The 144,179-nt window shown below is 38.4% G+C and overlaps 1 protein-coding gene across 1 annotated transcript; it reads right to left on the reverse strand.

The window, feature by feature from the left end:
• Positions 1-19,880: 19,880 nt before the first annotated feature.
• LOC126470717 (P-selectin-like) lies at positions 19,881-106,712 on the reverse strand. The gene is made up of 12 exons (XM_050098720.1): positions 106,616-106,712; positions 90,332-90,538; positions 89,324-89,548; positions 88,850-89,044; positions 87,332-87,526; positions 83,110-83,304; positions 82,186-82,380; positions 56,590-56,749; positions 34,547-34,752; positions 30,260-30,472; positions 26,382-26,453; positions 19,881-19,924 (listed from the first exon to the last, which is right to left on the reverse strand). Exons 1-11 carry the CDS (start codon positions 106,668-106,670, stop codon positions 26,419-26,421), a joined length of 1,881 nt encoding a protein of 626 aa, XP_049954677.1. The 5' UTR covers positions 106,671-106,712; the 3' UTR covers positions 19,881-19,924; positions 26,382-26,418.
• Positions 106,713-144,179: the final 37,467 nt, after the last annotated feature.

Consider the following 144,179-nt stretch of genomic DNA (forward strand, 5'->3'; position numbering starts at 1 on the left):
TGGTCCCTGCACTTCAAGGTGAGCACACATGTGAAAATTTCCCAGCTAGACAACACCTCCAATCTGCAGCTGTGTAGTTATGCAAATAGGACATGTAGTTGCTGGGCAGCATAATACCTGCACCTTCCACACCAACAGCTCTGCACAGAGTGAGCAATTTTCCTGCCAGTTTTCTTCTGGGGTGGAAGTGGGGGAGGGAAAAGAGAGCTGGGAGTTTGCTCAGGATGGTGAGGGGGTAATTAATTGATAAATTTAATTAATTAGTCAATTAATTTGATATCAAAGGTGTGCTTCTACTGGCAAGGGGTAGGAGGGCACGTTGGGGATTTACCAGTAGAGTGGAGGAGGGGGAGGGGGAGGGGGATGGGGAGTGGTAGGGAGAGGGGGAGGGGGAGGATCTGGGGATTTCTCAGAAGGACAGTTCATCCCCAGGGAGTCATAAATCAACCGCCAGGAGGTCATAAATCAATTAACATAACAATAGGTTTACCTCTGAATGTTTGCTTGCTCCTGAACGTATGCACCCTACACAAACAAAATGCGCTCATTCTCTCTTTAACCTATTACTAGTTACCGAGAAACTTGTGCATCTACTAAAGCAATGTCTGACTTGATACTGATGACTACAGTAACTTGAGCAAATGGAGACCAAGAGCTGCCCTATCATGCTGGTGTTTCTAGTTATGCTCACTGTAATTCATCAGCAAGAAACATACAGAACAACATCATCATGCATGTGGGTTTGCAGTACAGGATGAGGGTCAAACTTCTGTTGATATGAATTCTGATGCACACACCTTCCCATCTAGAAGTGAGCTCCCAGGCTTTTTAGCTGAACCATACAGCCTGCTATTCTTTCCCACCAAACGGGACATGCTCACCATTCACAAAATATGAGCACTCAGCCAGCCAATAGCAAGGTTCCTTCATGCAGAAAAATCCCACCAAGGAAAATGCATCATGATAAAATGCCAATGACTGAGATTTGTCCTTCTTTCAAAAAGCTGCTGTTTCTCCTCCATCTCTGTGACATCACAAACATTTTTACTGATCATGCATTTTCATGCCCAGCAACTAGGCTTGCATAATAGGCACTATGAAAGTAAAAATCTGAGCCTGAGTCTATGCTCTGACTTTTACATAAGCTGTGTTTCTTTAGGGAAGCACAAGATTGTTATCTCCTGAAGGCACACTTCAGAACACAAGAAAGTGCCATCCTTCTACTGCCAGAGTACCTTCCCTGGCCTCAGCTCACACACAGGGCAGGGCTCAGTCATAAACGTACAATAGCTGATGCCCACCTAGGCTGGACTGGCATGGGAACTTTCATGGAGCAAACACCAGAGACTGCCCACCTTTGCCAATGCCAGGGGCTGCTTTTTTCATTATATCGACCACTGTCTTCCCCGTCACAGATCCAGTGTGCTTCTTGTTCCCAAACATTCATAGTAAATATAGAGAAAAACAAGGGAAGCCTACACCATGTTAAACAAAATTAATTCTGTCTATTTTGTCCCCATATTTCAAAAATTGATTGATGGTGTCATTTGGCCCATTCACTAGATCCCACTGAATCTCAGTTGGTAATCTTGTTTTCAAAGGATCTATCTGTATCAACTCATCAAATTGTTTGTTTAAGTGAGCTGTTTTCTGTATCTGAGTTTTCCAAAGCTGTTTCATGCTACCACGTCTTTCCCTATAATTTGGTCCATTCAGAAATTTTCTTTGTATCCTGGCCTGATCAGTTTCTGATCATAACTTACTTAAAAGCCTTTTCCAAATTCTGGATGTGGCATGTCTACAGAGCAATTTTGATTGGCCTGTGACAATGCCTTCACTTGTAAAACAATACTAACAAACTTGATTTTCATACTGTTACTTATGTTGGATACAAATATCTCTACAATGTCATAACAACTTGACAGAAGGTTAATTACCCCCATCTGGAATATTAGACCATGTAGTACAAGAGTTGGTAAAAAGATTTTAATTGATTACATCATTATATAAATATTCAACTTCCCTAGCAAACACAGAAATAGTATTTTCAAAATATGACACATTAATTGTACTTCCCACTTCATTTGAATTTACTGTCTGACTAACTACTTTTAACCTTTTCATCAAAATTAGTTTCAGCAATTGTTAGGTGTGTTTCAACATCAGCTGTAACATTACTGACATAACTTTTTAAGTTTTTGTCTACATGTTAGTTTAAGCATACACACTTTCAACAGCAACTGTATCTTTCTCTCTATCAGCAACTAATTCAGCTTTACTTATTTAATTTGTCTGCTCAAATTAGGTTTACTTCCCTCACTCTTGTTTTTATAGACAATGCTTAGCTGCATCACAGTACGCCTTCTCCCAACACAATGTATACCTTTAGACAATATTCTCTCAAACTGTTCAAGATCTGAAACTTTCTTGTCCTTAGACTGTTCAAGTTTCCAAACTGACTGAGTAATAATTATAGCTGATGCCTGATTACATTTGTCTTTATTTTCAATCATTTATTACTCATAATTTGAAACATTCTTGTACATAGACTGTTCAAGTTTTGAAAATGACCAGTTAATGGTTATAACTGATGGTTCCATAACTTTCGAATACTCTTTACTTTCTAATATGCAATGTTCAGTTGACTGTCTTATTTTTAAAAACATTAGTTTCACATTTAAATTATTCAGTTCTACCAGTAAAACCACTTCTTCCTCTCATTTAATTGTTTTGCTTAAATATTGCATGTCCAATACACCTTCATCCACTTCTGCTTTTCTCATTAAATTGTTTTGTTTAAATCTCCCTTGTCCAAATGCCTTTAACCCCTTCTACTTCTATCTTGATTCCTTTAATAGTCATTTCGGCTCTTTTTGTACTTCACAAGAGAAAAAAATTAAATGCACTGCACTATTTAAAATTGCATTTAACTTCACATGCTCCAGACCATTTTTTGGTGATATTGTCTCTGCCAATTCATTTGTTGCTAACAGGTTACACATCCTTTGTTTAAGCACAATACAACTTCCAGGCCCAAGAATATTAATATTGTTATCAATACTGAAAACTATTTATAAATGTCAGTACTAGATAACAAACAGGATGCACAACAATGAAAGCTAAGTAAAAAATTTCAGTTTTCCTCCTTAATTATTTCATCAGAGTTGAAAACAGACACAGAAATTGTTAGTTGTGTCTCTCCTTTGGTGTGTGAAGCAGTTTTTTAAACTTTTATTACTGCTGAAGCTTTGAAAATGTTATGAACAATAGAGAAAAGTTCACAGTTCAGGACCTATTTGAAGGAAACTATTCAGAATTAGGATAAAATCATAGTATGGAAAATTTTACAGACTCAGTAAATAATTATCATTAGAACAGCTTACAAAGGACATGACAAAGGTAAAAGTTAATATCAAAAGTTATTTGACTAAAACAAATTGCAGTTATCTAATTTAAGAATGTAGTGAATCTGGAAAAAATTAGTTGAAAATTATCTGGGATACCAAATTGCAAAATAAATAAATAACTAACTAAATTAACATAAAGTGATATTGTAGGGAAAAATATTTCCAAAAGAAGTAACTGAATCCCTCAAAATAGTATAGTTCTAGTGAAGTAAATTTATGAAACACACAAGCAAGTATTTTAAGACAGTAATGCTTTAAAACATGAGTTAAAATGATTTAGCACAAAATAATGATCTGATCAAAAGTGAGTTAAGGAATAAAATTTTTGAAAACTGTGGTGCTATTAAATTGGAGTTAGGGAATTCAATTCTGACATCCATGCAAGAACTATGTAATCAAATCCTCGCTGTTAGAAATGAACTAAGTGACCAGGTGGCAACTGCAAATGCAAATATTGTAGAATTAGATGACAGTAGGACAGAAGTGGGCTTTCAAGCCAAGATATTGATCTTATCTAAAGTTCACTGATAAGATAAGGGGGTATCTGGTTACACATCACATGTCAGGTTACACATCTGGGCAACTTACATTTATGGTCAACCCTTCACTCCCCTCCTCTCTGAGAAACCACCAGGAATGGATCGAGGTCACCCATGGGAACCCCAATCCTCCTCATTCCTCCTCCTCCTCCTCTCCCTCTCTTCTCCCACCCCCCTGAATCAATGAGATTGAAGCACACACCCCCCATCTCCACCTTTTATAGCTGGGGCACTGGAGTGGATAGGGTTCACTCACGAGCTGGGCAGCATAGTGAGAGGGTCAAGCTGTGTCTCTTTGTTAATAAAAAATTGTTGGAATTATATTAAGTCATGTCACTTGAGGTCTATTTTTTAATAGCAATTTAATATTATGCAATTTTTGTCATTCAAGGCACCAGTGGAGACCACACCCTGGCAGATATGTAAGTATTCTAATTCTCCCCCGTTTTATGTAGTTTTCATCCATTTCTGTGTCTTTCTGTATTTTCGACAATTTTACATTATTTCTCTACATTTTTTGTGTCTTTCCAGAGATTTACATATTTTATCGAATTATGAGAGTTCCATCCCACTGCTCTTGATGTCACATCATCACCTCTACATCATGGTGCTCTCAGCCAATCACAGTGCAGCATGGGCCTCACAACCATTCTGTAAGCACTACAGGTTTACCAGTTTCCAGCGAAAGATACAGTATGTATGGGAAACTCCACACCGTGATAAACGCCTGCTAAGTCACCATTATATTACCAGATTGAGTGATGCTGTAGCAAAATTCTGATGCTTGCCACCTAAGATAATACGTGTATATAAGAATTAACACAGTGCTACAAAATACATGTGTAGAGAGCATGAGTTTGTTATACAGATGGGATAATTGATGGAGAGTTGCTGTATCAAGCAGAGACAAGAGATGGTATGATACCACATATGCATTAATAGTAGTGGAAAGAAAGTGCATGAGAGAGAGAGAAAGAGGGAGAGAGAGTGTGAGAGATGGTGACATGAGACAACATTGTCATGTTCCTACTACTTCTGTGTGCATGAAGACACGGTAATGTTATTCTATTCAGAATGCTGTGGTTTCTCCCCCAATACATGTGAGTTACAAATTGTATACAGCTCGAATTGTAAAAATATTTGGATGCAATTTAGAACTATGCATATGGATCATATACTGGCATCACAGTAGATGGAATCATGAGAAGTTTGCTGATAGAGGATGAAAATGGCTCTGTGGACGACAGGGATAGTGTGCATTTTTATCTACATGATTTAGATTAGCATCTAATATTATTGCTCGTGTCCCACAGCATTTACAGCCTGTCAGGGAAGAACTTATAAACTGTAACTTCAAGACAGGAGCATAGAAACATGTAATAGGCCCTGGTCTTCACCAGTTGTCATCACCTAATGTTAGCAAATCTATTGTGACTACTGTTATTTAAACCAGAAGACAATTTCAGATGCCTCCCTCTGCTGAATATAGCAGAAACTACAGATAATCAGAGCCAGTGTTCTTATTACACAGCTGTGGACCTATGTGAGTGCTGTTAGAGATAGCACCTGAAGATCATCCAAAAACAGCATTCTCAGCACCCTCTGGTAATTATCAATATCACAACATACCTGGGCTAAAAAACTTTCCAGCAATTATTAAATGGCATATTTAAAACCTGGAGCAAGTTCAAATGGGAAGATATAGTATGTTTAAATGAAGCTTTTGATCATCTGTGTGCAGCACAGTTAACCCTTAGGCTGGGAAGGTGCCATTTTGTTTTGCAAGAAGTTTGTTACTTTGGCCACATTAGCAGTCAAAACAGTGTACGTGCTGATCTGCAAGTTGCTGATGTTGTCAAAAGTTTTCTGACACCAACTACAGTAACGGAATTGTTGTCATGCCTTGGCCTTGCCAATTTTTATCAAAAATCCATTCCAAAATTTGCTGAGATTGTGGATCTCTCATAGAATTATTGCAAAAATAGTTCAGTATTCCTGAGGCTCTGAAACATCATTTGTAAAACAGAGACTTCATGAATTCTAGCTCAGAACTCGCCTTTTAAGATTACCATAAACAATTTATGCTGTGATGTGATGCTAGTAATTTTACCTACGATTGCACTTTAAGGTGGGAAATTGGTGGAGTAAGACATCTTACAGCTCATGTGTCCAGAGAGATTAATAAAGGAGAAAAAATATTTGAAAACTGGGAAAGAAATGCTAGTGATAGTAATTGAATAACTAATTTCCAATTTTATTTGAATGGATGAGGTTCAAAGTAACAACTGATCATGCAGCAATCCAGTTGTTATTAGGACTTAAAGATCCAACTAGTAGGTTAACTATATGAGTGGTACATCTAAATGAGTTCAATTTTGAGATAATACATTGTAAAGGCAGGTCACACTCAAATGCAAGTAGTCTGAGTTGCAAAATATGCAGCATGGAATGTGCCAGTGTGGACATGGAAGACTGGAAGTGCAAAGCAATGACCTAGAATGCCAGCAGTTTGCCAGGCAGCCAAAATTGCGCATGGAGGATGAGATGCTGTAAAGAAAGACAAGGTGTATATTATGCACCAGCAAAATTATGAAATGATGTGCTGAGTCAGACCCATGATTCAATTTTAGCTGGACACAATGGTCACAGAGCAATTGAACACAGAGTAGTGCAAAATTACTTGTGGATGACAAGTAAACAGCTGGACTCAGTGGTCCAGCTGTGTTCAGATGGACAGCTGGACACAGCGGTCCAGCTGAATACAATGGTCGCAGAGCAATGGAACACAGAGTAGTGCAAAATTACTGGTGGATTACATGAAAACAGGATGTTGATTGTTTTTTCAAGAACTGTGTTCTGTGTGCTCCAAGGGCAGAACTCAGTAATTAAAAAATTATGTTTTAAATGTTACCAGAGAAAAGTAAACAATTTCAAATGATTGGCATTTATGAACTGGGGCTACGTTCCCAAACACCAGCAGTAAAATGTTATGTACTAACAATAATTGACCATTTTACACAGTTTGTTTCCATAACAACCATACTCAACCAACACGCAGAAACAGTGGCAGATGTGTGATAGCCAACAATTGGATACTTAAGTTCAGAACACCAGAAACAGTAATAATAGAGCAAGGAATGAATTTTATATCTAGTTTAATAAAGCAGTTATGCTGGTTATTGTTCATTAGCAAACTTATGACCTGTGCATTACATCCACAGGCAAACAAAGGAAGGAAAGTAGAGTAAAAGGAAGAAGTAGGATTTAATGTCCTGTTGACACTGAGGTCATTAGAGACAGAGTACAAGCTTGGATAGGTTCAACGATGGGGGCACTCTCCTGGCATTTGCCTGGAATGATTTAGGGAAATCACGGAAAACACAAATCAGTATGACCAGATGCAGTTTTTAACTGTCATCCTCCTGAATGTGAGTCCAGTGTGCTGTGCCACATTGCTTGCGCCCAAAGTCAAAATGTTGCACTGAGAGAGTCCACTGGATGATTGCAAAACTGTGAACTTACTACGTTAACTCTCATCACAATGACTGGTCCACACTACTTTTGTATGGGAACATAAACTAAACAATTCACGAGAGCACAGGGTTATCCTTGTGCTACATTGTTCTTGACCAGAATATGTCGTCTCCTTCTGAGCTTTGCAAGTCCTCCCCACCCCTTCCCCAGAACAGGACACACCGTCAGTGAAAAATTTCTCTAAAAGACTGGAAACAGTTTGGCACCAGTTGAAGAAGATGGATACCAAAGCTTTAAAATAATAAGAAAGAACTCACAATAAGAAAGCGGTATCATGTAGGACAATGGATTATCTTAACCAGCCTCTTTCTACCAAAAGGAAGGATACAAGAATTTATGAGGCATCATCAGATATCATTTCAGGTGAGTGAAGAGACATCAACTGTTAGTGTTACAGGATGACAGTTACTGAATATATAAAAGAAAACATAACTTAGTTGCAAACTACAATGTGCACACACTTTATTCTATATGTAAACATCACTACAGTTATTTGGATTTAGGTTATGACATGTTTTATATCCCTGACTTAATTGGTGATGATATGGCACAAATGAACAGTGAAGTTCTGCATGTTGTTGTTGTTGTGGTCTTCAGTCTGAGACTGGTTTGATGCAGCTCTCCATGCTACTCTATCCTGTGCAAGCTTCTTGATCTCCCAGTACTTACTGCAACCCACATCCTTCTGAATCTGCTTAGTGTATTCATCTCTTGGTCTCCCTCTAAGATTTTTATCCTCCACGCTGCTCTCCAACGCTAAATTTGTGATCCCTTGACACCTCAGAACATGTCCTACCAACCGGTCCCTTCTTCTTGTCAAGTCGTGCCACAGACTCCGCTTCTCCCCAATTCTATTCAATACCTCCTCATTACTTATGTGATCTACCCATTTAATCTTCAGCATTCTTCTGTAGCACCACATTTCAAAAGCTTCTATTCTCTTCTTGTCCAAACTATTTATTGTCCATGTTTCACTTCCATACACCGCTACACTCCATATAAATACTTTTAGAAACAACTTCATGACACTTGAATATATACTCGATGTTAACAAATTTCTCTTCTTCAGAAACGCTTTCCTTGCCATTGACAGTCTGCATTTTATATCCTCTCTACTTTGACCATCATCAGTTATTTTTCTCCCCAAATAGCAAAACTCCTTTACTACTTTAAGTGTCTCATTTCCAAATCTAATTCCCTCAGAATCACCCGACTTCATTCGACTACATTCCATTAAACTCATTTTGCTTTTGTTCATGTTTCTTTTATATCCTCCTTTCAAGGCACTGTCCATTCCGTTCAACTGCTCTTCCAAGTCCTTTGCTGTCTCTGACAGAATTACAATGTCATCGGCAAACCTCAAAGTTTTTATTTCTTCTCCATGGATTTTAACACCTACTCCGAATTTTTCTTTTGTTTCCTTCACTGCTTGCTCAATATACAGATTGAATAACATCAGGGAGAGGCTACAACCCTGTCTCACTCCCTTCCCAACCACTGCTTCCCTTTCATGCCCCTCGACTCTTATAACTGCCTTCTGGTTTCTGTACAAATTGTAAATAGCCTTTTGCTCCCTGTATTTTACCCCTGCCACCTTCAGAATTTGAAAGAGAGTGTTCCAGTCAACATTGTCAAAAGCTTTCTCTAAGTCGACAAATGCTAGAAACGTAGGTTTGTCTTTCCTTATTCTATTTTCTAAGATAAGTCGTAGGGTCAGTATTGCCTCACGTGTTCCAACATTTCTATGAAATCCTAACTGATCTTCCTCAAGGTCGGATTCTACCAGTTTTTCCATTCGCCTGTAAAGAATTCACCTTAGTATTTTGCAGCTGTGACTTATTAAACTGATAGTTTGGTAATTTTCACGTTTGTTAACACCTGCTTTCTTTGGGATTGGAATTATTATATTCTTCTTGAAGTCTGAGGTTATTTCGCCTGTCTCATACATCTTACTCACCAGATGGTAGAGTTGTGTCAGGACTGGCTCTCCCAAGGCCGTCAGTAGTTCCAACGGAATGTTGTCTACTCCTGGGGCCTTGTTTCGACTCAGGTCTTTCAGTGCTCTGTCAAACTCTTCACACAGTATCATATCTCCCATTTCATCTTCATCTACATCCTCTTCCATTTCCATAATATTGTCCTCAAGTACATCACCCTTGTATACACCTCTATATACTGCTTCCATCTTTCTGCTTTCCCTTCTTTGCTTAGAACTGGGTTTCCATCTGAGCTCTTGATATTCATACAAGTGGCTCTCTTTTCTCCAAAAGTCTCTTTAATTTTCCTGTAGGCAGTATCTATCTTACTCCTAGTGAGATAACCCTCTACATCCTTACATATGTCCTGTAGCCATCCCTGGTTAGCCATTTTGCACTTCCTGTTGATCTCATTTTTGAGACGTTTGTATTCCTTTTTGCCTGCTTCATTTACTGCATTTTTATATTTTCTCCTTTCATCAGTTAAATTCAATATTTCTTCTGTTACCCGAAGATTTTTACTAGCCCTCATCTTTTTACCTACTTGATCCTCTGCTGCCTTCACTACTTCATCCCTCAAAGCTACCCATTCCTCTTCTACTGTACTTCTTTTCCCCATTCCTGTCAATCGTTCCCTAATGCTCTCCCTGAAACACTCTACAACCTCTGGCTCTGTCAGTTTATCCAGGCCCCATATTCTTATATTCCCAACTTTTTGCAGTTTCTCCAGTTTTAATCTACAGTTCATAACCAATAGATTGTGGTCAGAGTCCACATCTGCCCCTGGAAATGTCCTACAATTTAAAACCTGGTTCCTAAATCTCTGTCTTACCATTATATAATCTATCTGAAACCTTCCAGTATCTCCAGGCCTCTTCCATGTATACAACCTTCTTTTATTATTCTTGAACCAAGTGTTAGCTATGATTAAGTTATGCTCTGTGCAATACTCTACCAGGTGGCTTCCTCTTTCATTTCTTACCCCCTATCCATATTGACCTACTATGTTTCCTTCTCTTCCTCTTCCTACTGTCGAAATCCAGCCACCCATGACTATTAAATTTTCATCTCCCTTCACTACCTGAATAATTTCTTTTATCTCATCATAAATTTCATCAATTTCTTCATCATCTGCAGAGCTAGTTGGCATATAAACTTGTACTACTTTAGTAGGCATGGGCTTTGTGTCTATCTTGGGCACAATAATGCATTCACTATGCTGTTTGCAGTACCTTACCGCACTTCTATTTTTTTATTCATTATTAAACCTACTCCTGCATTACCTCTATTTGATTTTGTATTTACAACCCTATATTCACCTGACCAAAAGTCTTGTTCCTCCCACCACCAAACTTCACTAATTCCCACTATATCTAACTTTAACCTATCCATTTCCCTTTTTAAATTTTCTAACCTACCTGCCCGATTAAGGGAGCTGACATTCCACGCTCCGATCTGTAGAATGCCAGTTTTCTTTCTCCTGATAATGGTGTCCTCTTGAGTAATCCCCGCTCGGAGATCCGAATGGGGAACTATTTTACCTCTGGAATATTTTACCCAAGAGGACACCATTATCATTTAATCATACAGTAAAGCTGCATGCCCTCGGGAAAAATTATGACTATAGTTTCCCCTTGCTTTCAGCCATTTGCAGTACCATCACAGAAAGGTCGTTTTGGTTAGTGTTACAAGGCCAGATCAGTCAATCATCCAGACTGTTGCCCCTGCAACTACTGAAAAGGCTGCTGCCTCTCTTCAGGAACCACACGTTTGTCTGGCCTCTCAACAGATACCCCTCCATTGTGGTTGCACCTACAGTACAGCCATCTGTATCGCTGAGGCACACAAGCCTCCCCACCAATGGCAAGGTCCATGGTTCACGGGGGGAGGGAAGTTCTGCATGACCCGCTGAAATGTTGGAACATCTGTACTGTAGATGACATTTTGAATGGCTGTTTTCAGCTCAGAAATGGTTTTGGGGTTATTGCTGTATACCTTGTCATTAACAAAGCCCCACAAAAAGGAGTTGCAAGTGTTCAGATCCGGAGAATATGGCAGCCAATCGATGCCCATGCCAGTGGCCTCTGGGTACCCCAGAGGCAGAACGCAGACCCCAGGACATCAAACACTCTCCCGCTTCAATGTAGGTCGAGCTCCATCTTGCATGAACCACATCTTGTTGAAATTAGAGTCACTTTGGATAATGGGGATGAAATCATCTTTGAAAACTTTCATGCACCATTCAGTAGTCAACATGCCATCAAGGAATTTCAGCCCACTTATTCTGTGACTGGACATTGCACACCACACAGTCACCTGTTAAGAGTGAAGAGACTTCTTGATCATGAAATGAAGATTCTCAGCCCCCAGATGTGCCAATTTTGCTTATTGATGAAACCATCCAAATGAAAGTGGGCTTCATTGCTAAACCAAACCATATTCACATCAAACTCCTGTTTGTCAATTCTGTGGACAATAGTGCTGGCAAAACACAACTGCTGTTCTGTGGCTCTGGGACTTAATGGCTGATGGGTTTGAATTTTGTGTGGGAAGAGATGTAGGTGTACAAAAAAATTTGGTGCGAGTCTCGCAGTTCACTCCCATCTGTTGTGCAGCCATCTGATCAATTTCCTGGTGCTGGTTTCAAATATGTTTTGAGTTGGTTTCACTCCTTTTGATGACTGACAAATTGCCAACACTGTCACCATGAACACTACCCATTCTCTCACACTTGCAGATAAAATTCTTGATTGTTAACACACTTGGACTGGTTGTCTTCAGCTTGAACTTGGTTACAAGCTTCCTTTGAACTGCAGTTGGGCTATTATTGCTTGCGTAGTAGGCCTTCAGAAGTGCTATATGCTCAGGCACACTATACCATGACGTTTTCACATGCAAATGGCTGACAACAACAAGGCACGTGCACATGTGCATACTAATTCTTATCATGCCCCATGGCCAACTGTGCAGATTGAATGTTGTAATGCAAACTGTTCAGAAGTTATAATGATTTTATTTCATATAGTTCAATAATTGTCACCCTGTAAGTTGAAGTTTCCAGCTCATGCCATTGTAGTTCTGTAAGTCATATCTATCCTTTTAAATGAATCCCAGAGACACTGCCCCTTCATGTTACAGCACTTTGAGAAGGGTGAAGGGGAGTGGTTGGGGTAAAGAAGAGGCAGTTAAAATTTGGAAAGAGGACAGGTCACTATTAGAGTTATTCTGAAACATTCCTATGCATGTAGGCCATGAGAAGGAGTAATAAACTAACAACATGAATTCCTCTTTCTTTAGAGTACTGTATTATTCAACTTATGGACAGGAGGGAGTGCCCCCAGCACCAGACATCTAGTGCAGGATGAAACAGAAAAAGATCTCGAGATGCCTCATCATAATAAGATGGCCCTGCAGTTATAGGGTATCACTTACCCTCACGCTACATCTTTTAACAAGTGGCATATTAAGCTTTCCGGAGGATTAAAACTGGGTGTCAGACTGAGACTCAAACTCAGGATCTTTACCTTTCACAGGCAAGTTTCCTGCTGACTGAGCTCCTCAGGACCTGTCCTCACAACTTTACTTCTGTCAGTCTCATTAGCACTCATAGAAGAAAGGATACTGCAGAGATATGACTTAGCCACAACCTGGAGGATATTTTTAGAATGAATTTTTCACTCTGCAGCGGACTGTGTGCTGATATGAAGCTTCTTGGGGGAGAAAAACTGTCTGCCTTACCAACACTTGAACTTGGGACCTTTGCATTTAATGGGAAAGTGCTCTACTGACAGGGTTACCCAAGCATAACTCAGATCCTGTCCACTGGGCGCTAATGACCATAGAAGTTTTGCGCCCTAAAACCACAAAAAAAAAAAAAAAAAAAAAAAAAAAAAAGATCCTGTCCTCACAGTTTTACTTCCACCAATACTTCATCTCCTACCTTCTAAGCCTCACAGGTGGAAGTAAAGGTGTGGGGCTAGGTAGCTCAGGCAGTAGGGCACTTACCTGTGAAAGGCAAAGGTGCTTAGTTTGAGTCTAGGTCCAGCACACAGTTTTAATCTGTCAGGAGGGCTGCTGAGACATCATGCATACAAGATTAATGAAACTGAACAAACTTTTGTTTTATTCTGTCTTGGCTCTTAGCACTATGGGACTTAACTTCCGAGGTCATCAGTCCCTCAGAACTTAGAACTACCTAAACCTAACTAACCTAAGGACATCACACATATCCATGCCCAAGGCAGGATTCGAACCTGCGACCGTAGCGGTCGCGCGGTTCCAGACTGTAGCGCCTATAACCGCTCGGCCACCTTGGCCGGCTATTCTGTCTTGCAGAATGATGTTACCAAGGAGCATTGTTGAGTTTGTTCAAATATTCATTGAACAGAAATGAACTGTGAGAATATGGTGTATAGTTTGTAGATGAAGGTGAATATGATACACATCTTAAAACCCAACAACACTGCCAACAGTGTGTCCATTAGGTATGAAGAACAAACTTGAATTGGATGAATATATAGACAGAAACTGAAGTTGGCCTTTTTAAAGGGAACTATGTTGGCATCTGTCTTAAGTGATTTAGGGAAACCAAATGATCAGATGTGAGTATTGATTTACCATACAAAATCCAACTACAATGCCTAGACAACTGCATTGTCTTGCTCAGTTTAGTTTAGATTTGTTATTATCCCTTGTCTTATGTTCATGACATCTCATCAGGATGTGAAACATTTCTGTAGGTTTACAAATAAGGTACATTCCCCTTGGGAAAACATGGATTTTTCTTTACTTTTTAAAAATAAAAATAGTTAATCTACAACAAAACACATACATAGTGTATATCCAGAAATTCATCTATTGAGTAGTAGAAGTTATCAAACTGGAATGATAATTTTTTTTTCATAATTGGAAAAATGGTGATCTTCTTTTGTAATCAAACAAAAACCACTCAGTCTAGGTCGCAACAGGTATTCATTTCTCTGGTAATGAGATTCAATAATAGAAAGACCACCTTCAGGCCACTACATAAATCTGAAATTAGCAAAGTAGGCCAAGAACAGTCTACAACTGCTAGCTGGCATGCAGATGCTATGAGCTATAAAGAATAACCTTTGCCCACTAATCCATGCATCACAGCAAACAATAAGATACACAAATAGTGTGTACAGTTATGAAAATCTCATACTTTATATGCAAACATAATACAACGTTAGTTAAAATCCACAAATATATTTAAAAAAATTTAGATGGACATTAAAAACTTAAAAGGCAATCAATAGCAGCTATATATAATGAGACTGCCCTCTGTGTGCATAAGATGAAACTATTACATCATGTCTGTCTTGTGAAAGAATGTAGCCTAGGCTATACAAACAGCCAAGAAAAGATACATAGAGCAGGACACCTGTGATTACCATGGAGATACACACTCACTAGCTCTGCCATCCCAGTGACAATATGCCCTCCCAAAAAACCATTAGAACCAAATGTTTCTAGCTTCATGGCCAGCATTTTGTGAAGCTTAATTAAAAATTATTATGATTATTATTTTACTGAATCCAATGATGCCATTGGCAGAGGATGACATAGTGGTCAGTCGGTAGAAATGGGCCCATCAGGACCTGAGGATGGAGTTTATGTGTACATTAACATTTATTTTAAAAATGTGTTTTATTATTCACAAGAGGCTTCACAAGAAACTAAAAGTATCATGAGGCTGTTGCTAATGTGCCTACATTTTTAAAAAGTTACCTACATTAAGTTTAAAGGTGAAAATCAAATATAATCCATACAGTATGCTTTTGTGTAATGAGTATTTTGTTTACCTATATGGAATTGCCCCAAACTATTATTCCATGTGATATAAATGAATAAAAGTGTCCAAAGTAGGTTAAGTTCTAATGCTTTCATCACCAAAGTCAGAAATTACTTGCAGAGTAAATGTTGCTGAACTAAAGTGTTTCAGAAGATCTATAATATGTGAACTGTCATTAAAGTTCTGATTAGTATTTGAACCCACGAAATTTGAACAATCAATTTCACACATTTCCTTTCCCCCATGTTGTGTTGTTGTTGTTCATGATTTATCTTGATCAGTACAAAATTGAATGAACTATCTTTCCTCTAAGGTAACTGGTAAATCATTCAGGCTGTTTGAAGATCGAGTCAGTAATGTTTTTGACTATTTCATTTACCAGAATCAGAATTTTATTGTCTCATTACATACATACATAAATCATTTGTTTAAGTTACAGGAGACTAATTAGTATAAATCACGTAACTGAGATATGTACAGTGTGCCAAATGCAACTAAAATTGAACTTAATTTACAAAAATTATTGCAAATTTATGTAATTACAAATAAATCTTCATCATTATTAAAAACTCCTTTAGTAAATAATAATATTTTTGCACTAGGATGACATCTAATTTTATCTTTAGTAAACCCAGTTCCATACTGTGAAAGTGTTCTCTTTTAATTCATTATAAATTTTCATAGGCATATATTGAGGATTTGTGGCATCAAGTTTTTTGTTTTACAGTGTACATTGAACAGTCAAAATTTTTAAATTACTGAATGAAGGTCAGTATGGATCTCTAGGTTTAATATTACAAATATTCCTAATAATAGTAATAATATTCTATTTACATTGTTGGTATCCCACCAAAAGATTATTCTATATCTTAGAATAGATTCAAAATTGCTAAGGTAAACAACGTTTTTAGTGTCTATGTCATGTGTTTGAGACAATACTGTCACTGTGAGTGACCTTGAATGCTTGGTTTTAAACTGAGTCAGTTTATTTTTCATGTTTAATTTTAATCTGTCTACATCAAAATAATGTTCCCAACCATTTAGGGTGTCAATTACTATTTGTAGAATTTGTTCTGTGATCTCATGAGTAAAGTTGTCATCTGCAAATAAAACTGAGTGGGATGTTATATTTAGAGACAAATCTTTTACATAAAATATAAACAGGATTGGGCCTAAAATGGATACTTGTGGGAATCTGTGTAAAATAATTTTCCATTCTGAGAACCAGTTACCTGTACTTGAGGTTACAGCCACCTTTTGCTTTCTATCTATTAAATATGGTTTAAGCCATTTTGAAGCACTACCATTTAATCCATTTCTTTCCGATTTATTTAACAGTAGTGAGTGGTTTACACAGTCAAAACCCCCCCCTGCAGGTCCAAGGATTAGAACAGGCCTGAGGTATTCCTGCCTGTGATAAGAGGCGATTAAAAGGAGTCTCCCACTTTTCAGCCCTGTAAGATGAGGTCCCATTTTATGGTTTGACCTGACACTTTTCAAATTCTACAGAAGTGCAGGCCATATGGGGAAGGACGCCTTATGTGGTGCACGAGTTATCCATAGTGCCCGTAGATTTGATCTCCGGAACCTCTTGTCATGGCTTTGCATCTCCACCTGCAAATTTGTCTTTTTAAAATTGAGGCTAAAACCATTCACAGAAAACCAGCCAATGATACTTTTAAGAACTTTGTTTACCATTTCTTCTGTTTCTGTACATGTGCTTATGTGCTTGTATTGATCACGATACTAGTGTCATCTGCAAAAAGACCTAAGACTGCTTCTTGTATATTACATGGAAGATCGTTTACATATATGACGAACAGTAATGAACCTAAGATGGAAACTTGGGGAACCCCATACATCTTTTTTCCCCTGTCAGAATTATGTCACTGGACCATATTGCTTGAATTACTAAGTACAACTTTCTTATTTCATTGGTTAGATAAAAAATCTACTCACCAAGTGGCGGTAGAACACACACATAAAAGACGGTTCTAATTGGCAAGCTTCTAGAGCCAGTGGCTCCTTCTTCAAGCAGAAAGGTTGAAGGGGCAGGAATAAGGATGAAGGAAAAGGACTGGAGACGTCCAGGAAAAGGGGTGGATTTTGGGAAAGTCACTGAGAACCATGACTTGGGAGGGACTTACCATATGGGATGAGAAGGAAAGACTGATGGTTGGGGACTGCATTGGACAAGATTTGAAAAGCTGAGAGCTTAAAGGTGGAAGATAGGGTAATATGCAGACAGAGATTACTGCTTAAACATCATGCATGAGTTAATAAGATTGAAAAGCTAAGTGAATTGTATGTAACAGAGGTGGGAGGGATCGCTGAAAAATAGATGGGAAAGGCAGTGAAAGGGATAGAAAACTAAAACGGAGTGAAACAAAGAGCAGTTACAGTGAATAAACGCTGAGATGGAAGAAATTAACATAAATTAAGGCCAGGTGGGTGGTGAGAACCAAGCACATGTTGTAGTGCTACTAGTTCCCACCTGTGGAGTTCTGAGAAACTGGTGTCTGGGGGGAGAAGCCAGATGATGCATGTGGTGAAACAAGCACCAAGGTCGCAAATGTCATTCTGTAGAGCATGCCCTGCAACAGGATATTGCAAGTTGCCAGTATACACCATCTGCCTGTGCCCATTCATCCCAATTGATAAGTTGGTGGTAGTCATGATGGTGTAGAAGGCTGAACAGTGTTTCCATAATAGCTGGTATACATGAGTCATTTCGCAGGTGGTTCTTCCTTTGATTGTACATAGGGTAAGTCATGCAGCAGGGATCGTCACAGGGGTAGGAGCCATAAGGTAGGGAGATCGTTGCAGAAGGAGTGTGGGGTCTTACAAGAATATTGTGGAGATCGGGAGGGTGACGGAAAGCTATTCTAGGTGAGGTAGGCAAAATTTCAGACAGAATGGATTTCATTTCTGGGCAGGATTTTAGGAAGTGATAGTCCTGTTGAAGTAGCTGAGTAACACATTCCTGACCAGGATAATACTGAGTCACAAATGGTGTGCTCCAAAGCTGTTTTAAGTGGAGTTGTTGCTTAAGTGTTCTAGGATGCTCATCCATAAAAAAGTCTAGTAAAGGCATATCTTATTAGTCATTCTTACTCAAGTTTTTGAAAAGATACTAACAGTACATGCTGTTAAAGCAGGGAAAGCAACAAAATCATGGCTGCACTATCGGTATTCTACCAGGATTAGCCTACAACATTTTTTGAAGGCTACAGTATATAACTTTAGACATGAGGTCCCTCTTGATTTTCTTGGCTGGACTTCTTTTACATCAGTTATCTTCCCAGAATACAAATGGGTAGCAAACATTGATTTTAAAAGAATATTAATTTACTTGCCATATAAATATGATGATGAGTTAATTAAGGATCATACAAATAATGTGTTCATAGCAAATATTTTATACAGTAAATTGTGTAATATGAAGATGAGGTGGCTTTTAAAGCATAAAAAATTAGTTTAGGGGTCTAATACTTTTTAAAATATCACACATAAAGTTGTTCTAAGTATTCAGTACCAGTACCGGTAGATAATGATACAAGCTTAATGAGTACATCCATTTGTTTCTCAAGAAACTAAACTCAATATGTAAAATAAGGGAAAGGCAACCACTCACCTATAGTAGATCAATGCATGGAGCTCATGGAGACATAACAAAAAACAGCATTCATGCTAGCTTTTGAGTGCTAGTTCTTTTTCCAGCAGTAGTACACATATTCACACACACAACCATATGGACACCAGATTGTACACTCCAGTGGCCATGACAAGGCTAATTAGAAATTTCCATTATTGTTAAACTCAATATGTTTGATTATAAATGCTATTCTCACTTTGCTCATAGCCTCACAAAACTTTCATCATGATTTTCTAGTTTTCTATAAGTGTTTTTGTTTTTCCATTGCTCTATAATGTGTGTATTCACTGTTTGTATAAAGGAAGATTGAACAGTACTTGCTTTTAAGGTCTGCAGCTCCCAACACAGCAAACAGAAAATAACCAAACAACAGGTTTCATTCCAGAGAGAGATAAGAGCAAAAACGTATATGAGATAAGAAATGGGGTGGAAGGGGGTTAAGAAAGTAACACAGAATATAGGTTAAAAGGGAACCCTGAGTTCATGGAGGGCAGATGTTTTGTTTTAACACAGAATATAGGTTAAAAGGGAACCCTGAGTTCATGGAGGGCAGATGTTTTGTTTAACAAAAATCTCTTTTTGACTCTGTTAATTACTCAGTTGAGTTATCATCACTAAAAGTTCTCCATTCTGAAGTTAACGAAATGTGGTGTGTGTGCGTGCGTGCGTGTGTGTGTGTGTGTGTGTGTGTGTGTGTGTGTGTGTGTGTGTGTGTGTGTAAGTGTGAAATGGAAAACACTTTGTGACATATAAAATAAAGTGGTGGCTTTAATTACAGAGTAAGTTATACACTGATGAATGTAAATGTTAATTCATCTTCATTTCGTCTAAGAAACAAACCATTTCAAATATTGGTTAGAAATGAATGAATTACGTGTATTCAATTAGTAATCAATTTGATTTGTTCTTTTATACAATAACACAACTAGAAAGTAAGATTCTTCATAGAATAATCTGCTGCAAGTAGTTTCTGCAGAGTTACCATTTCATCTTCTAACCTAAAAGAAAAAAAAAACAAATAATGTGTGAGACAAACTTGTAGCTATTTCATTTTGGTAAATTTTACATTGAAATTTGAACTATTACAATAAAGTGGAGTATTTATTTCACTACACAGTCAATGTAATACTGGTATTCTTTCCCTGTTGAAGGTGCAATTAAATTGATGTAATCAATTAAAATGAGCTATTAAGTGGACTGCATTGAATTTTCTTGTTATTTGAAGAATAAAAAGCATTGTCTGTTTCACTCATAGTTTTGTGAAGAGACATAAAAATACATGAGGACAGTTTGTGCACATTCAATAACACTTCTTTCAGCACACTGAAATGTTGCAAGATGGAATAGCTTTACTTCATTTTTGACACTATTGTTAATATAAACACTAGTTTTTTTTTACTTAAATTATCTGAGTATAATATGTGTATAAATATTGAGAAATTGTTATAAGTGTATTAGTAAAAACTTCTATTTTTACTATGCAGCTCAATAAACTCAACTACATCACCACCCTATCCAATAATATTTCTTGCACAACACAAAATTTAGATTTTGTCAATTATTACAAGCATTAATTATATATAAAATTGTCTTTGGTCATATATCAGCTCAAGCATCTTTGTATACCAAAATACATTATTAATCTCTTTGTATTTTTGATGCATTTTAACAGTTCTTGTTGAGAAGGATATGTTGACTGCTTGTTTGGTGTTAAGACAGACATTTTTATAGCAAGGTTTCTTGTAATGCAATATTTTGTGTGGTATGATGTGCTGTTTAAAACAAAGCATTAAATGATGGAGAAAATCAAGAGAAACAGCTTCACAACAAATCATTTTAATGTTCATGCCTAACCAAATTTACAATCATGGATCTCTCCTCTCAAATAGTAAACCAAGTTTTCCGTTTACAATGCCAATGAAAGACATGAAGAAAACTACAAAGAGGAGTAAATATTTTTACACTGTATGTGAGTTATTGTGGCGCACAGAAATAAAGACCACTATTTTGTAAGTTCCCAAGATATAGAGAATTATTTATACAGATCACATCAGTGTTCACCATTAACATTTGCTGAACAATTTGAAATACTTTTATCCAATTGCAAAAGAGTAGGTTGGAAGCTTTATTTTTGTAATATTTATATGTACTTTCTGAAAAAACGTTTCCTTTAAAGAAATATTCAAAATTTGAGTCAGGAAAGCCATATGTACTTAAAACTCTGACACCAATAACAACAGTTTTTATAGGGTTGGCGTAGCCATTTCTCACAGCCTGGTTCTCATTTAAGTAAAGATCCTTTCTAAATTTTATAATTAATGAAAAAGTTACTTCTCAGAAGTGTTATTAGACTATAATTCAAAATTTGGAGTGCAAAACTTTTGAAAATCCAATATTAACATCTTGACGCCCTAGTGTTGTTGTATATAAAAAGTATAACATTATTAAGAAAACCAGGAAATTAATTTCTATCTATGACAAGTCCAAAATCATTTGTATGATGACACAGATGCTAAATAAATAAATAAAAACAAAAAGTCTTCAATACCAAAGGTGGATATCTAGAAATTCTTGGTGGGCTTTATTAGAAACTAGGAAGAAATGTCCACACTTAAAAATTGGTTCCAGAAAGTACAACCTACTATTAATACCACCGTAAGAATATGCATTTAATATCTACATGAAATAACTTTGCTGTCAGATTTGTATTAACATTGAGTATTGTTATTTTGTTTTATATTGTTATTGACTATCTAATTACTCTGCATTTTAATATTAAAAACCAGCTTAACTCAGTCTTCAAATAAGCATAGTGGACAGTGACACTACCAGTCCACATTGAATTCATGACCTACTTTGTGATGATACTGTATTCTTATTGACAAACTGGTCATCATAAAATTGTGTTCAGGTGCAATAAATGTGTATTAACTAAAATATAACTTCAGCAATGCTGACTTTATTTAAAAGTACTCTAAGCACCTATCAGCTCATCCTCTGCATATGGTTTTACCCATTAACCAACAGGTAAGATTTTGTTAGGAGACAGCATTTATATCTTGAGCACACTTGTGATTTCACATTAATTTTTCATTACTTGTTATATCATTTGTCAATAATGTATTATAAATTTTGCTGCTGGATTCAGTTCCTTCCACTTCTATCTTCAGTTAACACAAGTAGGGCCTGTTTAAAGCCTAAGTGACACAAACCATCACTTAGCCACCAGAAGCAGCACTATTCTAAGATACCTGTACAGGACATATCACACTTGGTAGTGTCCAGTTCGGGTGCCAAGCTGAGAGTTGCATCAGGGCCACCCAAGTGCAAGATTTGTGTACAGAGTGTATCACAATTAGTAGCCAAAACTGACATGGATGAAAGTGTGAAAGGGAAGGGTAGTGAGTGAGGAGGGAGCCACCAAATGATAAGTCACCTGTATGGAAATATGTTCTTGAACTGGTCCTGAACGTAAGAGAATAAAGTTATTTGGGCCATCATTCTGCAAACTGTGTAAACTTGGGTATCATATTTTACCTGTTCCTGAATCATGCTTATTTGAGATGGAGATTGTGAATCAGCTCATTTGTTTGGAAAGTGCAGAAAGTCTTCTATAAACATTCCTTAGACTGGCTGGAGTAATGGATCAACAGTAGTTAATAGCAGGGCACATATAGAGCAAAATAATATCTGGAATGCTCATGTGTGACTCAGCATGACATAACAATATTTATTGCTGAATTATGTTGAATGACTTACACTGAATTATATTTTGGTTAATACACATTTATTGCACCTGAACACAATACATCTCATTACAATACCTTATAAAGACTGAAAAAATGTGAAGATTTCATAATTTTTTTTTTAGCAATATGACAATCCCTGTACAAAGTGTTCTGTCAAATGTATAAATATACAAGGCTCACTCAACTTTGCAAGGCAATGACTCATGGATGTGACTGATGCTTCACCTCTCACATGATCACACTACATGCAGCATGCTCTATGTCTGAAACTTTCTGTTAAGAGGTTATTTGCATGACTAAATGCCGTATGCCTTTGTTATAATTTCTTGTGTTATTTACATTGATCATTTTTTAAGTGTAAATGTTTCTGAAAAGTATAGCTGCCAAATAAGTACTGACACTGTTGTACAAATCAGCGGAGAAATGAAGGGTGTTTAGATGTTTCTAACAAATCATAATAAAGGTGAGCTTCTCATATCACTACAGGAAACTGAAAAATCTAAAGGTTTTACAGATGTACTACATGTAACAGAACAACGTTTTGAAGTCACAGAAATTATATAGAGACACCAAGAATGGCACAAGTTAATGTAATTCATTCTTATTATATAAACAAAATGTGTAATAAAGTCCTAGGCTGTACATCTAAATGAGAACTGCACTGATCAGTTCTGAGTGCTCTGCTTCAGTAAAAGATCTGAAAATATATAAAATGACAGTTTTGACAGCATATAGAAAATATTTCCAACTTCATGAAGCAGTTAGAGAAGGGTACTAATGTGGATTACCACAAATGTGTGAGAAATAACTGTGTGTAGACGTTCTAAAATTGATTTCATGTTGGATAGTTCTGACTGAAGACACTTAGCATTGTTGATGTACAACTCTGGTTTAATCCCTACAGTAGCATTTTGGAAAAGAATAGAAGATCATATTGCAGCAGCAGTTCATCATTAATTTCCAAATCAAGTTATCTTTTGTGAAATAGAAGTGAACCATGTAATAAATGGTTTCTTTCACAGTGATTGTCAAATGGCAGCAATAAAGGATTTACATCGATCAGCTTTAGTTAAGAAGTGAATCATATTGCTAACTGACAAGGGGACATTTCCAGGTGTAAATAAATGATATTTACAAAACTCAGTGGGTATGTAGAGGGGTCAAAATAATGTGATCACTTTTAATGCCAAATTGTCTTTTGGAGTGTGTTGACACTCTAAAAGACAATTTGGCATATTAGGTTTAGAGGGAATATTTTCAAAACCATGATATATAAAAAACGTGTTTCTTGTAAAGTTGAAATGTAATTAATGTCCTTGAAAACAGTAGCCTCAACTTTTGTAATAATTTGAATTTTTGGAAAATACCCCTTCACCATTAATTAATTTTGAAAAATGAAACTGTTTGTTACAATATAAATTAAAGAAGCTTTTACATCACATACATCCATGCATAATACGGATGGTTTCTGAAATATCATTTTCAGAAAATAAGCTGTACACAATGTGCTGTCATAGTAGTTTCAACATACCCAGTAACATATATAAACCTTCATTACTATCATAATTACATATTTTACTTTTGTTTTGTGTTTTAAATTATTATTTTATGTTTTACATTCACATGTCTTTTTTTTATTGTTTCACACATGTGTTTGTTAATTGAAAATAATAAGTAAATCAATATTATGGCACAAAAATCACTAAAATAATGATAATCTGTAAAGAACTGATTAAAATATAATATTTTTTTACACCATGCCCATAAAATAAACAATTTTTTTTCAGGTAATACACATGATGGACAATACCATACAATATGAAACAAAATTCAGCAGCATTCTCAAATTGTGATGTATGATCCTCTCAATATCCTGTTACATATCAGACATATTTCAGCAGTACTAGATCTGAAACCTTCTCAAGAAGTTCTTCCAACATTAAATGTCATGTATTACCAATGGACGTAACTGTCCCATTGAGTGTTTTGGGATCACTAGATGAACAAAATCTTTGTCCTCAGGTACGATGCTCTAAATGCTTTATCCACACTGACCAGCCTCCATTTCTGATATTTTAAAAAGAAAATTAAGAATTTGAGAATCTCTTTTTGCAGCCACAAATGTTCTTGTGACAGTATAAAAATCTGGTAAACTAATGCCCAATCAGCTCAAAATATATTTGAAATTAGTTGTCCATCCCAGTATGGGAGAAAAGTCTGTATTATTGTTAGATTCTTGGGGTGGTTATTATGAAAGAATCATTTTGAACATCATACCTGAGGACAAAGGAATTGCTCATCTGGTGATCCCAAAAGTCTTGGTGCTATAGGTGGATTGGTCATATATGGCATTCAGTGTTGGAAGAACTTTTTGTGAAGATCTTCAGATCTATTTCTGCTGAATGATTATGATGTCAATCTCTGCTTGAGAAACAATATAATCAGTCTGCAGGCATTAGTACATAATCAATTATCTTTGCCAAGGTTTTCCAATGTACTGAAATATGCCTGATACAAAACAGGCTATTTAGAGTATCACTCACCATCATTTGAGAGTTCTGTTGAATTATGTTTGATAATGCATTGTCCTTCATATGCATGGTGTAAAAAACATTATATTTTAGGCATTTGTTTACAGGGCATCATTATTGGATGGTTTTGTATTATAATAATGAGTTACTTACTATTTTCAATTGACAAAATACACATACATAAAAAAAGAAAAAAGAGGGAGAGAGAAAAGAAAACAGAAAAAGCACATGAATGCAAAACATGAAATAACAATTCAAAACATAAAACAAAAGAAAAATAAATAATTACGATAGTAATGAAGGTTTAGATATTTTAAGGGGCTTTGTTGAAAATACCCTTACAGCGCACTGTGTGCAGCTTATTTTCCTAAAATGGTATTTCAGAAACCAGCTTTATTACACATGGATCTATGTGGGAAAAAAGCTTCTTCAATTTATATTGTTGCAAAGGATTTCATTTCAAAATGGTAGTGGGCTTTTTCCAAAACATCAAATTATTACAAAAGTTGATTAAAGAGTTTTCAAGACCATTAATTACATTTCAACTTTCATATGAAACACATTTTTTATATATCATGCTTTCAAAGATATTCCCTCTAACATGGACGATTACAAAAAAGATATACAGCATTATTTAGACCCCTCTACATTCCTGCTAAGTTTGTTCTAACTTATTTATTTACATTTGGGAATGTTCCCTTGTAAGTAGAAGTTACCATGTGTTGTTGAATTTGTAACACAACTAATTAGCAGGAAATAGTTCATTTAGGGTTGTATCACTCTAAATAAATGTACTGTGGTGATTTAAGTTAGATACAATAAAAGGGTTACCGGTACTTAAAAAAACACAAAAAAATAAAGTTGTTATATTAACTTAAGTATGTTGTTAAATTAACCTAATTATGTCATGTATTGGAAAATTCGACTCATTCCACATCATTACGAAATATCGTATTCATGATCCATGGAACTAGTATTAATCTAATCTAATCTCTAATCTATTTGTAAAAAAGCATAACACATCATTTTTTCAGGGTATAATAGATGGGCACAGAAAAATACTTTTTGATCCATGTATCAGATGAATAACTTGTTACAGTAAAATTACTGATGAACACCATTTGAAAGTATGGAGAACTATACTCAAATTTATATTTTCCAAAAAAGTTACTTACCTGTTATATAAGCAAAAATATAATGGTGACTGCTGGATTAATTGCAGTCTATCTGGTTTTGATTGATGTAGGCTGCAAAGAAAATTCATTTTGTTTCATGAAATATGATTAAGCATCCATATTCTATGAGTAATTAATTATGTAGTCTACACAAACTAGCTATTTTATCTTAAATGGTTTTTTTTAAACTGGACTAATGCTAATTAATAAAATTAATAAAATAAATTTGTGTTAGTATTTGACTGAAGTTTAACTACAGTATAATAAATGCAGAGTATTCTGTGGGATCTTAATTTAGTTCCTCTTACTATTCCATAAAATTTCCTTCAAGTTCATTTTCTTAGTATAGTCATTCTACATATTTCTTCTGCTTTTCAGCTTTCCATTCTTTGCTTTGTACTTGTTTGCAAACTGAGGTCTAGATATTAATTCTGCTCCTTCCCTTATCTCCAGATCTATCTCTTTAATTCTGTCTCAGGTTGCACCTATCGCTCCCCTAGCCACATCTGCTTCTACAGTTTTGCATTTTTCCTCTAATCATTCTTGCTTAGATATTCTGCAGTCTCTGTCAGTCTCACATTGTACATATCTGTACAACATTTTACCTCGTTCATTTGCTACACTGTGTTATCCAATGGTTTCTACTGTGATCTGTCATTTTGTCTATTTGATCCTCTGTTGCCTTCACTATTTCATCTCCCAATATTACTCATTCATCTTCCATTTTATTCATTTCCTCTGTTTCGCTCAGTCATTACTCAGTCCTATTTCTCAAACTCTCAGCAACCTCTGTTTCTTTCAGTTTATTCAGGTTCCATCTCCTTAATTTCTTGCCAAGTCTTATCTTCTTGCCTTTTTGATCTTCTGCTACATTGACTATTTCATCTCTAAAAGCCATCCCATTTCCTTCTATTTTATTCCTTTTTCATTTTAGTTAATCTTTACCTTATATTCTCTTTTAAACTCTCAACATGTACATAATCTGGAACATAGTTATAAGAGACAAATGACATGAAAGGGAAACTGTAGTTGAGAAACGAATGGGATAGAGTTGTAGCCTATTGCTTATGTTTCTGTCAAAACAAAATATTTCATATTATGTAAAAAATATGAAAATGAGTGAATACAGAATTGCAGGAGAAACACTACATTGTTTGAAACTTGCATGCCAATGAAGGCATGTTTGTTTCATGTATTTTATGCACAAGCATGGAAGAGCGTATGAAAATTAATTGTTTATCATCATTTGGAGACTGCGGTCACATTGAAGGAAGAGTCTTGATATTCCTCAAGTATGAGGGTAACTGAATGGAGCTTTGTTTAAATCCTGTCTCTCATAAATTCATGTTAAAAGTATTAAACTCTACCTCAGTTTGTACTTTTAGAAAGGATGTTTGACTTTCAGCATATGTTACATATCAATATTATAAAAAAGTACCATTTTACTTTACGGTAAAATTATTAGTCATCTTTCACTACATTAATGTTATTGGATCACACAAACTTTCAAATGTGTTGACCCACTGACCATGTCAACATAGCACAATATAAAACAAATGTTTTAGTAGGAAATATTTCATACTATAGAATGTCATGTCTAATGTGTCTGTAAAATGACTAGTAGACTGAAATACTATAGATCATGCTAATATTCAGTTCCATAAATCATAAAATTAAATCCAGCTTATCCAAAAGGGTAAAGACAAAAATGTCATGAACCTTATTTTCATTATTTTATAAAAAAATTATTAGAAAGTACCATAATTCCGAAATAATGCATCAGTAACAATTTATGAAATGAAATTATTTTTGGTGATGATTTACTTTAAAACTGATTATTTATTTCAGACACTGTTAGAAACTTAATAGTTGTGACTGAAATAAATAATCAGTCATTATGGATTAACAGTTAATATTATGAAAACAATAGATCGCTGCTCACCATTTAGTAAAGATCTTGACTTGCAAATAGGAACAACAAAAAGTCTGTTAAACATGCAAGATTTAAGCCAAAAGTCCTCCTTATGAATTAGACAAAACACACACACACTCATGTGAGTTGTGTTTGCATGAATGTGTGTGTGTTTTCTGTCTACTCCAGAAGAAGGCCTTTCAGCTGAAAGCTTAGTTGTTTAGCAGTCCTGCTGTTGTGCCTCCCTGCAACTCAACATTTCTACTATACATAGAGTAGAACTCTATCCTTTTCATAATATTATCATTTACACATTGCCAGAAAAAAATAGTGGACCCTTTCAGAGGTTTCCATTTCACTCAAGACTTATTGTTGCAACAGTGCATATGGAATGCATGAAATTTACAGATAAATAGTACAAGCAGTTTTGTGGTACCAGGTATTGACTCATATTGCAACACCTATATTAAGACGTGGTGTAGCCTCCACAGGTGGCAATGCAGGCACTGTTTTCTGCATACAGTCGATCAAACAGATGGTGAATACTGTTCTGGAATATGTTATGCTCAACCTACTCACATAGTTCTGTAAGAGATGTTTATTGGCAAGTCACACAAGTCACTTCTCATCTCATAATATCCCACCTGTGCTTGATTGGAAACAAGTTTGGAGATCATGCTGGCCAGGGAAGTTTCTGCATATTTTGAAGAGCACATTGAGTTTCATGGGCAATGTGTGGGCTGGCATTATCCAACTGGAACATTGCATCACCTTCACGTTGCAAGGACCACAAAAGAATGGGTCTAACAACTTTCTGCATACACCAAGTGCTGGTCAACCAGACGTCCCTCCAGAAATATCGAAGGTGAATGAGAGTTGTAGGTTATTGCACCCAAGACTGTAAGGCTTGGAGTGGGGCCCGTGTGTCTTGGATGAATGCGCTCCATGAGACAGCACTCACTGGGTCTATGTCAAACATGCAAACGACCATCACCTGTGTTCAGGCAGAATCTGCTTTCATGTTGAAGACCACCTTCCAAGTGATCCTCAGTGGCACCTGCTGAGGCATGCATGTTGATGTTGTGGTGTGAGTGGAAGACAGGCTAGAGATGTGTGTGCCCACTGCTAATAACTGGTTTGTAACAGTTTGTGATGACACACATGAGCTCACAGGTCCTCTTATCTGTGCTGTGGTAGCTGTACAATCTGCCAATGCTGGCGTTACAGGATGATGATCCTGTCAATCATCTGTGCTGTGTCTGGAACCTCGTCCATGGGTGTGAGACTGTTTGTGTAACCACTGATACCATCACTGTTGCAGAACTGACGCAGCACATCCAACTTGTGTGGCAATTCTCCACAAGGACCGTCCCAATACTTGGAAGGCCACAATTTTACCCCTTTGAAACTCACTCATTTGGATGCAGAAAGTACAAGTGGGTCTCCATGGCATGGTTGCCTGTCTGCTTCACATGTTTGCACAACACTGAACATGCTGGCTTTGAACATTCCCTATTAAAGGGTAGACACAGATGGCACTCTGGTAGCTATGTCACTATGCTATCTGTTGGCAGACGATGCTGAAACCATTATCAGTACATCTACTATCCCCCCACATGAAACAAGGCATCATCAGACCAAAATCAAAGTCATCTTTCCAGGTGTACCATTTTTTTCCAGCAGTATGTATGTTAGTCATTATGTCAATAAATGGAAAATTATCGGAAATAGAGGAAGAAGAACAGCCATAATCACAAGTAAAATTAAGTGACAATGCATTTTTCTACATAAAATGATATCTTATACTAAACATCAGCACATAAGACTGAAAAACATTTAATTCTGTCCTCATTTTTTGTCTTGTAAGTACTTTCCAGTGTACTCTCATTGAAGGATATTTCTCAAAATTATAAGTGAAAAAATTTGTAAAAATGGAAATGATATATTGAGAAATAATGTTACATACTTGTGTTCAGGTACTCTGCAATCTTCATGAATGCTTCAAAGCTTGAAACTCCAAAGAAATTAGGAACTCCTTCTGAATCATGACTAGCCAATGGTTCAAGTTGGCTACGATCATAAGAAGCAACCCCAATTGTAAACACAATTTCTCCATTATCTTTCAGTGTGTTAGCAGCTGGGGTTGGGTCAGTTGTACTGATTCCATCTGTTATTAGAACTGGAGGCAGAAAAAGTAGATAGAATTATATCTGTCTCATATTTTTAAACAAATCAAAATGAAATATTGTAAACAATTCATACCACTAATCTATTCTCTAGGATATTACTTTTCTCTGAAATTTCTGATAAACTAATTTTAGGGAGCTTAATGGAATGCTAGAATTAATGAAATGTTTATTAGCTTCCTCCATAACATGTTAGTAAGTAATATCATATACTATTACACTAATCTATTTGATAAATTACTAATATGTGCTACTATACATTTAATAACAATTTTTGTGTGCAATATTGTTTTTAAATGATTAAAATCATTAATGCTTTTTGACACAGCTCAATTCTTCCTATGTTACATGTTACCTTTCTAATACTCACTGTACATTTTTCTTTTCTAGCTTTATTTTATTTTATTTGGTCCTGCTGATTACATATTGTACAAGTAGTGTACTAGTATATTGGACAAATAAAGTGAAGCAATACAGTATTATTTGAATATTTTAAACAGGGTGTTCATTTTGACTGAACACATTGAAATATCTCAAAAATTACAGATTGGATCAAAGAAAGTTATAATTACAATTCTCAGTGGAGGACATCCAATGATACCACACTCGACCCAACGTCCCATCCCATCCCATGCATGCGTGGCAGGAAGCAACTTTTAAATCTTCAATGGGAACCTCTATTTTATATTGCAGGTTATGATTCTAAGGCAGAATCTACATACATTTTGTATCAAGCATTTTCATCTTTTTGCCACAGATGGCACTAATCTGAGGGATATACATGGGCACACAGTCATAATTTATGACATACTACTCAATGGCCCCTGAATATCTCCAGTGGCATGTGGGCCCCGTCCTCCATGCTGTGAGGGTAGGATAGGCCAGTATTACATAGCTTCTAATTTGAAACCCTATTCACAACATTGTTTTCCTCCAACATATTGAAGAGGCAACTACACGCTTTGTTACAGGATCATTTAGTAATCGTGAAAGCATTACGGAGATGATAGATAAACTCCAGTGGACGACTCTGCAGGAGAGATGCTCAGTAGCTCGGTACGGGCTTTTGTTGAAGCTTCGAGAACATACCTTCACCGAGGAGTCAAGCAGTATATTGCTTCCTCCTATATATATCTTGCGAAGAGACCATGAGCATAAAATCAGAGAGATTAGAGCTCACACAGAGGAATACTGACAATCTTTCATCCCACAAACAATATGAGACTGGAATAGAAGGGAGAACCAATAGAGGTACTCAAAGTACCCTCCGCCACATGCCGTTAGGTGGCTTGCGGAGTATGGATGTAGATGTAGATGTACTCAACGTGCCTCTATGGCGATGTAGTAGCGAACTACGACATACCATAACAGGCAGTACACTGTCTTTGGAGCTCACATATCATGCAGGCAGAGAACAGACAATGCCTCTAAACATAACAATACTTGCACATTGTTTATTGCCCACACACCTACCTATCATATGGAGAACAGACTTGCAAGTGGATAATGAATGTTGCAACCACAGAAGAAAAGACTGAAATGATCCTGATTTATGGAGAATTTAGGAGAAATGTTGAGGCTCCTGCTGAATGTGTGCTGACCATTTTCTAGAGAAAGCTGACTCTGATTTATTCTCTTACAAGATTGTGAGTACATTTATATATGATGGCAGAGTAAAGACCAGCAAAAGGAAATGAAGTAACTGTGTTACAGGAGAAGCTAATGAAATAGCTTTACTAGTGGCAGTGCACCACAATCCAGACAAACACCAGGCTATTTCACTGTGATTCTGGTATGTCTGTACTTGGTATTGTCACAGTACAGAATTGTCATTAAGTATCATCCATACCATGTATCACTGCATCAAGAACTTCATTGCACTGATTTCCCTAACCGGGTAGTGTTTTGTGAATGAGGATGTTGACAAATGCAAATGACCCCCATGCGCTTTGCCAAGGTACTATTTTTGATGAGTCTACATTCACAAACCCTGGTAGTGTTAACCAGCATAACATGCATTACTGGAGCATAGAGGATCCTCACTGGTTATGGCAAGTTGACCATCAATGTTCTTGGTTGGTTAATGTATGGTGTGGCATCATGGGAAAAAAACTCATTGGTCAATATTTTACCAATGGCACACTGAATGGACACAAATATTGATCATTTTTTGAACAGAAACTACCGGTACTGCTGCAGGATGTTGCCCTTGATATTTGACAATGTATGTGGTTTCAGCATGATGGTTGGCCAGAGCCTTATGTAATTGAAGCACAGTAGGTATTAGATTGTGTTTGCACTGGTCAGTAGATCAGCAGAGGTTACCCTATTAATTGGCTCACTATGCAACTAGGTTTGATACCGCCAAATTTCTTTCTGTGGGAATATTTAACAGAGAAGGTGTACCACCAAGTGGCAACAGGCCATGCAGATGTAGTCAACCCATCAGAAACACCTGTGCTGACCATACCTTCATATATGCTTCTTTACTGTGTATGGTCATTTGAAAAGCAGATCACAAAGCATACTGAAGTAGGTGATACCACTTTTGACCTCTTACTCTAACTGGAAAAGTAGAGCAGCATTTGCCTCGAGCCAAGGCCATAATGGTGTGTTGAGTAGTCCCCTGTTTGATATGTTCAAGTAATGCAATGTTATGAATGGGGTTTCCAATTAAGAGCTATGAAGTACTGGCCTTCCTACCCTCACAGCATGGAGGTTGGATATTCAATGGCCACTGAAAAGCATATAGTAAATTATGATTGTGTACCCATTTGTATTCATTTAATTATAGTGCCATCTGTTGTGAAATGAAGAAAATACTTCAGACTAAATGTATGTAGATTTTGACATAGAATCGTAATCTGCAAATAAAACATGGGGCTTCCTATTGAAGATTTCAATGTTGCCCCCTGTCACCTATGCATTGGGTGGGGTGGGGGGTTGAGTGTGGTATCATTGGATTCCCCCTCCAAGACAATAAAATTGCAATTATAACTTTTTTTGATCTGATGTATAGTTTTTGAAATATTTCAATATCTTCATTTAAAAAGAACACCCTGAATATCACATATATACTGTTTTACTTATTTTATAAGAACAATTGGTTGTTTATAAAATTAAAATCTGCAGTTTAATCACATAAGTTTAAGGAAATGGTTAAAACTGTAAAGTAAATTACACATATATATCCTGATGACATATATAAATAAATAAATTTACATTTTATCATAATGATTCAAACTAAAACACCAAATTTTATCCTGAGAGTTCGTATTTTTATCCTAATGACATACAAAAGGATGCATTATAAGTCTAAGAAGCCATTCATTTTATAAAACGTTTATTGTTATATTTTTAGATTGAATCAATAATCTTTTTTTGTGTTTTGACACTATATGTTTACATTTTCAGTAACCTTGTTACCACACTAAACATCTGTCAGACATAGTTTTCTAGGTCTGTCATCTGAACTACAGAAAATTTAGATTTTAATAAGGATAACTAGGAAGACTAGTACTGAAGGGAATATCAAACATAGAATGCTAAGAAATTAACTGAAGTGGTTCAGTTGATTTCACTGGATAATACCTCTTTATTATGAAACTATCACAGAAAACATTTCCATGCAAAGAAAAATAAAAATAACTTAACTGACACTACTGGTATGCTTAAAATTTACTTTCTCTTACATTTAAAACTATACAAGAAAGTAAAAAGATGGGCAGCTTCTAGTATTTAACAAAATAGATATAGCAAGGTGAAAGAGGACTTGTTTTCAGACTTTGTTGTTATCAAGTAATATAAGAAACCTTTTGGAGATAAAGTGGGAAGAGACTAATGTGGTTAATCAAGATTTTGTATGTCATATCATGTGACTTAATAGCTATATTCATCACATAATTTAAAAGTGCAGTAACTGACGAGGTACAATTTAGGAGAATTATACCTCAAGCACCAAAATAAAATGTTTCTGTAAATCTCACATAAGACTAATATAAGAGGAAAATAAATGAAGAATGTTTGTGCATTAATATATTTTCTTTTACAATACCATAACTACTTACATACAAGTGTTGCACCATTAGCTGCATTTCTTTGTATTTCATCAATTGCCAGATTTAATGCCACTAGGATACTTGTACCACCCCCTTCATAAATGAGCTGACCAACAGAGTCAACAAATACACAGGTGTCTGTTTGGAGTAGTGGGATGTCTACTGCGGCAACATTACTGAATGTAATCAAGCCTGCTGTTCGATTTACTGATAGCCTGAAAAAAAGTCAATTATTTTCAATGACAAACAATGCTATACAGTACTGAAAGTTGAAGATACGTGCATTTTTCAATGTATGTTGTATGTCAGTCACATAAAGTTAAAGACAAACTTTGCCCACATCATCTAGACATTGGATGCACACATACGTTGCTTATGCATTAACATTGTGTACTGTTCATGACTATATGAACTGAGTGAAAATTATTTAATGCCTGTTGGCTTAAACACAGAAGTTAGCCAGTAGCAAATTTACCCTTGTGATGAAGGAAATGGACTGATACTAATGTAGATGATCATCACTGTCTGCTGGACCAGATTCATTTTCATCCTTTTGGCTGAGTTTTCATGTTCATTTGATTAGTTCATTCATCATGTTCTGCAGCTCTCAGGAGAAATGAGCACAATCAGAATTGAGAAATTAATGAAGGGAAAATAAACAAAAGCAATCAGATGCTGGAAACAGGCTCAATACAAAGTCACCTACAAAATGTTACAGAGTTATTAAATGGACAGAACAATATAACATTATCAAATGATCAAAATTGATATGTAGTAAAGATAACACTTGACTGGCAGTTGATAAAACAGGCGCTGTCTGCATTCATTAATGAATGACACTGCATATATCTTCCTTATTAGCCTCAATTTCAAGTGAATTAGCTTGCATGAGCAAATCAGGCCAAAAACTAATTTTTATATTAGAAGCACTTGTTATTTATACTAGCCCTTTACTTGTGGAGTCTCCTGCATACGCATATGGCACTTATACTGCACATCTCTCCTGCTTTCCCTCTCTCTGTCTGTCACCTCCACCTTCCTCTCACTTTTCCTCTCCTTCTTCCATCAGCTCTCTGTTTCCATCTCCTCCTACACATCTCTCCATCCATTTCCTCCTCTTCCCTCACTTCGTCCATTTCCTCCTCCCTCTCTGTCTATGTCCTCCCCCTTCTCTCACTGACCATCTCCTCATCCCCTGTCTCTGAGTCCATTTCCTCTTCTCCACTCTTTCTGTCCACATCATCTTCCCACCTCTCTCTCTGTCCATTACTTCCTCCTCCTCTCTGTTTGACCATCTCCCCACTTTCTCTGACCAACTCGTACTCCTCCCTCTCTCACTACCCATCTCCCCCCCCCCCCCCCTTTTCTCTCTCTGCTCATCCGTGCCAATGCAAATGTGCAGCCCCTAAGAGACATACCAATACTACCTGCACAACATGCATATCATTAAGGGCAGCTTATTTGTCAGGCACAGAAAACACTTCAATGCCCATATCTTTGCTGCTGTCAGAGCTAGGAGATTCTAACCCCACAGTGCTGATTCTCATCTAGCAAGCAGTATATGTACCAAATTTAGTTGAAACTGATGTAGTGGTTCAGGAGGAGGTCCCAGTCAACATATACACACAGAGTGTGTGTGTGTGTGTGTGTGTGTGTGTGTGTGTGTGTGTGTGTGGGCATGCTGAAAAGTAACGCCTCTGAATTTTTTATTTTGTTCTCAATATTCGTTGAGGTATTACATGTCATGCACATTACTCATTCAACTTTCCCACTTCGCTAATACAAGTTGCAACACACAGCCATGGAGTTCTCTGAAGTCTAGTGTGTAACATGACAGTATCTAATGAAGCTATGTCAGTGTGTGAGAAATGGTGTGCTGTATCCAAGTTTCTAACTGTGGAGAATGTGTCTCTAGTTAAAGTCCACAGAAGAATGAAATCTGTGTATGGTGATGATTGTATCAACATTAGCAATATGCAGCATTCGGTTGTTCTTGCTAGTAATGAAGAAAATGGTGGTGCTGACCTCAACATGTGAGACAGAACTTGGACTGGATGACTGGATGGCTGTTTACAAGACTCATCAGAATCAGGATGATGATCTCATCAGAGAGAATCATTGGATAACATGGACACAGCTCTCAGGTAAATGTGGTGTATGACAAGAGTGCATACAAGCCATTGTTGCAGAAGAGCAGCCAGAAAACTGTGCTCACTCGTGACATGAAACAGAGGAGATTCGGTATCTGTCAACAATTTATTTTGAGTTTTGAGTGTGGTGCTAATGTGTTTTTTAACAATTCTAACAGGTGATGAATGCTCAGTTCACCACATTTACCCCAAAAACAAGAGAGCATCAATGGATTTCTACCACAAAGCATCACAGACACTAGAAAATGGTCAAGACCATGCCATCAGCAGGCAAAGTCATGTCTGTACAGCCCTAACTTGGCCTCAGCCAATTTTCATCTGTTTCCAAAACTTAAAGAACACCTTCGAGGACTTCACTTTGATAGTGATGAAGCATTGCAAGCAGAGATGGGGTTGTGGCTCCATCAACAAAGTGAAACATTCAACAGTGATAGTATCAACAAACTGGTCTCTCATTGGAAAAAATATGTTTGTTGCTAGGGTGACTACCTTGAGAAATAAATACATATTCATGAAGAATAAAGAGAAACTCTCACCATGTGTAAGTGGGCATTATCTTGCTGAAATGTAAGCCCAGGATAGCTTGCCTTGAAGGGCAAGAAAATGAGACATAGACTATTGTTGACATACTGCTGCACTGTGAGGGCACTGTGGATGACAACCAAAGGAGCCTTGCTATGAAATGAAATAGCACCTCAGACCATCACACCTGGTTGTCAGGCTGTATGGCAGCAACCGTCAGGACGGTATCCCGCCACTGCCTGGGGCATCTCCAGACATATCAGTCTCATTGACAGTGGTGAGCCCCACCTCAAATTGAGCCCCGATGACCAGCTCGGGATTTTGGCACTCAAACATGCCAACTAGACAGAATTTGCTATGATATTCCTCAGGTGGACTTTCAACAACTATTTCAATCAATATCAAGCTGAATAACTGGTTGCATAAGAGCCAGAGGTGGACCAACATGTTACTGATTTGCTCGATTTTTGAAGCTCTTGCACAATACAACTCTACTGGTTAACATGAGAGCCAATGTCTTACTGCATCAGTAACCTACTTATCATGCATAACTGCTTCCTATGGAGTGCATCAGTCATTAGGTCAAACAAGAAGTAGAAAGTAGGAGACCCAGGCTGTAGGATGGATGAGGAAGAACAGTCCAATGAAGTTTTGTGAGCTCCTCATCAGTGTACAGGTTTGTGTGAAGCCCTATGTTGACTTGGGGAAGGAGAAGTTCATTTGAATTTTGGCGGGGGTGAACATGCTGAAGTCATTTCTTCAATTTCCTGAGGATAGCACTATACACTTCAGAGCTGATAGTTTCACCACGGGGGAGGACATCAAATGGAAAACCCTTTTGGAGTCCCAGAAGACCATCACCATGACTTTACTAGCTGAGAGTGCAGCTTTGAGCTTTTTCTTTGGAGGAGTGGTGGTGCAGTGCCACTCCAGGGGTTGCTGTTTTGTTTCCAGTTTGAAGTGACACACTCATGTTTCATTGGCTGTGACAATGTACAACAAAAACCTGCAACATTTAGCCTTGTATGGACAACCAGCTCTGCACAAATGGTCCTCCATTGCTCTATATGGTCGTCTGTTAGACGGTGAGGAACTCAACAGGCACACACCTTTGAGTCCCCCAACTGGTAGACAAGTCTGCCAGCACTACCAACAGAGGCATACAATTTTGTAGTGAGCTCTTTGATTGTGATGCATCAATCACCTTGAATTAGAGTGTCTGCATGTTCCCACATTGCAGGAGTCACAGCTGTGTGTGGATGGCCAGCATGTGGGAGATTGGATAGGTTTGTGTGATCTTGTTGCAATGATGACAGGTGCCTCACCCAATCACTCACCATGCTCTTGTTCACTGCCAGGTCTCTGTAGACATTCTGTAAGTGCCTAGTAATATATGTGATGCCCTGGTTTTCTGCAAAAATAAAACTGAATGACAGTTCTATGCTTGGAACTCATCTCCACTGCAGATGCCATTTTGAAGGATACCCATCATAACTTCATGCAACTATAGGTGCTGAACTACACACTCACACACACACACACACACACAGACACACACACACACACACACACACACACACACACACACCTATATATAGACACACACGGTGCCTCACCTAATATCTCACCTAATATTACCACTGGAAACACCTCGCAAACAACAAACACTGAATAACCAATTCTGTAGACAGAAAGTGAGAAGAGGGGCTGGTGTAATTGGTTAATACAAACCATTGAGAAATGTGTGGAAGTATGATTTTTAACACATACTTATGTTGTTTTTAAAAATGGAAACCTGTTATTATTTTTAGCACAACTGAAAATAGAAACAAATACTTTATCAATGTTGTTTGTTGCACTGTAAAATGTTAATAACATCCAGAGTAATTCGTAGCACGAATTTGGCACTTGAGTAACTCCTCAGCAGTTCAATCATGTGTATCAGAGAGAACCGAATTTATTCGGGCTACAAAAAGAACAGTGATGTGACGTAGGTACAGAAGAGACATGAACAGCATGTTACGTCCACATGCTAACATTTTTATTAGTCTCTATCTCTGAAGAATACTGTATGGTACTTTTTTGATAGAAGAAATTGTACATTAAGATGAGAATGTAGTTAAACTTACAAATTTGTTTCTTTTTTTCAATTACAGAATGTAAAGGAGTGTGTCTTGACATTTCAGGCCAATAAATGTTCAAATTGGTGCCCATCATTTGCTGCACACATTTGCAGTGTACCGTGTAATAAATGTCTTACATGACACAATACATCTGGTGTAATGATGCCACAGGCTGCCTCAATATGATGTTTCATATCCTCTGGGGCTGTAGGCACATCACAATACACGTTCTCCTTTAACATACCCCACAGAAAGAAGTCTAAAGGTGTAAGATCAGGACAACGGGCTGGACAATTTATGCATCCACCACGTCCTACAAAATGCCTGTCAAACATTCTGTCAAGGGTCAGCCTACTGTTCATTGCAGAATGTGCAGGAGCACCATCATGTTGATACCACATATGTCTATACATATTTTCTAGCAGTGTTGACATATCATTTTGTAGAAACTTGACATATTTTTCAGCTGTTTAGGTGTCTTCAATGAAGTGAGGACCAATGAGATGGTCACCAATTACTCCGCATCGTACATTTACATTCCATGGTCACTGTCACTCTATCTGCCGAAGCCAGCAAGGACTGTCCATGAACCAGCAATGCATGTTTTGTAAATTCACTGCACCACGATATGTGATACCTGCATCATCGGTAAACTGGTAGAACTGCAACGCATTCTCTGTTAATGCCCACTGAAAGAAATTCAGTTGATTATTAAAGTCATCTCCATGTAATTCCTGATGCAGCAGCACATGATATGGATATAATTTGTGATGATGAAGTATGCACATTACACTACTTTGACTCATTGCACTGCATCTACCAATTTCACATGAACTCGTGTGTGTTAACAGCAACAGCAGCTAACACACCAACTGCGCCTGCTTCTCCTGTGATGGGTTTGTTATGGATGCCTTCACATGTTACGACCATACCTGTTGCATACAACTGTTTGTAGATATTTTCAAATGTGCGGCACATTGGATGATCTATGTCTGGGAACCTTTCTGCATACAACCTGCAGGCTGCAGCTGCATTTTGCCTACACTCATCAAACATGAGTGTCATCTCTGCCTTTTCAGAGCCAGAATAAACCATTTTCACAGTGCTTATGACACTGTGCACACCATTGTACTTGCGACCTTCTCACATTCCTACTGTGGATACTTGTGTTCTTACTTGAGTACAGTGCACTATCACAGATGTCTGGTAGCACAGTATACTACAGTTATTCTCAGTACAAGGACTAGTTCAGCAAGTATTACATGCAGACACTGAGGCAGTCAAACTTGAAAAACATCGTAGTCTTCGTAAACATACCTCTACAGATCTTCTTTGTTACGACATGTGACTGAACATCTGAGGTTTTCAAGCATCAACTTTATGTTACAAATTGCACTGGATGTTCTTAACATTTTACACTGTAACAAATGGCATTGATTAAGTATTTGTTTTTATTTTGAGTTATGCTAAGAATAAGAACAGGTTTCCATTTCAAAAAACTGTAAGTATGTGTTGAAAATCTTATTTCCGTGCATTTCTCAATGGTTTGTATCAACCAATTCCACCAGTCCTTCTCCTCACTTTCGGTCTGTGGAATTGGTTATTCAGTGTGGTTTGGAGGGTGTTTCCAGCGGTAATGTTAGATGACTCACCATGTATATACATACACACAGGGTGATTCACAAAGATATGCAAATATTTGAATGTGTTATTCTACAAGTAAAGCTAAAGAAAAAAGTTCACATAAACTTAGGTCCACAAATGTAAACGTTGACTTTTGGGTTGCAGTTGCCAAAACGTTGAAATTTTACAGATGACAATGTAGCCTCAAACCCAGAAGAACTTTATTGACATAGGTCCACAAATGTTTAGTTACGGAGCTACGACTAATAAAAGATTTTGCTTGAAATTTAGCAACTTTGTTAATATGAAGCCATTGAAAAACTGTACAAAGTTAACTAAAGCACAATTTCCATTTATTTTGTTGTTATTGGTCTGGTGAATCTAATGAAACATGTCCCAGAAACGTATCTGCAGTAGTTTTCCAGAACCTCCAGAGAAGCAAAGATTACTATAAACGTAAATTTGTTTACTTTCCATTAATAATGTAGAAACGTTTATGTCATTGTTGGCAACCATTGGTGAGTTGTTTCAGTCGTCTTCTAACCTTGAAATGAGTTAGTTTTGTGCATTGTTCAGTGGAAGAACATAACAACAACAGTGTATTAAAGTGAAACGACATAGTAACTGTTTTAGTTTGTAGATTATTTATGAAACAGGGATGCCTTTCAAATTTATGGCAGAAGAACACACCTATAGTCTTTATTTATGGCAAATGTGATAGTAATGCTATGGCTAAAGTTAATGAATATCACGTACATTATCCAACTCAGAGGATTCTGAATGCATTAGTGGAGTGTTTCGAATGTTATGGGAGACAGGTTCTCTACCTAGAATACACTGTTCAATGTAGCCTGGGTACCAGTACGTGATGTATCTCTCAACGATTAAGCATTTCACAATATAAGGTATGGCATACTCCGAAGTACAATAATCTGCATCCTTACTATGAACAAATGGGGCATCATTTTCATCCAGGAGATCCTGCCCTTCATTAGGAGTTGTGTAACTGGTTAAATACTAATTGGCAGTTACACAAATATATTTTATTTACTGATGAGGCACAGAGATGCTATAAACAATTTACATAACGAGCATGTGTGGCCTGAAGCAAACCCACATGCAACAGTGCAACATAATTTTCAGCAGTGATTTAGCATAAATATGTGGGGTGGTATAATCAACACACACTTTATTGGACCATTCATTTTCCCAGGACATCTAACTGGTGAGACAAACTTACAATTCTTTGAAGATGAAATGCCTGCTTGCTCAAGGATGTTCCACTTTCTATGCAACTTCAAAAGTATTTTCAACATGATGCCATGCCTCCACATTTCACCAACTCCGTTACTACATGTTTAAATGAACATTTTCCCCAGAAATGGATTGGTCATTGTGCTACACGTCTGTGGTCACCGAAATCGCCCGATTTAATACCAATCGATTTTTATGTGTGGTGATGGATGTAAGACATAGTTTATGAGGACAAAGCCAATACATGTGGCGCATTTCTTGCTCATATTATGAATGTGAAAGATGAAATTAACAGCATCCCTGTGAAACTGAAACGAGCAACAAAATCTGTTCATACAAATGCAGCTAAATGCATTGAACTCGGTGGAGACATTTTTGAACATTTATTGGAAATGTATTGTGAAATTGCATGTACACTGTACAACTTCCTTAACACAGAGCTTTGATTTTCCTGGTTTAACGTGAATTCACATGTGGTATGGTATAAATAAAAGCAAATTATCTGACACATCTATACAGTTTCAGTTAACCTTACTACCATCATTTTTCCAAAATTAAATTCTCTAAAACTTCTGTTGAAAACTTTGTGAAATTGTCTGGAATTTTAAAAAAATTGGGCCAAGTAGTTTATACGAGGTGTGTTTTTTTTAAAGTAAGGTATGTTTGAACATAAGTACACAATGAAGGTTATTTCAAAAAAGTAAATTTATTTTCAGAAAGTACATACTTCACCCTATTTTTCAACATAGTTGCCAAGTTTTTTGAAACACGTATCATACTTCTCAACCAATTTTAAAATACCCTCTTCAATTGTTGTCCTCATTGTAACAGTTGCCACTGAGGTGTTGTTTGAGGTGGAGGAACAGATGGTAATCACTTGGCACAAGATCAGGACTGCAGGGTGGCTGGTCTAAAACTTCCCAGCCAAAACTGTCCAATAAATCATGGGTCTGACCTGCAGTGTGAGGTCTTGCATTGTCATGGAGAAGGACAATTCCCTTTGTCAGCATGCCTCATCTTTTGATTTGAATCACTCTGCTTAGCTTTCTCAGGGTTTGGCTGTATGCTTCTGCACTGATAATGGTTCTTCATTGCATGAAGTCTACCAACAAAACACCATGCCTATCCCAAAACACCAAAGCCATGATTTTGCACTGGGACAGAGTCTGTTTGGCCTTCACCTTTACAGGTGAGTGTGTGTGTCTCCATTCCATGCTCTGTTGCTTCGATTCGGGCATGATATGTGCAACACATGCTTTGTCTCCAGTTATGATCTAATTCAAGAAGCTGTCACCTTTTTCGTGATAACGAGTCAAGAATTTCATCGCACACCTAAACTTTAGGTGTTCAGAAACGATGTTGTAAAGCATTGATCTTGGCACGTCAGGAAATTCGTTTGAGAGACCTGTTATTGTGAAGCACCTGTTCTCATGAATCCTCGCTTCAACTAACGCCGCCAAATCATCTGTAATCAAAGAGGGGCAACTGGAGCGGTCCTCATCATGGACGTTGTCATGGGCAGCTTTGAATTCTCGTACCCACTTACACACTTTGCTTTCACTCATAATAGTATCACCGTACATTTCGCAAATCTGTTGATCAATTTCTGCAGCAGACAGTTTCCTTGCTGACAAAAACCATATCACTGAGAAAACCTCACATGCAGCGGGAGAGTTCATAGTCTTAAACATTATGAAAGCACAGAACAGAACCATACAGGTTAGCTACAGAGCTGAAATCGAGCACAGTTGTTCCCGATGCATGCTGGTACACAATGCATGCACTCGTTGTGGAATACACACAAACTACTAGTGTCTACAATAAAACAGACCTTACTTAAAAAACATGCTTTGTATAAGCTGATATTTGTGCGCTGAACAGGAAAGTTCAGAAAGTACAGAATTCTGATTCATGTCTGGCTATCCTTTTCTAGGTTTCCCACAATTTCGCAAAATCTGTTCATGCTAAACAGCAAAATAGATATTGCCCCTAAGTCATGTTTTCTCTAAAACACATGAAAGTCACTGTAGTCAGTAATACATGTAACACATGTAAAGAGGCAGTACAGTTGCCAGGAGAAAATAACTCTCTGTAAACCAGTTCACAGCAAAATGTCAATAGAAAGCTCACAGTCAATCCATATAAGTTCCAATAACAGGAACAAGGTGGCACATGGATTGTTGTCAATAGGGCAATCTAGTGGATAATGAGTGAGCAGCATAATGTGTGATGAATGCCAAGTGAGGTGCTCAGGCTGTGGTGGTCACTTTTTGTGGCATATTATATCACATGGCATGCCTACCATACGGGAGACATGACTACTTCAAGGGAGATCAAAATGAAACCAAATCCTTGACAGCAGACAAAGGCTGTAGGAAGCCAAAAACCATTGTAAGGATAGCTAATCAGTAATGTACAATGTTACTTATCAACTGATGAGTTGTCAGAACAAGACAAGAAATTTTGCATCTGCATAATATCAACTAATGAATGAAAGTTGTTTGTAAATATTCTTACTGATCATGGTTGCACCAAAAGATTGTTAGGCCTGATGTGGAAACTGCAATACTAAGTCCTATCTTTTAAAATTGCCTTACTGAAGAGGATCAGAACAAAGTTCCTATTCTTGATTATTACAAGAATACATAAATGACAGACATAGAAATAAATTATCACACAACTGGAGCCGGCCGGAGTGGCTGAGCGGTTCTAGGCGCTACAGTCTGGAACGGCGCAACTGCTATGGTGCAGGTTCGAATCCTGCCTCGGGCTTGGATGTATGTGATGTGCTTAGGTTAGTCAGGTTTAAGTAGTTCTAAGTTCTAGGGGACTGATGACCACAGCAGTTAAGTCCCATAGTGCTCACAAGGGAACCTCCCCATTGCACCTCCCTCAGATTTAGTTATAAGTTGGCACAGTGGATAGGCCTTGAAAAACTGAACACAGATCAATCGAGAAAACAGGAAGAAGTTGTGTGGAACCGTGAAAAAATAGTAAAATATACAAACTGAGTAGTCCATGTGCAAGATAAAGCAACATCAAAAAGAGCATGAGTTCAGGAGCGCCGTGGTCCCGTGGTTAGCGTGAGTAACTGCGGAATGAGAGGTCCTGGGTTCAAGTCTTCCTTCGAATGAAAATTTTACTTTCTTTATTTTCGCAAAGTTATGATCTGTCCGTTCGTTCATTGATGACTCTGTTCACTGCAATAAGTTTAGTGTCTGTGTTTTGCGACCGCACTGCAAAACCATGCGATTAGTAGACGAAAGGACGTGCCTCTCCAATGGGAACCGAAAACATTTGATCACAAGGTCATAGGTCAACCGATTCCTCCACGGGAAAACACGTCTGATATATTCTGTATGACACTGGTGACAGCATGTGCGTCACATGACAGGAATATGTTATCGACCCACCTAACTTGTACACTTAGCGAATGGGTAAAAAGATTCTTCCAACCTTGCCCGAATTAGGTTTTTTTGTGGATGTGATAATCACTCCCAAAAAAAGTGATGAAAACATAAGAGTTTGTCAAATAAACTGAAAATAAAAAATTAAACTTTTCCCTCGAGAGAAGACTTGAACCTAGGACCTCTCGTTCCGTAGCTGCTGATGCTAACCACGGGACCACGGCACTGCTTGACTCCCAGTGGCCTTTATGTTGCCTATCTTCGCATGGACTACTCAGTTTGTATATTTTACTAATTTTTTTCATAGTTCCACACAACTTCTTCCTGTTTTCTCGATTGATCTGTGTTCAGTTTTTCAAGGCCTATCCACTGTGCCAACTTATAATTAAATCTGAGGGGGGTGCGATGGGGAGGTTCCCTTGTCAGAGCCATTTTGAACACAACTGGAAAGCAATTGAAGATACTTGATAGAGAAAAAGGCATTGATCTAGATGCAACATCAACTTCATTCTACATGAAGTACACAGAATAACTGGCTCTTCTTCTAGCAACAGTTCACACCGATATTAACTTATTGTATCATCTGTGTTGCATCAACTCCCAAACAAATGTTGTCAGGAAGAGATGGTATTCCAGATTACATCATAAAGCAATGTGTTACAAGCAATTCACTGCCTCTTGCAAATATAATCAACTCATCTTTTCTGACAGGTACATTTATTGTCTGAATAAAAATTGCTAAAGTAATTCCTGTTACTAAGAAAGGCGACAAATGAAATATAGACAACTATTGTCCAATTACCTTATTATCAGGCTTTAGTAAAATCAAAGAAAAAGTAATGTATAATAGGTTAATTAAATAGGTAATATATAGTATAAATATGCAAATATGTTACAAAGAATTAATAAGATAGAAATAAAAATTTTATTACCCCTGAGCAAGACACAAGACGAAAGGAAGAGATTCATCTCAAGTCAGAAGGACATCAGCTTATAAAACTTCCATTATAAATAGTGCTATGCAAATTTACAATAGTCTTCCACATAAGGTAAAAATAATATCAGAATTCCCACAATTTTTTTTTAAACAGCGGACAGTCTTATTAGATCATTGCTTCTGTTCAGAAGCAAAATTTTTAGGACATTTGAGATACAAAAGACTTTAAACAAGACAGTGCAGCTACTGCAAGTAGTGCAAGCCCTCTTAGGGATAAAGCTTAGTGAAATAATACTGATTTTGTACTTAATGTGTGTGTGTGTGTGTGTGTGTGTGTTCGTCATACTAAGATTGATGATGTCAGAGAGATTTTACTGGTTCAATTAACAAATGTGGGACAAGATTTAGAGCTAAAGGTAGAGACAATTGTGCAACAGAAAACCACTCTCAAAAATCAGTCTTCTGTTGCTTTCTATATGCTCATATGCAAAAAATGAAATGTCGTGTGACGAGGGCCTCCCGTCGGGTAGACCGTTCGCCTGGTGCAAGTCTTTCGATTTGACGCCACTTTGGCGACTTGGGCGTCGATGGGGATGAAATGATGATGATTAGGACAACACAACACCCAGTCCCTGAGCGGAGAAAATCTCTGACCCAGCCGGGAATCGAACCCGGGCCCTTTGGATTGACAGTCTGGCGCGCTGACCACTCAGCTACTGGGGCGGACAGCAAATCAGGATAGTCCTACCACGGAACTGAAAAATCATAGGTGCCATTTAGAGCAGAATGGGGTAGCTGCACTCCCCGAACAGCAGCTTTTGGAATTGAAAACTACCCTTGAATCATTATTAACAGGACAAGTTGTTAAGTTTGCAGGCGTGAGTAAGTATGTATATGTTAGTGGAAAATGTTTTATAGGGGAGAGATGGAATCACACTGTTGACTTCTTAGCAACCTGTAACAGCAATTTTCTGCCAAGAATATCACATACTCCTAAAGTCCAATACATAAAAAGGCAGTTGGTCAGTCTATCACATCAAGCGAGAATTAAAATATTGAAACTTATGAGTTTTGCAGCAACTAAACATGCTTTTTAAATAAATCCTGGCTGATAATGCGACAAACTAAGCTGCAAAATGATTTTTAATGATCTTATGTATAGTCCAGGACAACACATGATTAAAGACTTTTTCGTGCATAAACTGTATAAATTAAATAATTCTGATAGGCACTTGTGGAGCTACCATATCAGAATAGAAGGCTATCTAAGAGTTTAGAATGGGACTAAGTACCCAGCCCAATTAATACACTGAATTAATTTTTGGGTTCCTTGGAAAACCTTGATGATGCCAGGCATTACAAGTCACATGGTATATTGTACGGTGAACAGATAGTGGAGGTAAACAAAATAATGACAGACAATGAAAATGAATATAGAGAACTGGCATGAGGAGGGATGTCGAAAGAGCCAAAAATAGTTTGGTAACAAATATAATACAGATGGCAATAATCATGTCCGTGGATTGGAGCAACTGCAACAACTTGAGAGATTTAGAAACAGAAGACCTCAAAATAATCGGAATATGGGAAAATGAGATGCATCACATCTGATGCCCAGAGACACAAAACATGGTGATAAATCAGGTGATGAGTTCTATGTGTACAATAGCAAAAAGAAAATAAGTAACCAAAGACACTTAAGATATTTATGACTTATGCAGTCTTGAACAACAATGAGTTTTGGGATAGCTGGAGCGTGTGCACTAACACAAGGTGGAAAACAAGCTGTACATGTGAGTCAGACAAGGAGGTGACTGATATCAGTGACTTATTCAAGGAATCAACAAAGGAAGAAGATTTTGTAAATCAAGCTTATTATAATTAATGGTTTTGAGGCAGAGAGTGACACAGAACTAACTGAAATGAGAGGAGGTTATGTTGTGAAATCTGAAAATGATAGCAATGACAGTAGCCTATATAACAGTATATTAATATGAATCATGGAGATTCATTAAGAAGTGGGGTACTGTTAGGTGCAGATGATGAATTTAAGTTGACTTATAGTGAGAGTGTTAAGAATAATGCAGCAGAAGAATTGATGGAAGTAAAGGTAGTAAATGAGATAAAAACTACTGAGATCATTGCACTAGGATATTGGATCAGCACATTTGTTTCTGTGAAGGGTGATTAGCAGGTGATTGGATGCGGATGTTAATTTAGAATGGCTGGAAATGAAGGAAAGTCATTTCAGTTTGCCAGACTGGAGTGCTTAAGCATAACCGCACGGTTTCCTCCAACTTTTTGGTGGAAATATAATAAATTTAAAATATGTCAGGAGACTGATAGCTTAATATGTGAAAAGGAGCAGTGAGAATGTCTTAGTAACTTCCAGAAGAGGAAGCACTTTCAGAAATTTACATTTGCATAACAAAAGCTGTCAGCAAATGTTGAGAGATAGGGTAGTATTTATTAGGAGAAGGAGAACGAACGAGGGAAGCAATCTGTGATTAATGTGAATGTGGGGTTCTGGAAGTTTTATATTGACTCCAGCTGAAGCATTTCTTGACTGAAGAAAGCAAAGATTATACAGTTACCTTTGATGGAAGTCAAAATGAAATGAAGATTGGGGATTTTAGTAAGCCACTGAAGAAGAAGATCATGTTGCATTTTTATTATGAGAACTCTGTGTTGCCAGCCGGGATAGCCGAGCGGTTCTAGGCGCTACAGTCTGGAACTGCGTGACCACTACGGTTGCAGGTTCGAATCCTGCCTCGGGCATGGATGTGTGTGATGTCCTTAGGTTAGTTAGGTTTAAGTAGTTTTAAGTTCTAGAGGACTGATGACCTTAGAAGTTAAGTCCCGTAGTGCTCAGAGCCATTTTTGAACTCTGTGTTACATGTAGACTGTACAGTAATTTGTGATTTGTGGACTGATTAAGGATGTATTTTAGGAATTGACTTCCTAACCAAATTTAAGGAGGTTATTAACCGTAAAGACCTGATAGAGAGAGAGAGAGAGAGAGAGAGCACCTGAGAGCGCAATTCAAAAATGTGTTAAGTGAGAAAAGAGCCCCTTATAATGTGGCCCTTTGTGTTTTAACGTTATAATGGTTCAGTGGGAGCATGCAAATTTTTATTTACTTGGAGGTTTTTTGTGTATAATTTGTAAGTACATTAATCTTATTTAATTAGTGTGTAGAATAAGGTGGTAATGGTACTATTCCAGAGGACAGATATGTGAATAATGCTCAAAAGACTGACGATGGTATATGTTTTGAGGGGCACTGAATGAGAGGAAGGGATATTTTTCTTTCAGAAATAAGCTGCAGTTGATGTGTGGGGAACATATACTTCAGAGATTTCTTTGTACATTAGATGTAAGCAACTTTTAATTTAATTCAAATTGGCGACTTATGGATACATTTTTCTTCTTAGTGTCATAACATATCTTAATTTGGATGCACTGTCATGTTAGCTTCTTAAGTTTTTCAGGCTTTTCTGTGAAAGACAGAGAAATAGAGTTTACATGTAGAACTCATGATAGTGTAAAGTTCTCCATGAATGTATGGTGAAGGATGGTATCCCTATGAGGGTAAAAAGCAAGGTAACACATTGTACAGATGCTGAATGTGGTACTTCTTACCATTGAAACTGCAATGTTAAGTAGTGGTGTGTGATGTGATGGTAAGAATTGCAGCCAAGAAACGTGTGTTGTCAGAAAAGGTGTACACTGAATTGGCAGCAGGAGGTCTGCACAAAGGGGTGAAAGATGGAGCTTAGTGTAATCAAGGGAGATTACTAGAATGCAGGTTTGATATTTTCATGCCAAGGAGGGCTATCTGGGAGAAGAAGGTGGGATTTGGTATGCATGGATTATGGAAAACCTTCAGACAATTTGACCATTAGTAGCAGCAGGCTCTGAGAGTGCTGGCCATTGCATACAGCAGGAATCAAGTTATAGATAATTCATAAATCCAATGGAAAATATGAACACACATTTTGATTCATGTCAATTAAATGAGCTCAACAACATTTCACAAGAGTCTGTACAAGGAAAGTTGGCAAAGTTGTGATGAATAAACTAAATGTAATATTAGACAAATGAGTAAAACTTTAATTTCTGTTATGTCCATGCAAAGACAGAGATGAGATGGTTGATGCTCATAAGCAGCTGGGAATTGCCCTGGCTACTGTCAAACAACTAGCTGCTGCTGTGAATCAGTGCATTGGAAGAGCTCCTGAGAGTCATGCACCTGTGATACTGGTACCAGAGGTACCTCAAGTTCTATCCTTTCCTGTGAATCCTATCTCCTCTGCATAAAGTACAGGATCATTCACTTGACTGCAAGTGGTATGTCAATGGTAGATCTAGGCATCCTATGAGAGATGGGCAGGGAGCAGAGAGGACTCAGGGTGTTGTATTGATCCCCCTAACCAACTAGTTTGAGGTGCTGTCTTTCACTGAAACAGAAACTGAGCCAGCAGGACTCACTTAACGTATTTTGTGGACACCTGTATTGTCCGGTGTCAAGAGGAGGCAGACACAAAAGGGTAAAAGTCTATTAATCATTGGCAGTTCAAACATATGGTGAATGATGGTACCCCTTACGGAAATGGCAGAAAGGGACAGGACAGTGGATGCATTCAGTTTGTATGCCTGGTGGCCTCATTCAGCTTGTTGAAGAGGCTATTCCAGCAGCTATTGAGGGAACAGGGTGCAACCAACTGCAGACTGTGATGCACATTGGAACAAATGATACCTGTCATCTGGTCTCTGAGGTCATACTTGGGTCATCCCAGCGACTGGCACAGTAGGTTGAGAAGACCAGCCTTGTGCATGGAGTTTCAATGAAAATCACAATTTTCAGCATTTACCCCAGAATTGATCATCACCCTTTGGTTCTTAGTCAAGTGTAAGAACTGAACCAGAGACTTCAAAGGTTCTGCGACAAGTTAAGCTGCAACTTCCTGGACTTGCACTATAAGGTTGAGAACTGTAGCGTCCACATAAATGGGTCCAATGTGCACAACTGTGTGTGGAGTACACACAAAGGTTTTTTGGATTATGTAAGTCTCCACCAAATCCAGATAATGATAGCTATAGAAACCCAGAAGTATCAGTGTAAGATCAAAAGAAATACCTCCCACAGGTGAGAATATTAAAATTGTAATTGTAAACTGCCTAAGCATTCACAACAAAGTGGCAGAGTATGAAGTACTCATAAAAAGCAGTGAAACACAGAAGCAAGTACAGAAAGCTGGCCGAAACCTGACATTGATAGCTTCAAGACTTATGGGTAAAATTTATGTGTTTATCAAAAGGATAGGCAAATAGGAAATGGAGGTGGTGCATTTATCACAGTAGACAAGAAACTCAAATCCACCAACGTGGAAACTGAAGTTTCATGTGAGACTCAGTATCGGAGGTGGACATAAAATGATAATTTGGCCCTTCTGATAGCTCACTGGACTCATCTCCTGACGTAACCAAAAACTTTAGATAAAAGTGAACTCAGTTCTCCAATCATTCTGTAATCATCAATGGAGACTTAAATCACCCAACAATTAAATGGAAAATTACAGTTTTGATAGTGATGGGTGTGGTAAGACATCCTGTGAAACATTATTAAATGTCTTCTCCAAACACTACATAGAGCAGATAGTTAGGAATCTGACTCATGATTTCAATATACTGGATCTATTAAAAAACTAAAAACCCGCCTCGATTGCGAAAAAAGCACCTAATGTTAAATGTTAACCCAGGTTTAGGCATCGATAACTACACCTTCTTCAGAACAACAATAAAACCCACAAGTTCCTGAGACGACCTTTGTTAATGATTAAAAGAACATCGTAGCTATACATTTATAAACGAAAAAGAAAAGGAAAACACAAACAGTACATATGTACAAAGTCAAAACCACTACTTAACTTAATGGTGTATGCTCCACCTCACACCAGCCTATGTTCGATGGCCCACGACCCACCATAAACTGCAGCTACAAACGGTCGCTCACTTACAAGCCTGACCCGCTCTCTATGCACATGTGCAAGACAAGGGAAGTTACTTGAATGCGCATGCGCATATGAATACGAGAAAGTTTATACATGGGTCGGGCCTAAATAGCCCATATATTCCCAGCAGTGGATCAATGTATATCAAAAAATGAAATGGACAGAACAAGTGACGAGCTAAATAGGAGATGAAACCTAAAAATAACTGCACATGGTTGCTTATGCTAGTAAAGAAACTTATATATGAAGCTACCTATGACAACAGGACGAACTCTTAAAAACTATACCTAAAGCCAGTAGTTAGCCTTGTGTGGGGGGGAGGGGGGGGGGCTGAGAGGAGATGTAATCTAAAGACATCATGGTAATAAAGATATAGGGATAAAACGTGAGGTGTTCAATGGGCTAAAATCACCTTCATCATAAAAGGAAAATGAGAATAAAAAGAAAGAAGATGAACAGCTTGACCAACCGCACTCGCCAATCAGCGGGCACATGTGATAATCCTCAAATCCCCAGATCATCAGACTTACAAGTATGAAGAACAAAGTAAAGGTGCAAAACCATCAAAAATTTTTATATTTCTTAGTAGGAGTTGGTCATTGAGGATATTGTCTTTAACATGTTGCAGATGGTTAAAGATCTGCATTTCTTCCAAAACATCCAGTTTTAAGCCCTTAACCTTGGCATGAAGTAACTCGATATTAATTGGAGGGCTCGATGCATGAGCCATTTGCACAAGGTGTTCCGCATAAGTAGAGCCCTTAGTACCATCACTGCTTCTAGTAGGAATATGTTCTTTATACCTGAGACCCAGAGCTCGCCCTGTTTGCCTGATGTAAAATTTTGGATAATCCCCGCATGTAATTTTATATACTCCTGATTGGGAAAGAGTATCGCTCTTACTCTGCAATGAGAGAAATTAAATTCCTATGTAAACCATTATTAGTAGAATAGGCGACTCTGAAATTATGGGCTCTGAGTAAATGCCCCAATTTATAATTTATATTACCTATGTAAGGGATAGATACCGTTGCCACCTGTTTATGTACAGCTATGGTGTTCTTTTAATCATTGACAAAGGTCTTCTTAGGCACATGTTGGTTTTATTGTTGTTCTGAAGAAGGTGTAGTTATCTACGCCAAAACCTGGGTTAACATTTAACACTAGGTGCTTTTTTCGCAATTGAGGTGGGTTTTTAGTTTTTTAATATATTACGCTGCGATGTTGAAGGTTCTTCTATTGGATCTAATGGCAACAAAAAGACCTGACCTCTGCATCATGGTAACGGATATCAATTTTGATGTGGACATATTTGTCCACATCAAAATTGATATCAGTTACCATGATGCAGTTGTGGCAACAGTGATTACCAAAGTACAAAGGGCAAATAAAACAAACAGGAAGATATATACGTTCAGTAAGCTAGATAAAAGATCAGTAGGTCATATCTCAACCAGGAACTTGAAACTACTAGCACAGGGCAGGAGCTTGTAGAGGAACTATGACTCAAGTTTAAAAGAATAGTTGACCACGCACTGGATAAATATGTATACAGTAGAACAGTTCATAATGGGAGGAAACCTCTGTGGTATACAGTCATTGTATGGAAACTTTTAAGGAAACCGAGATTACTGCATAATGGGGGTAAAACAAAACTTAGGGCTATAGATAGAGAGATGATGTTTGGCTGTCAAGACACCTATGTGTGATGTCTTCAATGACTTCCATAGCAGAAAATTGTCAAATGATCTTCCACAAACCCAAAGAAATTCTGCTTATATGGATAAGCTGTTAGTGGCAGCAAAGTTAGTGTTCAGACCTTAACAAATGAGACAGGACCTGAAATTGAAGGTAGCAAAGCAAAAGCTAGAGTGTTTAACTACACTATCAACTGTTGCTTTACAAATAAAGACCCAGGGGAATCAGTGATGTTGAGAAACAGGTGAAATCATTAAAACTAAAGAAAGCTCCAGGGCCTGATGAAATCTCTGTCACATTCTATAGTGAATTTGCAGCTGAGTTAGCCCCTCTTCTAACTATCATCTATCATAGGCTCTTCAAACAGAAAAACATGCCCAGTTCTCATAAAAAGGGACAGATCACATCAGTCTACAAAAAGGCAGTAGACGTGATCCATAAAACTACCATCCAGTATCCCTGACATTGATTTGGTGAAGAATCTTAGAACATATTCTGAGCTCATATATAATGAGGTATCTTGAACAGAATGACCTGCTCAGTGCCAACCAGCATGGATTCCGAAAACATTGATCGTGTGAAACCCATTTCTCACTTTTGTCACATGATATACTGAACACTTTGGATCCAGGCAGTCAGGTAGATGCAGTATTTCTTGACTTCCAAAATGCATTTAACTCAGTACCACACCTAGTCTTATTAACAAAAGTACAGTCATATGAGGTATCAAGTGAAATTTGTGACTGGACTGAGGACTTTTTGGTTGGTAGAAGACAGCATGTCATCTTGGATATAGGTTCATCGTCAGATGTAGAAGTAACTTTAGGTATGTCCCAGGGAAATGTTTTGGGAGCCTTGCTGTTCGTGTTGTATATTAATGATTTTGAACACAATATTAATAATAACCTCAGAGTTTTTGCACATGATCCAGTTATCTTTAATGAAGTAGATTCTGAAGGAAGCTGCATAAATATTCAGTCAGATACTGATAATATTTCAAAGTCATGGAAAGATTGGCAACTTGCTTTAAATCTTCAGAAATGTAAAATTGTGTACTTCACAAAATGAAAAAAAAAAAAAAATCCTTTGACTATAAACTCAATGAGTCACTGTTGGAATGGGTCAACACATACAAATACCTGGATGTAATAGTTTGTAGGAATATGAAATTGAATGATCACATAGGCTCAGTCATGGGTAAAGCAGGTGATAGACTTTGGTTTATTGGTAGAATACTGGGAAAGTTCAATCAGCCTACAAAGGAGATCGCTTACAAATCACTTGCATGACCAGTTGTAGAATACTGCTCAAGTGTGTGGGACCCATACCAAATAGGACTAACAGAAGATATTGAACATACGCAGAAAAGAACAGCATGAATGGTGGCAGGTTTGTTTGATCCATGGGAGAGCATCACAGAGATGCTGAAGGAACTGAACTGGAAGACTCTTGAATATAGATGTAATCTATCCCAAGAAAGTCTATTAACAAAGTTTCAAGAACTGGCTTTACATAATGACTCTAGGAATATACCACAATCCCCTGTGTATTGCTAAAATAGGGATTGTGAGTACAAGATTAGAATAATTGCTGCATGCACAGAGACATTCAAACAATAATTCTTCCTGTACTCCATATGTGAATGGAATGGAAAGAAACCCTAATACCTGGTACAGTGGAACATACCCTCTGCTACGCACTCATGATGGTTTTCAGGTATAGATGTAAATGTAGATGCAGACGTAGATGTGCACTATGTTGAACTATAGCCACTACCAGCATGGTCAAAATATTGTGCCACTGTTTTAACTGGTTCAGATGCTACAGCATGAATTAAAAGTAAAGAATATGCAAATTGAGCTGGAATACCATAATTGAGACATGTCTGCATGTAAAAATGACAGCATGATGCAAGCATACATAACCCATTTTAATATGTAGAAAGATAGTAGACAAGATCAATTTCATGCCAAAATGAGCTTTTCACTGAAATGGCAATTGATGAAATTGACTGTAATTCAAATGTGGTGTGATATTTGTAAAGTTTGATAACACCACCGAAACCCACATGAAAAGCCACTTCAAAATTATTGATCACTAGACTAATATTCATGTATGTTCGTTCAGTTTTGTATATGTTTCTTATAATGAGAGATTTACTATTTTAGTTTCTAAAAGAGTGTCAGTAGATGTAGAATGGAAAAACAAAGTAATTATTGTAGCAGGTTTAAGTGGCCTTAACAAGTTACAGTTCAGAATGGCTGAAGTTTTCTTTAAATTTCTGTATACCTCAACATCATACTGTGTATTGTTCATCTACTTACGGGAATGACTGGGCCACTGACTGAACAAAGAATTTCTCCATGTCAAACTGATCTCTTGAGACACTTCCTGATTCATCTAATAGGAATAACATGCTTGTTGCAACTCCATTCAAAGTGAGGTTTATTTTCTGGAAAAAATCTTCACCTATTTCTTCAGGTGCTGAAATGCAATAGAGAAATAAATAATTGTTGTGAGATACATAAAAAGGAAATTAAAATATCTTTGAGATATAGATATTTGAATTATGATGGTGTGATTTTAGAATTTATTCATTTATTGGTATGAAGAACAAGAGTAGAACAATGCCAAACTTTGGAGCACACCTTACTCAATGATTCCCTGCCACACATTCAGTCCTACTCCTGTATTATCATTTCATAGTGTGATCTTCTGTTTCATATTGTTAAGGTATGCATCCATTCTCACAATGTGAATGCTTTTAAAGTTACACTACTTTGATTTCACCAATATAATTTTATGGTCCACACAAATGAAGTCTTTGTCAAAATTACACAAAATGCCAACAGAGTAATTTATCCTGTTTAGCTCTCCCGCAAATGATTTTTGAGACCGTGGATATCTTTTGCTGTAGAGATATCTTTGTGGAAGAAAAACTGAGTTGTTTTAAGGAAGATTGTAAGATATTCTGTGTTAACAACTTTCTCAAAAAATTAAAAAAAAATTAAAAAGAGGGCAAGTGGTCTATAATTATAGGTCGCTTTCTTTTCGCCACTTTTATACATGTCTGTTACTACCACTTGCACCAGCCTTTCAGGAAATACAGTGTGACTGATTGTCACATTGAAAAAGTAAATCAAGTAGGTGCTTCCAAATTAGCACAAGATTGTAGCAGTTTGAAATACTGTCATAACCAAAAGAGATACTGCTTTTCAGTTAGCTAATACTTTCAGTGATCTGTTTAACAGCTTATTTGCTGGTAGTGGAGTACACAGTGCCTGTCTAATGAAGCCTAATGCATTTACTTTTGATGGTATATTCTTTTGTCTGTGTTTTTACAATTACTGCATTGTAAAATAATCAATTCACTATGGGAATTAGTTCTAATTGTTTTTGTAAATTATAAGTTTTATCTTGATTTCTTCACCCATCGATGTCTCAGCATGGCTGTACAGTTTGAGATGTTTTTCATTTTTATGAGTGAGATTTTTTACCTGAGTTACTATACAGCTTACAGCATATGCATTACTTTTGGATGAGTAGCACGTCATCTGCAAAAACATGATAATTCTTAAAAATGGATAAAACAATGGGCTCACAACTGCCTAAAGTTAATAATTGATGCTTTGTACCTCAGCCCAGAAACTCAATGCCACACTCTTCCTTTCATTTCAGTTTAATGTGCAGTCTGAGCACAGCCCCACAAAATACTTAAGAATGCACAGGAATGTGAGGTTAGCTTTTTCATCAGAATATAATAGGACTGAATTATAATGCCGTAGGTCTTATTCTCTGGAAAATTTAGAGGACTATATGTTACAACAGGACACAAGCACAAAAATGTTGAAATAAGTATATTTTGTAGTGATCATCACACAGAAGTGTGTGCTTGTGAATTAACACTGAAAAATATCAAAAATGTAGGAAAAGACAGATTCTATTTACTACAAAGATTGCTGCTTACCGTAAAGAAGACTTGACTTGTCTTCCTCACAGTAAATAGCACTCTGTCTTTCCTACATTGTTGATATTGCTACCTGGACTTTCCATAGTTTGAATACCGAAAAAGAATTCACTTTTTATTGTAACTGTATACAGATCTCCATTGGGAAATTTTGAACAGTTTACAAGGTGAATGGTGTCTGGCTGCTGTGCAGAGGACCTGATTTCAATTCCCTGTTCTGCCAGGATGGAAGGACTGGTACAATGTGCACTCAGTCTTGTGCAACAAGCTGAGCAGTCACTTTAGCAATCTGCTGGCCTCCTGCCCCTCCATACTGTGTCCAGTGATGCCATCAACAGAGGATGACATGGTAGTCAGTCAGTACCAATCGGCCCACTAGAATCAGAATGTAGAACATTACACTTTGTTTATGAAGTCTACAGATTCCTTACTATGCTATCTTTCAGACAGCAGCAAGCCATTAATAGTTGGTGTTGTGACGAAGAAAGTACGGATAATGCCTCTCTTGTTTTGCCATCTGCCTCCTTAAATTCGTTTTTTCATTTTTGATTTAAGTACCAGTACCATTAACATACATGAGTATAATCTGTATTTTCATAAAAGAGAAAGGTTGCCCTCAGCTTTAAAGAATATAACACCAGATCAAATTTTGTGCTTAGTTTTATGTATTTAATTGATTTTCCAATTTATTTTGACTATCCTTAGTTAGTACCTTTCATTATAGGATGAAATCAGTAATTGTTTCATAGCTTAAATTCTATTATTGATGAATAAACAAATATAAATCCTGTACTAGTAACAAACATTTGGAGGAACAACTAACAGTATTCTTAAAGTATTTATTTGGCTCCATTCAAAAACATGTTAGCAAAGCCAGACCTTAATTAATTCCAAAGTAATTAAAAGTTTTGTCCAAAGTATTGTTTGCATACTTAATTTGTTAATTTCAAGATTTAAACAAATAGTTCGGTGTCTCTTACAGTAGAAGAAACTCTTAAAAAGAACAACTGTTTTGATGTGTTCAGTTAATTTAATGAGTTAAGTTTTAATAGTAATTTCTGTAAATTTACTTTAAACGATGTGTAGTTTTAGTAGCTATTATTGCGATGATTTATAAGGGTCCTGGTTTTGGTCACAAGACACCACCGAGTTTCAGACGAGGAACCTATGTTGGTCGGAACAGTGTAAATAAGTGTTAAAAATTAGGTCATGTGTTAAAACAGTGACAATGTCTGCTCCATACGTACCTTTCTACTCTTCAAGAACTGTGAACTTTGTGGTTAGGTTTTTACTGCTCATAGATGTTCAGTACTAAACTATTGTAGTAGTATGTGGAGGTTTGCCTGCAAACTATTAATGAGGCTAATGGAAAGTTAAACAACAGTGCACTGGCCATATAAATGTGTATATGTGGGGTTGTGAAAAGTGAAAGTAATAGACAGCGAAACACAACTGTCCGTCTGTCGGCTACATTATTTACAGTAGTCGGTGTCCAAATTACAACCCCATTTTTCAGCCAGTGTAGCAACACAATATGTCGACACTGAGGAGAACAAATGAAGAAGAAATAAAACAGGTGGAACCACTATAGTGCTATTAGGATGTAGGCTTTCTAAATGATTCTGATAGGAAAAATTACCTGGAAATATTATTTAGTTCCTACAATTTTATCCCAGTAATTAAATTTCCAACATAGGTGGATAAAGCAGTAGGGCTCTAATTAATAATAAGCAAGAATATAATAACTGTAATGCCCAGTAACAAATGCCCTCTCTCATCCAGAGGCACAGTTAGTTAGGATAAATAAGCTAGTGCCTACTCCCCAGTGAAAATCATTTGTAATAATTAATAATTCCAGAACCAAATTTTAAGAACAGCTTACAAGTGATGAGCTGGTCTGAAATTTATAAGCAACCAAATACTGACATAAATTTTACTCTGTTCAACAATAAATTGATATAATTATTTGAAAATATCTTTCAACTTAAAAGTTACAATACCAAGCGGGTAGTTTACACCAACATTTTGAACTTTTGAAAATATCGTAAACTAGTCATGTACTTTATAAACTGGTAATGTACATTATATTTTAAAATTCTGAAAAAAATGTTTTTTTAAATGAATTCTTGTACCAGATTTTTATAATTGTCTTAAATTTTGCAGTAAAATTTAACCCAAAATTATAAGTCTTGTTAGTGAATGTGACAAACAACAAATTTTTATACAGACATTTACAGGATCAGGATGCTTCTACATATCCTTAAAAAGTATTTAGTAGATAAAAGTCAACAAAAATTAATAAAATACGTATTTTTAAAAATTTTCTGTGGTGGTCATAAAGGACCCCTTCATTGATGTAATAACAGAAAATGTGTTGGTATTGTTAAGATTGTGCTAAATGATATTTCTAGGACCTAGACCCTTCTTATACATCAGTATCTATTTAAAACTATGTTGTTAATAAAAGTTAACAACAATTAATGAATTTTTTTTGTAATGGACATGAGGTTCTCTTACCCCTTCATTGTTAGGTTACATTAAGGAATACACATTGGTGTTGTTATCGACAAGCCTGTGGCCATGGAAAATATTTTATTTGTGACATAACTGGTATTTAGCTAGCATCATTTCAATATCCAGAATGAAGTTTTCACTCTGCAGTGGAGTGTGCTCTGTTATGAAACTTCCTGGCAGATTAAAACTGCGTGCCAGACAGAGACTCGAATTCGCGACCTTTGCCTTTCGTGGGGAAGTGTCCTACTTCACAGAATGTCTCCTGCAAAAGTTGCAGTACTAGCACTCCTGGAGAAAAGGAAGGTACGAGAGAAGTACTAGCAGAAGTAAAGCTGTGTGGATGGGTCCTGAGGCATGCTCGGATAGCTCAGTTGGAACAGCACTTGCCTGCAAAAGGCAACAGTCCAGAGTTCAAGTCTCGGTCTGGCACACAGTTTTAATCTGCCAGAAAGTATCATTACAATATCTTTGCTATAATTTTTTTCCAGCAGCAATGCTCTCTGACAATATGAATTATGCATCAATGGCATTGATGCAGCATCTGTAGAACCTTAGATTTAAGCACTGCAGGAACAACCACTCATGACTTGCCTGATTCTGAATGCACCAAAACAAAAACTTTTTGCACTGTCATAGCATGCCTTATATTCCACTAAAAAGGAACCAACGTGAGTGCTACAAGGAGTCCATTAAATTTTAGTTACACCAATAATTAATCAAATGTAAAGGGCATAAATTCATCTGAATACCTAGGAATTGCAATTACAAACAAATTAAATTCGAAAGAACACATAGAAAATGTTATGGGGAAACTGAACAAAAGACTGTGTTTAATTGGCAGAACACTTAGAAGATGCAACAGATCTACTAAATAGACTGCCCACACCATGATCCTCTTTTGTAGTACTGTTGCATGTTGTAGGAAGGTTACTAGATAGGGTTAATAGAGTATATCACAAAAGTTCAAAGAAGGGCAGCACGTTGTATATTATCAAGAAATAGAGGAGAGAGTGTCATAAACATGATACAGGATTTGGGGTGGATATCATTAAAACAAAAATGTTTCTCATTGTGGCAGGATCTACTCACAAAATTTCAATCTCCCATTTTCTCCTCTGAATGCAAAATATTCTGTTGATGCAGTCCTATATAGGGAGAAAAAACCTTCAAAATAGAATAAGGGAAATCAGAGCTTGCACAGAAAAATAAATGTGTTCATTTACTTCCATGTGCTGTTTGAGCATGGCATAAAAGACAATTATTGTGAAGGGGGTTTGGTGAGCCCTCTGCCAGCACTTTATGTGACTGGCAAGTAGACATGTAAATACAGATGTAAATCAACCCCTAAAGTCTGAGGTCACGACTTCAGTCTTTAGTAAGGCTAGCTTGATGTGTATGGTATTATTAAATGAGAAGAAGATGCAGAATATGTGGTTCACTCCATCAGGGACTGTAAAAATAGAAAAACAAATTGCAAAATTTTTACGTGTCACACTTGACAATAAACTAATGTGGAACTCTTACGCTGAACATAAAGTGGTTAGGCTGTTAAGGGTTACATATCAAATGAAGAAACTGATGTGCAATGTGCCATTTGAATACGTAAAGAAAATGTACTTTGCTTTTTTTCAATCTGTTGGAAGATCTGGGTCAATACCCAATGACTCATTGAAAGGCAGAAGCACTGTGTCTTCGACAGGTACACAAACAAAAGGTACGGAACTTTGCTAGCTTTCAGAATGAACTTCCTTTATCAAGCTTGTAGGCAAAACGTGTACACAAAAACACACACTCACACACATGCACACAACTGTCTCCCTACATTGTGCACAGTTGACTGCCAGCTCTTTCCTGGCCCACAGTGATTGTACTCTGGTGAGGCGGGGAGACCCTGTCTAGTGCTGATCTTTTTAATGTATTTACATGCTCCCTTGTGAATTGGTGGTGTTCAATAGTTTTATGTCTAACAAATATGCACACATATTTTAGTCTATTGTCTTGGATGTACACAAAGATTTGATTTAATGCCACTACTTTCATTTTTAAGATTAAGCGGTATTATGATTACCCGTCACTTTCTGTAAGCTTGATTTTTACACCATTATATAATACATGTATACTTTTTTATTATGCAGTGGTCTAAAGAGGGCAAAATAAACTGCCAAATTGGTTGCTTTCAGAATAAAATAAAATGTCTTAAAGTATGCGGCTGTTGGTGAAGTTTTTTGACATTGAAATGTTTCACATTTTGTTGTATGCCATCACATTCCATCAGTTATCATACCCCTTGTGCCATTATGATTGTATATGCATTCTTCAAGAGCAGATATCTAGCTGAATGTCCTGCATCATTTGTAACTCCAAAAGTTTACCTTTGGTCTTGATGGTGTGAGCCTATGTGATTACTGTGGCACAACATTTTTCATTTGGTGGTGATATGCAAGTTAATGGTTTGTTTTGAACATGTCTCAAATATCAATGATGTCCACTTTGAGAATTGTAATACATAAATCCCATAAAAGGTTTATCCTGGCACCTCCCAGACACTAATTTTCTGTCCCCCTCCTGAGCACATGGTGAGTCATTAGCAGCTAATATTTTTCCTGTTATAAATTTTAACACAACACTGTCAAGATTCAGATTCAGATTCTTTATTAGCCATTCAGCACTATTACATGCAATACACTTCATCAGTTAACTTAACCTCCTAATTCATTATAAAATATATTTTTACATATTTAAGTTGATATTGGGCATTTCTAAAAATTCTTCTAGTGAATAGAATGGGTTAGTTAACAAGAAGTTGTGTAAATTTTCCATATACACCTAAATTTGTTTTTTTAACATTATATAGATCAATAACTATTAATATTCTATATATAATGAACAATAGTTTATAAAGTGTCCTATTATCTACCTTTGCCACTGAACACTACCTCTTCCAATGGCCTGCAGATTCCAAACACACCACTTCCTTCCTTGTGCACCTAACAAACTACATGCTCACCTATAACTACTTCACCTTCAAAGGGAAGGTATATAACCAAATACTTGGCACAGCCATGGGCACCCCTATGGCATCCTCCTATGCCAACCTCCTCATTGGCCACCTAGAGGAAATATTGCTCACTTCCCAAAACCCCAAACCACTGCTCAGGTTCGGGTTTATTGATGACATCTTTATAATCTGGACTCAAGGCCAGGACACTTTATCCCCATTCCTCCACAATATCAACACCTTCTCTCCCATCCAATTGACCTGGTCCTCCTCCACCCATCATAACCCCTTCTCCTCCTCTCAGTTGGCTCCATCCACACCTCGGCCCACATAAAACCCACCAATCACCAACAGCTGCCATCCCTTCCACACCAGAAAATACCTCCCATACAGCCTGGCCGCTGAAAGCAGATGCATCTGCTGTGATGAGAACTCCTTCGGCCAGTATGCTGAAGACTACACAAAGGCCTTCACAGACAGGCAATACACTCCAGACCTAATACACAAGCAGATCTCCTGTGCCATATCCCCACACATACCTGACACTCACATCCATCCCAAGAACCAACTACAAAGAAGTGCCCCCCCTTGTCACTCAATACAACCCAGGTCTGGAATGACTGAACCATGTCCTTCACCAGGGCTTTGATTATCTATCATCATGCCCTAAAATGAGGGACATTCTACCCAAGGTACTTCCATCCCCTCCCAAAGTGGTGTTCTTCCTCTGACTCAACCTCTCCACAACATCCTAGACCATCCCTATGCCACTCCCACCACCAATGCCCTGCCTCAGGGATCAAATCCTTGTGGAAAACCCAGAGGCAAGACTTGCCGAATCCATCCACCCAGCTCCTCCCACTCCAGTCCTGTCACAGGCTTATCCAACCCCATCAGAGGCCAGGCCACCTGCAAAAACAACCATTTTATATACCAGCTCTCCTGCAACCGCTACACGGCATTTTACATTGGTATGACAACCAACCAGCTGTCAACCCGAATGAACGGTCAATCTGTTGCCAAAAAAATTTTGTCCCCATCCATCTGCCACATGCCCCCTCTACCTGCACCCATAGCTAGCCCACAGATGGCTCCCTACTCTCCCACAAGCCATTAGACACCTACCCCCAACCCCATCCTTGCCTCTCTCCTTCCCTCATCTCACCCCACTCTGTACCCCCACCTCACCTCAGTACAATCACTGTGGGCCAGGAAAGAGCTGGCAGTCGACTGAGCACAATTTATGGAGACCATCATATGCATGTGAGTGAGTGTGTGTGTTTTTGTGTGCATATTTCGCCTACAAGATTAAAAAATGAATTCATTCTGAAAGCTAGCAAAGCTCTGCACCTTTTGTTTGTGTACCTGTCGAAGACACAGTGCTTCTGCCTTTCAATGAGTCATCTCCTGTATTCCTAAATAATTTTTATTTACCATTACTCCATTTGCTTTTTTCTGGATCACCAGAATTTCACTCATTTTTTTCTGTTTCCCCGGAGTATTAACCCACATCTTACAACAGATTGAAAAAAAGCTAAGTATACTGTCCTTGCACATTCAAATGACACATAGCATGTCAGTTTCTTCAGTTGATATATAACTCTTGACAGTCTAGCCATTATTTATTCAACATACGTGTTCCATGTCAGTTTATTATCATACATGATACCTAAAAGTTTAGCAATTTGTTTCTCTATTCTTACAGTCTTTGATAGACTGAACCAAATATTCTGCGTCTTTTTATCATTTAATAATAGGCCGGTCACATTAAGTTAGCCTTACTAAGGACTGAAGTTGTGAAATCACACTCAGATCGTTGATCCACATCTGTATCTAAATGGCTATTTGCCAGTCACATTAAGTTCTGGCAGAGGGCTCACCAAACCACCTTCACAATAATTCTCTTTTATTCCACACTCAGACAGCGTACAGAAGAAACATCTTTGTTTTAATTATATCCACTCCAAATCCTGTATCATGTTCCATGACACTCTCTCCTCTATTTCTGGATAATCTAAAATGTAATGCCCCTCTTTGAATTTTCTTTATATACTCTATTAATCCTATCTAGTAACCTTCCTACAATGAGCAGCAGTACTCCAAAAGTGGATCATGATATAGGCAATCTCTTTAGTAGATCTGTAGTATCTTCTAAGTGTTCGGCCAATAAAAAACAATCTTTGGTTCACTTTCCCCAGAACGTTTTCTATGTGTCCTTTCCAATTTAAGTTGTTTGTAATTGCAATTCCTAGGTATTCAGATGAATTTATGCCCTTTACATTTCATTAATTATTGGTGCAACTGAAATTTAATGGTTTCCTTGTAGCACCCACATCGGCTCTTTTTTAGTGGAATATAAGGCATGCTATGACAGTGCAAAAAGTTTTTGTTTTGGTGCGTTCAGAATCAGGCAAGACATGAGTGGTTGTTCCTGCAGTGCTTAAATCTAAGGTTCTACAGATGCTACATCAATGAAATTGGGGCAGAGTTCATATCAAGTGCATTGCTAGAGAGCATTGCTGCTGGAAAAAAAATAGATATTCAAATAATGCTGGCTAAATACCAGTTATGTCACAAATACATTGTTTTCCATGGCCATAGGCTTGTAGCTAGCAATACCAATGTGTTTTCCTTAATGTAACCTACCAATGAAGGGGTAATGTCCATTACAAAAAGAAATTCATTAATTATTTCAACTTTTATTAACAATATAGTTTATAATTGGTGCTGGTGTATAAGTAGGGTCTAGGTCCTAGAAATATCTTTTAGCACAATCTTAACAATACCAACACATTTTCTGTTATTACATCAATGGAGGGGTCCTTTATGACCACCACAGAAAATTTTTAAAAATTCGAATATCATTAATTTTTGCTGACTTTTATCTACTACATACTTTTTAAGGATATGTAGAAGCATCCTGAACCTGGAAATATCTGTATAAAATTTGTTGTTTGTCACATTCAATAACAAGACTTATAATTTTGGGTTAAATTATACTGCAAAATTTAAGACAATTATAAAAATCTGGTGCAAGCATTCTTTAAAAAAAACAATTTTTTTCAGAATTTTAAAATATAAAGTACATTACCAGTTTATAAAGTACATGACTAGTTTACAATATTTTCAAAAGTCAAAATATTGGTATAAACTCCCCTCTTGGTATTGTAACTTTTAAGTAGAAAGATATTTTCAAATAATTATATGATTTTATTGTGGAACACAGTACAATTAATGTCAGCATTTGGTTCCTTATAAATTTCATACCAGCTCATCACTTGTAAGCTATTTTTAAAATTTGGTTCTGGAATTATTAATTATTACAAATGATTTTCACTGGGGAGTAGGCACTAACTTATTTATCCTAACTAACTGTGCATCAGGATGAGAGAGAGCATTTGTTACTGGGTGTTACAGTTATTATATTCTTGCTTTTAATCAATTAGAGCCCTAATGCTTTATCCACCTATGTTGGAAATTTAATTACTGGGATAAAATTGTAGGAACCAAGTAAGATTTCCAGGTAATTTTTTCTATCAGATGCCTTTAGGAAACCTACATTCTAATCACACCAACTATTAACTGCTTGCAGCTGTCTGAAAGATAGCATAGTAAGGAATCTGTAGACTTCATAAACAAACTGCAATGCTCAACATTCTGATTCTGGTGGGCCACTCGGGACCGACTTACTGCCATGCCATCCTCTGCTAATGGCATCACTGGACACAGTATGGAGGGGCATGGGGTCAGCAGATTGCTAAAGTGACTGCTCATTTTGTAGCACAAGACTGAGTGCACATAGCACCAGCCTTTCCATCAAGGAAAAAAACTCTGAGAGAACAGGGAATTGAAATCAGGTCCTCCACACAGCAGCCAGACACCATATGCCTTATAAACTGTTCAAAATTTCCCAATGCAGATATGTATAAAGTTACAATAAAAAGTGAATTATTTTTTGGTGTTCAAACTACGGAAACCCCAGGTAGGAATAGCAACAATGTAGGAAAGATAGATTGGTATTTTCTGTAATGAAGACAAGTCAGGTCTTCTTTATGGTAAGTAGCAATCTGTCTTTTCCTACATTGTTGATATTTTTCAGTGCTAATTCACCAGCACACACTTCTGTGTGATGATCACTACAAAATCTACTTATTTCAACGTTTTTGTGCTTGTGACCAGTTGTTATATAAATTTCTCTAAATTTTCCAGACAAGAAGACCTACTGTATTATATTTCAGTTCTGTAATATTCTGAAACCTAACCTCACTTTCCTCTGCATTCTTAAGTATTTTGTAGGGCTGCGCTCAGACTGCACATTAAATTGAAATGAAAGGTAGAGTATGGCATTAAGTTTCTGCGCTGAGGTGCAAAGCATCAGTTATTAACTTCAGGCAGGTGTTTCACCCATTTTTCAGAATTACCATGTTTTTGCAGATGACATGCTACTCATCCAAAACTAATGCATATGCTTTAAACTGTGTAATAATTAAGGTAAAATATCACACTCATGAAAAATATCTCAAACTGTACAGCCATGTTGAAACATGATAAAAGTTACAATTTGCAGAAACAATTGGAACTAATTCCGATAGTGAACTGATTATTTTAGACTGCAGCATCCAAACATTAAGAACATGCTTTGGAATGCTTGAGGACCAACATAAATGTCAAACTATGCAGAGGACCATCATTTCAACTGTAGCTCTCATCAAGGAAGAGGCATGATAAATTTATCACAGGATGTACATGCTTCCAACTGAATGTTCAAAATTAATTTTATTTGTCTTTATCACAAAATAAATTTCTTATTATCAGTTTTGATTGCTGAACTATCATCATCAGATCTAAAGTAGGAAGAAATTTTCTTTTCATAATCTAACATAAATACACAGAGCGTAAAAGAAGTAAGATTTCAATGGTGTGTTTGCTTTTCTTCTTCTTTGTCTTTATCCTGTTTCACTACACGATCAGCAATGTTAGTGGCAGTTTGTGGTTGCATGCACTTCCTGACAGCACCCCCCCTTTCATCCCTAGGAAGAACTCTATGTACCCTACCTGTCTGTGTCTAGTGTAGAGCTCATGTTCAAGTGATGAAACATATTCTATGTGTTTGTGTAAAGTGTAACTTACACTGAAAGTGGGTTTTGGCATGGATGTGGAAAACCACCAGAAAACCAGCTTCAGGCTAGCCAGCTCACCATCCCTCATCATTAATCCATGAGGTGGATTTGATTCAGGGCTGGATTGCCTCCCTGTGTCCCAGAAGAGGTGCATTAGCACGCTCGAATAGTCAGGTAAGTCAGTGGTATGTTCAGTCTTTATTCTTTCATATTTGGTGTATTTATGACTGAACAGTTTTAATTTGTTGTAATTTCTTAATCTGAAGATGATGGTTTAGAAATCAATATCACTACCAATAATAAGACTGTATCTTGAGATCAAAACAAATGAAATTCTGGCACTGGAATATCATCAGGATTAGTTCTGGTTTTGACAGATGATGATAATTATTGTGCATTGTTGTCAGGCACACTAATAAATTCATTCACAGCTCTTAAATACATTATCGTTTGCATAATTCTGACATGTTTGCAACACAAGACAGTGATTGGACTTGAAACTCCAACAGAGAGAATAAAGGCAATGACCTCACTTTTACAATAGAGCTAAAATTACTTTTCCATTGTCTCACACACACCACAAATTTCATAAAATACTAGTACAAACTATGAAGTATGTGAAGCCATAATGCAGTTTAATCAAGGTGTATTATAATGGAGTCAAAATAAACCAGCTGATCAAAAGTATCCAGACACTTACTTATGTCCACCCTTTACCTTTATGTTGGCTTGACATCTGCAGGGGACACTTTCAATGAGGTTTCTGAATGTCTGTGCAGGAATTACAGCCCATTCTATCTCAAAAGCAGAAACACTAGGTCTGCAGTGAAGTTGACTTTCTGACTCATGTCAAAGCTATTCCATTCATTTCAGGTTGTTACTCTGGGAAGGACAGACCATTTAGGAATGTTATTGCTCACAAAACATTGCCTCACAGGTGCTGCTTTATGTCGGGGTGCATTGTCATTCTGATACAATCATAATCTCTCAACTGTCTTTCTATTGTATGCAGTATACAGAGCATATCCTTCTGAAATTAGTATGTTATTAAGCACAATAAGCCACACCTTAAACACAGAAAACACTCCCATGCCATAACACCATGTCCTTAACACTTCACTATGGGCACTGCGCATGATGACAGGTAATGTTCTTGAGGCATTCGCCAAACCCAGTCTTTTCCATCAGGCTCTCATAGGATATTGCAAGATTAGTATTCAGAATCACTTGTTTTGAATCATCCACTGTTCAGTGCATTGCTGTTTACATCATCTGAAATGATGCTTTGAACTGACTACAGAAGTGTGTGGGTTACAAGGGGCCACTCACCCACTGTACCCCTCTCTTTAAACTTATTACACACACTCATTGAGCTAGCTGGTGTGCTGGTAGGACTTCGGAACTCATGAGCAGTTCCTTCTGCTGATTTCATGTGATTTTTTACAACCACCACCTGCAATGCTGAATGGTCCCTGTCCACCAGTACATGACGTCTGCCTGATCTTTGTTTAGATGTGACTCTTCCATCATAGTTCTCCTTTACAATCACATTGTCAGCAGTCAACTTGGGCAGCTTTAGCATGGCTGAAATATCTCTGATGGATTTGTTGCTCAGATGACATCCAGTGACTTAGTCCACCTTCAAAGTCACTGAGCTATCCTGACCAACCTACTCTGGTGTTTCTGCTTGTCTACTGGCAACACAATGCAATCCATCTCCTTTTACGCTTCTTATGATGTCTAGTGGTCGACTTCACAATACATAATGGTGTCCAGATGTGTTTGTTCAGATAGTTTATTACTTTCATTTTTATCTTGGAGATAGCAATAAACATATGGAATGTCTTGTTGCATATGTGGACACACAGCTATGAATTTACTGAACAAAGGTGACATTTTTTGACTTAATGGTAAAAATGCCACCTTCATTTGATAAATGACTTCTGTTACAAATGGCACTGACTATGAAGTATGCAGGCAGACAATTTATGTTCATTCGATAATTCATCTGTTGAAGCTTGTTCATCTTTTCATCTCTCTACTTAGCATAAAATTGCTTGTGGCATAAGCTCACACTTTCTTGTGAGGCAGATGACTTAAATTTATAGTGCTCCACATTCATCTGCCGATTTCCTTCCACAAAACATAGTGCCTATTTTCACCTGGACTGCCATACTGGCAGAATTCAGGACCCTATCACATACCAGTCAGCTGTCAGTGAACTAAATGAAAAAATTACATCTACGTAGGCACTCTGCAAGCCACTGCACAGTGCATGGCAGAGGGTACCCTGTACTGCTACTAGTCATTTCCTTTCCAGTTCCACTTGTAAATAGACCAAGGGGGAAGAACTGTCTATATGCTTCTGTATGAGCCACAATTTCTCATATCTTATCTTTGTGGCCTTTACATGTAATTATTTTCGTGGCAGGAGAATCATTTAGCAGTCAGCTTCAAACGCCAGTTCTCTAAATTTTCTCAACAGTGTTTCTTGAATAGAATATTGCCTTCTCTCCAGGGATTCCCATTTGAGTTCCCAAAGCATCTGCGTACATCTACATCTACATACATACTCCGCAATCCACCATATGGTGCATGGCAGAGGGTACCTCGTACCACAACTAGCATCTTCTCTCCCTGTTCCACTCCCAAACAGAACGAGGGAAAAATGACTGCTTATATGCCTCTGTATGAGCCCTAATCTCTCTTATCTTATCTTTGTGGTCTTTCCACGAAATGTAAGTTGGCAGCAGTAAAATTGTACTACAGTCAGCCTCAAATGCTGGTTCTCAAAATTTCCTCAGAAGCGATTCACGAAAAGAATGCCTCCTTTCCTCTAGAGACTCCCACCCGAGTTCCTGAAGCATTTCCATAACACTCGCGTGATGATCAAACCTACCAGTAATAAATCTAGCAGCCCGCCTCTGAATTGCTTCTATGTCCTCCCTCAAACCGACCTTATAGGGGTCCCAAACACTCGAGCAGTACTCAAGAATAGGTCGTATAAGTGTTTTATAAGCGGTCTCCTTTACAGATGAACCACATCTTCCCAAAATTCTACCACTGAACCGAAGATGACTATCCGCCTTCCCCACTACATGTAACACTTACATGTAGTTTGAAACTATTGGTGATGAATCTAGCAGCCCACCTCTGAACTGTTTTGATGTATGCCTTTAATCCAACCTGGTTCAGATCCCCAACAATCGAGCAGTACTCAAGAATAGGTTGCACCAGCTACAGTGTAACAATTATTGAACTGTATGAAACAAAACATAAATTGGTTACAAACTATGGCGTCCACGCCCTTTATTCAACATGTAAACACCACTACAGATATTCAAATTTAGGTTATGAGATGTTCAATATTCCTGCCATCATTGGAGATGATGTGGCACAGATGAATAGTAAAATTCTGCATGACCCATTGAAGTGATGGAACATTGATGCTGTCAATGACCTACTGAATGGCTGTTTTCAGCTCAGCAATGGTTTTGGAATTATTGCTGTACACCTTGTCTTTAATATAGCCCCACAAAAAGGAGTCACATGTGTTCAGATCTGGATATCCCAGAGCCAGAAAGCAGTCTCCAAAGTGTTCCCCAGGACATAAAATGCTCTCCTGCTTTGATGGGTTAGAGCTCCATCTTTCATGAACCACATATTGTCAAAATCGGGGTCACTTTGGTTAATGGGGATGAAATCATCTTCCAAAACCTTCATGTACCATTTACTAGTCACCTTGCCATCAAGGAATATCATGCCAATTATTGTGTGACTGGACATTCCACATCACACCCACTGAGAGTGAAGAGATTTCTCAATCGTGAAATGCAAATTGTCTGACAGTCAAATCTGCGAATTTTGCTTATTGATGAACCCCTCCAGATGAAAGTGAGCTAAACCAAACCATGCACATACTAATTCCCATTATGCCCTACGGCCAACAGTGCAATTTGAACATCCTAATGGAAACTGTTCAGAAGTTATGGTGATTTTATTTTATATAGTTCAATAACTGTGCAACGGCCTTGCGGCAGTGTATACACAGGTTCCCGTGAGATCACCGAAGTTAAGCACTGTCGGGCGTGGTTGGCACTTGGATGGGTGACCATCCAGCCGCCATGCACTGTTGCCATTTTTCGGGGTGCACTCAGCCTTGTGATGCCAATTGAGGAGCTACTCGACCAAATAGTAGCGGCTCTGGTCAAAGAAAACCATCATAACGACCTGGAGAGCGGTGTGCTGACCACATGCCCCTCCTATCCGCATCCTCAACTGAGGATGATACGGCGGTCGGATGGTCCCGATGGGCCACTTGTGGCCTGAAGACGGAGTGCTTTTTCAATAATTGTCACCCTGTAAATGCAGCCTCCTTTAAAGATGAGCCACACTTTTCTAAAATTCTTCCAACAAACCAAAGACAACCATTCACCTTCCTTACCACTGTCCTCACATGCTTGTTCCATTTCATATCAGTTTCCAATATTATGTCCAGGTATTTAAATGATGTAACTGTGTCAAGCAGAACACTACTAAAGCTGTATGAAGATATGGGTTTGGTTTTCCTACTCTCGTAGATTGACTTACATTTTTCCACATTTAGAGCTAGCTGCCATTTGTCACACCAACTAGTAATTTTGTCTAAGTCATCTTGTATCCCACTACAGTCACTTGACTTTGATACTGTACCATACACCTTAGTATCATCAGCAAATAACCAAAGATTGCTGCCCACCCTGTCTGCCAAATCATTTACATATATAGTGAACAACAGCAGTCCTATCACACTTCCCTGGGATACTCCTCAGTATACTCTTACCTCTGATGAACACTCACCATTGAGGACAACAAGCTGGGCTCTATAACTTAAAAAGTCTTCAAGCCACTCATGTTTCTGTGAACTTATTCGATATGCTCACACCTTCATTAACAGCCTACAATGGGGCACTGTATCAAATGCTTTCTGGAAATCTAGAAATATAGAATCTGCCTGTTGCACTTCATCCATCGTTCACAGTATATCGTGTGAGATAAGGGCAAGTTCAGTTTTGCATGAACAGTGCTTTGTACGAGGGCAGTTCAATAAGTAATGCAACACTTTTTTTTTCTGAAACAGGGGTTGTTTTATTCAGCATTGAAATACACCAGGTTATTCCCCAATCTTTTAGCTACACAACACTATTTTTCAACGTAATCTCCATTCAATGCTACGGCCTTACGCCACCTTGAAATGAGGGCCTGTATGCCTGCACGGTACCATTCCACTGGTCGATGTCGGAGCCAACGTCGTACTGCATCAATAACTTCTTCATCATCCACGTAGTGCCTCCCATGGATTGCGTCCTTCATTGGGCCAAACATATGGAAATCCGACGGTGCGAGATCGGGGCTGTAGGGTGCATGAGGAAGAACAGTCCACTGAAGTTTTGTGAGCTCCTCTCGGGTGCGAAGACTTGTGTGAGGTCTTGCGTTGTCATGAAGAAGGAGAAGTTCATTCAGATTTTTGTGCCTACGAACACACTGAAGTCGTTTCTTCAATTTCTGAAGAGTAGCACAATACACGTCAGAGTTGATCGTTTGACCGTGGGGAAGGACATCGAACAGAATAACCCCTTCAGCGTCCCAGAAGACTGTAACCATGACTTTACCGGCTGAGGGTATGGCTTTAAACTTTTTCTTGGTAGGGGAGTGGGTGTGGCGCCACTCCATTGATTGCCGTTTTGTTTCAGGTTCAAAGTGATGAACCGATGTTTCATCACCTGTAACAATCTTTGACAAGAAATTGCCACCCTCAGCCACATGACGAGCAAGCAATTCCGCACAGATGGTTCTCCTTTGCTCTTTATAGTGTTCGGTTAGACAACGAGGGACCCGGCGGGAACAAACCTTTGAATATCCCAACTGGTGAACAATTGTGACAGCACTACCAACAGAGATGTCAAGTTGAGCACTGAGTTGTTTGATGGTGATCCGTCGATCATCTTGAACGAGTGTGTTCGCATGCTCCGCCATTGCAGGAGTCACAGCTGTGCACGGCCGGCCCGCACACGGGAGATCAGACAGTCTTGCTTGACCTTGCGGCGACGATGACACTCGCTTTGCCCAACGACTCACCGTGCTTTTGTCCACTGCCAGATCACCGTAGACATTCTGCAAGCGCCTATGAATATCTGAGATGCCCTGGTTTTCCGCCAAAAGAAACTCGATCACTGCCCGTTGTTTGCAACGCACATCCGTTACAGACGCCATTTTAACAGCTCCGTACAGCGCTGCCACCTGTCGGAAGTCAATGAAACTATACGAGACGAAGCGGGAATGTTTGAAAATATTCCACAAGAAAATTCCGGTTTTTTCAACCAAAATTCGCCGAGAAAAAAAATGTGTTGCATTACTTATTGAACTGCCCTCGTAAAACAATGCTGATTCATGGGCATACGCTTCTCGGTCTCAAGAAAATTTATTACATTCAAACAGATAATATACAACATGTTTAAAGATTCTATAGCAAACCATAGTTAGGGATATTGGTCTATAATTTTGTGAGTCAATTCTTTTACCCTTCTTACATACAGAAGTCACACGCACTTTTTTCAGTCATTTGGGACTTTGTGCTGCATGAGAGATTTCCAATAAAAGCAAATAAGGTAAGGGGTCAAGGCTGTAGAATACTCACTGGAAAACTGAATTGGGATTCTTACTCTACACCAGAAATGCTTATTACTATGCTGTCCATATGAAAGCCTGTCTGATGGACAAATGGTTGTATGTTTCTATGATTCTCATACATGAACAGTTTCTTGAATGCAAAATTTGAAACTCTGGCTTTCGTTTTGCTGTCTTCAACTGCTGCACCATACTGGTCAACAAGGCACTAGATGGAAGTCTTAGACCTGCTTAGCAATTTTACACAGGAATAGAGTTTTTCTGGGTTCTTTGTCAGATTTTTTTCTAAGGTATGAGGGTTGTAGTTGCTGTATGCTTTGCATATAGATCTTTCCACTGATGCACACATCTCTACTGATCTTTGTTTGTCATCATTTGTGTGTTCTCTTTTGAACCAAGAGAGCAACCACCTCTGCTTCCTCAGCATTTTTGTGAATTTTGTTATTGAACCATGGTGGGTGTTTTCCATTCTTAATCCACTTACTAGGCACATAACTCTCCAGACCACAATTTACAATCTGCTTAAACTTTGCCCATAGTTCCTCTACATCCATCTTACTGGAACTAAGTGATGTCATTGCACTGTCTAAGTGAGATGCTAACAACTTCTCATTTGCTCTTTCTAGCAGAAACAATCTCCTAGTCTTCTTGACTGATTTATTATTTTTCATAACTATAGTTGCTATAATGACATCATGATCGCTAATCATCATTTCTATGTTGCATTGTCGACAAGATCCAACCTATTTGTAGAATGCATTGTGTGTGGGTTCCTGAACAAGTTGCTAAAGACAGTTTTCAAAAAATGTGTTCAAAAGTACTGCACATGACTGTTTGTCTGTACCCCCTGCAGTACATCTATAAACATCCCAGTCTATACTCGGTAGGTTTAATTCACCTTTAACTAGTACTGCATGATCTGAGTATTTACATGCTACTGTCCATAGACTTTTTTTGAATGACTCAAGAACTGTCATAACAGAATCAGGTGGCTGGTAAAAATAACCAACAATTAATTTACTTTCACCTTATACACAACCAGATAATTTCACTGTTGCACTCAACTTCAACCTCACTAGTCACAATATTTTTGTCAACTGCAATGAACACTCCCACTCCTATGGCCCCTAATCTCTCTTTCCAATGTACCTTCCATGACTCACTAAATATCTTAGATATTTCCACTTTAGATTTCAGCCAGCACCCATCACCACCTCCGCCACCCAACTGTATGAATTGAGAATGGCCTCAGAGCCCATGCAACAGATGTTGTTGGTGCTGATGTGAGCCACAACTTGTGGATGACTGAACATTTCATGCTTGATAGTCACAGGCAGGGCAACCTCCACATCTCGGATGAGGCTCCCCAGCAGACATACTGAGTGCCCATTGGCTTTCTTACTAGTGCTAAACACTATCTGTCTAAGGGGCCCCATAACATGCTTAACATTGGAGTTCCCGACAACTAGTAACCCCCCCCCCCCCCCCCCCACACACACACACATGTGCCCGCTTGGACCCCACTGAAGCAGCTAACACATGTCAACTCACAGGGCACAGGGTTAATAGGTGAGGCCAGACTTTGTACTTTTTGTACTTTGTTTCATTTAGTTGCCTGTGCTTTGGAGGGCCTGCAGAACTGCTCCAGATGGACAAGATAAGTCATGCTCCTGTCTGACCCTATTAAACTAGTAATATTTATCAGACATTTCAAAGCGACTCTTAAATCATACCTTCTAAACAAGTCCAAGGACACTCTACACGAATTTTTAATTATGTAAAGCACTGTGTGTAGAAGGCCTTCCAGTTGCTATTTATCTTGTTATTTTAACACTTTGTCTATATTTCTTAATTAATTGTTAGAAAAAGTATAAACATTCTCCTGTCTGTAGGCTGTAAAGTGCTAACGCTCAAGTATCTACTCAATTAAAAGAATATTCTGTTCATACTAAAATTGTCCTCCCCCCCATGAACCATGGACCTTGCCGTTGGTGGGGAGGCTTGCGTGCCTCAGCGATACAGATAGCCGTACCGTAGGTGCAACCACGACGGAGGGGTATCTGTTGAGAGGCCAGACAAATGTGTGGTTCCTGAAGAGGGGCAGCAGCCTTTTCAGTAGTTGCAAGGGCAACAGTCTGGATGATTGACTGATCTGGCCTTGTAACAATAACCAAAACGGCCTTGCTGTGCTGGTACTGCGAACGGCTGAAAGCAAGGGGAAACTACAGCCGTAATTTTTCCCGAGGGCATGCAGCTTTACTGTATGATTACATGATGATGGCGTCCTCTTGGGTAAAATATTCCGGAGGTAAAATAGTCCCCCATTCGGATCTCCGGGCGGGGACTACTCAAGAGGATGTCGTTATCAGGCGAAAGAAAACTGGCGTTCTACGGATCGGAGCGTGGAATGTCAGATCCCTTAATCGGGCAGGAAGGTTAGAAAATTTAAAAAGGGAAATGGATAGGTTGAAGTTGGATATAGTGGGAATTAGTGAAGTTCGGTGGCAGGAGGAACAAGACTTCTGGTCAGGTGACTACAGGGTTATAAACACAAAATCAAATAGGGGTAATGCAGGAGTAGGTTTAATAATGAATAGGAAAATAGGAATGCGGGTAAGCTACTACAAACAGCATAGTGAATGCATTATTGTGGCCAAGATAGATACGAAGCCCACACCTACTACAGTAGTACAAGTTTATATGCCGACTAGCTCTGCAGATGACGAAGAAATTGAAGAAATGTATGATGAAATAAAAGAAATTATTCAGATTGTGAAGGGGGACGAAAATTTAATAGTCATGGGTGACTGGAATTCGAGTGTAGGAAAAGGGAGAGAAGGAAACATAGTAGGTGAATATGGATTGGGGGACAGAAATGAAAGAGGAAGCCGCCTGGTCGAATTTTGCACAGAGCACAACATAATCATAACTAACACTTGGTTTAAGAATCATGAAAGAAGGTTGTATACATGGAAGAACCCTGGAGATACTAAAAGGTATCAGATAGATTATATAATGGTAAGACAGAGATTTAGGAACCAGGTTTTAAATTGTAAGACATTTCCAGGGGCAGATGTGGACTCTGACCACAATCTATTGGTTATGACCTGCAGATTAAAACTGAAGAAACTGCAAAAAGGTGGGAATTTAAGGAGATGGGACCTGGATAAACTAAAAGAACCAGAGGTTGTACAGAGATTCAGGGAGAGCATAAGGGAGCAATTGACAGGAATGGGGGAAATAAATACAGTAGAAGAAGAATGGGTAGCTTTGAGGGATGAAGTAGTGAAGGCAGCAGAGGATCAAGTAGGTAAAAAGACGAGGGCTAGTAGAAATCCTTGGGTAACAGAAGAAATATTGAATTTAATTGATGAAAGGAGAAAATATAAAAATGCAGTAAGTGAAACAGGCAAAAAGGAATACAAACGTCTCAAAAATGAGATCGACAGGAAGTGCAAAATGGCTAAGCAGGGATGGCTAGAGGACAAATGTAAGGATGTAGAGGCCTATCTCACTAGGGGTAAGATAGATACTGCCTACAGGAAAATTAAAGAGACCTTTGGAGATAAGAGAACGACTTGTATGAATATCAAGAGCTCAGATGGAAACCCAGTTCTAAGCAAAGAAGGGAAAGCAGAAAGGTGGAAGGAGTATATAGAGGGTCTATACAAGGGCGATGTACTTGAGGACAATATTATGGAAATGGAAGAGGATGTAGATGAAGATGAAATGGGAGATAAGATACTGCGTGAAGAGTTTGACAGAGCACTGAAAGACCTGAGTCGAAACAAGGCCCCCGGAGTAGACAATATTCCATTGGAACTACTGACGGCCGTGGGAGAGCCAGTCCTGACAAAACTCTACCATCTGGTGAGCAAGATGTATGAAACAGGCGAAATACCCTCAGACTTCAAGAAGAATATAATAATTCCAATCCCAAAGAAAGCAGGTGTTGACAGATGTGAAAATTACCGAGCTATCAGCTTAATAAGTCACAGCTGCAAAATACTAACACGAATTCTTTACAGACGAATGGAAAAACTAGTAGAAGCCAACCTCGGGGAAGATCAGTTTGGATTCCGTAGAAACACTGGAACACGTGAGGCAATACTGACCTTACGACTTATCTTAGAAGAAAGATTAAGGAAAGGCAAACCCACATTTCTAGCATTTGTAGACTTAGAGAAAGCTTTTGACAATGTTGACTGGAATACTCTCTTTCAAATTCTAAATGTGGCAGGGGTAAAATACAGGGAGCGAAAGGCTATTTACAATTTGTACAGAAACCAGATGGCAGTTATAAGAGTCGAGGGTCTTGAAAGGGAAGCAGTGGTTGGGAAGGGAGTAAGACAGGGTTGTAGCCTCTCCCCGATGTTGTTCAATCTGTATATTGAGCAAGCAGTAAAGGAAACAAAAGAAAAATTCGGAGTAGGTATTAAAATTCATGGAGAAGAAATAAAAACTTTGAGGTTCGCCGATGACATTGTAATTCTGTCAGAGACAGCAAAGGACTTGGAAGAGCAGTTGAATGGAATGGACAGTGTCTTGAAAGGAGGATATAAGATGAACATCAACAAAAGCAAAACAAGGATAATGGAATGTAGTCTAATTAAGTCGGGTGATGCTGAGGGAATTAGATTAGGAAATGAGGCACTTAAAGTAGTAAAGGAGTTTTGCTATTTGGGTAGCAAAATAACTGATGATGGTCGAAGTAGAGAGGATATCAAATGTAGGCTGGCAATGGCAAGGAAAGCATTTCTGAAGAAGAGAAATTTGTTAACATCCAGTATTGATTTAAGTGTCAGGAAGTCATTTCTGAAAGTATTCGTATGGAGTGTAGCCATGTATGGAAGTGAAACATGGACGGTAAATAGTTTGGACAAGAAGAGAATAGAAGCTTTCGAAATGTGGTGCTACAGAAGAATGCTGAAGATTAGATGGGTAGATCACATAACTAATGAGGAAGTATTGAATAGGATTGGGGAGAAGAGAAGTTTGTGGCACAACTTGACCAGAAGAAGGGATCAGTTGGTAGGACATGTTCTGAGGCATCAAGGGATCACCAATTTAGTATTGGAGGGCAGCGTGGAGGGTAAAAATCGTAGAGGGAGACCAAGAGATGAATACACTAAGCAGATTCAGAAGGATGTAGGTTGCAGTAGGTACTGGGAGATGAAGAAGCTTGCACAGGATAGAGTAGCATGGAGAGCTGCATCAAACCAGTCTCAGGACTGAAGACCACAACAACAACAACAAACTAAAATTGTTAGGATTATATCTGTGTAACACTTATAAAACTGTTTGATTTTTGCTATTCTAAAAATGTATCCATTAAGTCATCAGAGAACTTGTATCTATCATATAATATCACTTGACTTGTCATACTGTACATATGTACATTAAACAATGAAAAAAGACCACTGAATTACTATACTACACTAACAGGAGAATCTGCTATGATTAAAATGGTATTGTTGTTGCAGAGGCATAACCCTTGTGATGTGAACTAGGTTTCGTATAAACATTCCCCCACAAGAGAAAGGTCCAGGACACGAAAAGAATGATCAACCTCCCACAAATAAGAAACATAGATGTGTACTGTTAAAATGGAAACTGTCCAGATTTTTAACAAAATAAAAGCTAGAATCAATTCCTCTGACCAGATTTCTACTCATACAACTACAGTTTTCAAAGTGGTAAAATGATAAACAACCTTGAAAGTGGAATACTGATATCTTCAAGGCACATCTGCTGTAATTGGGTATGAGGTATACAATGAATAAACCAAAACATAAATAAAATCATAACTTAAATAAGAAAATTTCTAGATTATGATTTTACATATATTCTGATTTAGTGAAAACAAAACATAACAGCCACTGGGCATGGAAAATAAATTGAAGGCTGTGTACCATCTGCTATGCACTGATAAAATGAACTAAAGGAAAATATGTTACTAAGAATAAAACATCAAGAGATTGTACGTTTTGCCAGATTGTCCTTCTCTACCTTTTATTTCTTTGGTGTGTGTTCAGAAATTTCACAGGAAATTAATATCTGCAGTGTCATTACAAGTATCTGTTTTTAGCAATAAATAAATGCTCTTCATGTTTTAAGATGTTACTTACTTCCATTTCAAATTTGTGGAGATAAAACTGGATTTTTTCTTGTTTGTAAAAGCTGCAGTTTCAGATACATGTGACTGATATGCCCAGAATGCTAGAGTTTTTATAGGATTGACATGCCAGCATATGTGTTAAGAAGCTCAAGTTACCAAAGAGACAGACAGCATAACACTATCAATGTATCTATATTAAATCAGAGTTTTTCACTACTGTGACCCAAAGAAACATATCAACAGGTGACCCAACTTATCCACCCATACATCAGCTATCAAGATTGCTTTTACTTTATTTAGGTTTCTAGTTTTTATGCTCTCTTGGTCATGAATATGCTTACAAGTTTCAAAATTTAGAGGTCTATTTTTGATACCATATTTATTCACTTTGCTTGAGTAATTATTATGTAAGTGTTTGATTGTGATCATGATGTTTTCTGAAAATTTAAAATTACAAAAACTAGTATTACATTTCCATGGAAAAAATGGGGAAAACTTTATATTTTAAGCAGCAGCTCTTATAATTATTGCACTTACTTTTGCAGTGAGGAATTTTATCAAAACCACCAGTGCCATTCCACCCATCAGGTGTGCATGTGACAATAGCACTTCCACTAAGTTCATATCCATCATTGCAAATGAGGCTGCACTGATCTCCTACTTCACTGTAGCTCTGAGAACATGATGGAGGATCCCAGTATTCTCGTTCACTGTCCTGCAAGTGAGCACAGCCTGAAATTCAAGTGCTGAATTATTAATCATATCTTGATATTAATTTTTTGTTGTTATATATTAAAATGTGAATAAATGAGTCATACTAAAATATTTTTTTTTACCTTAAACATGATGAAGCCCTCATTCATGTAAAATGAATACTTATTCACATTAACCTTAACTACAGAAAATGTTTGGATAATATTTTTTTTCATTGTGAGACTCAAAAATAGATATTGCATCTCCCACCTCCATAGGAGAAAAGGGGATCTGCTATGTCTTGCAACAGGGCGGCGTCAGTAAATACAGCTGGCATAGCAGTCAATGTGTTAATAATCACAGGTTCTGCATGAATGCAGGCAGCAGAAACATTGCCCATGATTCCATATCCAATCAAAGGTTGCCATCTGTGTGACTCAATGAAGTGTGTTTGTAGATGACCATTGGAAATGTGAGGACCAACTAATCCTTCAACTAGTAGCTGTACAATTGATTCTTTCTCTGTCTATTTCTAGATCTTTATTGTTTCCCTAATGAAGGAATGCTTAAAAATCTCAAAGTTAGAAACTTGTTTTTAAAATTGTACCTGTCAGCTCTGCTTGAGTCGTCATTGGTTAAATATATGATTTTATCATCATATTCAATGAAAAAGTTAAATTACTAACAGCTGATATTACAGCAACATGAAACACAAAGTACTGAATATGTAATGTTTTGAGGTCTGATAGTAACAATCATTTAGGTTACCTTTGCACTCAGGAAATACATTCAATCCACCAGCACCACTCCAGCCATCATCAGTGCATGTGACTGTAGCAGTTCCATTAAGGGTATATCCATCTCTGCAAACAAGGTTGCACTCATCTCCCACGTCTTTGAAAGTCTCAGTGCAAGAAGGAGGATCCCAGTATTGTCGATCACTGTCTTTCAATAGCCCACAACCTAAAATAGATTGGATGATTTATTTGAGATGTAAAAATTAATTATTATACAATGAAACATCAAAATTTGAATTAACATGTATAGATCATTATAAAATTTATTGTTGAATATTAAATTCATTACATCTACCTTAGGACAAAGTGCCAAGCTCTTCTAAACTGAATACTTATTTACACTGAATCTGATTTTAAGAAATTCTTAAAAAATATTTTATCCATTTTGCAACTAAAAGTACAGGGGGTACATAAAGTTTGGGAACACTTTCAATTATTTATTCGACAAGAACTAAACATTGTACAGAGGTCATAGATATTGCATTTTGAAGAGAAACTCTGAAAGTCTTTTTTACAAACATTCGATATGCGAACCATGAGTGACTGGCAAACATCAATATGCTAATCAAATTCTTGCCATACCTATCGCAACATGGCATTGACGACTGTGGCTGTCACTTCCCGAATTCTCTCCCAGAGCTCTGCTACATCATATGGTAGAGGCAGTACATACACCAGATCTTTAATGTGTCCCCACAGAAGAAAGTCACATGGAGTGAGTTTTGGTGATCAGCGTAGCCATTTCATGAAACAGCTGTCCCCTTCTGTAGCATGGCAGATCCACCGATGCGGCAGCTCCATGTTCGGGTACCCACGAAATTCACGATGAAGATGCGCTGGAGCCCCGTCCTGCTGAAAGATGAATGGAGAGTCTGATTGCATTTGAGGCGTCAGCCATTGCTCCCACATGTCCAAGTAGGAATATCCAGTGACAGTGCTCTGGGTAAAGAAGAATGGCCCATACAGTTTTCGATGTGACAAGGCACAAAAAACATTTACCTTTGGGTAAATGCTTTGTACCCCAGATTCAACAATTATGCCTGTTCACTTTCCCACTAGTGTGAAAAGTGGCTTTGTCACTAAAAATTAAGTGATCAACAATGCCATATCCATCCACATTTAAGTGTTGCAACTGCGAACAAAATTCAAAACGCTTGTCTTTGTTGTTGTCATTGAGTTTCTGCACTAGGTCCTGTTTGAATAGTTTCATATACAGATTCTGTTGCAGGACTTTCCATAATGTCATTGGAGCCATTTTAAGTTCACAGGATGCACAATACACCAATTTCTTTGGACTCCATATGAATGTCTCTCATACGTTCTCCACATTCACTTCACTCACACTGGGACGTCTGTCTCTTTTTGCCGGGGACAAGCAACCTGTCATAACGAATTTGTTGTGCCAGTGGTAAATGGCCTTCCTTGTTGGTGGCTTCTTGCTGTACTTGGTTCTAAACATCCGTTGAACAGCTGTAGCACACTTGCTTTTGTCGAACTCCAACACAGAAAGCTTGCTCTGCACCTGAACTTGCCGTGTTTGCGACTAGCGCTGACTATCAGCAAATTATCAAACTATGCTGTGACGGTATACATGAAAATAAAAACTTTCAAGATTTCTCTTCAAAATGACATATGTATGATATGTGTACAATGTTTGGTTTTTTGTGCAATAAATAATCGAAAGTGTTCCCGGACTTTATGTACACCCTGTATGTATCATCTGTGTCTCATTTACAAAGAAAAATGTTTGGGATTTATTACTGCTTGCAAAAGTTGCAGTGTGAGACATATGTCTAGCATGGCCTTAATCATAAAAGATGGGGGCCACTATAAATGGGTGGCAGGGAAGCCAATGCACACCATCTGTCCAAAAAGTTCCAAGACTGATTGTGTTCCTGGTGTATAAGAAATGTCAGTGCAGTCTGCAGTGTCTACGGTAGAAGCTTGAACTAGAACTGTAAACAACAGCTGTGTATTTTACCAGTCAGTGGTAAGCAGCCAGGGTTATGTAGTGAATTAGCAACCATAATATGCTGAAATTGTTGCGTGGCAAATCACAGTCAAGCAACATCATCAAATCATGTGTTCAAGACACTCCCCAGAATGTTTTGAAGATGAGGAAAGTGCATGCATAGTTTGCCTTGTACACAGTGGCTCACCAAAAAGAACCAATTATATGTGCATTTCTATCATGATTTCATTGAAACAAAAAATATGGATAATTCTTTTCAGGAAAAAATGATCACTGTTGACAAGACTTCATGTTATCAACACAAAGCTACCACAGAACAATAAAATGCAGAAATTCACATAATAGGTCAACACTTTGATGATGTAATCAACATTCAAGCCAATGTGGTGCTTGAGTTGAACATCCCAAAGAAGGAATTTTCTGACAGTTTCACATGGTTGTATGAACATTCTATGCATTGTACTCCAGTAAGAGGAGACTATGTAGCACAAACAAATCATTAAAATCACCATGTTAATCTTTCCTTCTTTTTTTATTAATCCAGTTTCAAAACTTTTTGAACTGACAGGATTATGAGGTGGAATCCAAAATTTTCAGGACTGGTGCTGCCATCTGGAAAGTAGGTGTAGTAGATCTTTGCACCGCTAGGTGGCAAGAGCTGCATATCTGATGAGTCAGTGTATGGAGTGGCATTCAGCTGCGAGGACGTGTTGTGTGTCCACAGTGATTTCCATGATACTCTGTGTTTGGTGTGTGGTGATTTTATAATGGATCCATGAACAGAACAGCGTGTGTGCATCAAATTCTGTGCAAATCTCAGGAAAGGTGCTACGGAGACCCTTGCAATGATTCAACAAATGTTTGGGGGGCAGGGCTTGAGCCTTACATGTGTGTTTGAGTGGCATTCAGTTCAGGGCTGGCCATATAGATGCTGAAGATGATGCTCACATTGGAAGGCCCATTAGCCGCACAACGCTAGACATTGTTGCTAAACTTCAAAACAATTAGTTATGGGACATGGCAAAGAATGTTGACTGATGAATTGGGCATGCATTGTGTTGCTGCAAAATTTGTGCCAAGGATCTTCACTGCCAATCAGAAGGCACAGCATGTTGAAGTGTGCACGGACCTTCGTCAGACCGCATCTGATGATCCAACCTCATTGTCATGGGTCATCACTGGCGACAAGAGCTGGATTTATGGTTATGACCCAGAGACAAAGCAGCAATCATCCCAGTGGAAGAGCCCGTGCTCTCCAAGACCCAAAATCAAGACAGGCGAAGAGCAAAGTGAAGAGCATGATCATCGTTTTGTTTGATACCAAGGGAATTGTGCACAAAGAATTCATCCCACCCAACCAAACAGTGAATTATGCATACTACCGTGACGTTTTGTGATGGCTCTGTGAAAACTTGCGGTGACACCAGCCTGAACTTTGGCGTCAAGGGAACTGGCTGCTGCATCATGACAATGCACCCTGTCATACGTACTTGCTCACCAGGATCTTTTTGGCAAAAAACAACATGGTGGTTGTACCCCACCCACCATACTCAGCAGATTTGGCACCTTGCGACTTTGTGCTACTCCCAAAACTGAAACTCAAGTTGAAAGGCATTGGTTTGACACTCTAGAGAGAGTTCTAGAAGCATCACTGGTGGTGATAAACACCCTCAAAGAACAACTTACAGAAAACGTTTGACCAGTGGCAGAAGGGCTGGGACCAGTGTGTATGTGTGGATGGGAACTACTTCAAGGGTGATGGTGACCATTAGCCCAAAGGTAAGATTTTTAACAGATGGCAGCACCATTCCAGAAAATTTTGGATAGCACATTCTTCATGAGAACACTGAGCGGAAACAATGTCCATGTGTTTATACCAAATCAGAGTTTGTCATTTCTGTGATTCAAACAAGTGTGTTTTGAGATGACCCTTGGCGATATTAGGAGCAGTTTATCCTCCTAACCAGCAGCTAGCCAGTTAACTTTTCCCTTATCCAGATTCCTATTTGATTTTTGAAAAAAAAAAAAATTAATTACTAACAGTACTTACGTAATACTCATTTTAATAAGAACTGAATGTATTGTTATTTTGGAGAGAAACTTCTATATTGGGGAAAGTCTCAATAAATAATAAAAATTACTAATAGCTGGTATTACATGAATTCATTAGTGGATAAAATGTTCTGTTTTGAGGTATGTCTGAAATAATTACTGTACTTACTTTTGCATTCAGGAAGATTATTCAAACCATCTGTGCCATCCCAGCCATCAGCAGTGCATGTAACTGTAGCACTTCCACTAAGTTCATATCCATCTTTGCAAACAAGGCTACATTCATCTCCTATTTCACTGTGTGTCTGAGAACACAATGGAGGGTCCCAGTATTGTCCTTTACCATCCTTCAATAGAGCACAACCTGAAATAAAATTGATGAATTATCAGTGATGGTCACATTTATTATTGTATGATGACAGAACAAAATTGGAATTAATATGTCAAGATTATTACAAAATTTATTGGTAGCATTTTCAATTTATTACAGCTAAATGAAGACATATCCCAGATTAATATAAAATGAATACTTATTAACATTAAATTTAATTTTAGGAAATTCTTAAAAATAAGTTTTACAATCACATAATTAATAATAATAATAATAATAATAAAAAAGAAAGAAAGAACTGTGTTTCTGCACCAAAGTCAATTTAGACATTTCTGTAACTTATATAAATATGTCTGTACTTGGACAATGTAATGTTCCAGCTCACATTTATTACATAAATTAAGACATTATTTCACATATTGGATTGTACCACAAATATAAAGGGGTTATTGGCAAGTTAAAGTAAAATAGCTTTTCGGGCAGTAAATGGTACAATCTTATGTTAATATTTGTCTTGATGTATTGGGTTGTCCATCATTTTTGATCAAACTAACACATCATTCACATTCACTGTGAGATATACAGCATTAGCTATGTCTACTGTATTGCATGATATGCAAGCCTCAGCTTGGTACATTATAACAGCTTGGGAGTAACTTATATTTCCAACTAGCAACTATAATTATTAATTTCTGAATTATTTATTTTGTGTTCTGGTGATCCACATTCTAACTATATCACAGGATATGGAACATGTCAGTGTCACATTAAACTATCTACAACTTAAGTTCTATTATAGAAAAATGAATTTACAGATAATTAAATATTACAGAAAAAATAAATATTATAGATAATAAATATTACTGAAAATTTATTATAGAAAAATAATGTTCCTATAAGAGTATACAATGCACAAAGCATAATTGCAGAATTCAGTCGTTTTCACAAATTGAGAGTGTGGTTTGACCAGTTTAATTTGATTTTGATATGTAAGCCCAGGTATTTTGAACTGTTCACCACAGCTATCTCCTGTTCACCTAGTTTTTTTTTCATATTCCTTCATCTTTAGAGGTTGTGTGTAACTGTATACAGTTTTTTACTATAATTAACAGGTTACTCTTCCTTTTTCTACCTTTATTGTTCTCCTGATGAAGAGGAATTTAGTTCCAAAATTTTGTATTCTGTTTCTATAATCACCTCTACCAGCTTTCCTTGAGTTGTTACTGTTTAAATGTATGGATTATAAGCATTTTCTGAAAAAGTTAAATTACTAACAACTAGTATTCCATTTAAATACAGCAAGAAGCAGATAAATGTTCTTTTCAGAGGTAAATTTGTAATAGTTACTGCACTTACTTTTGCATTCAGGTATTTTATTCAAACCAGCAGTGCCATTCCAGCCATCAAGAGTGCATGTGATTGTAGCACTTCCACTAAGTTCATATCCATCTTTGCAAATAAGGCTACATTCATCTCCAATTTCACTGAAAGTCTGAGAACACAAAGGAGGATCCCAGTATTGTCGTTCACCATCCTTCAACTGAGCACAACCTGAAATATAATTGATGAATTATTTGATGTGCTTACAGTAACTGTTTCATAAAAAATTGAATTAATATGTCAAGGGCATTATAATACCTCAATTTTTGCCCTCTGAAAATAAAGATAAAGAAATAAGTTATGATACTGGAGGGTTAATGTTCAGAATAAATTTTGGTAAGTACAATATTATATTAACCTCCATTTTTATTTGTTGAAAATAACAATAATAAATACAGGAAAAGAGTTCATGAAGACTAAGGAAATTGTGTTAAATGTAGGATAATTTACCACGTTCACAGACAAAATTCCTCTTCCATTCACAGTTGAGATCTGATAAAATTGGTCGAGTAATGAATCTTCTGTTTATTGTTAAACATAAATTGTTCGTGCTAATATCAACAGACCATGGAGGATAGCCATCACTTCCTATATCACTTGGTATTTTTACCTCAGTTGGAACCCACATCCAGTTTCCTTCAACATATCGTCCACCTATCCAAATGTTCTGGTAAGCTGAAAAGATAAATAATTTAGTTTTACATTGTCTTCAAAATCTATGAGAACTGAAAATAAAATATTCCCCACATTGATATTGTTTCTAGGGTCATAAAATACACAGTCATTGAACAAAACTTTCCATGTCTTACATTTATTGCTCAAGGTATTGTACTATTGGCATCTTATATTTATATTGTAAGTCATCATATCAGCCATTTGACATATTTACACAAAATGAGAATATATACATTGTGGAACAATATGAATTGAATGATCATTTTTATTCCTCTGAGGATTATGATTTACTCTAGGCACCACAGTTTATTATACAAATGTCTGTGTGTCTGTACTTTCAGTAAGAGGCCATTCTCATGTTTGAAGTCCAAAGTAGATTTCAAAAGCTGTATCTGACTGGTTGTACAAGTAATTGTTAAGTTCATAGTTATGCAGTATTTTCAGTTGATATACTCTGAAATGTGAGTGAACACATTTATAATTAAACTGCTGTCAAATATTTTTTCATGTAATGTGATTGTCCAGGCTTCTGAAATCTTCAGCAATCATGAGAACAGCAAAATGTCTACTTGTCAAAAGACTACAAAATCTGGAGAGTGCTACTTTACAGAATACTGAAGACCAGTTAAAAATAATTATTTGTTACTCTAAAATCATAAAGCTTCAAGTTCAAATACAGATTGGACATAGAACTTCATTTTAAATGAAGTGCAGTTATTTAAAAAATATCATATGTATAAATACTCATAACTGAAAATACTGTAATATGATGAAATAACTTACGGTGAAAGAAACACAATCCACCAGCCATAGCTTCAGTAATGAATTGAGTTTCAGCCATGTCTTCCAAGATTGCAAGATATCCCCCTTCATTTGAACAGATTTGTGCAGCTTCCTCCCATGTCACACGCTCACGATGGAATGTATATTTGTGCCCTTTATAAATATATGTCTCTCTGTCAACAGCAACCAATCTTCTATCATCAGGTGCTGAAAAAAATATAGTGAAAATTAACCAGTTAATGTGGAAAGATGTAAATAATTTTTCAATGTTCCGTAAATAATACATTAAGATTGAACTGGTACTTTATTTTAAAATAGTGTAGTTTGTCTTATTCTACAAAATGAGGTGCCTCTATTACGTGAAGATTTATTCTCTTAAATTAATATCTGACATAAAGCCAGTGTTTCTAGTTTTTCCTTGTTTTTAATTTTGTTGTTCAAAACTTAGAGGTGTGTCTTAGTGTTACTTGCAATGTCATAATCACTTACTACGACCAATACCATTGCCCACATTTCAGTACATTTACCACTGCGAAGACTCTTCTCACATATTTTGAACATGCTGTTCCCTAACTATTCTGTCTTAAATGCTGTATTAAGCATCTGATAGAAAGATAGTTCTACACTATTTTCATTTTTTAAGACTTATTGTTTGAATTTTGGTTACTTAGTACTATTGTCAATGACACAATCGTGTAGTTTAACTGAGAACCGTTATTTTATTTTATATTATCCACTTAAATTTTATGTGTTTCTTTTCATGGTAGTTATTTTATTTCATCTTACAGAGTTAATAAACGATCAGTAGGAATGTTTATACATTCTTTGGATGCAGAAGGAGCTTCCCATCTTTTTCAGGCAGTGAGAACCTTTGTTGTTTACATTGACCAGCATCACACTTATGTCTCTAAAAACTGCTTGCAACCTATGTATATAGCGAACAATTGCACATTTGAATGTGGCATGTCAGTAAGTGCTGTGTGAGGGGTCAGAAGATGACTGAGTTACATAATTTGCTTGAATGGCATGGAGATATTAATTGGATAAACTGCAATGGATGGACATAGGCAAACTAGTAGCAACCCAAACTCAGCTACATGAGGTGAAGTGGTTCAATGATCATCCTCTTGTTGTTCATAGGCAGAGGCAATAATTCATAACCACAGGTTTGATGTACAGAATGTCTATCTAAGTGCTCTGAAGAGCTTATTATCAATATTTATGAATAAGATGGTAACCATATCCATAATCATGCTGCAGCCATAGATAGGCTTACAAAATTGAATATGGTGCACATTTGTCTTAATGAATGTGGTGCATATGTGGAGTGACCAAACATGCATGTTAATGGCTGTCCTAAGTCACAACAACTACACTGAGAAGATTCAGGGCCTACTAGATGATGACTCTGTTATAACTTCAAGGTGAACAAATATATTTCAAGGAAGACGCAATACATGAAATTCACAGATCAAGTAAACAGAGTAAGATGTGTGTACACTTTAACAGTCAAATCATAACTGAGTCCAAGTCTAGCGCCCGCTGGTTGGCTGGCCACTTAGGTGGCGCTGCTGCTGCATGGCTGGCAGACAGTGTCGCACGTAGAGGATGCCCATAACTGTGCAGCGGCACTTTGAAAGATCGGTGAGTCACAACAGTCTCTTATAGGAAGATCAATGCAAATCTGATCAAGGTGGAGAGAAAGACCAGGGCACCTCCCATGGACTCAGATTTACCCCCTAGGATTATCAGTTGTTACCATAAGAATCTGTACCACCAAGATTTTATGGATGTCCTAAGATCCACAAAGAAGGTATACCATTACACCCTATTATCAGAGACATCAGAGCTCCCACATATTTGCTGGCAAAATAGCTGAAAGACACGTTCACTGCGTACATGAGTAAATGCCCAAATAACTCCTGCAATTCTGCGGATTTTATGAAATGCCTCAACAACTTTGGGCTGAAGGATTCGGACATCCTGATGAGCTTATGACATTATTTTGATATTCAACAGGGTGCCTCTAAGAAAATCAGTAGCACTCATTAGTTAGTGTATCATCCTTTACAGGCATTGGCTGACCTCGATATATTTTCTTTTTAATGCATACTACTGTGAACAGATGGAGTGAGGCACAATCTGCAGCCCACTCTTGACTCTGCTTGCCAATCTGTATGTGGAACACTCATCCAAATGAAAATTTATTTCCTTTTTTCAGTATGTGGATGACATGTTTTCCATATGTCCCGATGGAAGAGACAGACTCCATGACTTACTTGCACATTGAAATTCCATACATCTCAACATCAAATTCATTGTGGAGACCAAGGCAGAGGGAGGACTACCTTTCCTAAATGTCACAGTTAAGAGATCTGATGGCACCATGGGCCACAGTGTGAAAGTGAACATCAAATTTTTCATTGAGACAAGGATATCAGCAGAAGTGGGACAGGAAAGAAAATGACTGCTGTTGTTCTCTGTATACATAAATGATTTGATGGACAGGTGGGCACCAATCTGTAGTTGTTTGTCAATGATGTTGTGGTGTATGGTAAGGTATTGAAGTTGAGTGAATGTAGGAAGATACAAGATGACTTAGATAAAATTTCCAGTTTGTGTGATGAATGGCCATTAGCTCTAAATGTGGTAAAATGTAGGCTAAATAGGAAGAACAAACCTCTAATGTTCAGATACAATATTACCAGTGTCCTTCATGACACAGTCAAGTTGTTTGAATATCTAGGCAAAACGTTGCAAAGCGATATGAAATGGAATGAGTATGTGAGAACTGTAGTAGGGAAGATGAATGGTTGACTTCAGACTATTGGGAGAATTTTAGGAAAAAGTTGTTCACCTGTAAAGGAGACTTCATATAGGACATTGGTGCAACCTATTCTTGTAGTACTACTCAAGTGTTTTGGATCTGTACCAGGTTGGACTGAAGGAATACATTGAAGCAATTCAGAGACAGTCTGCTAGATCTGTTACCAGTAGGTTTGAACAACATGCGTTATGAAGATGCTTTGGGAATTTAAATGGGAATCCCTGGAGGGAAGGAAATGTTTGTTTTGAGAAACACTAGTGAGAAAATTTAGACAACTGGCATTTGAAGCTGAGTGCCAAATGAATCTACTGCAGGCAACAAACATTGTGTGTAAGGACTACAAAGACACGAAGCAATAAATTAGAGCTCATATGGAGGCATACAGATAGACATTTTCCCACTCTCTATTTGCTAGGGGAACAGGAAAGGAAATGCCTAGTAGTGGTACAGAGTACTCTCTATCATGCACTGTATCTATGTAGATGTGGATGTAGAATTGTACATAAATGCAGACAGCTGTCACCACCCTGCACAGAGCAATAGTGGGTAAATCTGAGTCCTTGAGAAGTATCCTGGTCTTGCTCCCCACCTTCTTGGCAGGGCCAGTATTGATCTTCCAATAGGAGTCATCATCTAGTATGCTCTGAATCTTCCCAGTGTAGTCCTTGTGAGTTTGAACATCATTGTGTTACCTTTGTTCATAGGTAAGACAAGAAGATCAGGGTGCTGTCTCATGTCACAGATAGCTTCCACATCTCCGCTGGTGATGTTTGGCTTAGTAGGTTTGTTTGTGGGAGCAAAGTTAAGTCCCCTGTCCAAACCTGCAACTACATCATCTCTTGGCTGTATTATTGTAAGAATGGTGACAACTTTGCCGGGGTCTGCTAGTGATAGTTGTCTGTGAGATGAGTAAATTTTAATTCTTGACATTATATGGCCTTCTTATGAGTCAAATCGGCTGCTGCCCACATGACACCATCCAACTATACCCAGGTTCAGGAATTAAAATAGTAGGCCACTTTTGAATGTGGGTTAAATAGCTCCTGAGTGGTGGTTCCCCAGGCTCCAGCTATTAGAGTCCCTCTCAATCAATATATCTTAATAATTCAGTGATTACAGTGCGCCATTTGTCTCATGCACCAGGATTTTACCAAAAATGTTGAAAGACAGGGGCAGTGTCATTCCATTGAAATTCAAAACAGGAACCACTGTATCAACCAGGACTGTGGCCATAGTCTCAGAAAGTCTTAGGAACCAGTAATGGGCTTAATAAAGAAGACAGTCAGCAAACACTATGAGCTCAGCAAACACTACCAGTCCATTGCCAGGGAGAATGGCGTGCCTACATCCATCCTGTCACATCCATGGCATCTAGCCATGCATTTCTGCCCACAGCTGCTGACACACTCACATCTTAGGCCTCTGTCAAGCACCCATGCACACTAAATGCATATGGAGCAGCCTATAGTGGGAGGGTATATAAATCAGCTGTATGCCGCCAGGACAGTTTGACAGTGCACCTGATGATGGCGACATGTTTGATCACCAATATATTGTGCCCACTGGACACTATAAACTGGCAGCACATTTGTGTATGTTCAATCAAGTAATATGCTGGGAGAAACTGAAGAATCTCATCACATACTTTTAAGGTTTAATTTAAATTTTATTTCAAATGATTAATGAAAGAGTTTAAAACCAATGAATAATGAGGGCTATAATTCGGGTGTATGTACACTGTTAGTAAAGCAGTACATGTTTCCTGATGTCAGACTTTCACAGAAACTTTTGTTCTAATAGTTTCATCCTACATAAATTATTTTCTGATAGGTTTATGAGCATAACTAACACTGTCTTTTTTTTATAGATAAAAAATCTACTCACCAAGCGGTAGTAGAACATACACACAAAAGACTGTTGTAATTAAGTGAGCTTTCGGAGCCAGTAGCTCCTTCTTCAGGCAGAGGGGTTAAAGGAGAAAGAAGAGGGATGAAGGAAAAGGACTGGAGAGGTCTAGGAAATGGGGTAGATTTCAGGAAAGTCACCAAGAACCATGGATTAGGAGAGACTTACCACACGGGATGAGAAGCAGTCCCCTTACCAACAATTCTGGGTGACTTTTCCAAAATCTACTCCTTTTCCTATACCTCTCCAGTCCTTTTACTTCACCCCTCTTCCTTCCCCTTCAAACCCTCTGCCTGAAGAAGGAGCTACTGGCTCCAAAAGCTTGCCTAATTAAAACCGTCTTTTGTGTGTGTGTTCTGCCGTTGCTTCGTGAGTAGAGTTTTTATCCATCCAATTAAATTATTTTGTCAAAATTTGATTGTTTTCATTGTTATACTATCTTTTTTGGTATCTTCATTCTTTGATGGAGTCAGTTATTGCCAAGAAACATTCCCCACAGAAAGTAATAGCAAATATTATCTGTGCCAAACACATTTAGATAATCATTATAAGCAAATTTGATGCCACGGTGGCTTCTACACAATAGTGGATACTACAAACATTTATGTGTGGGATCTTTAATGCATGATGTATTAGTCACAATACAGTGTGAATTATAATTTATTATGCTACATATTTCAGAAATGGCTTCTTGCTTCTTACACTTAAAATCCATCATGCAATAGTTGCATCTGCTTGTGAACAATTGTAGTTATACCTGTTTAAAACTTCATTATTTACATGATACAAAAGTTCATACATAACTGATGCCATCACATTATGAGTGTTGATCAATAGGATAAATCATGTAATCATTTATCATCATCTGTATAGCATCTGCTATTAACTCAACTTGACTGGCGGCAAGTATCTTTGAGAGCAAATATGTACCCACCCATGCATTAACTTTTCATCAAGAAACTGTTTGATCAGTGTATATAAGTGTGTAACATACATAAAATTGCAGTGTTTCTTACATAGACCAATCTTTGTGCTCTTTGACTTGCAGTCTGCAGGGATATTCTTGTTGGGTAGTGGCTCACATTTCCAACTGCTAGAAGATGCTTCTGAAAATTTTGTCTGCACATATTATACTGTTACCCAGCACTGGATTGGTGAATTGTCTACTGTCCTGTCATCAACTTTTTGCTTTTACAATACAAGCGAGGCAACATAATCCTTGTGCTCCACACATCACTAATCATGGCAGTTGCCCTTGATGATGATGGCTACAAATATATTCTCATTTCACAGCAGACCAGTGATACTGTGGTCTCTGAAAAGCCCCATGTTACTCTTATGGCTTTACGTTTAGATTTAAGCATGGACTGAGATCCGGCATTCAATGTATTGAAGTGTCACTAGTCAGCTCACCCACTGGAACCACAAGACATTAAGTAGATGTGCATTTCTTGGACTAAAGTTTGGGAACAGAAAAAAAAAAGTGTGCGTCAAAGGGTGTGTTAGATGCTGCGAGTAAAACTTGGCAATGAATAGAGACAATGACACCCGCAATTCCTCACAATACGGTTACAGTTCAGACAGTGAGCACATGAATGACCATTACTTCAGGCATCTGAATACGATGACTAGGTTAGTTGTTGAAATATTGTGTGCAAAACAGAATCATCAAATAAGCTAGAAATCTGGAAATGTAAATCAACTACTGATATATTTGGTTTGTATCAATGGATATTTCCTCTAATAGTTCTGTTTTGATATGTGTGTGTTGAATGTTCTGGTGAAATATTTGTAATTCTTTCTTCAGCTTAGTTTTAACCATATGAGATGTACTAATCAGTTATCATGTTTTGTCTGCTTCTCCTGTGATACAATTGTTAGTGTTCCTCTAGCTCACATCCTAAACTATCAATTTCCAAGTGGTTTCTCTGACATGAAAATATTTACACTGATTACTAAGATACTGACACTAACACATGTGTTCAGATTTGCAAAATAGACCCAAAGAACAGGAAACAAGAGGTATCACACAACTGGACTTGAAGGCATGTGAGCCCTCTTACCAAACTGCAGCACAAATACTGTGGGCACAGCTAGTACAATGTAGCTGCACAAATGTGTGTGTGGGTGTGTGGGTGTATGGGTGGCTGGGTGGGTGGCAAGGAGGGGGGGGGGGGGAGGGAGGGGGATGGGATGGGGGAGTTGGTTTGTTGGTTGGTCGGTTTGGAGAGTAAAGGGTCCAAACTACAGGGTTATCAGTCCCTAAGAAGTGGGGAGGTTTACGTAAATGTATGCCAGCTCATCAAAGGATTTATCTGAAAGCTAATAAAGTTTTGTTTTGTGTGCCTGTCAATGACAATGCTTCTGTTATTTGGAGAGTGGCCTCCTTTACTTCTAAATTATTTACATTCTGTCAGAAACAATATTCTGTTATGTGCGGGTACTTGAATGCTATGAATGAAGTGATCTATTTCTGTTTTTTGCTATTACTACTCTCGAGACAGTATTCAGAATTTTAGTTATTTTATGATGACATTGTGTACAATGTAATATAAGAGAATTGTAACATGAACTCAAGAGATATTCATGATACTCCTTGATAGTATAGCCTGATTCTTGCTTATTACTGTGGCAAAAGTACAAATGTGATTGGAGCTACTGGAGAAACTGTGAGACAGTGAACCTGAAACTAACGAAAAAACTGAGAAGTGTAATGCACCTACATTTTGAAACCAGGTGAAACATTCAAAGTAAATTTCTGTATTATGGTGAAAAAATATTTACAATGAATTACGAATTTACAGAAATTACAAAACTTGCTTTTCTCATATATGGTGCAGTAACAATCAAAATTAAAACAAGAAGTGTGGAATGACTATTCTTATGTTATTGATGTAGTTTGGTGTTCTCTCCATTATTCTTTCCACTTTTGTCACTGTGTACTTCACTTCCATAATGAGTATATTGATATGTGTTACATATGAATCATCAGTAGCTCAACAAAGTGCTACGTGTTAGTACCACTATTATTTGATTGTTGATTGTAGTTGGTATATGTACTTCTTTGATCAGTGTGTAGTCTGAAGTTTCTCTTTGATATCTGAATTCATTCCCAAAACCTTTTCTTCAGAAGTATTTGTTTTTAATTTAACGAATTTCCATTTCTCTCAAAGTGAGGTTCCATCACCTGTACAATCTAAAAAATGCCTCCATGTATCCTTTCACCACTATTGCTATTGAGCCCTGATTACATGCCCCCATAAATGTGAAAGCCTCAGTGAGACACCCATTTCATACATATATCCAGCACATTGTAATCAATTCCTGTATAACTTACGCATATTTCTGGGATGATTTATGTTTATATACATTTTTTAAGAACGCCAACATCACTTGATTTAAAGACCTTTATTCCAATTACTAGCTTTGACAGAATCATGCTGTCATCCTCAGATTGGCATTACACTTTGTGTATGTGTTCACATATGTGTAGCATTGACATGTTGAAAAGAAAGTGTAAATACATTTTAAAATTCCACGTCGTTTGTCATTTATAAAACAGAATGCTCCCAGATGGGTTGTCAAATGAATAAAAGATAAAAGTACAACATCCACAGCAAAAATAGAATTAAAACTACACACCATGCTGATGACCTCCACATGATATCATCAGCATGGCATGCAGTTTTAACTCTATTGTTGCTATGGATGTTGTATTTTTACCTTTTATTCATTTGACAACCCATCTGTGAGCATTCTGTCTTATAAATGACAAATCATGTGGAGTTTTATAATGCACTTACCCTTTGTTCTCAAAATACTGGTTAAAAAAAAATTGGTGACACATCTATGTGAACATGTACGCAAAGAGAAATATATATATATTTTCCAGTCACAGATATATTCAACTCCATCAGAGGCAAGACTACCTGTAAAAGTAAATGCACTGCAAGTTTTACATGGCGTAGTATGTGGGATGACCACCAACCAGCAATCCACCTGAATCTGTGGCCACTGACCAAAGGCAAGACTGCCCACACTGGAAGAACAGCTAACATGGTTGACTTCAATTGCAGCATCCCCAATCCATGTAATTTAGATCCTTCCACCCCTCCTTCCCATGCCCCTACCTCTACCTATTCTTACACTTTGGTTAATAAGCTTCTACCTTGCCTGCACCAGCTGGGTACTTTGAATTTCACTTTGGTCAAGGTTGTTTCTTGCTTGATTCCATAATTACTCACACCCATTCAAAGAGCCGATTGAACTCAAACAGCAGCAGATATGTTTCAGCTGTGTCGGGTCAATACAAATGACTTCTTTAGCCAGATAATCACCATGGTTGAGTGTTGGGTGACTCTAAGATCCCAAGACAAATTAGCAAAGCAAGGAGTGGAAATATGAGGACTAGTTATGTAAAAGGTGAAGACCAAATCATCATTGATCACAGGTTTGCAGATTGTTTTCGAAAATTGCCGTGGTGTGGTGCTAACAAATTATGATCATAAGTGACACATCATCATAGAAGTATACTAGCAAAATCTCCTACATCTACATATATACTCTTCTAGTCACCAAGCGGTATGTGGCGGAGGACACAATTTGCACCAGAGTCATATTTTATTTATTTATTTTATTTAGTCCTTCAAATCCTATACGTATAGAATATATACAAGGATATTGGACATGGTTAGGTATTTACAAGATAAAATACAGTTTGTATTGCAATCCTAAGGACTAGATATTGAGGTAATTTAGCACAGATTCATAAATACAACAAACATTACAGGCAACATACAAAGTAGAATATTAATAATGCATCTTTATTTTTGTTGTTTGGCTTTTATATATTCTGTCAGACTGTAAAAGCAATGATCAATTAAATATGCCTTTACTTCAGCCTTAAAACTACAGAGTTTACCTATTGATTTAATATGTGTCAGTAGATTACTGAAAATCTATATCCCATTATGTAGTGTGCCTTTTTGGCACAATGATGTTCTCACCTGTTTCACATGAAGGTCAGATTTTTGCCTTGTATTGTGTGCATGTATATCTTCATTTTTTAATAAGATATCTGGGTGTCTAATGATATATTGTTTGATGAAAACTGATGTTTCGTAGATAAAAATGCAAGGAAGAGGAAGAACTGACAGTTTTTTTTAATATGGGTCTGCACAATTTCGTATTGTTGACCCCTTCAATAATTCTTAGTATTCTCTTTTGCATCCTGGAAAGTTTAATATTTGTTGTTGTATTGCCCCAGAAGATTATGCCATATTTAATTACAGACTGCACATAGGAGTAGTATACATTTAATAGGCTGGCTTTGCTGCAACAAGTTTTTAAGATCCATATCATGTAACAGGTTTTGCTTAGTTTTCTTTGCAAATATTCAATATGTACCTCCCCTTTTGTGTTGTTCTGGAGCCAGAGTCCCAGAAATTTAGTGCTGTCAACACTTTCAAGAACTCTGTCCCTAAGTTCTATTTCTATGTTTGGGTGGTGTCTTCCTTTTACATTATAGAAGTTCAGTGCTACTGTCTTTTCTCTGTTTATAGTTAGCTTGTTGTAGCTGAACCACTGTTCTACACTGTTCATTGTTTGGATAGCAGAGTCTTTTAGTTTTTCTTCTGTTTTACCACTAATAAAGAAGCTTGTATCATCTGCAAATTGGAGGGTAGTTTGGAAATACTTGTTGTACATAAGATCATTGACATAGAGGAGAAACAGAATGGGTCCTAATACTGATCCTTGAGGGACACCATATTTCACATTTTCATACCCTGAATAGTAGCAGCTGATTTTGTTATGGTCAGTATATTGCACTTGAACCACCTGTTTGCGACCACGTAGGTATGTCTTCAGCCACTCATTGGATATACCTCTAATTCCTAGCTGGTCAAGCTTCTGCAGTAGGGCATTATGGTCAATGACGTCAAAAGCTTTAGATAAATCAAGACATATGCCTGTCACAAACTCACTTGCATCCAGTTTAGTACAGATTTCATTAAGAAATTCAAATATTGCACTTTCAGTTGAATAGCCTTTCCTGAAGCCATGCTGTGAAGGAGAGAGAATTTTATTTTGATTTAGGAAATCAGACACTCTCTTATAAAAAACTTTTCCTAAATTTTAGAAAATACAGGCAGTAGGGCTATTGGTCTATAATTTGAAACACATTCTGGATTTCCTTTTTTGAACAGTGGTTTCAGCTTTGCTGTTTTTAAGCATGAAGGGAAGGTTCCTGATGCCAGTGAGCTGTTGCACAAATGTGTCAAGGGTTCAGCTAAGGCAAGAAAGCATTTTTTAATAATTGCATCTGGTATTCCATCAATTCCACATGAGTACCCTGTTTTCAAGGTTTTTATAACTGATAAAATTTCTTCAGAATTTGTGAGTGAAAGGAACAAAGATGCAGACACATTTCTCACACTATTGCATGATGGAGGTGATATTTTGTTGTGTTCTTCCAGTCCACTCACCAACTGTTCACTTACGTTTGCAAAATATTTGTTGAAGGTCCCTGCAATTTCTGTTGGGCAAGAAATCATTTGTCCTTCATAACATAAGTTCGTATTTTTATATTGTTTAGTTTCACTTGTTGTTTGATTTTTTATAACTTCCCATATAGCTTTAGATTTGTTTTTTGAATTTTCAATGTATTTGTCATTTGCCATTGTTTTAGCTTTCCTTACAACATTTTTGAGGATCCTCTTGTAATTCTTCAGGTACAAATGAAATTCATGAGGCATGTTCTGTGTCTTTGCTATAGCGTGTAATCTTCTTTTCTCTGCAGAAGATATTCTAATACCTGTTGTAATCCATTTGTTCTTTTTGAAGTTAGGTTGACATTTTTACTTTTTTAATGGAAATGCAGCCTCAAAGTATGACATGAAGATTTCCATGAATTTTTCAAACTTTTTGTTAGTATTTTCACAAGTATACACTTCATACCAAGTTTCCTCACTTAGTCTCTGTACAAAAAGGTTTATTTGTTTGTTAGTGAATTTCCTTGCTTGTTTTACAAGTTCCTCTTTCTCAGTTGTTTCACTTGGGGTGTGCAAAGCAATAAACTGCGCATGGTGATCACTGAAGCCAGTATTAAGATTTCCGGCACAGAAATTGTGATTTACATTTGTGTTTATTAATATTTGATCAATTGTTGAGCTAGTTGTTGGTGTAACTCTTGTAGGAGAGTCTATGGTGGCTTTTATGTTATATGTTTCCATTAGAAAATACAGGCAGTAGGGCTGTCCCACTCGCGGATCGCGTGAGGGAAAAATGACTGCCTGAACGCCTCAGTGCAAGCCCTTATTTCCCTTATCTTTGAATGATGATCATTATGCGATTTGAAAGTTGGTGGTAATAATATATGCTCTACATCCTCGATGAAGATTGGATTTCAGAATTTAGTGAGCAGCCCCTTCTGTTTAGCGCGTCGTCTATCTGCAAGTGTGTCCCACTTCAAACTTTCTATGAACTTTCTTCATGCTCTCGCGATGGCTAAATGTACCAGTCAAGAATCTTGCCACTCTTCTTTGGACCTCCTCAATCTCTTGAAACAGACCCAACTGGTAAGTGTTCCATACAGAGCAATACTCTAACACTGAATGAACTAATGTATTTTAAGCTATTTCCTTTGTTGAAGGACTGCATTGCTTCAGGATTATAGCAATAAACCGCAATCTAGACTTTGCCTTACCCGTTTCTTGTGTAATCTGATCATTCCATTTGAGATCATTTCGAATAGTCACACCCAGGTACTTGACTGATGTTACCGCTTCCAAAGACTGATAATTTATTTTGTACTCATACATTAATGGGGATTTTTGCCTTGTTATATGCAGTAGGTTAAACTTACTGATATTGAGAGAGACCCGCCAGTTGTTACACCACGCATTTATTTTCTGCAAATCCTCATTGATTTGTTCACAACTTTCATGTGATACTACTTTCCTGTAGACTGCAGCATCATCGGCAAACAGTCTAAGGCCACTGTCAATACCATCAACCAGATCGTTTATGTAAATTATAAAAAGCAGAGGACCTATTACACTGCCCTGGGGCACATCTGAAGTTACTCTTGTTTCTGTTGAAGTTACCCCTTTCAGGACGACATACTGCTCCCTGTCTGTTAGAAAACTTTCTCTCCAACTGCATATGTCATTGGATAGACGATAAGCATGCAATTTTTGTAGCAAGCGACAGTGTGGAACTGAGTCAAACGTCTTTAGAAAGTCGAGAAATATGGCATCAACCTGGGAGCTGGTATCTAGAGCATGTTGTATATCATGCACAAATAGGGCCAGTTGTGTCTCACATGTCCGCTGTTTCCTAAAACCGTGCTGGTTTCTGCAGATGAGCTTCTCAGAATCTAGAAAGGTCATTATGCCTGAATACAAAATATGTTCCATGATTCTACAACAAATTGATGTCAGTGAAATTGGCCGGTAATTATGTGCATCCGATTTTCTACCCTTTTTATAGACTGCTATGACCTGGGCCGTCTTCCAGTCCCGTGGAACTTTCTGCCATTCCAAAGATCTCTGATAGATGATGGATAAGAATCGTGCTATATTTGTAGCATAGTCAACATAAAATCTTACGGGGATACTGTCTGGGCCAGATGCCTTTCTGGCGTCTAAGGATCTTAACTGTTTTACAGTCCCAGATACACTAAACACTATGTCAGCCATCCTTTCATTTGTTCGATAATTGAAAGGGTGAATGGTGCTGCAGTCCTCTATCGTAAACGAGTTTTTGAAAGCTAGGTTTAGAATTTTGGCCTTCTGTTTATCATCATCAGCTACATTACCCATACTGTCAGCAAGAGAAGGTATTGAATTATTTGTAGTGTTCATAGATTTTACGTACAACCAAAAAGTTTTGGGTTTTTTTTTTAGAATCTGCAGATAAAATATTGCTTTCAAATTCGTTAAAAGGGTCTCTCATTGTCCTTCTGACAGCTGCTTTCATTTCGCATAATTTCTGTTTGTCAGCGGGGCACTGACTACGTTTAAAACGACTGTGCAAAATTCTCTGCTTTCTCAGCAACTTCCTAATATGTTTGTTGTACCAAGGTGGAACCTTTCCCTCCCCTATACTTTCGCTAGGCACATACTTCTCTAGCACACGGTGGACAATACCTTTAAATTCCGACCAAAGATGCTCAATATCTTTGTGTCCCGCGGTGAATGCTTGGAGCTGACTATGAAGATATTCATTAATGACACCTTTATTTGTTTTCCCAAACAAGAAAACTCTACACTGTTCCTATGTCCTTTTTTTTTTTTTTTTCCAACTTCCATTGACACAGAAGCCACAACGACATTATGGTCGCTAATACCTTCTTCTAGATTAACTTCCTCAAAAAGATCAGGTATGTTTGTCGCCAAGATATCTAATATGTTCCCATCTCGAGTTGGTTTTCTAACCAATTGCTAAGGTTGTATGTTGAGAATGCTCCTAGAATAACTTCACACGAATCTTTGCTTCTGCCCCCTGTGATAAACGTGTAATTTTCCCAGTCAGTGGATGTTAGATTAAAGTCTCCACCTATAACTAATGGATAATTTGGATATTTACTTCCTATGTAATTGGTAATGAAGGATTTGTGTGTTCACTGTTTGGAACTAGTACTGTCTATTAAAAAATTAAAATATCTAATACTTAAAATGATAGGGATAGCTTGCCTAATGCTCAAAGCAACAAACAGCCATTTAAAGGGCCCAAATAAAAAACAAAGTAATAACAATTAAATAGCACTGAGTGTTGCAACAAGGACCTTCATATTGTCACAGATGCCATCAAATGAAAACTTAAATATGCAGTTAGTCAATGACTGCAGTAAAGCAACATGCAGCCGTAAAAAATTATAGATTTTCACTAAAATGAATCTAAAATGTATGGCATTTAATCACAAAGCAAGTATATTAAATTTATTTTAGTGAGAATTTTGAATAGAGCCTACATAATTTTTAGTGGATTCCTATTGCTTTTTTTATTTAATCAATGGGAAAGTAACTTGTCCGAAGAAAGTTTCAAGTTATTCTATTTAATTGTTGATTATCTTCAACTAATTGTGTAACTTTAATATGAGAACACTAATAACTGCTCTAAGATAACAGCTGTGTACATTTTCTATGAATGGAGCCTTATTTACAGTGAGCATTCATTTTAGTAGTATGAATATGCAATACTCAAATGAACATTTTCAGAAAGTGGTGTTTGCATTCCAAAGTGAAAATAATTTGAGAAAAGCATTGCTATACTGAGTAGTGGATTCAACTGTTAGTTTAAGCTGCAAAATGGAATTCTTTTCTGAAGGAAATAGCATTTTATTTATTTCAAAAATTGGCATAATCATAGGGACCCATGTAATGGGAAACTGTTTAACTATGATATTTAATAAATATTTGTAATTTTGTTCAGTTAAGAAACTGTAAGGTTTCAAAGTATGTTTTATCAGGAAGTGCCAGCTATCAGGAGACATTCATTAGCTGTTTCTGACATGAAAGTTCCAATTAAATTATTTGACCTGACACCTCCACTAGAAAGATTCAGTTAAATTATTTGACCTGCCACCTTCACTGAGCCTAGAAATTATAGGCATAGTTACCATTAATTAGCATGACAGTCATTGACAGAAAACACAACCAACACATATAGAGGGAAAGTGATAGTGTTCCATTACAGATGATTCTGTACAAGTATTCATAGCTAAATCAACAGCTACTTCTGTATACTACTCAGTGAGAGAAAGAAGACAAATAATGGTGACTGCCTAACATATTAATGGTTTTGAATTGGTAGTCACATTGATTCTTTCCAGATGTAGTATATTTCCTATTTCTCATTCGTAACAACATAATTAATATGCTGCAGTTATAATGTAACAACCTCAGTTCTGTATTGCTCCATGTGAGATACAATGTAAAAGACTGGTGACAGGAAAGATGAAACAATTTAAGCAGTGTTGCGATAAAGAGCTTCCAATGTATTCTCTGGCAGCAACTCTATGCAAGATTTTTGTGTTGTCACTTAAATTCAGAAACTGAGTACTAAATATGATCCTGATAACACAATAATATTAATAAAAATGATCAGCAAGAGCATCAGATGCAATGTCTTGGTACTATCTAAAATTTTATGAGGTGATAGAGTGTTCAGTCTTCAACAAAACAAAACTTTGGAACTACCATTATGATCTTCTCCATGCGTGCCCCACTAGAAATTTCAACTTGTGTAACAATCTTCCTAACATATAGAAACATACTAAACACATACATCACACAATATCATATATGGCATTAATTTTATAAGTGACAATGCCTCAATTAATACTGGATGAAGAGCTAACTTTTAAGAATGTATCTGTATTTGTTACTGGAAAAATCAATTACAAAACAACAAATCAAGATTAATTTGTCTTATATCAGATTATGGATTATGTGTTTGTGTGATGTTGTTTGGCAAATATATTGTTGTGTATGACAAAATGCATGTAAGGTAGTGTAGGTAAATCAGAGGGCAGTGAATGCAATACTCACTGGCTAAGACACCTGCTATAGTGATAGCAAACACTATAATTATTTTCAGCTCCATGGCAGCCACAATGAGTAGTCAAGAGCAGAACTAGAGTTCTGTTTATATACACTGGTGTGCCAAATCTGAAGTAATAAAAGCATTAAATATTTTTAGATAAAGAAGGGTGAGTGATGATATCAAGCTATACTTATTTGGGATTAAGCTATGTGAGTTATTGCTCTGTGGTAATTGATAAACTTCAGAGATAAAGTCAAATTCTGATTGTTTACAGATGTTTACACATCTGAAGACAAATCCCTTTCTCATGAAGTACTTATGCTTCTTAGAATTTTCGTAACTGATTCTCTTCAAAATGATTAAAAGTTTCCAAGAAAGAAAGTATTTTCCTCATACTGTGTGCAGTGTTTTAAATGGTTACATTTAGAATAAAATTTTTCAGTGAAGAGTATATTACTGTACTTATTTATTTGCTTTTCATTCCATGAGACCATTTGAACCAGAACTACTGAATCAAGATACACATCACTATATACATGACACACAAAATGCTGCTACAAAAATAAAGAAAGAAAATAAAAAACAGAGATTTTTGACCACATACACAAATAAGCTATACAATACAGTGACAGAATCTAAACTGTTACTTGAAACTCAAGCACCAAATAGAGTTTTTCAACTAAAATTTTACTATGTGGAGTTTATTACTAATATTCCTAAGGCTTGCTTAAAGACTACTGAAAATGAACCATCAGAATGATATAGAATTTCCTGTACAATTGTTAAAGAAATGTTATCCAAGTACACAATGTTGATTGACCAAATGCTATATATTGGGGCAGTCACATAAGCTAAGAGATCAAAATACCTCAAGCATCCTATAATAAGACAGTAGAGATGAATGATAGGGGTCAGCAAGGTGATGCTTTCCAAACAGAGGGCAACTACATGTTTTTAAATTAGTCCCCTATTTTTAAACACATATTCATATTGCTTGAGAAAAATCAAATACCATTGAGCTGACTCACTCCTTACAAATCATAATGAGATGAACAGACACAATATACATTACTGAGACGTTGTCAACTCATTTAACTTTCATCAAGAGGAACCACAGTGTCCTGGATCACTTGACATTTGATGTAGAATACTGGATGGAGAAATTGTTGATGCTTATTGGTTTGGGTGATACTGGATGGAGAAACACACCCAAACATTCTGCAGGATGAAATATTGTTATTGCTTAAAGACCATAATTGTCACTAATCGTGTGGTTCCAGTGAGACAACTGTCCAGCATGTTGCTCACAAGAAGTGAAAGAAATCATGAATTCTAAAGTTTGCTGGGTCAATAAAGGTGGTTACAATAAATTGGCCTGCCAGATCACCAGATAATGAATTACAAGATTTCTTCCTCTAGTGTTTGTTAAAAGTGAAACTAGACCATGAACTACCATAAACATGTAAAAATATGACTGAATGTACTTCAAATGCTTGCAGAGAGTTTTACTGCATAGTCAGGAAGTCTGCACAGATAACACCAAATATGCAGTGTTGTAAGCCATCAGCTCAGAGATGTACTGGAGAACCAATAATTAGTTTTGAGACAATTTGTTGTAGCTCTCTTTTGTGTTTCAGCCCCTTTAATGCCTGGCATCGTGAATTCGCATCATACCAGTGCAACTCTAATAAGTGTAAGGTTATCTGTTTTTGAGTGCCACTGACAGTAGGTGCAGATTCTACATGAAGCTACCAAACTTCTGATATGTGTTACATGTCCTGAGTGTTTCAGGTACTTCTATAGTAACACAATTTTTTTAATTTTTTTCTTCCATGAAGAAATTTGTTCTGGTATTAATATGTTAACAGATTTAGAGCAGCTACTTAAGTGTCTCTCTTATATTTTACCTCTGCCTGGCTCTTATAGTTAGATCATGCTGCAGGGCAGACTCATTGTGTAACTCTGATCACTCTATCATTCTGCTTTCACCCTAGAAATGTCACTACTTCTTTGTAATATCTGTAACATTTGCAACCAGTCCCTTTTGCATTTTTACTGACATTTTGCTAAATTTAATTTTTTCTGGAGGGTACCACTCTGAACCATGTCACTGCAAGAAATGCAGAGTTCTTTTGATTGGATTTATGTATCTCATTTGCCCCTGACCCAACCTCCTACCTCCATGCTACCCAGAACTCATCTAATATCCTATACACATATTTACATAATGTGATGACACTGATACACTTTCTCTTTTATATATATATACTGCTAGACATTAACACTGTAACAACATTAAGACAGCATGTGTCAAATTGAAAATGGCATGAAGTATACTAGACACTTTGACATGAAATGATTAGCATTTCAGCACAACTGCACAAAGTATGCAGTAGTGACACCATCTACATTCTGCATTAAAAATATGAGATTATAAGCAGGTTTCTCATCCACAAATCACATTTGAAACTTGACTTTTTGTGAGAAGCATTAGTCAGTTAGTTGCTTAGCTCAGCAGCAGATGTCGAGGCAAGTTGATGTGCCAGTAGCATTTGCAGCAACAGCAAGTTTCAGATAAAAGAGCAATTTTGTTTAATTTATCTTATTTCACATACTTCTGCAAAGAAGTGAACTATGTGTATACCTACAAGATTATACAAAGAGTGTCTAAAAGAACTTGCTCCCCTTTTAGCATTGCTTCATCAATGAAGGGTACCTAGTGACTGGAAAAAAGCACAAGTTATTTCCATTTTTATGAAGGGCTGCAGTGCAGATCCACGCAACTATAGACCTATATCATTCATGTCAATCTGTTGTAGAACTATGGAAAACATTTTATGCTCAAGATTTATGATGTTTTTGGAGCATGAAAATCTCCTCTATAAAAATCAACATGGGTTGTGCAAACAGAAATCTTGTGAAACTCGGCTCCCTCTGTTCCTCCATGAGTCCACAGCATTGTAGTCAATGGCGCTCAAGCTGATGCCCATTCCTGGGCTTCAGGAAGGCATTTGACATCATCTCACACTGAATTTAGTGAAAAAAATATGAGATTATTGAGCATCAGAGCAGATTTGTGACTGTACTCAGAATTCCCTTGTAGACAGAACTCAACATTTCAACCTTAAAAGAGCAAAATAGACAGATGTAGAGATAATTTCTGGAGTACCCCAAGGAAGTGTGATAGGTCCATTAATGCTTACAATGTATATAAATGATCTAGTAGAAATCATCAGATGCTCCTTAAGACTGTTGACAGATGATGCAGTTGCATATAACAAAGTAGCAATGCCAATAGATAGTACTGATTTGCAGAATGACCTTCAGAGGATTGGTGAATAGTGCAGGCTCTTTCAGTTGCCCCTGAACATAAATAAATGTAACATATTGTGCATACTTAGGAAAAGAAACCCACCATTGCATAACTACACTATTGATGAATAACGGAAGTAAACAGTATCTACCATAAAATATCAAGGAGTAACTGTCTGGAGCGACCTTAAGTCCACAAAAAACAAATAATAGGAAAAGCAGCTGCCAGACTAAGATTCACAGGAAGAATCTTAAGGAACTGTAGCTCATCCACAAATGAAGTGGCTTACAAGGTGCTTGTTCAGCCAGTTCTTGAGTATTGTTCATCAATATGGGATACTTACCAAGTAGGACTGACAGAACAGATAGAGAAGATGCAATGAAGAGCAGTGCATTTCTTATGGGGTCATTTATTCAGTGTGAGAGCTTTACTCAGATGCTCAACAAAGTTTATTTGCAGACATGAGAAAGGTGTTGTGCTTCACAGAGAAGTTTATGACTGGAATTTTGAGAGAGCACTGGCAAGAGTCAGACAAGAGATCACTTCCTCCCACATACATCTCATGTAAAGACCATGACATGAAAACTCAAGAAATTAGAGCCAATACAAATCCTTACTTACAATTATTCTTCCCACATTCCATACAGAATGAACTGTGTGCTGTGAATTGGGTCAACAGAACAATCATGGAACACACACACACAGATATATATATATATATATATATATATATATATATATATATATATATATATATATATATATATATATATATATATATATATATATATATATATATATATAAAATAAAAATAGTGAAAAATAAAAATTCTATGACTGCATTCTCACCATTTACAGCTTTTTCTTTAAAAAAATGATTATTTCCGCTCAAGAATTTCTCTATGGTATAGAATGAATTGTTAAGGAGAAAAATCTTTCACTTGTATTTGAAAACACCTCTGTTACTTTTCAGACATTTTATTTTCATGGATAGATTGTAAAAGAGTGTTATAGCTGCATAGTTTCCCTCTTCCTGTGACAAGGTTAGATTCATTAAAGGATAATACAAATCATTTTTCCTTCCAGAATTGGACATGTGAATATCTCTGTTGACCTGAAACTTAGATGGATTGTTGACAACAATTTTCTTAAGAGAATAAATGAGTTCTGAGGCTGTGGTTTATATTTTCAGCTGTTTAAAGAGATACCTGCAAGATGAACATGTGTGAACACGACACATAATTCTAATTACCATTTGTGCAGTGAATACTTTTCACCTAATCAAGTAGTTACCCCAGAATATTATCACAGAAGCCACCAATAAATATTCCTGAGAATACAAAACTGGATGAAACTTACTTTTTTAAAGTTTAAAGCTAGGCAATTTGAGCAAAACCACCCAGTAACTTTCACAAAACTTCATTTGCTATTTCCTCTGTTGATGTTTCTTTGGACAGCTTGACAAGAATGCTTGTATTGTCTTTAGACACAACTAATTCTGCCTCCTGATTCAAATAAAATGGGAGATCATTACCATAAAGCAAGAACAGTAGTGGCCCAATGATCAAACCCAATGAGACTCCCATTCTAGTTTCTCCCCATGAAAATGGTGTGGTATTCTTCTTTGTGTTATTCAGACAGGTTAGGGTAAATATTTCCATTTTATTTCTTAAATAAGAACTACAACATGCACAAGCTGAATTACATATTTCATAGAAACTTACTTTGTTAACAGAATATCATGATTGTCACAATCAACTACTTTAAGTGAATCAGAGAAGATGTCAGTTGACAATATTTTATAATTTAAATATTTTATTATGTTCTCAGTTAATGTACAAATAGCTGACTCAGTATAATAGCCCTTTTTAAACTGAAACTGTTATTGGCTAAGTATCCTAGAGGACCATGCTATGTTTGTGTAAGAAGGAGAAATGTCTACCTACACGTCAGAAACTGACAGTGGCAGAATCATTGTCTATCAAAACTACAGTTTATTGTTCCACAATACTACTGCTCACAATGGCTGGGATTCCATAACTACTGCACAAATATGAAATTGGTGGGTACAGGAAGGCCATAGCCAGTGCCATGCAGGAATACATTGACTCCACATGACTAGTGTCCAAGGCATTGTTTGTTGAGACATGCAGGATCATACAGCCTTGAACTTTACCATGGGTATGGAAATGAGATGTTTGCTACAAGATGAGTATCCATACAAATTGTACAATGATGTCTGGAGCACCAGGATCTGTCAACACATCGACCATTACCTTCGTTTCCCTAGATGCGGCAGGAGAGAGAACTGTACCAACAGTGATGTGCCTATTACAACAATCAACACAGGAGCGGCACAACATTATCTTTTCAAATGAACCCTAATAATGCATACAGCATCATCATGGCTGTATATGTGTGTATGGAGCCTCTGCATAGAATAAACGTTGGTAGACTGCATTAGTAAACATCATACAAGTCAAGCACATGGCATGCTGGTACGGGGTGCCACTGTGTACAGAACACAATCACCCTTTGTTTGCATAGACAGTAATGTGGACAAAAGACATTATAGTTCTGACATTTTTAGGCTGGTGGCTATGCCCTGTCTTTGGTGTTTCCAAGAAATAATCTTTCAACAAGAAAATACAAGATCACATGTTTCCAATAATGTCTTGACCTATCTCGATTTGGAGGGAGTTTGACCTTTGCCCTGCTAAGTATGCTCTCTAAATCTTTCACCGATTGAAAACATCTGGTCATGGATTGCTGAGACGCTGGCACACCATCATTCACCAACCACTATTACTGATGACCTCTGATGCAGAGCTGGAGCAGCATGGAATGATATATACTTATCCCTTATTCAAGTTCAGTTCCACTCCACACCCAACTGGGTTAGAGCCACTCCAAAAACAACACAAGTTTAATTATGTATCCTTCTTCCTGTACTGTGTGAGCAAAATAAGTAAAATTGCATTATTTAATGTCCCTCCTGGTGCTGCAATTCTTATGACCAACAGTATGTGTGTGAATATTGCACAGCTGGAAAAAATTAGTACAGCTGGAAAGGCAACATCAATTTTGATCTGATGACAACATATGGCAATTGGGGATAGTAGATGTATTGATGATGGATTGTCCACCAACAGACTGCATAGGAGCATAGCCACCAGAGCGCCATTTGTGTCTACCCTTTAACAGGGATTTCTCACAGCCAGAAGACCCAGTGTAATGCAAACACGTGAAGCAAGTAGGCAACCATGCAGGCACTTGTGTTACCTACAGTAAAGTGGTCAAATTGTGGCCTCTCAAGTGGTGGAACAATCCTTTCAGAGAATTGCCATATAACTTAGACATGTTGCATCAGTTCTGCAACATTGTTGGTATCAGTGGTCACATGAGCATTCTCACACCCATAGATGGGATTCTGGAGATCCACACATCACTGATGCCCACCTGAATCATTGTATTATAAGGGCAGTAGTGACAGATTGTAAAGCTACCACATCACAGATAAGAAGTCTTATGAGCCCAGATGTGTCAACATGAGCTATTGCAAACTGATGATTAGCAGTGGGGCTACAGGCATGTACAACACTATCTCGTCTCCCACTCACACCATAGCATCAATGTGCACAGCTTCAGTGGTGCCATCAGAGGATCAATTTGAAGACAGAGTGGTGTGCTGCAGTCTTTAGTGGTGGACGCAAATTCTGCCTCCACACAAGTATTGGTAGTTTGCAGATACAGTATAGATATAGTGAGCATTGTCTTGTAGAGTGCATTTGTCTGAGACAATGGAGGGGACACCAACCAGCACTTGGTATGTGCAGAATGTTGTTAGACCCATTTTTTGCTGTTCTTGCAACAGGAAGGTGATGTGTTGTTCCAACAAGATAGTGCTTGCCCACACACTGCCCATGAAAAACAGCATGCTCTGCAAGACATGCAGCCACTTCCATAGCCAGCACAATCTCTCTCATGCAACTTGTCAACCAACAGCTCTTACAAAACTATGTGAACAGGTCAATCAGGCATGACATAACATACCCTAGGACAGTATTTGTCATCTTTATGATAGACTAGATCCAGAGTCAGCGTAGTAATATGAGTGTGTATGGGTTGATACCTGGTACTTCAGAACCACTTGCAGTTTTGATCTGTAAATGTACGAGGGCAGTTCAATAAGTATTGCAACACATTTTTTTTCTGAAACAGGGGTTGTTTTATTCAGCATTGAAATACACCAGGTTATTCCCCAATCTTTTAGCTACACAACACTATTTTTCAACGTAATCTCCATTCAATGCTACGGCCTTACGCCACCTTGAAATGAGGGCCTGTATGCCTGCACGGTACCATTCCACTGGTCGATGTCGGAGCCAACGTCGTACTGCATCAATAACTTCCTCATCATCCGCGTAGTGCCTCCCACGGATTGCGTCCTTCATTGGGCCAAACATATGGAAATCCGACGGTGCGAGATCGGGGCTGTAGGGTGCATGAGGAAGAACAGTCCACTGAAGTTTTGTGAGCTCATCTCGCGTGCGAAGACTTGTGTGAGGTCTTGCGTTGTCATGAAGAAGGAGAAGTTCGTTCAGATTTTTGTGCCTACGAACACGCTGAAGTCGTTTCTTCAATTTCTGAAGAGTAGCACAATACACTTCAGAGTTGATCGTTTGACCATGGGGAAGGACATCGAACAGAATAACCCCTTCAGCGTCCCAGAAGACTGTAACCATGACTTTACCGGCTGAGGGTATGGCTTTAAACTTTTTCTTGGTAGGGGAGTGGGTGTGGCGCCACTCCATTGATTGCCGTTTTGTTTCAGGTTCGAAGTGATGACCCATGTTTCATCACCTGTAACAATCTTTGACAAGAAATTGTCACCCTCAGCCACATGACGAGCAAGCAATTCCGCACAGATGGTTCTCCTTTGCTCTTTATGGTGTTCGGTTTGACAACGAGGGACCCAGCGGGAAGAAACCTTTGAATATCCCAACTGGTGAACAATTGTGACAGCACTACCAACAGAGATGTCAAGTTGAGCACTGAGTTGTTTGATGGTGATCCGTCGATCATCTCGAACGAGTGTGTTCGCATGCTCCGCCATTGCAGGAGTCACAGCTGTGCACGGCCGGCCCGCACGCGGGAGATCAGACAGTTTGCTTGACCTTGTGGCGATGATGACACACGCTTTGCCCAACGACTCACCGTGCTTTTGTCCACTGCCAGATCACCGTAGACATTCTGCAAGTGCCTATGAATATCTGAGATGCCCTGGTTTTCCGCCAGAAGAAACTCGATCACTGCCCGTTGTTTGCAACGCACATCCGTTACAGACGCCATTTTAACAGCTCCGTACAGCGCTGCCACCTGTCGGAAGTCAATGAAACTATACGAGACGAAGCGGGAATGTTTGAAAATATTCCACAAGAAATTTCCGGTTTTTTCAACTAAAATTGGCCGAGAAAAAAAATGTGTTGCATTACTTATTGAACTGCCCTCGTAATTATTTTATGTACTCCATGTGCACTGTTTAAACAATAAGTCTTAATTGAATTGGAAGCCAGTAAAAGGCTGTACTAATTTTTTCTCCAACCACATATAATATCCAATTTTTACAAAATATAGAATGAAGCATGCATGTGGTTGCTTATTTTGTGATCCTTTCCCAAGGTCAAATTGTGGGTCTGAAAACAAAATACATGTACTGCAATACGTTACTACTTTATATGTACCCTTCTCAGAAATCTCTGAACACTACGCTAATAAGGAACTCCACCTCCAATTACCCAGTTTGTCTAACTCATTGTTTGTAAAGTATTGAGTATTCTGATATACAATGATGAGCCAACTGCCCTCTGTGACATTGGATGTAGGCTGATGTGTTGCAGGCATGTGACATGGTAAAGAAACTAGGAGAGTGGAGCAGACATGGATGGGGGATCACCCTAGTGAAGATACGGGCTGCAGATGAGGAAATCCACTGAAATAAGCAGCTCTGAAACAGGGCAGGTTATTATTACACAAAGCTTGTGAATGTGTATCTTCAAAATGGTGAAGCTCATTAAATGTTCACATGCTACTGACGTGAGCATCTATGGAAAGAGGTAGAAGGACAGTGAAACTACTACTAGGCACTAAATAGTTGGACATCCACGACTCTTCACAGAATATGGGTTTGGAGGCTTGTCTGTTCTATAAAGAAAGATAGATGGTGATCTGTGCCATCTCTGCTGAAAGATTGTAGTGCTGGTAAATGCACAATTGTTTTGGAGCACACCATTCATTGTACATTGTTGAACATGGTGTTCCTCAGCAGACCACACCTACGGGTTCATGTGTTCACCCCGTGACATCACCAATTACAATTGCTGTGGGCACAGGGCCATTGGGATTCGACTGTTGATCAGTGGGCTCTTTGGATGAGTCACAGTTCTGCTGCACTATGTCAATGGCCCTCTGCACAAATGCCATCATTCAGGTGAACAGTGACACCATGGATGCAGGCTGGTGGAAGCAGTATTATGCTGTGGGAGACATTCTCCTGTATTTGCATGGGACCTTTGGTAGCAATCAAAGACACCTTCATACTTGATGTCTTCCTGATAGTGATATGATCTTGTAGCAGTATAACTGTCCATGTCTTGGAGCCAGAACCATGATATAATGATTTGAGTAGCGTTATAGTGAAGTAACACTGATGTTTCAGTGACCCAATCTGGCTGATGTAAATCCTATGGAATCCACATGGGTCACTATTGGGTGTCATCACCACCTTATTTAGATGAATTACATGACCTATATATAGGCATCTAATGCCACATACCTCCACAAACCTAACAAAAAACTGTCAGATCCATGATACACAGACTCAGTGATGTATTTTGCTCCAAAGATGGATAAACAACTCATTAAGAAGGTGGTCATAATGTGTTGGCTCATCAGTGTATCTGGACATAAATGAAACCTGAAATACACATTCACAGGTATTGAGTACAGTTCTAGAGTATGATGCTGTACTTCAGAAATATACTTAATCTCTTTCCAAGCATTAATCCCAACTTGCGGGTCTGCTGGTTAATCGGATGTGGCATGTTAATTTGAAGGGGTGGCCAGATGCCCTTCCTGTCATCACACCACACCCCCTTGGGAAGGAAATACTGTACCCTAACTGTCTGTGTCTAGTGTAATCCATGGAAGAGTGTGAATGTGTTCAGATGTCTGCGAGCCATGTAACTGAGGTGGAACGTGGGGACCAGCCTGATATTCACCTAGCGGGATGTGGAAAACCTTCTAAAAACCACATCCAGGTTGGCCAGCATGCCGGCCATTGTCGTTAATCCACCAGGCGGATTCGAACTGGGGCCCCTATGAGAAGCAGTTTCAAGCGGCGGAACCCCAGGATGAAGAACATGAAGAGGTAGTCCGTCGTCAACTGACTGTCTTCCTCAATACTGAGGAGGACCCAGAGGACAAACTCCCACTTTTTGCCTCCAAAGTCGTGGCAAAAGTAATCTCCTTACAAAGAAGGCGCCAGGACACGGCAGTGTTACCTACCAGCTAGTTGAAAACCTCCCGCCCTCGGCTATCAAACACCTCGCGAACGTCTTCAACGAGATTACTCATACCCGCAAGTTCCCAGCATACTGGAAACACACGGAAGTGGTCGCAATACATCATGTAAATGATATACAGGAAGATAATAAAATGAAATGAAATGAAAAAAAAAATACACAAACCAGGGAAAGACCCTTTATTCCCACAGCACTACACGCCGATTAGCCTCTTACCAACTCTCAACAACATCTACGAGCGCCTCCTGCTTATTCCCATATGAGACAACATCATCAAAGAGTGACTTTTGCCGGATTTCAAATTCGGATTCCGACAGGAGCACTCCACCCCACAACAGATCATGAGAGTGGTGGAAGCAGCCACAGAGGGTTTCAACCACAGAGGTTACTGCGGGATAGTGCTACTTGATGTAGCCAAAGCCTTCGACTCAGTATGGCATAAAGAGCTACTATACAGGTTATACACACAGGGGTTCCCCAGGAGTATAGTCAGGTTAATCCAAAGCTATCTCATGAACAGAATCTTCTCTGTCAAGGTAGAAACAGCCACCTCCACCAAAAGGCGTATTCGTGCTGGGCTGCCACAAGGATCGGGCCTGGGGCCCGTTTTGTATAGTCTGTGCACTGTAGACACTTCCACGGACCCCCTGGTGCACACCACACAGTAAGCTGATGACACCGCCTTTTACACTCATAAGGACCTGGTCATTCATAGGTTACAATGGGTTTTAGATAACACAGAAACCTTGGCTCGTCACTGGCGCATCACCACCAATCCTGAAAAGACACAGGCTATGCTAATCAACCAGAGACTCAGTAGATGCGAACCCCCCAACGCCTCCGTTCATCTTGTAATGGTCGCCTAGTCGTTGATATTGCTAATTGCAGTAATCGCACTCCCGTTTACGGAGCTTGTTAGCACTTGATGTTTGGTTGGCGCCATTAAAATGCGTTGTAGTAATCGCTGCTGCTTGCTGGATCGCTGTTGTGTCTCGATGCTGATGCTGGCTCTAAATCTGGTTGTCTAGGGTTAAAAACATGAGGTCCCGTGTTTTTTATGTGCTTTTGATGATAAAGAACGAGCGAAACCAACAAATATGTAAACTTCAAATATTTATTACTCTGGTGGCCATCTTAATTCCACTGTCCACCAAAGACCATGACACAACACAAAATAGTACTTCCTTTACATGTTCTTTGCATTGTTTATCCACCTCAAACAATAACACACAAACACACTTTACCAAAGTGACATTCCGACTGCCTCCTCGACCCTTCTTGCTGCTTGTATTTATAACATTGTCAAAGAACTACTAAAAAGAGATATAGTTTATAAGTCACATGTACATCTGTTATCATAATTTGTGCAGATAAGTTATTAATTTGCATCGAGTGACATAATTTAACATGTTATGAAAATGACAGACAGATTTGTTGACTTGACAGAATAATTCTCTGTTACAAAAAGGCCATTTTTTAGAAGTTTGTCAATTGACTTCTCTAATTTGCATAAATAAGTAAGTAACATGAATTATTAAGAATTACATTGGTTTTCGTCTAAAATAGGATTGATTTCGTGAATACTGAGTGAAAACGCTCCTAGTGAACAAATAGGTTTCACTGGGTGATTTTTATTTAAGGAGAGCCAAAATACCTAAGTTGGCTACTATTTTTCGTACTTCATATTAATTATTTAAGATAAACTTAGTGTTTTTACATGATGACATTTGCTGTATATCAGTGATCAAGTGATATTAACTTTTGTGAGGGTCAGTTATTCAGTATGATTTAATGGGTTGACTGTTTATGGAGACATGTTGTGCAATCATTGTTAACATACACAATAACTTTTCTATAATCATAAATACTCGTTAAACTGGTTAAATTTGGAGGGTATTGCATACTTCGGTAAAGTAAAGCCTTTAATATGTTCTGTTACAATCTGCACCTACATGGATCCCGACTCCCCTGGCGCAGATCCGCCAAGTATCTCAGCATAACCTTAGACTCGAGACTAACATAGAAATAACATATAGACGAGATCCACAGGAAGGTCTGCGCCAGAATGTCTATCCTATAACCAGTCCTCAACACAACCAGCTCTCTTCCCTGCTCTGTAGGACTAAACGTCTATCAGGCCCTCATACAGCCAGTAATGGAGTATGCATGCCCTGCCTGGGGATACGCGGCAAAGCAGCATCTGGACAAACTCCAGAGGCTGCAGAACCACGACCTCAGAAGAGCACTGCATCGATCCATGGGATTCCCCACTGACAATCTGCACACCGCTGCCGAAAACCCACTCCTCAAAGAAAGATTCCAAGATCTGGCAAGGGCTTTTTATGAGAGCTCTTCTAAAACTGGAAATAACCTCATCCACTCCTTAGGTCAGTATGACATCTCCAAATCCTAATGCCAATCCTTAATCCTTTAAATACTCAACAACTCGCCAACCTCAGTCAAGTACTAAACACCACCAGAACACCACCACAATACACAGACAGCCAAAACAGTCAACGACAATCACACACTCACAACACACATTGTGGAGTAAAAGCCAACAGGCTACAAACTCCTCTATACACTTCCCCAAGGAAGGAAAGTAAAAGGTGAGAAGAGAGAGAGAGACAGACCATTCCATCAGAACCACCTGATGATGAAGGAAAGGTTATTCGCTGAAATATCGTGGGACTTCAGTGATCGCATCCGGCTGGACACCCGAGAGCCCTGGAAGCAACTACTCCTAAATCATGTTAATCAAGAGCTTTCAAAGACAACACCAGATTCGCTGCAGAGAAATAGGATTCATTATAGTCAAGATAATCTAAATAATAAGTAAATCATTGAAATCCATAGAATATGTGTCATGTGTAAACTTCATATAGCAGGCTAAGTGTATGCAATCTAAATTATGTCAGTTGATACTAAAAGACTCAATAACAATCTTTCTGAACATTCAATCATGTATGTACAAAGTATTTCAGATTCACGTGATGTTGAATAATCGTAGAAATCATAAAGATGTGAAATAATACAAATGTTATACAAGTGACCCAGATTATACCATAATTCCTGCTGATCAACAAGAGTGTAATCAAACAAATGCATGTGTGTGATCCAGTTAGCTATACTTGTCTTCAAAATTTGTATTGTTGTTAGTTCCTGTGGGTAAACATGAGATAAGATACTGTTATCAAATCAGTGAAGCATTTCGTGTACCAAGAATTGATTTAGACATGTGGCTGTAAACTAAGTGTAAATGGTGTAAATAAGGAATGTAGTACTGAACTATAAAGATGTTGAAACAGATACTACATTAATTGGGGCCCTTGTGCTTGCCAGACACATGGTACATACTGAGAGTGTAGCCCCTGAGGGTTGATCAAATTGAACCTCAGAAAATATCATCAAAGCAGAGTGTATCGAGCAAATTATTGTACCTCATATCATCAAGCACCAATATCATGAATCAAAATAGATAATCAAAGTCAGCATAAATCCAAAGAATAGAAACGTGTATAAACATGTGTGAATATATTACAAGTGTGCAACGGTGTTGAAGCAGCTACTATATTAGCTTGGGCTCTTGTGCTTGCCAGACACATGGTACACACAGAAAGTGTATGTCCCTAAAGGTTGATTATTCTATCATCCCCCAAGTCTGCAAATTCTCCAATCCCTTCTCAACAACCTTACTCTTAAAAATAGGTACTCCATAAGGCTTAATGAAAAATGCTTCAAGTGGTTTCAATTTTAACTTACGCATGTAATCTCTTACTCTACGTGGTTTGTCATTGAAAATGCTGTTACATTCCCACAGGAATCCCTCCAAGTCACCTTTTCCATCACTACTTAAATTGTTTGCTGAGTTAACTTTATCCAATACTAATTGAGAAAAATCCTCACTAACCACCTGGTTATCAAAATACTCATCATCTTCATCTAAATAATTTCTGTCATTAAATACTTCTACTCGTCTTAAGTTATTCCTACAATTTTCATCAAATGTCATGTATAACAATGCTTGCCTACTGATTAATTTAAGTACATTAAATAGTACTGTGGTTCACAGTGGCTTCTTTTATTTTAACACCAGTAATTGGAAATTCAGTATACTGTTCAGTATTCCTTAATCTATATCTTAATTTACCAGACACACCACTTACTGGGCTACCAGTGTGAAATAGACAAACTCCCCTCCAGCTGCATTTTGATATTTCAATATATGGACCACCAAATATATCATGCTTATCACTTCCATCCTCTTCAGTCAATAAATCATCTTCAACATCCCTACAATTTAAATCAGCATTTACTTGAAACTCATTTCCTAACTTAGATTGTAAAGTACTTAAAGGTAGCTTACAACTAGAGTGTGTGTGTTTAATATAATCACAGTAATCACCTTTTCCTACAGACTCCTCATTACTTGCAGTACTTTCAGTATCTTATCACTAATTAGCTTATCTTGATCCTCTTCACTGTAACAACTATGTAATATCTCACTGATCTCAATGGGTATCAACTGATTTTCATGTACCTGTTTCTCCCATTCCAAATCATCCTATCATACCATTCTATTACTCATGTCATTGTCTAGTACCTCCATATAAACTATACCATCTAATTCATCATAAAATACATCAGCGTCTGCATCAATAGTCTAAAAATACTTCATTTGCATTCTGCACCTACTTGAATATCAACTTCAACTATACATTGCTCCACAACACAATCACTATCAAAAGCACCAGAACTTGTGTCAGCGGGCACATAAACATAATTTAAGTTAGATATATCATCTTTACTTTCCTCCACATTTTTTCCAGACAATATTGAAAATTCATCATCACAAAATCAGGTTACCAAACCATACTCATCAACATAATCATAAATGTTACTATTACTAACCACACAACTCTCATCAAATAAGTTAGTCAGATCATCTGTACTAAGATTAAATTTATTTTCTACTTTACTAGTATCTTCACTCGTTTCGATCAGCATGAAGTCCCAAAATGTTTTATCACAATCAACTCTGTTTATCTGGTAGTTACTGTGCCTATTGTGGTGTCTGTGACCTGAATTCTGCCTTCCTCTCCTGCCTCTACCCTGATTTCTGCAACTATTGTCGTTGTTCTGGTGGTGTTGTGGTGGCTCCCCATTCTGAAAATTGTTCTCCCAAGCATGATCTAATGTAACTATGTATTTCAGAAATTCCTCAACACTGTCATCTGGTCCCTAAACAAGACTCCAGAGAACATGGCCAGGTAATTGTCACTTCGGCGCATCAATTTGGATTAATTCATCAAGTGGTTTACCTGAATGTGCTAAAGTCATAACCTGTTTTTCACAAAATTCTTGTATTCTCATATCTCCTTCGCAAAATTTACTTCCATTCAAAAATTCTGATTTTATTCGCACCTGCTTACTTTCTAACCAAAATTTGTTTAAAAATAATTTTTCAAACTCTGCAAATGTCATTTCTGGTTTAACATGCTGGTTAGCTCAGGATAAAGCTTTTAGATCTAAAAATCATTTAGCAAATTTCACTTTCATTTGTTCTGAGTGTCCTTGCACTGGTACAAGTGATCGACTGGGTGTAGTTTAAAAATCACCTGGAAAAATTTTCATAATAATGGTACTGCAGTTGTTTTGAAATATTTTATTACCATTATGTATACCACTAAACATATTACTCTCTAAATTTACAACTTTAGAGTGAACTGTTTACTTCATTCACTTTGTTTTTTACTGAAGCAATTTGTTCTGAAACAAGTACAGAATTTAATTTTAGTTTCTGGTCAAAGAAATTATTTTCGGTTTCAATATGTCTGTATGTTACGCAACTTTGATTTTCGTCTGTCGAGAATGAATATTTTTTTATGTTCTTTTTACTCGCTTGTCGACTATGTCAACACGTTTGTTGACTAGCTGTAATTCAGTAACAGCAAAGTAGTTCAAACAATCCACATCAGATTCTGCATTGCCTACTCTTTCATTTACACTGTTTATTTGTCTATTTATTTATTAACATCTTCCCTAATTGTTTCTAATTTGTGGTCCATTTTTTCGATGATACTGTATATTTTTCTAAAATTATTTTTGGCATCATCTCTATTTTTTTGTTTTGCTCCGTCAGTTTACCATCTAGTAACTTAAAAAATTGTTCTAATAGGTTTTCTGGTTGCTGAAATCCGAAAAAGGGGAAATTATACAACTTGATGAATTCTCATGGCTTTGAATGTTTAGATTCGGCGTCAATGCATGCAACTGCTGACCTGATCTTGTTGTGATTCTGTCTTGGCCATGTACAGAAAATATATTGCTTCTACTCATTTTAACTAATTTTGCACAACTTGATGGGATGATAAAAAAAACTCCTGTAATAAAACTTAGCGAAAATGTTTTTATGGTGAAATTTTGGATATGTATAGTTGTTTATCACAAGAAAAACAATAGTCAGTATACCACATCTTAATACACATACTTTCCTCTAAATATGCACCTATCTTGTGTAATCCAGGCTGCTTCTTTGTGATGCTGCTGTAGGTTCATTTTGAGTTTTCTACATCGTCACATGGAATTTATGTAATAGTTTGACTAAGTTTCAGTGCTTCATGTTTGCAATAGATTTTATTTCGCACACTAGATGTTCGGTGGCGAACGTAAAACTTACAAAGTCTGACTACATGCTGCTGCTACAATATCCGGTCTAAGACTGAAGTATGGAGGCATAAAAATCGCCTCTATTTATGTGGTTTTAAACAATTACTGTCATTGTTATATATTGAATTTTGGATTTATACAAGTAAAGATTTTACATACATCTTCCCAAATTACATAGAAATTTACACAGAATAAAAGTGAATAATTTCATACAAAGACAGAAAAGAATCTGTTTCTATTAAGACTATGAATTACATGTTTTATCATTGCAACAATATATCTTGTTAATTCACATATACTACTTTACTAACTTAAAGAAAAATCATGCTATCATGTTCAGGTGAACAGAGTGGTTAGTTTTATTGAATGAAAGACATAGATTCAATAAATTAAATTTTGCATGAGTAAAATCTGACATTTCTTATGGTCTTAATTACAGTTCTATTAACTAACACCAATTAAAACATGATTATGCTTAAATCTGACTGAAAAATCATCACATCATATTTTTATTAGGGATACAAACAATTTCTAGCTTAAAAACATAAAAATAGCTGTTTCTCGATGACTTGGAGATATCGGAACTTTAATCGGTAATTATTCCATAATTACAATAGCAAAATTATTCCTGAAGTTTGTATTGTGTGTAAATTATAATGGTACATTAGTTTTTAATCCAATATGTTTCCTTCATTCTATTTACTGGTGAGGCCCAATGTAAACAATGTCACAACAATAGTTTAAATTTGTGTAAATTATATATTATATGTATGCCCTCTTCAGGAGAGTGCATATGAGACTGGAATAGGATACAGGTTCCCTAATGGGTTGTGGTAGTACAAGTTGGGCCCAAAGAAGCCAGTTGGAGCAAATCGATCGACGTTTGAACAGGAGCGATGCTACTATCGACGATGTTGTCAGGAATGAGTGAATCACGGCCGAACATAGCTTCAAGAAGTAGACGGCCGCCCGCATATGGTGAGAATTTCTACTGTCTGTCTTCGTGCTTGCCAAACCCTACCTCAGCCATCAAGGTCGTCGAATGTCTCCCCAATTAAGAACGTGTGGAGCATTATGAGCAGTGCCCTCCAATCCAACCAGTTCGTGATTGTGACTATACAACGTGCCAGTTGGACAGAGTCTGGTATGCTACCGCTCAGGAGAACATCCAACAACTCTATCAATCAATGCCAAGCCGAATAACTGCTTGTATAAGGGCCAGAGGTGGACCAACGCATTATTGACTTGCTCAATTTGTGAAGCCCTTTCTCTTGAATTAACCATCCACTTCTTCTGGAATTGTAAATATTTGTTTGTCTGTACATATACTTCACATCTACTGATTTCCGCCCCATTCGTATAATTCCTTCGTGGTGAGTCGGTTTTTTTCCCCTTAGAGTGTACTTTCATAGCTTCTAGGACCTCATAAAGCACAACTAATTCCATTATAATCTACCAATTTGTGAAATATTTTAGCAGCCCTTCAAGTTTAGATCTCTCACGAGTTAATCGGGAATCATCATAACCCAATTTTTTAAAAAGATAGACAAGAGAACTGTGACTTTCAAGAAGAGATCGAACAGTATTAAATGACTGAGCAACGCAAGGCACGACCTATTTTTAATAGCTGAGTTGACAGTTATTGTAAAACATACTATAGAATCATAGTCTCTGTTTTTGGGACTTTGAGAAAATACAAAATATAATTGAATCAAACAAGTCTCTATATGGTACACATCTGCCACGTCATTCATAACTTCTTGGACAAATAGTTGCATTTTGTGGTTCATACAATGCACAAAAATTAAGTCCTTATACAAATGATTACGGAGTAGAGAGTCTACGCCTTTGTAAGGTGTTGCTGCACCATCTGCTGCGATGCCCACAAGATGTCTTTTTAGTACATCGTATTTAATGTCCTACTTTTCAAGAGCTGCTAACGGTGTGATCTCCTGCCCAACTTTGTAACTAAACAATATCGAAAAAATAACTGAAAGCAACTCCCTCAAACGACAGACGTACATGTATAATTAAACAGGTTTTATTGGAAATCGTTGTACTTTTGTCCATCCTGATACTACTGTTTGTACCCTATTCTATAAGGAAGTGAACAAGACTGTTTTTCATTTCTTCTCTTATAAGTATAACGATACTTCGGCATTCATGCTCAGAATGAAGCATATTACCGACTGACGAACCCTTAAACTTTTTTAGTTCGATTACTGCACGATATAGTCTGAAAAACTGTTTCTGTATAGCTATTACCTATGCAGATCTCAACAGCTAAACAGTTGTGATTTGTTTCTGTATAGCTATTACCTATGCAGATCTCAACAGCTGAACAGTTGTGATTATTGTTTCTTGATGTAGCTTTCCCCACAACTTTCATTTTCACTAGTATTTTTCTATACTTTGCTTTCCTTTGCTGCATATGACTTCGACGCATTTCATGTGTAGCTGGACTTTGCATGATCACCGCTTTTATGGTCAGTTTTTTTGTTATTATTAGCAGAAACACGAGCTAAGAACGCGTCATCGATATGTCCACCTTCCACGCTTTCCACGCTAAGTTCACGAACTTCTGAATACACTGTGCATTCTACCAAGTTTTTGTCATTTGCAGGCAGCCATGACTTAGTCTTTTGCCAGTTATCGAAACGTGGTAATGCAACGACACAATTTCTCATTATAATTTCAAGCTTGCTAGTACTCCCATTCCTACCTTAAGACTTCTCACAGTTTTGAGTCTCCGAAGGATCACTGCCTTTCTCTTTGTTGGCAGCATCGTTACCGTTTTGTTTTTTAGATTCATCGTATATTTTAGCTCTTCTTGCACCACTGTTAATATCCAGATTGTCAATATTTCCATACATTTCCGGTAATGCACTGCTCTTAAGGAATGACGAAATTTTGCTTTATTTGAAAGATATGCAGAAATTCCGAACTTCTTGCAGGTTCAGTAGATGTGTGAAAGCAAAAATCAAAGCCAAAATCGTAATACTAGAATTTTGTGTCGTTAATTTTCAGTTGCTGTTGATTATATTCAATTATGACGGTAACATTTGTGATTAGACACACTGTTTTTAACGAGATTTGAAATGCTTATTAATATTTCCATCGTAGTTTATGATTCACAAAAAATATTGATGTGTCATGTTTCCCCGACAACAAAAGAAAAACAAAATACAAGAATGGATTTGAACAAGGGGCTCGAAATTTCGAAACTGTGCTCTTAGCCACTGTACTATCATCTCACTTGGTTTTACTGTCCACGAGTGGACTGATGAAGTCGTGTCGTAAGTTTTACTGCTATTTTGTCGGAAACTCTTGACTGTTGGCACCTACGCCGAAACATATGTCGCTTTATTGTTACCATGACAAGTTTCGTCTGTATAAGAGAGCGACCTAAGGCTGGTTCCCCTCGTTACAATGTTACATTTCTACAGGCCGTAAGAAACGGGGAGGAGTAGGATGCAAATCCTCGTCTGGCCATCCTCATTCAGACGAATGTCGCGTTGGTTCATTCATTCCCAAGTGAGTTTGCATTCCGTCTATAATGACCTCTCTGCGTACGAGACTCAAATCCAGATCTAACTTTATTCCTTGTGATAAAGAGAGCTTAACAGCGAAGCTTTGACAACAACACCAAACGGTCAGGATTAACTATTATCTGAGCAGGAAAACGGAGGCGCCAATGACGACAAGCCGATTACGCGTGTACCACTAAGGGGCACGTACAATTGCTCTGTGTTGACACAACGGAGAGAATTATCAAAGAGCAATGCAAACAGAAGATTAATTCCATTTTCTTTACTCTCACAACGACAAACAGCCTGTTGGAAGCGGCTTAGATCAGGGTGTTGTGTAAAGCAAATGCCTACCCTCTCAGAGCAAATCACATGTTTATGAAGCGCTCGGAGGTCGAATCGGGGCAGACGGTGCGCAGGATCGGCCGCACTCCATTGTGAGGAAACAATAACACATTATAAAAAGCACTCCATCTTCAGGCCACGAGTGGCCTACCGGGACCATCCGACCGCCGTGTCATCCTTAGTGGAGGATGCGGATAGGAGGGGTGTGGGGTCAGCATACCGCTCTCCCGGTCGTTATGATGGTAATCTTGACCGAGGCCGCTACTAATCGGTCGAGTAGCTCCTCTATTGGCATCACGAGGCTGACTGCACCCCGAAAAATGGCAACAGCGGATGGCGGCATGGATGGTCACCCACCTAACTGCCGACCACGCCCGACAGCGCTTAACTTGAGTGATCTCACGGGATCCGGTGTATCCACTGCGGCAAGGCAGTTGCCTAATACTACATTAAGGTGAAGGATTATTTGCTTAGTAATAAACGGAGTAATGAAACAAGTGTCAATGCATCTAGTAAACTACTAGTACCTCACTCCGCAGTTACAGAGTGAACTACTAGTTAAAGAAGGATGAAAGCAAGAAGATCCGAACGCATTATCGCCATCTACTCAGGTGCGAGTTGTTCATGGCGGTCATGACGCCTTCAAAGAACAATTTGCTAAAACAATTTAGCCTATACCTTTTCGTGTATTACATATCCAAACTTTTTAGCTAACGATTGGAAAATAATGCAGCATGAATACCAAGGCTCTGGAAATCGGAAAGGAATTCTGCTTTTTAGTGGATAGATTTGAGGCCTCACTGGAAAAAATTCCACGCGACTAATTTCTCCCATTCAGAGACTGAGCTTACTTGCCGCCAACTACAAATTCGACATGTTCGTGAGTCTAACGATGTTGAGCAAGGCAATACAGAAAGGGAAATACCTTCCCTTGTGAAAAAGATAAGAGAAAATTGGCCTTTCCCAAAATAAGTCGAAATGACTGAAATAAACAGCATACCGACCCATGCACATGCTTACAGAGCAATAGTCCGCAGACCTTTGTTCGCAGTTGTATTCTAAGTGAAACAGTGATAATGGTGAGTGCACACTTCGATTTTATGTCGAGTAAATTACGACATTGTTAAAGATGGAGGATTTGTTGCTGTTATCAATCACAACTCACAAAATTTTGGGCCACATACTTTGATACACACTATGTCTCTGTATTGCTGCTGTTCTGAAGTTATGCTACAACGATGTACTAAACAGTGACGTAAAGAAATGATAGAGTTACTGCCACTGTATTAGAATGTTTTACGTATTTTATTGTTTCTATTAGTATAACTAAAATAGTATATAGACATCACTGGCATCCTCTCTGTCTCCAAAGGGGTGCAGAAGATGAAATATATTTTAAAAATCACGAACAGACTATGACCCTCGCCAGAATCGAACAATGGATCATTGCCTGCGTCTATCCATCTACTCTAAGTTCACTATAAAAGAAACAGCAGCAGTCTACAGTTACTAAACGAAAATGTGCTCGTTTACTACGCATTGTCATTGATAGGCTTAGAATGCCTTGTCGAACGATAACAATTTGCTAAAACAATTTAGCCTATACCTTTTCGTGTAGATGGTGTCCAGGTTTTGAGATGAGACAGTTGCCAGGTGTGTATGTTATGGATTATCGTTTCAAGAGACTGATATCACAGAACGTATTGTGGACTACAATACAATGGCAATGTGTATTTTTCCCGTACATCGAATCCAGCTGTAAATACACCGCCTGACTGTGACAAAAAAAAAAAAAAAACAGAAGTACCTCGGCATCACGCAAACAGTTCACAGAGACACACCTTATCGCACGCTTCCGGCCAACCTGATTTAGGTTTTCCGTTATTTCCCTAAATCGCTCCAGGCAAATGCCAGGATGGTTCCTTTCAAAGGGCACGGCCGACTTCCTTCCCTAATCCGATGAGACCGATGACCTCGCTGTCTGGTCTCCTTCCCCAAAAACAACCAACACCTTATCGCAGGATGCCATTCGGCACCTTTATAATCGTTTACATGTGAGAATACACACCTACTTTGTCGATACAGGGGGATACACGGTGTACTGATTTGACTGTATGTATACACTTTACTGTGTAAGAGGCCTGTTGAAAAGTAATGCCCCGAACTTGTTATGTGAGAACTCTGTATTTTTCATGTCTTGATATTTATTTCTCAACATTGGGGACGAACATACGAGGGTGAGTCAAATGAAAACCTTAAATATTTTTTTAAAATTATTTATTGTGCAGAAGTGGTACAAAGCTGTATCACTTTTCAACATAATCTCCCCCACGCTCATTGCAAGTCCTCCAGCGCTTACAAAGTGCATAAATTCCTTTAGCAAAGAATTCTTTTGGTAGTTCGCGCAACCACTCATGCACCGCGTGGCGTACCTCTTCATCAGAACGGAACTTCTTTCCTCCCATTGCGCCTTTGAGTGGTCCAAACATATGGAAATCACTTGGGGCAACGTCTGGTGAATATGGTGGATGAGGGAGACACTCAAAATGCAGGTCTGTGCTTGTTACAATTGTTGTACGGGCAGTGTGGAGCCTTGCATTGCCATGTTGCAAAAGGACACCTGCTGACAGCAATCCACGTCGCTTTGATTTGATTGCAGGCCGCAGATGATTTTTTTGGATCTGTGTATGATGCACTGGTGACAGTGGTCTCTTTAGGCATGTAATGCTCCAAAATGACGCCTTTTTCGTCCCAAAAGAGACTCAGCATAACCTTCCCTGCTGATGGTTCTGTTCGTAACTTCCTTGGTTTTGAGGAATGGCGCCATTCCTTGCTCGCTCTCTTCGTTTCCGGTCGGTAGACGTGAATCCAGGTTTCGTCCCCAGTAACGATTCTTGCAAGGAATCCATCACCTTCTCCTTCAAAACGCCGAAGAAGTTGTTCACAAGCATCAACACGTTGTTCTCTCATTTCAGGAGTCAGCTGGCGTGGCACCCATATTGCAGACACTTTGTGAAGCTGGAGCACATCATGCACAATGTGGTGTGCTGACCCATGACTAATCTGTAAACATGCTGCAGTGTCATTCAGTGTCACTCGGCTGTTTTCCTTCACTATGGCTTCAACTGCTGCAATGTTCTGTGGAGTCACAAATCGTTGTGCCTGACCTGGACGAGGACCATCTTCCACTGAAATCACACCATTTGCGAACTTCCTACTCCGGTCATAGACTTGCTGCTGTGACAAACATGCGTCACCGTACTGAACCTTCATTCGTCGATGAATTTAAATAGGTTTCACATCTTCACTACGCAAAAACCGAATAACAGAACGCAGTTCTTCCCTGGCGCAAGTCGCAAGTGTGGCAGCCATATTTATACTGATACTGCGACAGTATGTGTGCATTTGCACTATGCTGCTACCTGTTTGTAGCACGCTTACCAACTTACAGGATAACGGCGCGAAATTTCTATTTGTTATTACAAATTTAAGGTTTTCATCTGACTCACACCTCGTATTTCTACCAACGAGAGACCAGTAGGCCAGTTTGTTGACACCTTCACCGTAGAATGTTTGACTTTGTTGACAGAGCCACAACCTCACTGTCAAAGGTAAGTCCTCGATGCTGTTCTTTAAGTTTAGGAAACGGATAAAAATCGGAAGCGGCCAAGTTGGACCTGTATGAAGGGTAATCGGTGAGAATGAACCCAAGGCATCGGTCGCACTGATCGTGAGTGGTATGGCACAATCATGCTGACGGAGAGAGTGTTCCATGTGTGGACGAACTCTTCGGCAGTTAGAAATCAGATTACAGCACTCTGTTTCTCACACACCGACATTATTACGTTACACACCGCCGTGTTACAGGCTATAATTCTTCGTAGATTTTTGCAACCTGGGCCAGCGAATTTAGCAATCCGTCCGAGTAATATGCGTGATATATAATGCCTCAACTAGTGACAAGAGAATAAAAAATTCGGAGGCTTTCCAGTTGCTTGCCTGAGGGACTCCTCGCGTGGATAGGCCGCTTGCAGAGGACATCCCAGCTAGAGAAAGACGCATATTCTCAAGATAACCACAAAAACAAACCCAACTCTTCCTGAGTCCACAGGCAGAAGCCACAAACCACAGGAAGCTAAGTCATCCATAGATGCAGAAGTAACGTCAGATGTGCCCCAGGGAAGTGTCGGAACCCTTACTGTTCAGTTTTTATGTAAATAGCCTTGCAGGCAACATCAATAGTACCCTCAGACTTCTAGCGCATAACGTTGTTATCTACAGGATGCTTCTGTAAGAGCGTGCAAAAATGTAACAGGACATAAAGAATGGTCCATTGAACAATTTGAGATAGGAAACCTGGGGGTCGGAGAAGTCAGCTCAAGAAGAAAAAATGGTTCAAATGGCTCTGAGCACTATGGGACTTAACATCTATGGTCATCAGTCCCCTAGAACTACTTAAACCTAACTAACCTAAGGACAGCACACAACACCCAGCCATCACGAGGCAGAGAAAATCGCTGACTCCGCCGGGAATCGAACCCGGGAACCCGGGCGTGGGAAGCGAGAACGCTACCGCACGACCACGAGATGCGGGCAGCTCAAGAAGATATGGAAGTAAATTCGTATACTGCTTTGTCTAGCATTACTGTTTTTCAGCTTATTTACAACTAACATGTGCACAAGTTTACACATGCTGCGTTGTTTATTTACGTTTACATTCTTTATTTCCTAGAAGGAAACAAAGAGGACGAGCCTGATTACCAGGAAGTCATGATGCAGGTTTTCTTTACTTTACTTGTCCTTGAAGGTGGTTCTCTTGTATCGTATTTACAATGTCCCATGACAGAACGTGCTATGAATCAACGACAAACCCATTCATTACTCAGTGCTATTCAGAGACGTACAGTACAAGACGATAGAGCAGTACGGGTACAGTATTTTCTGGTCGAAGGGGAGGTCCTGTTCCATGGTCTGCGAGCTTACCTGACCTGAAGCCCCTTGATTATTTTCTATGGGGATATCTACAATCACTTGTGCATGAGATTCCAGTGGATACGGAGATGGAATTAGTTGCCAGAACTATAGCTGCCTGTGATGTGATTCGAAACACACTAGGGATATTTGTCAGGTTGTGTCAGAATCTTGGTCGCCGAAGTCATGCTTGCATTGAGGTTGATGGCCGTCAGTTTCAGCACATTTTGTAAGATACAGAACAAATGGTACTTTAATTGTGTCAATGATGGTATCTGCAGTTAACTAATGTAAATAAATAAGAACACAGTAATGTGGTTTCATTCCTATTATCTCCTTAAGCTGGCTTCTACGATCCCAGGTTTCCTACCTCAAATTGTTCGGTGGAGCACGCTCTTAGGGGAAACACATTGTGTAATGAAGTACGTTCTGAAAAAGCTGGACATATATTCAATCGAATCTTAATAAGATTTCAAAGTGGTGCAAAGATTGGCAACTTGCTGTAAATGTATGTAAATGTAAAATTGTGCACTTCACAAAATGAAAATGCGTAGTATCCTATGACTGCAGTATCAGTGAGTCACAGTTGGAATCGGTCAAGTGATACGAATATTTGTAACGATATGAAAACCAACGAGCACATAGCCTTAGTCATACAGCTGCCAGAATGCATTTCAGATTACGTATACTACATTCATGCAACACATCGTAGAAAATTGCTCAAGTGTATGGAACCCGTATCAAATAGGACTAACACGGGTATTCATTGTATTGTATTGTATTGTATGTTAATCGGGGGCCTAGAAACGACGGAGAGGCTCCGTCCCCGCCGCAGCCGCAGTGGTCCACAACCCCACGACGACTACCGCAGTCCACTTCACCCCTCCGCCGCCCCACACCGAACCCAGGGTTATTGTGCGGTTCGGCCCCCGGTGGACACCCCCCCCCCCCCCCACCCCCTCCCCAGGGAACGTCTCACACCAGAAGAGTGTAACCCCTATGTTTGCGTGGTAGAGTAATGGCGGTGTACACGCACGTGGAGAACTTGTTTGCGCAGCAATCGCCAACATAGTGTAGCTGAGGCGGAATAAGGGTAACCAACCCGCCCTCACCGTGGCAGATGGAAAACCGCCTAAAAACCATCCACAGACTGGCTCACCGGACCTCGACGCAAGTCCGCCGGGCGGATTCGTGCTGGGGACCAGGCGCTCCTTCCCATTCCGGACAGCCGTGCGTTAGACCGCACGGCCAACCGGGCGGCCTCGGATACAGTGTTACTAATGTCCTGCTTGACAGTCAAGTCGTTTATATATTTGGTCGCAACGTTGCAAAGCGATATGAAATGGAACGAGTGTATGAGAACTGTGAAAGGGAAAGCGAATGGTCGACTTCGATTTTGTCGGGAGAATTTTAGGAAAGAGTGGTTCACCTGTAAAGGAGACCACATATAGGACACTGGTGTGACCTGTTCTTGAGAACTGCTAGAGTGTATGGGATCAGTACCAGGTCGAGTTGAAGGAAGACACAGAAGCAATTCAGAGATGGGCTGCTAGATTTGTTACCGGTAGGTTCGAACAACACATAAGTGTTACGGAGATGCTTCGCGAACTTAAATGGGAATCCCTGATGCGAAGGCGACGTTCTTTTCTAGAAACACCATTGAGAAAATTTGGAGAACCGGTATTTGAAGCTGACTGCCAAACGATTCTACTACCACCAACATACACCGCGCGTAAGGGCCACTAAGATAAGATACGAGAAATTAGGGCTCATACGGAGACCACTCTACCTTTACAAGTCATTTCCTTTCTTGTTCCACTCGCAAACAGAGCGAGGGAAAAACGACTATCTATAGACAGTCGTTTTTCCCTCTCTCTGTTTGCGAGTGGAACAGGAAAGGAAATGACTAGTTGTGGTACAGGGTACCCTCCGCCACGCACCGTGCAGTGGCTTGCGGAGTATCTTTGTAGATGTAGGTGTAGATGTAGACGTAGATGTATATGCTGAAATAACTGAACTGGTAGACACTTATAGATAGACCCAAACTATGGCGTGAAAGCCTACTTAGAAAGTTTCCAGAGCCAACATTAAGTGAGGAATCGAGGAGTGTACTACAACAACGTGTCACTCCCGTAGGGATCGTGAAGACAAAATTAGACTAATTACAACAAGCACAGAGTCGTTTAGGCAATCATTCTTCTCGCGCTCCTTCCTTTCTTAACATCCTACCCATCTGGCTTGTTACATATGTGCTGTCTCCTTGATATAAGTCACCGATTGTTGTCCGACGCCTCCAAAGGATCTTCTTTGTGTGACCTGGTTTGAAGTGGCGAAATATGGCACCATATCGTCGTCTGAGACCCGCGTTACGCTGAAAAATCGGTTGAGCTTAGAAGTATATCAATAGCCGCGTAATTAAAATGGACACCACTGGGCCTTAGAAAATATGACTGTCATATATCTTAATCCATTAAGAACATTCGCGGCTATATTTTTCAAATTTGAACTTTTAGTTCCTTTTGTCCCCCCCCCCTCCCCCCCCGTCAGAGGTTCGAGTCCTCCCTTCGGCATGGGTGTGTGTGTTGTCCTTAGCGTAAGTTAGATTAAGTAGTGTGTAAACCTAGGGACCGATGAACTCGGCAGTTTGGTCTCATAGAACTTACCACAAATTTCCAATTTCCAGTTCCTCTTCATACTTGCAATATAACCAAACCCCTTCAAGACACTGCGTTCATTTCCCTTAGACTAACGAAAACTGGATCAGAGACAGCGCTGTATAACAGAGAGCTTATTCCTGTCCCTACGGTTAATTAAATAGTTCGAAGATTACGTGTATGGAATGGGCTCAGACTTACATCACCGACCAGTGTAGCGGTAGAACGGAGAATAGGCAAGAAGTGCTATATCACCACGTTTTATAATGTTCAGATTGTGGATGTCTACACATGGGACACTCCGTCTCCCAATTTGGGTAGGCACTGAGCTTTTCAAGAGTGTCTGGGTCAAGTACGTTCTATGTGTACCTCAATTCGGGAAAACGACTGCCGACAGAGTCAACTGCAACAACGTGTTGATGACAACGACTGCTGACGACTGTCCTAGATTGTACACAGCCAGAAAGAAAAACGCAACAGTCTCAGGCACTGTGTTCAGTGGCATCAGGGTATAACACACAGTCCAGACACATTAATATAACCACTATCTGTGTTTGACGTCAACCTGCAACAATAACCACTCACAGATGGCAGGTAGCAGCAATAGAAGTGGAAGGTATATAAAGGAAGGGGGGAGAAAAGGGAGCGGGAAAGAGGGCAGTCATTGCCGTAATGTGGACACAGAGCGATTTATACGGCATCCAAAAGATTATCATGGTTGGCTTTTGGACCAAGGGTGGAAGCTTTTACAAAGCTATTCGGCTGCTGCCGTGGTTAAAGTACACCGTGTATGACAAAATGGAGAGCAACTGACAGCTGAGATGAACTAAGGGGCTACCAACAGTGTCTCTTCAACGACTGTTCAGCGAACGTTGCTGCAGATCAGCCTCCGCAGTAGGCGCCTGTTTCATGGACCCGTGCTGACCGCTATTCATTGGCGGCGAAGTATGGAATTTGCACGCCAATATCACAACTGTACATCCACTGAGTACTGACAGGGGGCCTACTCGCATGAATTACGCTTTAAGCTCCATCAAAATTATGGACACTGGAGTGTATGACCCTGCTACAATCGCTGGAAGGGTCCAGGATGGAGGAGGGAGCGTTGTGATCGGGGGAATTTTTTCGTGACATTCTCTGGATTATCTTGTCATTCTGGAAGGCACAATGGATCAGCACAAATATGCATCCGTTGGGGAGCATGTCCATCCCTACATCTACATTTACAACCACGTCTACATACATGCTCCGCAAGCCCCCGTAAGGTGCATGGCGGAGGGTACCCTGTACCACAGTTAGTCGTTTCCTTTCCTATTCTATTCGCTAATAGAGCGAAGAAAAAACGACTATTTATATGCCTCCGTATGAGCCCTAGTTTCTCGTATCTTATCTTCGTGGCCCCTACGCCAAATGTACGTTGGCGGCAGTAGGATCGTTCTACAGACAGCTTAAAATGCTGGTTTTCTAAACTTTCTCAGTTGTGTTCTTCGAAATGAATGTTTTATTACCCCCATGGATTCCCCCTTGCGCTCCCCTCCCAAACCAGATCTGTAATACTTGCATGCCGATCGAACCTACTGGTAACAAATCTAGCCTTTGAACTGCTTCGATGTCATCTTTTAATTCGACCTGGTGCCGATCCCAAACACTCGAACAGTACTCATGAACAGGTCGCACTAGCGTCCTATATGCGGTCTCCTTTACAGATGAGCTACACTTTCCCAAAGTTCTCCCAATAAACCGAAATCGACCACTCGTTTTTCCTACCACAGTCCTCACATGCTCACTCCATTTCATATCACTTCGCAACGTTACGTCCAGATATTTAAACGACATGACTGTATAAAGCAGAACACTAATAATGCTGTATTCGAATATTACAGGTTTGTTCTTCCTACTCAACCGCATTAACTTACATTTTTCTCCAATAAGAGCCAGCTACCATTCTTCACACCAACTATAAATGTTGTCTAGGTCATCTTGTATCAAGCTACAGTCACATATCTTCGACACCTTCCTGTACACCACAGAATCACCAGCGAACAACCACAGATTGCTGCCCACGCCGTCTGCCAAATCATTTACGTATATAGAAGATAGCAAGGGTCGTATCGAGGACAACATACTAGGTTGTATTACTTAAGAAGTCTTCGAGCCAGTCACATATCCGAGAGCATATTCTGTGCGCACGTACCTTCGTTAACAGGCTGCTGTGATGTACCGTGTCCAGTGCTTTTCGGAAATCTAGAAATGCTGAATCTGCCTGTTGCCCTTCATCTGTAGTTTGCAGTATATCATGTGAGAAAAGAGCAAGCTGGATATAGCATGAGCGATGCTTTTAAAGCCGTGCTGATTCGTAGACATGAGCTTTTCTGTCTGTAGGAAATTTATTACATTCGAACTCGAATATGCCCTAGAATTCTGCAGAAAATCGCCTGCGCTTTTTTCCAGTCGCTTGGAACTCTGCGCTGGTCGAGAGATTGGCGGCAAATGCTAAGGGGCCAATGACGTAGAGTGCTCTTTGAAAACCCGAATCGGCATTCCATCCAGATCTGGCGACTTATTTGTTTCCAACTCTTTCAGTTGTTTCTCTACACCAGGGATGTTTATTAGTCTGTCATCCATGCGAGACTCTGTTCGACGGTCAAACGACGGTACGTCTGTACGATTCTCTTGCGTGAACGATTTCTTAAACGTGGAATTTTAAACTTCGACCTTCTTTTTGCTATCTTCAGCTGCAGAATGGAAGCCTTAGACCCGCTTAGCGATTTCACATAGGACCAGAATTTTTTAGGGTTCTCCACAAGATCTTTAGCCAAGGTTGACGGTGGTAGCTGTTGTATGCTTCACAGACGCACGAATGTCTACTAATCTTTGCCTGTCGTCATTTGTGCGTCCTCTTTTGAAATGAGAGTACAACAGCCTTTGCTCCCTCTGCATTTTCCGAATTTCGTTATTTAACCACGGTGAGTCTTTTCCGTCCTTAAGCCACACACTTACTAGCACATACTTATCCAGAGCACGATTTACAATCTGTTTAAACTTTGCCCACAATTCCTCTATGTCCATCATTCTGGAACTAAATGACTACAGTTCATTTTCTAAGTGATGCTAACTGCTCTTTCTAGCAGAAATACTCTCCTAGTCCTGTTGACTGATTTATTACTTTCGTAACCGTAGTCTCTATAATGACATCATGGTCACTAATCCCCGTCTCTATCTGACACAATCGATAAGGTCCAGTCTGTTTGTAGCTATAAGGTCCAAGACACCACTGCGTGTTGGCTGCCGAACTAGCTGCTCAAGTCAGTTTTCGAAAAACGTATTCAAAAGCACTTCACAACTGTCTGTACCCCCTCCAATGAATCCACATTCAGTCCACTCTATACTCGCGAGGTTTCCACCATCTAGTATAGCATGATCTGGGTATTTATGCACAACTGACCATAGACTTTTTTTTAATAACTCGAGAAGTGTCTCAGAGGATAACTTCACTATCACACTCAATTTCAACCTCAGTAGAGACGACAACAAAGAACACTCCACCTCCTGTGACGTCTAATTTATGTTTCCAATAAAAATTGCAAGACTCTTTAAATATCTCAGAGTTTTTTACTTCAGGTTTATCCAGCTCTCTATCCCAAGAATGTCCGCTGCTCGTGGTCTAGTGGTTACCATTGCTACCGCTGGATCATGGGGTCTGGGGTTCAATTCTTGGCCAGGTTGAGGTTTTTCTCAGCCCAGGGACTGGGTGCTTGTGCTGTCCTCATCATTTCGTCATCATCATCCTCATCATTCGTGACACTGGCTAGAATGGACTGCGAAAAACTGGACTGTGAATAAATTGGGACTTTGTATGTGCGCTGAAGACTGCTTAGTTGGGCGCCCCACAAACCAAACATCATCAGTCCCAAGAATAATTTGAGTTTGTTTTTCCTTGACACGATGGCATACATCTACCAGAAGAGCGATTCAACGTGTCACACAGCTTGCAGTGTATGTGCGTGGTTTGAAGAACAGCAGGATGAGTTTACCATACTCTCCTGGTCACCCAACTCCCCGAATTTAAACACAATCGAGAATCTGTGGGCCACCTTGATCAGGTTTTAGATGCCATGGATCCTCAATCTGGAGTCGACATTGTTCTACATCCCTGCCAGTTCTTTTTAGGACTTCACTGGGTATCTTCTTGCATGTCTTGTAGCGGTCTGCACTGCAAAAGATGTTTATTCAGCCTTTCGATTAATGTGACTGGACAGTATATGTTCATACTGAGGGGTTCCAGTGTTATCAGGAATGAAATGGCACTCAGGAGACCTGTCTATGCGCTCTCTGTTTTGACTCAACATGCAGTAACTGTGCAGGGTGTAGTTTGCAACATTCATTCTAGGAAACAACTATGTCCTGCCGACGAGCATGTAACCCATTTGACCAGCTTCAGCCATTTAAACGGATTCGCATTGTGTGCCAGCAGGAAGCTGGATGGATGTAGTGATGAACTGGTGCACGTGTTAGGCATAATGTGTCTGTGGTGTGTCTCTGCTTTCAGTTATAGTCTGTGGTACATTCCTACACCTGCAGACCAGGTTGTGGACTTACACGTAATACAGACACACGTCCAGATCGACGCATCATGAAGACAATGGTGGCTGACCGAACATCATCAAGGGATGAAATACGGGGACGTATTGCACCTACTGTGTCCTCAGGGACTATAGGGAGCTGTCTGCTAGTAACAGGATTAAGATGATTTGTGCGTCTGGCCAATCTAATACTGACACCACAACACCACCAAGTATGGCTACTCTGATGTCGTCAAAGAGTTGACTGGGTAGTGGAATGGTCCTCTGTTGTGTTCAGTGGTGAGAGTAGGTTGTATCTGTATGTGAGTGATGTATGTACACGTGTATAGCGTAGAACTGGTGAGCTGCCGGCCGGTGTGGCCGTGCGGTTCTAGGCGCTTCAGTCTGAAACCACGTGACCGCTACGGTCGCAGGTTCGAATCCTGCCTCGGGCATGGACGTGTGTGATGTCCTTAGGTTAGTTAGGTTTAAGTAGTTCTAAGTTCTAGGGGACTGATGACCACAGATGTTAAGTCCCATAGTGCTCAGAGCCATTTGAACTGATGAGCTGCCTATTCCACAGTGCATTCGCCCACACACGAAGGTCCCATCCTGTGCTTCATGGTGTGACGGGGTCATCTGTTACAAATCGTGGTCACATTTGGTAAAGTGACAGCTGTTATCCCTATGATATTACCATTCCTTCAGCAGAAGTTGATGTGCTTTTTCAGCAGGACAATGCACGTCCACGTACGGCTGCTGCGACGCAACGTGCTCTTCGTGATGTACAAAAAGTGGCCTCGTCACCGAGATCACGAGATCTCTGGCCAATTGAACGTAGGCGGGACATGATGATGCGGCAACTTACTCCTCCTCCATGGCCTGCAAGAACCATTGTCACAATCAATACCTTCACTGCACGATACCAATGTTAATATTGCTGATGACAGTGCCACTAAAGCGGAGGTACTAAACACAGTTTTCCGTAATTTCTTCACCGAACAAGACGAAGTAGATGTTCCAGAATTCGAATCACGAGCAGCTGCCAACAGGAGTAACTTAGAAGTAGGTATCCTTAGTGCAGCGAAGCAGCTTAAATCACTTAATAAAGGCAAGTCTTCTGGTCCAAATAATATATCAGTTAGGTTCCTTTCAGAGTATGCTGATACGGTAGCCCCATATTTCCCAATCATACACAACTGCTCGCTTGAGGAAGGATCTGTACCTAAAGATTCTAAAGTTGTACAGATCACACCAACACTCAAGAAAGCAAATAGGAGAAATCCGAAGTTTAAGGACCCATATCAATGACATCGATTTGCAGTTGGATCTTGGAACATACAGCGTGAGTTGGGGGAGAGGTGACAGTATTAGTCATTCTGAACAATAAATGTCATGAGAACGTTTGTTCTACACTTTAACAGTTTCCAAGGAAGTTGGTAAAAACAATACTGAAAAGGACTGTTGTAGGTGATAGTTAATTAAACATTGTGATCTAATGTTTTGTTTAATAGTGTACACTTCAAAATGGCTCTGGGCACCATGGGACTTAACTTCTGAGGTCATCAGTCCCCTAGAACTTAGAACTACTTAAACCTAACTATCCCAAGGACATCACACACATCCATGCCCAAGGCAGGATTCGAACCTGCGACCGTAGCGGTCGTGAGGTTCCACACTGTAGCACTTAGAACCGTTCGACCACCCCGGCCGGCAGTGTACATTTCCTCCGAAAGATGTTCAAAAAGTCCACCGTCAACTGCAGTGCATTTTGCATCTCCTGTAGACAGCAGCTGTGTTGCTGATTTGAACTCATTCGTGCGGTCCTTTGCTTGAGCGTGCGCATGTAAAAGAAGAGCGAGAAGTTCCTCCTTTGTGTCTACTCTACGCTTGTAGACTTCGCTCTTAAGCCAACCTCACAAACAGTAATCTAATGGAGTGAGGTCGGGGGACTTTGGTGGCCAAGAAGTGATTCCACGGGAACCGATCCAGCTCCCAGGATACGTTCCAGTGAGATATTGTGTCACCGGCCACACGGAATGTGCAGAAGCCCCGCCGTACTGAAAGCACATTTGACGTCATTTTGCCAAAAGAATATCCTCGAACTAGTCTGGTGACACATTTTGAAGACAATCAATATACCGTATTTCATTAAGACGGGTTTTAAAACAATTCTTGTGAAACGCAACTAGCTCTTAATTCGCACGAAGTAATGAGTGCTGTCGAGAGAGGATCTCATACTGAATTCATGTTTCTAGATCTCCAGGTGGCTTTTGACACAGTTCCTCACAAGTGATCTAATCAAATTGCGTGCTCATTCGTAATTAGCTACCAGAGAAGTCACAGTACGTAGTAGCGGACGGAAAGACATCGGGTAAAACAAAAGTGATATCTGGCATTCCCTAGGGAAATGTTATAGGCCCTCTGCTGTTCTTAAGCGATTTAGGAGACAATCTGAGCAGCTTTCTTCGACTATTTGCAAATGATGTTGTCATTTACTCCCTAGTAAAGTCATTAAGAAGGTTATAACCGATTGAGAATGATTTAAACACGGTATCTGTATGGTGCGAAAAGTGGCAATTGACTATATATAATGAACAGTCTGAGGTAATCCACATGAGTACTTAAGGGAATCCGTTAATTTAGGTTACACGATAAGCCATACAAATCTAAAGGCTATCAGTTCAGGTAAATACCTAGGAATTACAGTTACGAACAACTTAAATTGGAACGATCTCATTGACAATATTGTTAGGAAGACAAACCAAAGACTGCGTTTTGTTGGCAGAACACTTACGAGATGCATCAGATCTAGATTGTCTACACTACGTTTGTTGTCGTCTGCTAGAGCATTGCTGTGCGGTACGCAATCCTTACCATATACTGTTGACGGAGGACATCGAAAAAGTTTAAAGAACGGTAGCTCGTTTTGGCTTCCAATGGCTCTGAGCACCATGGGACTTAACTGCTGATGCCATCAGCCCCCTAGAACTTAGAACTAGTTAAACCTAGCTAACCTAAGGACATCACACACATCCATGCCCGAGGCAGCATTCGAACTTGCGACCGTAGCGGTCGCGTGGTTCCAGACTGTAGCGCCTAGAACCGCTCGGCCACTCCGGTCGGCAGCTCGTTTTGTATTATCGTAAAATAGTGGAGAGAGTCTTAGAAACGTGATGAACGAGTTGGGGCTGCAATCATTAAAACAAAGGCGTTTTGCGTGGCGGCGTGATCTTTTCACGAAATTTCAATCACCAACTTTGTCCTTTGCATGCGAAAATATTTTATTGACACTAACCAAGACAGGAACAAATGAGCATCGTAATAAAATAAGAGAAATCAGAGTTCGCTCAGAAAAATTTATCTGTTTACTTCTCCCATGGGCTGTCTGAAGGCGCTTCGATGAATCCTCTTCCAGACACGTCAGTGTGAATTGCACAACACTCGCATAGATGTAAAAATTGACGAGGGAAAAGTTGACTTTAATCAGCACAACGTATGAGGCAACGATAAACATCGAAAATCTCATAATGCCTGATTGGAAGCTATGTCCTATAACGAAAAACAACAGCTTCGCTTGGCTTAGCGGGCACTGCGTACCGTGTAATATATCATGACACATCACACATTACAGATAGAAGATTATCTTTTGTATCCGGCAGAAGTGCATCAGATAATTAAAAGCGACAGCGGTACCGGAGATAGTACGTATATGTTTCATTATCTCAAGATGACCCATCTCAAAAAGTGACTTCTTGTGTATATCTAATCTCGAGAAAGAGGTTTATTTAAAGTGACGTTTTATTATTTTTTCCTCTTATCTTTGCTGTACGCAGCCTTTCGAAGAGTACACTTTTACCTTATAGATTAATTTTGAAGGCTATCAGATCCCAACAAAAATTTAATTCAGGGTTTAGTTTCAGAAAAAAAAATTAGCTCGCACTA

The sequence above is a fragment of the Schistocerca serialis genome, chromosome 3 (assembly GCF_023864345.2).
Source record: "Schistocerca serialis cubense isolate TAMUIC-IGC-003099 chromosome 3, iqSchSeri2.2, whole genome shotgun sequence".
NCBI lineage: Eukaryota > Metazoa > Arthropoda > Insecta > Orthoptera > Acrididae > Schistocerca > Schistocerca serialis.

What these genes read in the sequence shown, in the direction of transcription:
- LOC126470717 (XM_050098720.1), bottom strand. Translation starts at nt 106,670, where the DNA reads ATGGAGCTGAAAATAATTATAGTGTTTGCTATCACTATAGCAGGTGTC. An exon ending in GAATTTTGTCTGTGAACGTG is followed by an intron (nt 89,045 to 89,323) that starts GTAAATTATCCT and finishes ATTATATTTCAG; the next exon opens with GTTGTGCTCAGTTGAAGGAT. An exon ending in TAAAATACCTGAATGCAAAA is followed by an intron (nt 87,527 to 88,849) that starts GTAAGTGCAGTA and finishes ATTTTATTTCAG; the next exon opens with GTTGTGCTCTATTGAAGGAT.